Source organism: Scatophagus argus, chromosome 9 (genome assembly GCF_020382885.2).
Source record: "Scatophagus argus isolate fScaArg1 chromosome 9, fScaArg1.pri, whole genome shotgun sequence".
Lineage (NCBI taxonomy): Eukaryota > Metazoa > Chordata > Actinopteri > Scatophagidae > Scatophagus > Scatophagus argus.
Genome location: NC_058501.1, coordinates 19,545,833 through 19,672,454, shown reverse-complemented (window position 1 = coordinate 19,672,454; position 126,622 = coordinate 19,545,833). Strand labels below are relative to the sequence as shown.

The 126,622-nt window shown below is 41.0% G+C and overlaps 5 protein-coding genes across 10 annotated transcripts; 4 read left to right on the top strand and 1 right to left on the bottom strand.

The window, feature by feature from the left end:
• The first annotated feature begins 17,652 nt into the window (after window positions 1-17,652).
• Window positions 17,653-30,179, top strand: gnl2 (guanine nucleotide binding protein-like 2 (nucleolar)). Its single transcript, XM_046398427.1, has 16 exons — window positions 17,653-17,898; window positions 18,306-18,390; window positions 18,517-18,611; window positions 20,655-20,794; window positions 23,822-24,006; window positions 24,127-24,193; window positions 24,300-24,458; window positions 24,551-24,664; window positions 25,295-25,423; window positions 27,146-27,250; window positions 27,672-27,830; window positions 28,188-28,295; window positions 28,384-28,856; window positions 29,245-29,327; window positions 29,430-29,512; window positions 29,712-30,179. Exons 1-16 carry the CDS (start codon window positions 17,835-17,837, stop codon window positions 29,853-29,855), a joined length of 2,193 nt encoding a protein of 730 aa, XP_046254383.1. The 5' UTR covers window positions 17,653-17,834; the 3' UTR covers window positions 29,856-30,179.
• On the bottom strand, window positions 29,878-32,454 carry dnali1 (dynein, axonemal, light intermediate chain 1). The gene is made up of 6 exons (XM_046398430.1): window positions 32,124-32,454; window positions 31,452-31,588; window positions 31,202-31,371; window positions 30,836-31,014; window positions 30,415-30,579; window positions 29,878-30,316 (listed from the first exon to the last, which is right to left on the bottom strand). The coding sequence occupies exons 1-6, from the start codon at window positions 32,202-32,204 to the stop codon at window positions 30,281-30,283; spliced, it is 768 nt and encodes a 255-aa protein (XP_046254386.1). The 5' UTR covers window positions 32,205-32,454; the 3' UTR covers window positions 29,878-30,280.
• Window positions 32,455-32,635: 181 nt separating this feature from the next.
• On the top strand, window positions 32,636-35,051 carry snip1 (Smad nuclear interacting protein). 2 transcript variants are annotated; one of them, XM_046398428.1, is made up of 4 exons: window positions 32,636-32,947; window positions 33,166-33,307; window positions 33,779-34,299; window positions 34,419-35,051. In XM_046398428.1, the coding sequence occupies exons 1-4, from the start codon at window positions 32,790-32,792 to the stop codon at window positions 34,672-34,674; spliced, it is 1,077 nt and encodes a 358-aa protein (XP_046254384.1). In that variant the 5' UTR covers window positions 32,636-32,789; the 3' UTR covers window positions 34,675-35,051. The 2 variants fall into 2 exon arrangements, with proteins under 2 accessions (XP_046254384.1, XP_046254385.1); XM_046398429.1 differs by having other exon boundaries at window positions 32,637-32,947; window positions 33,190-33,307.
• A 380-nt stretch (window positions 35,052-35,431) lies between these two features.
• si:ch211-1i11.3 (mitogen-activated protein kinase kinase kinase 5) lies at window positions 35,432-51,846 on the top strand. Its single transcript, XM_046398426.1, has 28 exons — window positions 35,432-35,916; window positions 36,018-36,157; window positions 37,284-37,471; window positions 37,665-37,833; window positions 37,929-38,035; window positions 38,214-38,384; window positions 38,513-38,625; window positions 39,000-39,159; window positions 39,330-39,480; window positions 39,626-39,730; window positions 40,059-40,108; window positions 40,715-40,810; window positions 42,247-42,331; window positions 42,699-42,832; window positions 43,653-43,780; window positions 44,775-44,911; window positions 45,037-45,142; window positions 45,323-45,480; window positions 46,031-46,232; window positions 46,461-46,626; window positions 46,983-47,148; window positions 48,029-48,214; window positions 48,303-48,408; window positions 48,588-48,828; window positions 49,015-49,124; window positions 50,134-50,231; window positions 50,333-50,409; window positions 50,585-51,846. The coding sequence occupies exons 1-28, from the start codon at window positions 35,577-35,579 to the stop codon at window positions 50,679-50,681; spliced, it is 3,987 nt and encodes a 1,328-aa protein (XP_046254382.1). The 5' UTR covers window positions 35,432-35,576; the 3' UTR covers window positions 50,682-51,846.
• Window positions 51,847-62,035: 10,189 nt separating this feature from the next.
• Window positions 62,036-99,344, top strand: map7d1a (MAP7 domain containing 1a). 5 transcript variants are annotated; one of them, XM_046399477.1, is made up of 19 exons: window positions 62,036-62,484; window positions 76,281-76,487; window positions 79,476-79,544; window positions 80,303-80,323; window positions 83,332-83,495; window positions 83,730-83,841; window positions 86,108-86,212; window positions 87,518-87,640; window positions 87,755-87,900; window positions 88,288-88,418; window positions 89,691-89,929; window positions 90,569-90,851; window positions 91,550-91,730; window positions 92,706-92,810; window positions 94,358-94,408; window positions 94,499-94,559; window positions 95,716-95,797; window positions 96,166-96,401; window positions 98,363-99,344. In XM_046399477.1, exons 1-19 carry the CDS (start codon window positions 62,454-62,456, stop codon window positions 98,371-98,373), a joined length of 2,358 nt encoding a protein of 785 aa, XP_046255433.1. In that variant the 5' UTR covers window positions 62,036-62,453; the 3' UTR covers window positions 98,374-99,344. The 5 variants fall into 5 exon arrangements, with proteins under 5 accessions (XP_046255433.1, XP_046255432.1, XP_046255434.1 ...); XM_046399476.1 differs by having other exon boundaries at window positions 96,163-96,401; XM_046399478.1 differs by lacking the exon at window positions 80,303-80,323 and having other exon boundaries at window positions 96,163-96,401.
• Window positions 99,345-126,622: the final 27,278 nt, after the last annotated feature.

Sequence of the window (126,622 nt, the reverse complement as noted above, 5' to 3'; positions counted from 1 at the left end):
AAATCACTTGTGTCAGTGGCTTTGAGCTCATTTAAACTTTGGCAGGAGGCAATCTTGGTGTTCCCCACTGGAGTGGAAATTATAGCTGTCTTTGACTGAGAACTATTTCATCCTGGGGCACATTTTGAATCCTCTCTTCACTACCAGTGATTGGGATGATCTTGCCAGTTAAGACTTCCACAGTTTAGAACAGGGTTTAGATGTTGATAGGTATTCTTCACAGAACTGTTTTTTTTTCCTTTGGAATCACAGTAGAGGACCTGTAAAAAAGTCAATCTCAAAGGAGACACATTAACAGCAGCACAGTATGACTCACAGAGATAATCATAACATTTGAAAAAAATGGTTAACGTCAACTTTTAAGTTGTTTATTGAAACTGACATGAGATGATTAGTGAGCGAGTAGTTTTTGCCAGAGCACAATATGTTCCATTGTCATCTGGTATTAAATAACTCTCAGGAAGAACACTTTGGTTTCATACATGAACTGTTATCTTCAATTCTAAAAAAAAACTCTAGGAATGACAATGCTAGTCTGGCAGTCTGCTGGTCCACCACTTCATTCCATTGCCATGAAATTTAGTATAGATATTCATGATCCCCAGAAGATAAATACCACTGACTTTGGTAATCCCCACATTTTGTACAGATGTTAATAGTTCTCAGATGATGTAATCTTCTGACTTTGGGGGTCCCCTGACCATGTTCACATTTCTGGTTTTAAGTGAAACCAACATCTCAACAGAAATTTGATGAAATGCAATGTGTTTTGATATAAACATTCATACACCCCCTGTCCCAGCCAATGAATTGTAATACTTTTGGAGATCCTCTGACTTTTCATCTAGCACCATCATTTGACCAAAATTGTATTTTGTCTAATAGTTTTTGTAACAAATAAGCTGCCAAACTACTAACAATCCCAACAGCCTTAGCTATCCTTGGTGCTCACTCACATAAAACTTTATGTGAGTGAGCACCAACTAAACTTTATTTAAACGGTATATATTAAACGTGCTCAACATCTGATGTTTAGACTACGTGCTAAGCATCAGCATGAAATCTTAGAATTTAAAGCACATCTCTGTTTAAGCCTCATAGTTGTTAGTGTGTCAGCAGACACAAAGGCCTTCTAACTAATGATTTAATAATCTTTAGCATGACTGTTTGTATTTTTAAATAAAAAATAGCTCAAAAGAAGCTTTCAAAATTCAACTTTTATTATTTCTGTTCTGTATGTTAAGTCTCTAGATCCTCTGAAACAGTTTTTGGACATTTTCTGGGAAGTAGGAAACAGTAGAGTAATCCTTTATTTCTAAACTCAGCTGTTTATCACAGAAAACACTTCCCATATTTACGCTTTGTTGATAATGTATTAATCCAGGATGAATAATAGTGATGCAGGAAAAGCCTTATTCATGAAGAATTCTGCATTTTGCTGACGGGAGCTGTGATTCACGTTAATTCGCTTCTCAGATATGGGGTTTAAACAGAAATTTGGGTTAAATTGCTCCTCTCCTGTGAGTAATTTTACACTTCCTGTGTATTCCTTTGTTTTCTGAGCCTGCTGATTACTGATAACATGCTGAGTTTTCCATATTCAAACTGTTTCAGATTTTTAAAATGGGTTAAAGACATGATGTTATTTCAGTAGTTCAGCTTTGTTGAACCAAACTTTAAAAAAATCACACAGTTACAATTATTTATACCAAATAGCACAAATACCTGTTAAGCCAGAACAGCACTCTTTAGACACTATGAAATTACATTGTTCTTTTGTCTGTTAACATAAATGCAGTGAATGCCGTGTCACAGTTTCAGGACCTCTAATTTGCAATAAAATGTCTTTTAAAGTACTTTTGACTGAACTTGAAAATCTGATGATGTCTTTGAACGGGTCTGAAAGCAGCACAATGCAATTTACCTGCCTGTTGCATATTTTTGACAACTTGTTGGGACTGGAAAGCCCGTTGAACACAGGTGCCAAAATAAACACATTTTTGTAAGTTAAGTCCTTATTCTTGGTTGAGCCACGAACAGATGTCCAATCTGGCTGATGAATCGGAACCATCTGAAACAACCCTTTCAGTCATGGTTCAATAAATATGCCTTTCAACACATTCACAGGAAAACCTTGTGGAGACACAACACAGGTTTTGCTTTACCTGTAACCTGCAGCAATATTATGGAGTCTATTGCTTGCTTATTCATAAATATTTTCAATCAGTAATAATTATGGAGGTTATTTTTTAAACTTTTGCCTAGCTCTATAGAAACAGTTTTTGTTATGTGTTCATAATAGTGAAAAACAGAAGATCTCCAGTGCTACCATTACAGGAACCATGCTTGTAATAGTCAGTTTACAGGATTTCCTCACCAACAGCTAACCAGGAACAGAACTTTGGGAGTCATGGTGGTGTCCCCTCAGGCAGGGGGGGAGAACAGAGCTCTTGTCTGTCTTTTATTTGACATGGTCTTCGTGGTCTTTAACTCTTCGGAGCTGTTCACTCATGCCTGCTGAACAGGTGTCAGACATGTCAAACAGACATTTATGTTCACATATTGCCAGCAGGCACTTGACATCTACAGCTTTTTGTGCAGTGAGAGAAGAGTTACGTTAAGAGGACAGGCTCAATACATCAGATGGGTTTAGTGCTACGAAACCTGTGTGACACTAAGGGCATCTATGATTTATTTTAGTTGAAAAGCAACTATTACCAGCTGTACATTTGAAGGTGTTAGGGTGTACTTGTGTGTTCTGAGAAAAAAATAAATCACCCCTTTGCTGCAGACTCATTCTTTGAAGACGCATGTGTCTCTCACTCAAAAGACGTTTGGTAGCAGAAGTCAGTAATGGGACTTGTTTCCTGTCTGTACACATACAGCATAAGAGGAGCTGCATGTTGGAAATCTGAATGTGCTAGTGATTTGGTCTGTCACTGTGAAGTAAACACCATGATTCAAAACAATATGACCCCCAAGTGCTCAGAAATCAGAACAGAGATATGCACCCCCAATGGCCCTTTAATAAACATACCACATTCGTCCTAACAACTCCTCATTGACCCTCAAAGAATGACTTTGATTTGATTTATATATGAGTTTGTAAGTACGGGGAAGTAAAAGGAAAGAAAGAAAATCTCTGACAAGATTTGGTTTCTCCCAAAGGGCTAGCTAGTCAGTTAAACTGTCTACAAATTGCTCACAGCCCAATAATTGAGCTCAAATGCTGCAGTAGGAGACAGACCCTATGGAGGATCAAATAACTGATTGCTTAGGGAAAGAAAGTGAGGGTGCCAATGAGGATTTGTTGAGCAACCAAAAGATCAGTTTGTGTATCAAAAGATATGGCACAGACTGGAAATATCTCTAAATCAAATTTTGTGTGTATGAGATGAAAGTTTGGGAGAAATATGCAGGAAGGATGCCATCTCTGTGGTTTAAAATTAGTTGCACAACTTCTGTAGAATGCTTTGGAATACACAACAGTTCTTGCCTCTCTGTACACATACCTCATAGTCATCTCCGATTTTCTGTGTTTTAACTACAGGAATAATGTGAATCGTGGCTGGGACACACAAAGGTAATGAGTTATTTGACAGGTATTTTGACAGGCATTAAGCCCTCAGAGAGATGGTTGTGATTCCATGCAGTCCTGCATGGTGAGTGGTAACATCCGAAAATTGTTCACAGACTGAACCGTGCTATTTGGCGGCTAGAGAATGCAATTATTTTTTATCGAATAAGGGCTAAACGTATTTCTGAAAAAGAGACAAACATATTTATTTTGTTGGGTTAAGAATTCACTTTCTTAGAGCATTTTTTGTTTTGCAGATGTGAATGAACAGATATAATCGATGCAGAATCTGAGTAAAAAGAAACACAAAGAGACTGGGACATCAACAAAACTTTGCACACAAAAGACCACCAAAACATAGGATGCTGATCTGAGTTTCTCCAAATTCATCCCAGCTGCCCCAAATGGAACCACTATTTTGTTGCTAAAGACAACATTTAATATCCTGTAATGTGGGATGAATATACTGCAAAAGCATTCTTACATGTCACATATGCAGACCATTGACCCTGTGCTTCCTTTAGAATACATGTGGACTGATGTTATCTGTCAGTTGGTCAGTGTGGGTCAGTGTTATGAACTCCACTTTTTAGTCTGGTCATTGAAGTCTCCTTTGCTTATGAAGAGGTGGATATGCACACCTTGGGATCATTAAATTAAATCCAATATGAGAAAAGAAAATCTCTGTGTGCTTGGTTGGGGAATTAAGGAATGAGACAGAATGAACTTTTTCTTTTCCTGCTTCTTCATCGCCAGATAGGCACCCTAACATACAGCAGATAATTTTGATGTTGCTCAGCTTGCTATACTCACATTTTCCATCTTATGACTTCAAAATATAATCCAAAATTTAGTATAAAGTTAAAGATTCTCATTCTCAGGTCACATTCACTCTGATATTATTTGAAGTTTTCCTTTTAAAATGGTCAAAAAATCATTATTTTATTATATGTTGCTGCTCTGTGTTGAGCTAAATACATGCAACAATGGTTTGTAGCAGCACCTGTGTATAGTATTTAGACATAAACTTGTCATTTCAAAGGTGAAGGAATTGGTCAGGTTTTTGATATTTGATTTGATGGCACTTTAAGGATTCAAGGATTCAAGGAACCTTATTGTCATTTCACACATGTAGAAACATGAGGTGGAACGAAATTAGTTTCCCCGGTCCGGTATAAGCCAACAAATACCTAATGCTATAAACATAAAACAACACTACATAAAATATAAAATGAAGATGTAACATTGTGACTGTGAATTAGAACAAAACCATAAAGGAGTTCAAGGAATGGAGAGAGAGGAAAAGAGGGATGCATGTTCCACAGATCCTCCAGTTCCACATTCCTGCATTGCAAGGAGGTGTAGTTCACACATCCTATCTGCTCGCTCAATTTAAATATTTTGCTGTGTTTTAAGTGCTTCTTAATTTTTCATGGTCTCCAGCCCTTCCAGCTGATCCCTTCCAGATGTGGTTCAGAAGGGTGGTGAATGAGGAAGCAGGGACAAAGGCTCCGCCCCATACACACATGCACATACATGCACACTCATCGCTTTTCTGTGCTCATGAAAAAACTGCTTCACTGCTTTCTTTATTTCTCTCTGTTTCAGGTCAGAAAAATATACTGAACACACAAAAGTACACACACGCACACACACTCGCACACATACAGGCTTACAAAGGTGATGCCATTGGAGTCATCCAGTTCCCTTCAGTTTTCCCCAAATTCTGTGGGAGTCAAAGATAAGCAGGTTTTAAGAAAAATCCCAAAAAATGATGCTTCACTGACCACAAACTGTGCCGTAGGGCCAATCACTGTCACAATAATTGCAAATGTGCCATATCTTGATCAATCGCAGAAGCAGGGTTTGAAAACATTTTGTTTCATTTTTAAAAGGTCCTGGAACAGACAAACGGTGGGAAGATCAAATCCAAAATGTTGTCAAGGAGCTCTCAGCCACAGAGTCACAAACACAGGGAATTGTCTCCACTCACAGGAAACTATGTCTTTGTTGCCATTTTTGGACTGACAATCACAACCGGCTTCCTTTGATGTTAATTAGGTCAAATATCATGTTATGTGAGTTGAGAGAGATTAACTGTCAGTCACTGATAAATACTTCAAGATACCACAGTTCAAAATGGATCCCAAATATGGAATCAAGTGTAGAGGAGTGTGATTAAGTTTAAACCATATCTATATAAGATCATACTGTTTTTCTTTGGTTTCTTTTGCTCTGTAATTTACCAATTGCACTGGGACCATTTGACTGATTTCCTGTCTTCAAGGAAATTTGACATGAACCCGAACCTGTGAACCTGTGCTGACACAAACTAGTTCATGTACATACAATATGAAAATCAACTGAAATAGGTCATTCATCAAATGAAACTTGAGACATTTCAGTTTATGTCAAATTTATTTTATTCCTGTGTAACACAATATCTGGCCTGCTTTAACATTCCTTTCTCTGTGATTAACAAAGTGTCAAATGGATTAAAGTTTCACCTGCTAAATATTTATACTGCACGGTTTTAGATGGAACTTCACATTATCCTTTTCTTAACTTAAATGTTTGGTTATCCTTAAGTCACCTTGCAGGCTCAGCTGTCATGAACTTGTTGAACTCTCGCTGTAAGAGTCTTTTGAGAGATTTTTTTAAATCACCGTGAAGATTTTCCCCCTCAAAATAAAGAAAAGAAAAGAAAGAAAATGGCAAATGTTCCCTGAGATTTATTAGTCTTTGTAAGTTGATTTTAACATTGCTCTTACTGTACTAAACCAAAACCAGAGCATTCTGGAATATAGGAAATAAATCAAATAATGCAAAAAAATGTGCGCCTTACTATTGTTTAATGTACATTATTTGTATGAATAATCTTAAATGAATCAAAAATACAGTAAAAGCTTTAAGAGGAGAGACAAATACTTGGATTGGAAAGGATGATGTACTATGTTGGGTAGAGCATGGGATACGTATGTGATGACAGGCCTTCCACCCTCCCTCCAGAAAAAGTGATCATCTTTGTCCTTCTTTTCCCCCAACACGTACTGTAAATACAGTCGATGGACAGCTATATCGACCAGTTACAGTCAATAAACATCTTTGCCAAAGTTTTTGTTGACCTTATGTTTGCCTGCTAACACAGTGTATGACCACGAGGAAGAAATGCAGTCACAAATGTGTCAAAATTGCATCCAAGTTTGGGAGACTGGAAAGAATGATCTAAGGAATCTCACATCCATCTACACCAAACTTAATGGTGCACAAATGATGGAATGTTTTTCAAAGTAGGTGAGGCATGAAAGAGCCCATAAATAGGCTACCAGGCCCAGGATTTGGGAGCGGTTCAATGCAACATTACCCCAGTGTAAAACAACACAGGAGCGAGCTGAGTGTCTTCATCTGTCCTCATCCTGCAGACAGACAGAGTGAAGGGAAAGGCAGATCGACCTCAGTAACACCAAAACTCAGCGCAAAATTTATGGGACCCTGCACAGCGAGAAAGTCAGGGTGATGCCAAATCGGCTGTTTTTGCCTGCCCAGTTAGAAAACACCATTAGATTGCTTCAGTCAATTCATCAAAAACTGGGGATTTGGGGGAGCTTGTCTAATTTACAGGTCCTCAGGCCCACCAAGAAGAGAGTGTTGTGGTTGGCTGGGGATGCCTCAGCGCCAAAACTGCAGCCAATGGCAAAATGTTCCCTTCTCTTGAGGTCAGGTCAAACTGAAGCCATTAGAGAGGAAGGGCAAGGTAGTAAAAGAGCTGAGGTGTCAGAAGTGTTCTTGAGAAATATGCTACTAACGAGCATCTGCAGGCCAGCGTCACGGAAACAGACTCTTTTTTTTTTCTTACATCTGATCGACACATCAAACCAACAACTCATTTGCTGAGTAATGCAGTTAATGGACATGAATCCTTAAAGAACAGAACCTAATTTTCGCAGCTCGGTGGACCCAGGGAGTAGAGTCAGGCACAAAGACGAGTGTGGAGAAGGAAAAGGGGAGGGGGTGTTAGAGGCCATAAGGACTACATGGGAACTAATAATCCCTTCACAATAGTCTGCACGTCTGGGTTCTGATCTGCACCACAGAAACTCTCTATGGTCTGGAACATTCTTCAGATTCAGGTTTAGTTCCTCCTGGAGACAGACGCAGGTTGGCTCTTTATCCTAACTCCCCTGTCGAAGCCAATATTTCAGATCTCATATAGCTCATGGCAGGGGGCAGGCAGTCTAACTGCTAATAATTTTCAGAACAATCTTATACCATTAATACAAGAAGTTCAACATGCTTTGGTGACCAAAGCAGGCCATTAAATTTCAAGTGAAGTTTTCTCACCGCAAGTTAGGCAAGAATTAATCTTCCCCTAAGGACCTTCTCTTCAAAGACCGTTTTATTAATCTGTCTGGGTGCCGGAAAGTTCTTTCTGGCCTCAGGTACGGAGACCTTGGCTGTTAAAATCATTGTTTTTGCATATTTGTGGACAATACTCAAAGTTCCAGTCAAGCACGTCAAGAATTTGTTTATGATGTTTTAAATTGCAAGTAATTCCTGACTTATGAAGACTGAAGACCGGACTGAAAAAAAACTCAAGGAAACCCTGCAGCCCCAGTGTCACTCAGCACTATAACATACCAATTGTGTATATTTAATTTACAATTTACAGTTCTTTCGACTGCATGCATTCCTGGTGGATTAAGAAAGCAGTACACTCACTTGTGTGCACTCAGAAAGCTTCATCATTATTTCTTCATATGCAACTGCAATGAATTGTTCATGGAAACGAAAGACAAAGTCATTTGTCTTTTTCACATTGTCTTTTTTATGCACTGAAGACACTGCTTGTAGACAGGCCTCAGTTTTGTATCTTTTAGACTTCAGTCCATATTTGGTCTTCAAGTTGTAATCCAACCTCCCATAAAGTGGTATGTATTCAGCACACATGTAGCGAGGACATGTAAAGAGTACCAAGTACTTTTGGAGGGTGCTAGTGTTGACGTGGTGAGGTGGAAATAAATTCCTTTCCCATGAAACTTCTGATTTGATCAGCTGGAAGAAGAGCCACAAGAGAAATGGTCACTTCAGTGGAATCGCTAAAAAAAAGGAAGCACTTTTCACAAACACGGAGGCTGAGTAGATGATCTTGTTTTTATGATCACCTTTGAAGCCAGAACAACGGCATCATGGTTAGCAGGACCATGACAGCACTTTGGTAAACATGTCTTAGAGTTATGCAAAAGGGGCGCCAATAAAGCCTTGCTACTTTTTCTTGTCTTGTCTCATTCTAAGCTGCTCTCTCCTTAAAAGGTAACATTTGAACCGTAGTGACACTGCATTGTTTGCCAAGGACACATGGTTGGGAAACAATCACATCTAGGAATAATGTGGGACACAGATCATTAAAAACCTGAGCTGGTGGAAACAAACATCCCATGTCTGTTTCCATTGGTGACTCTTGATGATAATAAGCATTTACTGGTGTTCAGTAACTCAAATCTACTTCACTATCTGCCACAATGTCACGGATGAACGCAATGGAAACAGAAACAAACAAAACCATTAGATCTGAGCAATCTCATTTTTATAGAGAGTTCATGTGGACTGACGTTTTCCTGGATTCAAGTGTGCTATATTTATAGATTACTGAAAATGCCACCACTCTTTTATTGATGTTGCTTAGTAAATGCTGAGCCTGGTCGTCCTGCGTGCATAGCACCAGGCCAAGAAAGTGTCAAACCGCAGTGAGATGTGATCAGTATGTTGTTTAATAGTTTAGTGTGGCCTTAATAGAGCACAAAAAATGGATTGTTCATGGTCATGTAAAGACCATGTATATGAGTGCCATATGCACAAAATATTGCCTACATGCATGGAATATCAATTTGGAATATCAAATAGTACCAAATATTTTCAGACCACTAGGAACACTTTTTTGTCCCATTCCTTTCTCTCACTCGTTTTTTTTTTCCCTTTTTTTTTTTTTTTTTGCCAAGGTGCAACTTGTATGTGAAGAACTGAACTCACAGTCGCAGTCCCACCCTGCAATTCAGCACCACATGCATCCTGTCTTTTCTCTCGCACTGAGTACACATTTGGGTGTGTTTGTCATAGGGCAGAAAGAGGGGTAATGTGTCCGCCAAACCACACTACTGGCCCTTAGATGGGAATTTAGGAGCTAAATGGTCCAACATTTTACTTACTCTTATTACATCCCTCTGTGAGTTGCAGTACTTTTCCATATTTCTTTCACAGAATTTGATGTACTTAGGTGAAATTGCTTTCACTGTTGAGTGCAGAAATATTGAAATGCCATCATTCCCTATGAAACATGATTAAAATGTGCATTTTGTTATCTGTGTAATGACTCCATACTATGTTGCAGTTGTTAGCACTGTTGCCCCACAGCAAGGGGGCTCTGGGTTCAAGTCCCAATCTGGGCCTTTCTGTTTGCATGATCTCCCTGTGCCTGCGTGGGTTTTCTCCGGGTACTCCTGCTCCCTCCAACAGTCCCAAAAACATGCACATTAGGTTAATTTGCTACTGTACATTGAGTGTGTTTCTGTGTCAGCCCTTTGATTGAAAAGCGACCAGTCCATGGTGCACTGCACCTCTCACCGGTTGTCAGCTGGGATAGGCTCCAGTGACCCTACAACCCTGCAAGGATAAAGTGGTATGGAAAATGGATGGTTGGATGACTACATACTAAAAGTATTGTTGATGAACATGGAAAATGCAAAAAAAAAAAAGGAAATAATTGTAATTTCCATCCAATCTTAATCTAATTATTAAACTAAACATTTGTGAGCTTTGGGACATTGGTTTGCTATATGGCTGCATTTTTTTCTGGCATTATGATACCCTTTCTGTGCCAGGTCCTAACTAATTAACCAGCTGTCATGGGGGTCCAGGAAGATCTACAAAAAATATTATAGCCAAAGAAACCAATTATATTGTTTTCTTTTTATGAGACCCAATCCATTCATTTTACTTAGTAGATTAAAGTAATAATATTTGAATGTGACAGTGAATGCTCAGAAAAAATCACATTGGATGCAAAGGAGGTTCCTCACTCAAAGAGCCTGTGTTCTCACGAAGATCAGGATGGGAACGAGAGGCACAGCCCTTCTGTGCCTTTTCCCAGAGCCCCTCATCCCTCTACAGGCCAATTCTACTGCCAAGAGAAGTTCCAGGTGGTCTCCAGGCTGCCTTTGATCCCCACCAACCAGGGTTTCTTGGACAGATCAGTCAGTGTAATCACTTGTGTTTCAGAGTGCTCAGAGGAAACAGTAGTGCTCCATTTCCTTTTCATGGCATGACCTCAGCAGTGGCAACCATGGCCATGAGGTGACACAGACCTCTTGTCCAACTAGGCTTCTCTGTTGTCCTTATCTAATTGAAAGGGCAGCAGATAAATGTTAGAGACAAGCTGCCTTGATGAGGCACAGAAAAACAAGCAGAGAGAGGAGAGTGGGGTGTTGGTGCCCACCTCCGGTGAACACTATTTCGATTCAAGTGGAAAAAATAGTTGGCAAGAAGCACTATGGCACACAGCCTCCCTGAAACTTGCCATGCAGCTCTTATTTTTAGCTGACCCTTTAAGTTTATTTCAAGTTTACACAGTTCAGTTACTGACACTCAGAGATGCAGCAGTGGTCCAAACAGTGTTTGCACGAACACCCTGCGTTGGCAAGGTGAAGCTGGTGCTGTGGACCAGATGCACAGACTGCAAAGAGCAGCCTGAACTCCATGGCAGCTCATCTTTGGACTTTGGAGTGAGAGGAGTGTGTTTGTCTTGGATGAACTAGAGAGAGACCTGCTGCCAGCTTCTTTGAGCAAGCACTTGAGCAGCAACGAAACGGGTTTGGTACATCAAGAATGTGGGTGGGGGAGCATTCTTGTGTTTCAGTTAAGATTAGTATTAAGTTAACTTCTGACACACATCATTTTCATATCAGAAGGAAATCATTTTATTGTTCCATGGATACCATGGAGATAAAATGCATCTTTGCCTTTCTTGGTGTGGTTTATTTGCTATTTCAGCCAAACGAAAATCCGGGGTGCAGCTTTTGCCATTTACCCCCCAAAGTTATAGAACACACTACCTATAGATCATAGGGATGCCAGCTCACAAGTATTTTTAAACAAGAGTTACAAACTTCTCCATATTCCCTGATACAGGCCTGAATCATTTGCATGATGCCTTGCATGCACTGCTTTACTTCTTTTAAAATTGTGTATTTTGTTGATTTTTATGTTCTGTGTATGCTAATTAGAGTTCATTTTTATCATCCTATTTCCATCCTTGTTTCTACTATTAGTACATGGCATTCTATCACTGTTTCAATTTATTTTCAGTCTTATTTTTTACGAGAACTCCTCAATGATGTCCTTTTGGCATCAAATCTATAAGAGACAGGCCTGTCTGTCTTAGGCCAGTCATGCGCTATGGTTTACTGTTAAAGAGGCTCTTGAGGTTGTTCCATTAACATCAATTCAAATAGGTCTAGTAGTTATTCAGACCTTTTAGGCCTATTTCCCTGTAATAGTTTACACATGTTTCTTAAGCGATATCCATCTTATCAGGGAAAATACTGACCAAAAGTGAAAAAATTCGTTTCAGGTAACCAAATTAGTTCTTGTAAAACCGCATATTTCCATAAACTGCATTCAGTTATTGCCTTCACCTGGAGGCCTTGCAGCAGGTTTGCCAAGGCAACTTTGTTGCTTGTTACTAACATCAGACATGGCTCAGTCTTTTAATTGTGAATAACGAAGTGATTATGCATGCAAGTTTTATACAGAGAATTATCCAAGTTAAAAATTCCAGCTACATTTTAAATAAGATTTACAATGATGTTAGAAAGTACTAAATATTTTGGGTTCACATTTATTTTACAACTCAAACTGAAGGTTACTAAATACGTGAGTGGAAATTGACCTGTAAGCCAAGAGTAAAGCTCGAACTGAACATACTTAGAAATAAATTTTCACCTTATTGTGGCTTATCTCAACGACAAACGGTGGTTTACATGCCACAGATTAGCACTCATAAACACTATTCATTAAAGGGCCTCCCAAAGGTCCTGGCCAACAGATTATTCTAAGATTTATGTGGTGTTAAGCTTGTGTCCACGACAAGCCGTGAACTACAAAAGTGGAAGATTTAGGTTTGGTGAAAATAAACACAGAAGATATTACGCATTAGTGAAACATATTCTCTTGAAAAACAACATATTCCATCACTTCATCTCCAGCTGGGTTTTTCCATGATTGGTTTTTCATTTGTGTCATGATTCATGCTTCTCTCTTTTCATTATTCCCTCTTTTGCCTCTATGTAATTTTGAATCTGTCTAAATCCCCTCTTGAAACTGGCAACAGTATCTCTATATATAAATGAGGTGTGGGCGCTATCTGAAGACAGGAGCTCCTGGCTGCAGAGCGTTGCTCTCTTCAGTGCTTTGAGATGGGAGAGAGTGGCGTCATTCACACATGAGATTTGTAATCAGGATCTTAATATTTCCGAATGTCCTCAGAACCCTAATTTGTAAGTAAAATAAGAAAATAGGTGAATACAATACATTTAAATGCACCAAACATAATTTAGGGAGTATTTTTAACATACTATTTGGGATGTGACAACTTGAAGTGGTTTTTGTTATGTGGTTTATATAGTATTCAATAGATAATTTTTGCAACAAATTAATCTTTTGTCTCTAATAGTCCTTTATCTCTGGGGAGGCCAGTGTTGGTCCGTCTATCAGTCAGTGCACCAAGTTAGTCCCGACTTGGTTTAACTAACTGTTAGATGAACTGCCTTGTAATGTTGCACTAACTTTCAGGGTCTCCACCTGATGATTCCCCACTTTTTTCACATCAGCCAGTTGAGATGCAGCCTATTGACGACTACTGAGCAGATTTAATTGAAATTTGGTACAGACAGTCATGTCCTTTCATGGGATGAGCTAAACATCTACAGAGCCACCATCAGGTCAAAATTCGAGCTTGCAATTCCCAATACTTTGATCCATGATGCCTAAATACGTGCAAAACTAATGACCTTTCCATCAGCCTCTGCTGTACTTTGTGTTTAGCGTAAATTAGGAAACAGTAACAAGCAAACACAAAAAACAAAACAGCTGTGTGTTAGCACCGTTGTATTGAGCATTCTTAGCTTGCTGACATTAGCATTTAGCTCAAAGCACTGTTGTGCAAAGCACCGTTAGTACAGCCTCACTAACTCGCTATAGTGGCTATGAAGTCTTGTTTCCACCTAAACTGGAACTCTGGATGGTATTCTCTGTTATCACACCATCCCTGTGTTAGAGATTTCCATCTAAATAAAGAAAAACTTAACGAAATGGCTCATGAGACAGCAGTGACCACCAGCCCTCAGCACTTCAGTAGCCCTTCAGATAAGCCATGAAGCACTCTCAGCAGAAATGTTGGTTTTCTATTGCAAACACTCTCAACAGTGAGGCTATAAGGAGGAGCGACCTTCGGGCCTTTGTCAATTTTTCTCTTTTTGTTTAGTCGGGCCGGCTGCAGGGCTGTGCTCCATCATCTAGCCGGTGTTCCAGATTTGACTCAAAGCAGAGACTCTGCAAGGCTGCCAGGCTGAAATATTATCCACAAACGCACACATTCACATGAACACTTATGGGGAGCCACAATGCCCTGCCACTGACTTGGTGAAGCAGCATGTCTCACACCAACCTTATCCCCTTCTCAGTGTCAATTTTAGATTAAAACAAAGAAACAACAAAACTTTCAGTCACTGAAATCCTCTGCATCTGGGATTTCTCACCAAATGAACAGGGGATGACGGGGTGCAAAAAGAAAATGTTTATAATTCCTGCTACAGTGTATCATCTCCTTTCCGAGCAACAGTGAGGAAGTAATAGCTTAATTACGTTGTTTATGATTAAACTGCGTAACCTGCTTTTCAGATTCTGTGGTTTTACAACATGCTGCAAATTTACTACCCTTGTCAGCTTGTTAGATTTTCACTGTTTTCTATTAAAGAAATCCGCTTCAAAAATAGTTTATTGTTTTTTGTATTTGATTTTCTTCTCCTAATTCTTATGGAACTTTTTACAAGAATTGTTTTATTTCAACTCAACGGGATTGGCAACAAACATTTCTAGGAAAAATGTGTGTGTTAGAACAAAAATCATTCAATAAATCTAAAATGTTTTATAATAACACCCTGTTCAAGCAGGTGTTATTGTAAGTCTATTCCCTTTTTAAAGTTAAAACATCTCCTCTCCTTTTTGAAGCTTTTTATACCATTAATCACTTTGAAAGAATGTGCCATTTTTTTTTTCAAACAGCAGACATCTCATCAGTTATTTTGTTTTTGGAATGAACCTCTAGCTACATAAAGTCTGCAAGACACATGCTGGGACTGCAGTATCAATCTGTGCAAGTTTCTGTCATGACCTTATTAAACACAGGTGTTCTAGTGCTAACTGCTGACTCCCCACTTCATACATCTCCTGAGATGTCAGTCACAAACTGTGGAGACCGATTAGCTGAATGAATATCTGCCTGAAAGATGGATGTTGTGACTTCACTGGTTGACACTCCTTATAGTGAGACAGAAACAATCTCTATCCTTCCATGCTCCACAGCTAGAAGACCAAAGAGAGTAGAAGCAATGGGGTAAATTTTCACAGGATCTGTCAAATGTTCTCACTCCAGCACCCTGATGGGAGGCCAAGAGCATGCAGCTCAACAATTTCCCTGTTATATGGGTCTATAAAATCGAGTGTGTAACAAAATTGTGTAGAGTAACACCAAACTGCTCTCTAATTGACACAGCTGTTTAATTTAGAGCTTTTTTAAATGTATTTTTAAGTCTATATGAGGAAAGACAGAGTAGCTGACTACTTGCACGAGTGGTATTAGTAATATTGATCAAGCAAGAGATATAATGTTGCCAAAAGAACTGGATTTTCCACTTGCTCTCAGGCAAATTGGTTGGTTTTTCTTATGTACCGTGTCATTTTATTGGTTTCAAAACTGCTTGTAAGCCTTGCGTAATTCAACTCTCCCACTGCTGAGGGCACTCGTCATAAATTGTGGTCACTCTGTCATCAATGGTAGATTGTCCTGTTGCATTCATACAAATACATACAAATGTTGATTAATGCTTGTCCAATCAATTTGTTTTGTTCTTGTTTTAATGCAAATCAAGGTCACATGAAGTTTAGCCAACCTGTCGGTTCTGCAAAACACACAACCACTGAATGGAGAACAGACAAAGCGTACCCTGCATTCACTCTGATGACAGAATGACTGAAACTATGTGTTAGTGCTGCTTCTAATTGAAGGGGTTAACTGGTGGTGGATTTTATGAAGGGAAACTAACTTTTCTCAGGGCATCAAACAATTCATTTTCATCTCACTCTTTTGCCACAAAGTACCAGTGCTGAGGAAAAGTGTTTCAAACAGGCTCTCAGTGCAGGATATGAAAGCACTAAACACAAGAATGATGATTTATTGAGTGCTAAAAAGGATACACGAAGTGCAGAAAGACACAGAGAGACACCTACTATGCAGAAAAGGCAGCATATTTTAATACAGCACTCTTCAAGGCACAGCAAGTGATCCTAACAGTTATGTGCTGTGACTGGCTTGCCAAACCAGAAGGTTGTATTCAGACATAATGTTGAAAATGGTCACATTTAAATGTAAGGATGGTAAGAATTTGGAAGGAACCACAATCTCTGTCTGTAAATACAAGTGTTTGGGTTAAAATGAAGTTGGCTTGAAATAAAAACCTGACTATTTTGATTTTCTTGCATAAATATATACTATATGACAGACTTATACTGTAAATTTAGATTTTAAAATAAAAGAAATGTTTAGACTGAACCCAAACACCTTCTTTCTGCTTCCTCTGCTTGGATTTTCTTGTGCTTGGACTTCAGTTTAAAGAGGAAAATTTCTACTTTCTGATTTAAAAAATCATTTATTGCTTTGGATTGCTGATGTAGTCAGTTCCAATTTCATCTGTATGAAAATGAACAGAGAACATTCCACGGTCTCCCTGCTGTATAAACGGAATACTTGATGGCGCCTCTCCAAACCGGAGTCTCTACAAACTAGCCTACCTTGGCACTGAGCCCTTGTGTAAAATACCGTAAACACTGTGAAGGCAGCATCATCACAACCAGATAAACTTGGCCTGTCATAGATTTTGTGTCAAATTGGCCTTTTGAAGGCCTGCATTAGTTCTACATTAATGAAAATAATACTGTCCTGAGTGTATTCTTTTTCTTGCAAATCGCCTCGCCGCAAAAAATCCCCTGTACAACTGTATTCCCTGAAGTGCTCACAATGGTTTTAATCAGCATTTACTTTCATGTTGGAAGAAAATACAGAAAACAATAACACCTGACTGAATAAATAAAATAATTCAAAAAAATCTTAACAATTAAAACCATCGTAGAAGCTTTTTTTTTTATAAAATGGAAACTTTGGACTCATGACCTCAGTCCCTGCTGCAGCCCTGAATTGTTTTTGTTGCCTTATTTAAACCTGAATACATTTATTTACCCACCAGCTCGCTTTTATCGTGCAAAACTTATGTTCCTTTCAAGTCGTATGCCTTTTTTGGAACCTTATTACTCGCTTCAAGCAGACAGGAGCCAGTCAGGTAGTGTAAGGCTCTCACAGACTGTGGATATTCAGCAGGATATGTTGGCACACCGCAGTAACCTAATAAAAACTGTGTTGCACCCTCTACTGGGATAAAAGGAGTATAGCAATTTATTGTTTTCATAGAGAATTCTACAGAACTATTGATTTTTCCCTCATTTCTCTGTATTTCAGTGTGACAGCTGCTTGTTGACTTGTTTTTGTTGACTTTTTTTTTTTTAATGGAACTACTTTCACAGAACTATTTGTAATCTATAAATTTACACCGCTGCTGTGGATACTTTCAAAATGTTATAATTTTCTTCCTAAATTTTAAATGCTTTCATTCCACGTGTATTACTGTTAGGATCATGAACAAAATCCCACATAGAGACTATTTACGAGTGCGCCCACAGCAGCTCCCAACTGTCGCTCTTTTGATGACGTTCTTCCTGTTTCACAGTAACGGCACGTGTACTGTCCAGTTCATAGCTGAAGAGGAAAGAAACAGCAAAGAAACTTCAGCTTCCAGAGACGTTTGTGTTGTCTCTGTTGTTTTTTGTTTTGTTTTGTTTTTTGTTCAGGAAAGGCTTTGCCATCTAAGCGATCAAAATGGTGAAGCCTCGGTTCAAGGGGAACAGCTCGATAAACCCCTCGTCGTCCAGCAGCAACCCTGGTAAGCTAACGTTAAAGCCTGTTAGCCTCACCGTTTGTTTACAGATGATGCTAATTGGTGCTAGCCTGGCGATGTTATGCCGTGTTGAAAACATGCGTCATTTTCCTGTGCTATATTAAACTAGTCATTTACATTAGGAATGTATTGTGTGAAAATGAAACGCAAAACTCTGGGTAATTTCATCAAAACTCAACTACAGCCAACCTCTGTAACGCTCAGCAATGGTTAGGCCATTTAAACCTAAACAAGTTTAGGACTTTTCATTAAGGGAAGAAGCGGCTGCTTGTATTAATTGGTCATAAGACGTCTATTGAAGCAGCTCTTGAAAAGCTAATATACACTATTGTGATGACAGGTGTGTGTTGTTAAGCAAATGTGTCGTTTAAGTAACCGTATGCATTTCACAGATCGAGTCAAAGGTGCAGGTGGGAACAACATGAGGGACCGAGCCACTATTAAGCGTCTGAATATGTACAGACAAAAGCAGAGATGGTAAGTGATAATAATATTTGCATTATTGTCGTGAGGCACTAATTGGCTGATATTTTTCATTATTGTTGACTGTGAAATATGACAGGAAGTGCTATGTTCACACTGACACTAATCCTCTGTTTCCAGTAATAACCGTGGAAAAGTCATCAAGCCTTTACAGTACCAGTCCACAGTGGCTCCAGGGACTGTAGCCAGAGTTGAACCAAACATCAAATGGTTTGGTATGTGCACTTCCTCTCGTTGTATGCTATACTATGGTTTTCAGAGTTGGTCCTGGGTATTCCTAGGGGACCTTAAGGGGATTCCAGGAGGTTTTCCAAAATGAAGAATGATTTTTTTTTTTTTTCTGTAATTCTATCCGGTAACAATGTCAGTGACAAAATGCATGATTATTTGGGTCATAGGCTTCACACACACACACACACACACTCTCTGTAATAAAATGTCTAAAGACAAAAATCTTATCAGCCAGGGAACGTAGGGACACTTCAGATCTTGAAAAAGTTTGGAAACCACTGCTGTGTATTATAGCATATCCATGGTTGGTGAAAAGACAGCATTGAACTTTTGGATTTTTCCTTCTTAAAGCACTTAAATGTGTTTGGGTTTTTAACATTCTGTGCCACCTTTAAACCTGACCATGCAATATTAAAAGATGTTTCAATAGCTTGTGTTATATGAATTGCTGCCACTCCTATGTGATTGAAGGAAGATGGTACAGTCCTGATTCCAAAATAGCTGGGACACTTTGTGCAGTACGAATCCTTTTTGACTCAGGCTGATATAGTACGCACACTGAAACTACTACACATGCAGAATGTAGCTTGGTGTTGTATTGCTGAAATAAGGATGTCATGGAAAGAGGCATTCTCTATATGATGTCATGTATTGCTCCACAACTTGTATGTACCAGTCAGCAATAATGGTGCCTTCATAGTTATCACAGACACACTCAGCATCAGTAGCCAGATTTCTCAGTGTTGGGTATACCTACAACCTATTCACCCATCTCTGATGCCAAGCCCTCCTCGAGGTGTTGCTGATCCATGTCCTGACACACCTCAGACACAACATCAATCTAGGCTAGAGAACTCCTGAAATGGAATGTTATACATTGAAATTAACTTCATGATACCTTGAATTCCCCAACTAGCATCTGTTGCTTGTAAGAGGACCATTCTTGTAGCACCTCATTGCTCTGTAAAAATCTGCTGGCCAGGAGCTGCAAATCGGCCACATTAACTGCCTCATCAACAGCAGGCCATCAGTATATGGAAGAGAGATGTCTTGTCTGTGGATGTTCTTATTCATCCAGGTCGTAGTTATCTCAGAGAGATTGAATCGAACGCAACTGGATTTGGTTATGTGTCTTTGATGTTTCGCCTCTCATCCAAGAATTTTCTGGCTGGGGATAATTTTTTTTTCGTTGTTCTTTTTTTATTTGTTTAACGATCGTATCAGCTCTTCCACTGTTGCCATTGCTTTAATCACAGCTGTGTCATTTGACCAAAAAGTAAAACGTCCGTAGTGCGAAATATTACAAGCTACATTCTGCATGTGTAGGAGTTTCAGTGTGCGTACTAGACCAGCCTGAGTCAAAAAGGATTTGGATTGCACAAAGTGTCCCAGCTGTTTTGGAATCAGGACTGTACCATCTTCCTTCAGTCAGTTAAGAATGTTGTAAGATAAAATCCTCTTTGTAAGTACAGTATGCTTTATTCACAATTCTGTGATAGGTCCAAATATTAATAGCCTATCAAGTTTCTGAAGAGATAAGATGGGAACCCCACTCATCTCTTCATTCATATTCTGTGCTCACAGGTGTGTTAATTGACTTTGATATTAATCGTCTGCGCACAAAATTGCAGGTTTCTAAATAGATGTGATGGAGCCTTCTCTTTTGTTCACATAAAAAAAAAAATCATTATCAGTCATATTCCAGCAACAGCTCTTAGATGCGTATAACACCGTCATCACTAACAAGAGTTCTACAGATTTGTCAGGTTTGATAGATGAGAAAATGCAGACCGACTGCAGAAGAGTCTGATGATGATACCCGCCGTAGGAGGCTGTCACTTTTTCAAAAAAAAAAAGTTTAAACAAATGAAAATAATTTGTAATTGGCCGCAATTAATAGAGCTTAATCCTGAGAGAAGAAAAGACCTTGTGACATCATGTAAAATTCATAAGTGGCCTTTCATGTTTGAGTACACCTGACAGATCTAAATGGGCCATACTTAGCATCTACTCATTCTACATTTCAGCAAATACCCGTGTGATCAAGCAGTCGTCCCTCCAGAAGTTCCAAGAAGAGATGGGAGCTGTACAGAAGGATCCATATCGTGTGGTTATGAGACAAAGCAAACTCCCCATGTCCCTCTTGCATGATAGAGTCAAAGCCCATGTGAGTATAAGGAGTATAAACCTATTTTTGCTCAATTATGCAAAAATAATGAGTTCTCTTTTTGCCCTGTGATGTCTGTATGATGGTCCTGGTGTCCTGGGCAAGTTCTCTAGACCGGATGTGCTATGTTTGCATTAATTAACACTTTTCATGAATTTCTGTATGGGTATACTGGGCATGTAAAGCTACTGAAGTTTTTCCCTGTTTGATCATGTAGTACAGATGGATATCTTGCCTTTTGTTTCCCTCACTAGCTTTTCTTTTTGAAATTTTATGAGGTGAGATGAAGCATGAGGCCTCCCATTCAGTTCTCAACCAGCCCCACTGTAACCCTGAGTGTGCTGGCACTGTATGGGAGAGTTGCACACTTTCTGTCTCCATTGTGGGAGTATCAGACAGTGTTGTTCAGCTCTCCTTGGTCCAAGTTGAGAGTGCACTTGCAATCATGTACATGTCAAACACTTGGGTGGTGAATGTGCTTGTGCCAGCATTTTGTGATTAAAGAGAGAGTAAAGTACAGAAAAAATAGTATCATAAGGTAAAGAATTCCAGGTATGGGTATTGGTTCAAAAGTGAACAGTATCCAACACTACGTGGCTGTTTCATTGGCTTAGTTCTTGCATAACACCACCATAAACCTTTCCTTCTGTTACCCCAGTTATCACCTCTGCAATCAGGCTGTCCCCTGTGGCCTCATTTTTTCATTCATTATGTAGATGAAGAGAGGTTGTCCAAACACTCTAATTGCAATAAACCCACACTGACAGTTCTTCCCACAGATATCACACGCCACACCAATGGATAGTATAAGGAAACTTGTATCCTAGGTATTCTTAACCCTTGTATTATGTTGAAAAAAAATGACATTGATTATGTTGCGGGTCATTTTGACCCGTACTGTGTAAATCAACTAAAAACAGTAAAACAAAAACAGGTTAAACCAATAACATCTTTATTTTAGATTATAGGAACATATAGAAAAGAGACATACAATATATTTTTAATCCCAACACTATATTTAAGAACTATTTAATTTTAAAACCAATAACATCTTTATTTTAATTTTCCTCTCTTCACGAACACTTTTGTTTGTCATTTGACTTTCCCCATTTTCAATGTTCAACATTTTCATTGTTCTCCACACGATGGACAGAATGTAATTGTGTGCTTTCTGCAGATGTAATTCTTGCATTTCACACAACAGGTACTTGTTTTACTGTCATCTCGGGGGGGACAGACCTGGCATCTCTTCCGTTTCTTCACACCTGTATCTAATGGATCCATTACAGATTGGTTGGGTGACGTGAGCTTGACCTTTTCAATGACAGCCGCAGCTGCTGGGGTTTTAGGTGGCCTGGCTCGACTCTGCATATTAGGAGTAACAAGTGCTTTGCCGAGTTGTTCCAGGAAAAGCCGACGTCGGAACAATTTTCCGGCATTCCATTGTTGGTTGATTTCAGTCCACAGGACATAGGCATTGTAAGCAGACACATCCACAATGTTATAGAAAATCACCAAGGGCCAACGGGCAGTCTTGCGCTGGCAGCTGTATGTTGCTGTGTTTTGCATCACAAGCTACCCATATTTTGATGCCATACTTGGCGGGCTTGTTGGGCATGTACTGTCGGAAAGGACAGCGCCCCCTGAATGGAACAACAGTAACATGGGGACCAGGATTGTACAACAAAGGCAGAATTTCAACCCATTTATCCCATACATCTCTGATCGCAGCTAACTTGTCTCTTTCACGTCGACCAGCTCTTGTGTCGCAGTTGTCAAATCGGATCACACGAGATATCATGTGAAATGTCTCCAGAGACATTGTTGCTCGAAAGATTGGCCTTCCATTCTCTTCGTTCCACAAACTTGCAGTTGCTTCTCCCCTTGACCTGTACACTCCAGCTAATACCAGAATTCCGATGTAAGCATGCAAGTCAGTCTGATCCAGTGGCTTCCATTTCTCTTGAAATACACGCCTCCCCTCCAAATTGGTCATGTCCAGTATAATCTTCTCTATTGGCGATATGAAGAGCTGAAATGCTGATTGAATATCATCAACTCGTGTGACAGCAAATCGTGTAGGACCGGGAGTCATTTTGATGACATTGGAAGATGACAGTCTACCTCGGCTTTGGTGTGGTGATGTTGACCATTTTATATTACCATCTTTTGATGTCCATGTCCCCTCTGTGGATGATGATTGCTGCATTCCTTGGTTTTCAGCTGATGGAGATCCAACGGCAGACTTGTCCTCTGAATCCTCATCGGAAGAAAATTGACAATCTGGATCATCAATAACATTGTCCTCAGTCTCTGAAAGATCCTCTGTCTCTGAAATCTCTTCCTCTGCATCACTATCCCAGTTCAACATCAGTGCCACAGTTTCTTCAACTGTAAAACTTCTGGAGCTCATTTTGGTGTGTTTGTCAAAGAGATGACATGAGAACAGTGACAAGCACAAGGGTGAGAAAGTTCCTCCTCCATTCACACCTGGGCCTCTGTTTCAAAATACAAATAATTTGGCAATCTAAACAAAGTATATCAAAGAGATCAAAGTGTTTAATTTGGATCTAAACAGCTATTTACCCACATTAAAGTGTCCGGGTCAAAATGACCCGCAACATCATCTTCGTATACAAACTCTGCACAGACATTTTACTACACATCAAAGAGTCCAGATTTTACACACCAGTTCATGACCCAAGATGAGGAAAAGTCACAAAATTGCAGGAAGAAAAAGAAAGGATAACCAGTACTTTGGTCAATATGAAAACTGAAATGGGTCAAATTGACCCGTAACATAATACAAGGGTTAATGGCAGAGATCTAAAGCTGTTCACGCATGTGATATGAAACAATTAATTTGATGTCGACATATTCTAGACCGCATATGCACTGTGCATTTTGTTTCACGCAGGAAAGCAAAAGTTCAATTAAAACTTGGGGAGAAAAAAAGAAACCACTTGTCAGTCAGTCACAGCTGCAAGTCTAATGTTTTTTTTTTCTCTTCTGTTTCTGCACCTGCAGAACTCCAAGGTGCACATTCTGGACACAGAGGGTTTTGAGACCACGTTTGGGCCCAAGGCTCAGAGGAAGAGACCCAGCCTCATGGTGGGTGATGTGAAAGACCTCATAGAACAAGCCGAGGCCTCGGCCCAGAGCTACAATGCAGACAAGGACAAAGACCTGGTAACCGAAGACACGGGTGTCCGGTAAGAGAAGATACTGTAATGATTCCACTCTACTGGCTACTCCACACAGGCAGGAGGTTGCTAAATCTTCACTTTTAAAGGTAGAAGTAAATTGTTTTAATTGTTATAATTCTATAACAGGGAGGAATCCCGTGAGGAAATCTTCAAAAAGGGTCAGTCCAAGAGGATCTGGGGGGAACTTTACAAGGTATTGTTTCTATCCTCTTCTCACTACTGTGCGCTGTGTTAATGTAAAGTTGATACACTATAGTGTCAATGGGTCATTCTGTATTTCTCACTCTTTATTGTGACAGGTGATTGACTCATCTGATGTCATCATCCAAGTGCTGGATGCTCGTGATCCAATGGGAACTCGCTCCAAGAGCATAGAGACATATTTGAAGAAGGAAAAACCCTGGAAACATCTCATCTTTGTTCTTAACAAGTGCGACCTCATCCCCACCTGGGTCACAGTAAGAAATTTACACAATGTTCATCTTTGATTCCCGGTTGTGTATGGCTTCTCAGTGATATTAAACTGTGTGACTGACTCTGTCTCCATTAGAAACGGTGGGTAGCTGTTTTGTCCCAAGAGTATCCCACTTTGGCTTTCCATGCCAGCCTCACCAACTCGTTTGGCAAGGGCTCCCTCATCCAGCTGCTCAGGCAGTTTGGCAAGGTAAGCACATGACTCAAATTCAAAATAAATATGTAAGTAAATAAGGTTAAAGGTTTTGTATCACCCATTCCAACCTAAACATGCAGTGTTACACGGTGGCAGTGCTGTGCAGTGTGTTTGTGAAAGCATGGGACTTAAAGGATCTGGAAAATGAAGAAATTAAAGCATGAGACTTTGAATGTTCTCGTTAGATTTAATAATGCGATACAAAGAGGCTTTTATGGGAAAGACATAGAAAAACCACCATGTTTTTCCTTGTAAATGTTTTTCACTGTTGGACCACTTTCACCCAAATGTCTGGAGATAACAAGGTGAAAAACCTGTTCCAAAACACCCTTCAGAGTTTACCTCTTGGGACAGAAATGGAAGGTAGACATATCCAATTCTTTTTTTTTCAAAAGGTTTTGCATCTTCGTGATTGTCTTGTTTACATAAAAAATCCCTTTAAAATGTCCTCGGGTATGTGTTTTTAACAAACTACATTGTAGTTCTGGAGTGATGACAAGTTCACTTTTTTTTATTGCTAATAGCATCAAAGCCTCATCTAAAATTACCTCCACAAACTGAGGACAGACTGAGGCTGTTTATAGGAAACAAAACACTCTCACTTTATTTTTTTGCCTCCCGCAGCTCCACACAGACAAGAAACAGATAAGTGTGGGTTTCATTGGCTATCCTAATGTGGGAAAAAGCTCAGTCATCAACACGCTGCGGTCTAAGAAGGTCTGCAACGTAGCGCCACTCGCCGGAGAAACAAAGGTGAGGCTCCAGCTGTCATCTTAACCATGCAAGCTAAATTCGAAGTTTAAATGATGAATCTTAATTCTGAGGGTTTACATACATGACCACCCAAGTAGTACATAAACATGACTTAAGTAAAAAAGAAAGGAAAGAAGGAAATTGTATTTTTGACTGTGTAGAATAAAAAAAGGAGAGACGAACTTTGATTAAGTGGTGAAGTGATGTGAATAGAAAACATGCATGTTCCACTTCTTAAGTTGGTAATTGTTGATAGCTGCAACAACAGCAGTAGTCGACTTCGTGTTCTTAACTACATAACTAAAAAAATCTAAGTGGTGACTGGGCCAAGAGAAAAAACAACAACCGTTTTTATCTTTAATTTCCTCTCTCTTGGGCTGTTTATCCTGTTTGGAAACGAACAGTGGTCTGAAAACCCAAATGTCCAAAGAAGGGTCAAGGGGAAAGAAAGAGGAAAATATGTTTCCTTTTTCCTTGTTTGCCCAAGCTTTGAACTTGGAATACAGCAGATTGGAGATTTTTTTTTGTGCACCTATCAAACAATTCAGATGGGCCTGTAGCCAGCACTTCTTTGATTCTCACCTTGTCTTTGATTCTCACACACACTCAACGCTGTTTGACGACTGCCACACAAGCAGTGACCCTCAGTCCTCTTTTTGTTTGAAGGGATGTGTTTTTATGTTTGTGTGAAATGTTAAATTACAATTCCTCTTTCCGATGAGCCAGTCGTTGCAAAGGAGAAGGTGTTTGTGACGTGAGGAGAAAAGAAAGGAAACTGTTATCACACTTGTCGACCAGATTCAAAACAGTCTTTGCGCTGGTCAGCCAAAATATTTTTATATGCCTCCATGCTGGCAATGGCCATGCCTGGAGGCATCAGGTTTTTGGGTTGTCTATCTGTCCCATTCTCTTAGGGATTTTTATTCAGATTTAGCACAAACTTCCACTGGGATTCAAAAATAGACTAATTATGTTTTGGTGGTTAAAGGTGAAGATTATGGTAACCTCACAAATATGTTTTTGCCCAGAACTCAAGAATTCATACACTAATTTTAACAAAATATCCCACAAATGTCTAATAGGATAAAAATGAGGAAGTGATGACATTTTACATCCAAAAGGTCAAAGGTCAACTTTAGTGTGGCCTTATAATTTTCAGCAAACTTTGTCCAGGAACAGAGGAGTGATTGTGACCGTATTTCGCAAGCATGTAAACACATACAAGGGGTTTGATTTGTTTCCTCTCACTGAAGATGCACACTAATACAGCAGTAGGTTCTGCTGATATTGAAGTGATTGTTGTTGCACCGTGTGATGAAGCTTTCTGTCAGTCTTCCGTTGTAAAAATAGTCTCTAAATTGAGACAGCGTGTTTCTCACTGGAAATTTTTCACTGGAGTCATACATGTCAGTGTACCAATAACCTCCTTTTCATCAAAAGTGCCCTTAATACCTTTTTTATTAAATTCCTTCAAAGCCTCAACTGCATGTGAGTCTGGACAGACATGGATGAAAATTGCGACTTGACTGGTTGGTGTAGACATACAAGTGTGAGACAGTAAATGTAGTTTTGCAGTACTTTGTTGCCCCAGCCCTCATAGTTGCTTCATTACTTCATGCCACTGAGTACCACAAAGGTGTATATATCACACATCTTTAACATCCCATATGAAACTGAAAAGATTTGACCATACAGATGACATTTCATCTCTGTACCATTTAGGTGTGGCAGTACATCACTTTAATGAGGCGCATCTTCCTCATTGACTGTCCTGGTGTTGTCTACCCTTCAGAAGACAGCGAAACAGATATTGTCTTGAAAGGAGTGGTAAGTCTCTCTCTCATTTCTTTCTTTCTTTCTTTTTTTTTTATACAAAGATTTTGGTGAATTTGAAGGTGAATTTAATTTGAATTGTGCTCCTTGTAGCACTGAAAAACGGTAGCATGTGAAACAGTAATGTTTCTTTTTAGAAGCAATGTCCTGGTTGCTCGAGATAATCTACCAACCGTTAATGTGGTATTTTTGACAGCTCGAGTGCCCAGAGAATGATGATAAAGGAATTGGAAATGGATTCCTATTGCTAATACTCAGGCATTTACAAATGCTTTGATCAGCTCTGATTGTAATCCTCCAGATCCTTTTTCCAGATCCTGGGTTTAACATGTAAGCCACGCAGTCCCCATAACTGAAAGGTTGCAGGTTCATATCTTTTAAATTGCATGCCTTTATTTCCCCCTCCCTTCCAAAGGTTCAAGTGGAGAAGATCAGAAACCCAGAGGAGCACATTGGGGCAGTACTGGAGCGTGCCAAGCCAGAGTACATTCAGAAGACTTACCGCATCCCTACTTGGAACTCTGCTGATGATTTTCTTGAGAAGCTCGCATTTCGCACTGGGAAACTTCTGAAGGTCTGAATGGTCGTCTTTCATTTTCTTGCTAAACAGGCTATACTTCAAACTTCTTTGCTTTGAGTTTTTATTCTGTTTATTTATTTTTTCATTCATTTCATAACAAGCAGGAAATTAGCTTATTGAATTAGGTTAACAAAACATCATTACCAGTATGAGTAGTAATTTCAGTCACCGCTTTTGTTTAGTATTCAACAAAAGCTCCCTTCCTATGCTACGCAGACCACAGTATATGATCTGTCTGATCACAAACATTGTGTGCAGCATGTTTGATGGCATTCAGCTGGACTGTGATGTGTATGTGGACCACTAGTTTTAAATCTTTAGATTGAGCAACATATGTCTGGTATTGTGCAGGGCGGTGAACCAGATCTCACCACGGTCTCCAAAATGGTGTTGAATGACTGGCAGAGAGGACGTATCCCCTTCTTTGTGAAACCCCCTGGACCTGAGGGGGATCAAGAGGTAAGGGTTTACTTAGTTTTCAACCTCCAGTTTGTCCATAAATGACAAAAAAATGTCAACCTGGGACTTGTTACTGTAATTTTTCTAGGACAAGGAGCCATTGGCAGTTGAAGGACCCTCAAAGGCAGTTGAGGATGGGCAGGAGGAACAGCTGGACAATCCGGATGCCATCTTAGATGAACAGCAGCAGCAGGAGAGACAGAAGGAGCAGGTTCAGAAGATTCTGTCTAATGTGCGACAGAACTTCGGCAAGATCTATGTGGCGCCGGAATTCAGCGAGGAAGACTTGGTTCCTGTGGAGATGCCTGACCTGGCCATGTCTGACTTCTCCGGTTCTGACGGTGAGGACAACAGTGAAGAAGAGGACGGTGGAGAGGAAGACAGGACAAATGATGAACCAGTCGATGGAGAGATGGAGGAATCGGAGCACACGACCGCTCAGACTGGCAAGGCAAGCAGCAACAAGAGTTCACGCGAGGTGATTCGTGAGCTGGATGAGAAGATCTCCAAGTACAAGCAGTTCCTGGAGCGGGCCAAATCCAAACGCTTCTCTGCAATCCGGTCCGTCTTCTCTCACCCAAACCTCACTCACATATTTTCTTTGTTTGTTGTATTGCCCTAATTTCCTTTATCCAGTGAATTCCCTTGAAGTTGTCAGGCAGAGAGATGCCATGCATTTTAGGTGGTCCGTGCTAACCAGCCTTTAAGCCCCTGAAGACTAGCAGTCATCAGTTTGATCTGATCAGTGGCCCGTTTCCACAACTTTTGTATTTCATTATGTTCCTAAATCTGCATCTCCTCTTTTTGAATTACACCCACACACTGAAGAACAAAGTAAAATAGTAGTTGTGTAGCTACTCTCAGCTTAATATAATTACTGTCCGTTTCAGCAGAACAGGAGTGAACTGTTTGCTCTGCTGGATAATGATTTTCTTTCTTCTTTGGACAGGATACCTAAGGCACTTTCTGAAAAAGTGTTCACAGACATCAAGACTAAACAAGCGGCAGCAGCTAAGCAAGCACAGAACAAAGGTAGTCAGTCAACATGTTTGTCATGACTTTGTATGGTGCTGAAAGTAGAATAGGTTTTACGAGAAAAACTTACACGGAGTTGGTATGTTTGTTTGAATTTAGTTGCAAACAAGAGGAGCACTAAGAGGAAAGCTGAGGAGGACGACGAGGAGTCCACACAGACGCGTCGACTGACATCTAAACAGGTATGCAGTGTTTGTTCTTGCTGACGTCAAACAGATCTCTCTGGGTAGATGTGTTACATTAATCTCTGGTCCTCTTACTGATGTAACAGGAATGCAGATTTTTTTTTTTAAAAAAAAACAAAAACTCTGGACCTTTTTAGTAGAAGATTTCACAAGTTTTTTTTTTTCCCCCCCTGTTCCTCTTTATCCATCTCCACAGAGAAGAGCGATGGACCGTGCTCAGAGGGTGAAGAAAGTTGGTGCGCGCTATTACGAAACACACAATGTGAAAAACAAGAACAAGAACAGAAAGGCCCCGTCATCAGCCACAGAAAGCCAAAAGGCCAAACAGTCAAAGCACTAGACTGGAGTTGTAAAACACAATATGTGTAATAAAGTTTTATTTAAATTTGTCAGAGAAGCAGCATTTTTATTGAAAATGTAGAGTTGATAAAAGGTGGAAGCTAAATAAGTGTTAAATAGTCTTTTATCGAGTGGACACTTTATGCCTTAACTTGTTTTCTTCTTGCCTTTTCAACTTTTACCCTTCAACCTTTAACTGTTTTGTGAATGACATTTCATTAATCATTTACACTTGTAGTGTTCTCTTGATGTTCAAGAGGAATTTACAGTAATTGTTGGAACTGTACATGTCATGCCATGAAAACAATAAAATATTTGCTCATCACCCTCTTACAGTTTAGATGAACTGATATAATTGAGAATCAAAAGATCAATTCAGTCGCATTCTGTATTGGGAAAAGGCAACTCAGTTCTTGTTTGTCCAAGTTACTTCTTTGGTGTAATGATCCCTTCCAGCTGGGTCTGAGTTGGAAGAAAAATATGCAAATGACAGGTAACACAGCAATTATTTATGCAAAATCTACAGATATTTTTCTTTGGTATGTAAGTAGAAACATCACCTTGAGCTGCTGGTTTGTTCTCTTCAGGAACTGAATCTCCTCAATGTGCTTCTTCTCCTCCACCTGTTGCTTTTCATGTTCCCTCTTTTCAATTGCATCACATTTAGCTTTCTGTTCATTCAGTTGCTTCTTCAGGTCTTGGTTCTCATTCTCAAGATCAGCAATCTAGGAATGTAATAAAACGCACTTGTGAGTTTGTCTCAGATGCAGAATCAGTTGTGTAAAGAGTGCTACCACCATTACTATTTGTACAATGACTCTCACAGAGAAATGGTGCTCTCTGCTGGATGCCTAACTGAAAAACAGTCAATAGCTGCATGCTGATAGATGAGTAGAAAATTAATTCTCTTCTCATTTTTTGGGTCACTGTGCCCATGTGGGGTATTGGTTGTTACAAAGTCATAATAAGTAACGTCCTTACGTTGTTCTCCATGTCAGCCTTGCCCTGCTCAGCCTGCAGTGCTTTCCTCATACCGAAAGCCACGCTGCTTTCGTACAGTGTCTGGTAGGCAGCAATGGTCATCATAATCTCATCTCTAACCCGCAACAGCAGCAGACCCCTCTCAGCACAGTTGATGGTCACTTGTCTGATCAGCTCATCTTAAAAGAAATAGAAATTATCATCAGAAGAAAAGCCTAATAAATATTTCTAAAAATCCAATCACATCAATGGCAGAACTGGCTGTAATACGTGTCCTTTAATTCTGCATGGTATCTTATGTTAATGTCTGCATTCACCCATCATTGTAACCAGAGTGGCGTCAGTGATGACCAGCCTTCTCCTTACCGAAGCACTGGGAATAGAGCTCTCTGCGAACTGGGCAGATTCCTGTTAATCTGGCCTGCCTTTGCTGTAGCTTTGTGTCCAGCAGTTCTTCCAGGTGAATAACATCTGCTCTTGTGCAAGGTGCACTGGACACTTGCTGCACCCACAGCTGGTTTCCCTCCATCCATTCCCTGCAATTGCAGAAATTGAGGTACACAAGATAGTGGTTTGAATTTCTGGAACAATATCTTGTGGAAAGGAAGAGCTATACCTGGGTGGGAGGATGGTGTTCAGGATCTCCTCATTTTCCTGTTTGCTGGCTTCTGCAGAGGCTGATTTTGGTTTAGGAGGCGGCGGAACAGGACTAGAGGTGGCAGGTTGCTGAGGGCTCACTTTTAAAGGACGTCCCTGTGGTGAAAATGATCTCAGGTTACAAATTGTGTATTGTATTTACTTATTATTACCTATCTTTGTTAACTGCTGTTTATTTGATTTTTTCACCTTATGTGACTGCCTTGTAATTTAATCATATACTGGCGGATCTGTCTCACACCCAATCTGAGACATGAATAAGAAAGGACAGTGATAGCAGCAGTAGTCCATTCTTGGCAGATATCTCATGTAGATGTTGCCCCCCACAAAGTAGCTGCTGCAATGTGGATTTCTTGCACCATCTGCCAGTAATCTGCTTGTGGTCCATCTGTTTTTTTGGCTGCCACGGAATTTTTCAGTTAAATACAATAACGTCACGGAACAATCAATCAATCATATCAATCAATCATGTATCAATCACATAAATGTGATTGATCTTGTTGCCGTAAAACACAGCCACTTTTCCAGAGATAACTAGCAGTTAGGACCATAATGTATGTGCCAAAGGTCTGAAGAACACGCACGTTTTTATGATGTTATACGGAGAGGTAGGGTTATTTAGTAAACTCACCTTTGGTGATTTTCGGTCGGTGCTTTTGGTGATAGAAACTGGATTGTCGTATTTTAGAAGAGATTCGGCTGGTGGAATCATTGTATTTTTTTCCTTTTTTTATTTTACTATGAAAATGGTTGTACACTAAAACAAGAAGCTTCTTGGTTTGGACTCCAGTCACAGAAATATCGGTGCAGTTGCAGCAAAAAGTTAGTGCTCACCGTTTGTGTTGTCATGACAACAGCGTTCTCGCGTTCCATTTTTGTTTACCCGGATGGAAACCTGGGAAAAAGCTGTTCATTATTTCAATCAGCACAGCAAAAAAGGACAGCTGAAGTTCGGCTGGGTTTTCGCTCGTTGTGAATTTTGATATTTCACTGTGTTTTGTGTGTTTTAAGAAAACCATTTGTAACAACAAAAAAAGTATATATATGTAGAGCCCTCCATTTAAAATATCGTAAATGACTATGACGGAACCGGAACCAAAGTAAAAAACAGGGCAGCGAGATGTCGATATAAATTCTCGGCGCACCAAAGGAAACGGAAGTGCGTAATTTGAGCATAACAGTCGAAGTTTGTGGTCGCTACATTTTTTTGAGTTTGTCTTTGTTTTTTATCAGCTTTTGTTTGGGCTGTGATGTATGTTTAGTCAAACAACTGTTGGATTCGTTTATATGTTTTAGAATGTCCAAAGAAAAGCGTCACAGGAGAAGGGAATCTCCGGAGCGGGAGTCCAAAGTTAAGATAAAGCAGGAGAAAGTTAGCCCTGTTAGGCCACACACATCACGCCGCTCGAGGTCGAGATCCAGCGGCAAGTCAAGTCCACACAGAAGAACGAGCAGGTACTCACTTTTTGTTGCCATATCACTTAGTTTTGGTGTGTCTTTAGTGTTTACCTCGAAAAACACAACATAGTTAGCCGTTAGCTAACAATGTTGTCTAGTCTGCTAGCCGTTAACAAACGCAGCGACGAGCCAAGTAATTTCGATTGTTGCGTAAATTAGCAAATCATTTATACGTTTGTGTAAGAGTAGTAGTATGAGATTTTTTGTGTTCTTAGTGTAACCGTTGAGTCTTCCGGCAGGACGAGAGACCACTCACCGGGTAGAAGAGAGACCTCCCCCGCCAGACGTGGCAGCAGATCGCCCAGGAACAGGAGAAGTCGCAGTCCCCATCGTAGTGCTGACACCAGAATAAAGCGGGTGATTAGGTTCTACATTACTGACTAAATGTTTTAACAGTTTCAGAAACGTAATTTATATTGCACTTTTCGTAGCAAAGTTCTAATGTGCTTTAGATGGTTGAACCATGATTAAAACATTTGTATTGCGGTAATGCAAATTAAATCCCTGATATATATGACTTCACACTGATACACACCCATGTGGTGTTACAGTGACTATTGGCTCGCACTTAAGCCCAAGTAAAGGATATGTTGTGCATTAAAAACCGTTCGTACCATAACACTCTAATTAGCAACTTTGTAAAAATAAATACGCGTAAATGTCAGTTTAATGATTTTGCACTCAAACATGAAACTTTTCAATATTGTCAGTCCAGATTAATGTAATTCAATTTAATCTTGGTAATGGTTATCCTGCACAAAACTGTAACTGCAAGCTGGTCCTGGACTAATGTCTTTCTTTACCTGTCGTTTTACCAACAACTCATAGGAGCGAGAGGAGCATCGAGCTAGTGGTGATGAGCGAAGGGGAAGAAATGGCCAGCCGGAGGAAAGGCGGAGCAGGTGGGAATCGGACAGACCACGGGAGAGAGACCGCGGCGCAGACAGACACCGAGAACGGGATGCACTTGCCTCCCAACAAGCTGAGAGACAGCAGCACGATGAGCGCCGCAGGGAAAACCGCGAGAGGCGTGAAGAAAACCAAGAACAGGATTTTGAAGGCACAAACACTCCTCCAGTTGAGAAAGAGAAACCCAACTTTGAACTGTCAGGGGCACTAACAGAAGACACAAACACATTCCGGGGGGTGGTGATTAAGTACAATGAGCCACCTGAGGCTCGCATTCCCAAGCGCAGATGGCGGCTGTACCCTTTCAAGAATGATGAACCCCTTCCAGTCATGTACATTCACAGACAGAGTGCCTATTTGCTGGGGAGACAGAGGAGAATTGCTGATATCCCCATTGATCACCCATCCTGCTCCAAGCAGCATGCAGTTTTCCAGTATAGGTAAGCCTAATAATGATTAGCTAAGGTGTTTTGCTTTGCTATCTTTTTAGAAAACTTCACTTTCATCTATGCATTCCACTTAGGTGATTATTGTTTACCTTTCTGTCTGTACCTCGTAGATTGGTGGAGTATACACGTGTAGACGGCACCACAGGCCGCAGAGTAAGGCCTTACATCATCGACCTGGGTTCCGGCAATGGCACCTACCTGAACAACCAGCGCATAGAAGCCCAGCGCTATTATGAGCTCAAAGAAAAAGACGTTATCAAGTTTGGTTTCAGCAGCCGTGAGTACGTCCTCCTGCACGAGTTCTCGGACACAACGGAGGTGGACGCCAAACGGGAAGAGGAAGAAGACGAGGGCCTTGATGAGTAAATTGTTCATTGTAAATAAACTGGGAAATAAACTGTATTGCCCAAGTTCATTCAGGTTAGATAGCATCATCAGTGTTTATCAAATAGTTGTTTCTGCAGGGAAGGGAACAATTAATTAAACTGGTAAATGTGGGACTTTCTTAGAATAATGAAACGTGGCTTGTTTGTATATTCTGTAACAACTGAACTATTGCTCAAACCTGCCACAACTGTCTCAAAGAAGACTTCCTATTCTCAGGTTGTTTGTGTAATGTCTGTATGGTGCATGACTGATCTCACATCTGACAGTACTCATAATAAGTGCTCGGTGACAGAAAGTTCACCTAAGTGCAGTAGTTCATTATACAGTACGTACTGTAAATAAAAAGTGAAAATTTGGATTGTCTCAAAAGAGTTTTTAATGTAGACGTCTCATGGAAGCCATGTTCATTTGTGTGTGATTGTTTTAGAAATTCTACCACAAATTAAGCAGTGGAAGCAATTATTTACGCTTATTTCTAAATCCTATTTTCTACACACGTTTTTGTGTATTTTTATTCATTATTCATTTCATGCAAGAAATAAAGCGGCTTTACAATGTGAAACAAACAGCAATCACCACATCTGTTCTTGTATGTAATCTAACTAAATAACTTCTTCACAGCAGAGGTCATGCGTGAGTCGAGGCTGTGTGGCATCCAGTTTCAGTCGGAAAATGCCAGTAGGCGGAGCGGGGCAGGACAGGAGTGGAGGGCGGGTCCAATGGAGGGGAGTTCAGGGAATGTTGTTGGATTTGTGGTATGAGCAGAGGCGGGGGCGCACCTGGGGAATTACAAGAGCAAGCAACTGTGCGCCGCTGGTTTTAAAGGAGCTTGTCCCTGCTAATGACATGCATTGACTTTCAGCTGTGGAATCAGGCAGAAAATGTACACGACGGAGCGCAGGCGAATGAGCCTGCGTGAACTGAAGAGGAAAGATCCGGTGTGGGTGTCAGCTGGAAGTTTGTGGCAGGACTCTTTGGCAATAGAGCTGAGCGTCAGCGGCTCGGCCAATAAACAGGTCGTGTCTCCACGGAGTCGGACCAGAGCGGTGTCTGTGGCATACATCGTCAATGAGGACGCGTCGGTTCCGCAGACCGAGGAGAACCTGTCACTGAAATGTCTGAAGGAAGCGTGCGCGGACGCACACGCCGTTTTCACAACTATTTCATTTGAAAGAATATCCCTGGGCACCACAGACATTCTGGATAGTTTCTACAATGCAGGCAAGTGCAAACATGCTGCGTGGAGGGCAGGCGAGTGTTGATGGCACGCGGCATTGCGTTCATTACGCAAACTAACCCGCCCGTTCAAATTTCCTCTACAGATGTGGCGGTGGTTGAGATGAGCGACTCATTCTGCCAGCCTTCCCTTTTCTACCACCTTGGAGTGAGAGAAAGTTTCAGCATGACCAATAACATAATCCTGTATTGTTACAAGCAAGATAGTGATCTACAGGCCGTCAAGGTAATTTATAAGCAACATCCGCTGTTTATTATTAATACATGCGATGAATAAACTTGGGCTGGCTGTGGATTACAAACTGCCCTGGTGCCCCTTGAGTGTGTGAAATATTTTGTGATGAAAATTTGTGTCACGCTATGCACCTGTGAAGTACAATGTGAACTCATGTAAACAGTCCTGCACTAGAGGGGCCATAGTTTACTTTTAAGACATTTTGCAGCAAACCACTGACCAAGTTATAATAGCACAGGGCTTCTACTTGTTCTCTGTGCAGCATAACATTAAGACATACACTAATGTCCCACTGTGGGCCACAACTGTTTGTTTTTCTTAATGTCCCCCAAGCCTGTTTGTCCAACTGCGGCTGCCACCCAATGAATATTTTCATTATTAAATAATCTGTTGATTATTTTCTTGACCAATCAATGGATGGTCAATAAAATAGGAAACAGGGATGGGATGTTGCCCGGACCCATCCCATGTCTTGTTTTGTCTGACCAATGATACAAAATCGAAAGGTAGTCAGTTTATATTTATGTAAGGCATTATGTCTATCAGAAAGATCAAAGCTCATTTGAAATTGAAAGCAAATCAGCCCTATTCATCCAAGATTTTAACTGAGAGGAAACATTAAGTAGGGCGGCATGGTGGTGCAGTGGTTAGCACTGTTGCCTCATAGCAAGAGGGTTCCAGGTTTGAATCCCGGTCTGGGCCCTTCTATGTGGAGTTTGCATGTTCTCCCTGTGCCTGCGTGGGTTTTCTCCAGGTACTCCGGCTTCCTCCCACAATACCAAAAACATGCACATTAGGTTAATTGGCTACTCTACATTGCCCCTAGGTGTGAGTGTGAGAGTGTGTGGCTGTCTGTCTTTGTGTGTTGGCCCTGTGATTGACTGGCGACCAGTCCAGGGTGAACCCTGCCTCTCGTCCATAGTCAGCTGGGATAGGCTCCAGCTCCCCCGCGACCCTGACGGATAAGCGGTATAGAAAATGGATGGATGGATGGAAACATTAAGTATTAAAAAGCAAAAACACTGACACCCGGCAAATGATGACTCAGCTCTATTGAGGCCATGTGAGATCTCTCATGACAATTTTTTTTCCCAATGTTTGCATTTTCCTCCTTCAGGAGCAGTGTGGAAGTTACACATTCATCCCTTACATGGTGTCACCTCAGGGCAAAGTGTTTGCCTGCGATGCTACAATGATGACTGGCATCACAGAGCTGATGCAGCCTAGTTTCCAGCTGGAGCCCCTGCTGACCCCACTGGTGGAGAGGCTGGTGCATTTGCTGAACAATATACACGTTCAATCCAGGTCAGACATAAACTGCAAGGCTGAGAACTTTTGCCAAAGACATCATCATCATCATCATCGTGTCAGATTACCCAGACATTTGTGCTTGTGCTGCAGCTCACAGATTCACACCGTGTTCGACTTCACTCAGCTGACTTACTGTAGATTGCGAAAGTGTGGCCTTTTACAACCTCTCTGTTCTTTGTGCTTACAGCGAGTACTTCAGGGAGTCGATCAGGCATGAGATTCGTACGGCACGGGAGCGGTTCAGCGGCCAAGACCTGAGCGAGGAGTTGAGCCACATTCAGAAACGCCTTGACAGTGTAGAGCTGCTCACTCCTGATATAGTCATGAACCTGTTGTTGTGCTACAGGGACATTCAGGTGTGTGTCTATGTGTGTGCGTCTGAATCTAAGGCAACAACCACAGATTATTTTCTTAATTTATTGGTGAATAATTCTGCACCCTATTTTCTCAGGATTATGATTCCATAATCAAACTGGTGGAGACTCTGAACAACCTGCCCATGTGTGTGGTAGCACGACATCAGAACATCAAGTTTCATTATATATTTGCTCTGAACAGGTACTCAGAAGGCTCTTATTTTTGTTTTCCCAAGTACTTAAACAGTTGTAGTCTCTTCTTTGGCCTCACCGTAGTGATTTTGTGCTGCTCTCAGCCTGAAGCCTTTATTTGTTTTGAATGTATACAAAAGATGAAAAGCTTTTGTTAGAGCTTATCTCTGCTGATTGTATCGTGTCAGGAGGAATTGCCCTGGAGATCGCGCTAAGGCTTTGGAGTTGATTCTGCCCATTGTGGAGTCAGGGGACAAGGTGGCATCAGACATCTACTGCCTGTGTGGACGGATCTACAAAGACATGTTCATGAGCTCTGGGTTCACTGATCAGCGCAGCAGAGACCAGGCCTGCTATTGGTACAAACACTTTGTTAACACGAGAGAAAGGTGGCAGTTGTGCAGTTTGTCACTACAGGTCCTACTTAATGGTCTAGACCTTTTTGATTGCTGTAATCCATCGGCACTGTTCTTCTATTACTTGTCAGGTATGGAAAAGCTTTTGAGACAGAGCCAACTCTTCACTCGGCCATCAACAACGTGGTCCTCCTGATGGCAGCTGGACATGAATTTGAAACTTCCATTGAGCTGCGGAAAATAGGTGCTTCACGTTTTCAGATTCTTTCAGGTTCGGTGTGTCATAAAGTTAAGACTTGTTATGCATTACTCTTGTCGTGTCGTAAAGGTCGAAACCTTTGGCTTTGCCTTCATCGCTAAGACCACGATTCTGGTTATATCTGAAATATTATAAGATAAAATGTAATATCTGGAAAACCAATTGGACTTTTATTCCTGCCATAGTCTTCTTCTTCTTAGATGTCTGAAATAAATTATTTTTACAGCTACTTTTACGTCCCCTGACTTGAAAGGTAAACTTGTGCCAATAAATGATTGCTAGAAGCACATAATATCAGATTTTTTAAAATAAATTTGTTAATGAATTGCCTTGCTTTGTGTCATAATGTTGGTGGTTAGGTGTGACTCTGAGCACCCTGCTGGGTAGAAAGGGCAGTTTAGAGAAGATGAAGGCCTACTGGGACGTCGGCTTCTACCTTGGAGCAAACATCCTCGCGAACGAACACAGGAAAGTCATCGAGGCCTCTGAGAAACTGTACCGACTCAAGGCTCCTGTCTGGTGAGGCTCCACTTCTTCGTTAGTAGAAATTATGCAGATCAGGGTGTCTGATCATCGTCAGGATTTAGTTTTAGTTTCATTTGAATGATTTGATCAAAAAATCAGAAACCCCTGAGGATTAGAATGCATTTCAAGGGATTCTGGTCTGATCTCCATGTCTTCTCTTTCAGGTATGTTGCATCTATTATGGAAACTTTCATCCTGTACCGACAGTTTGCCAAGCTCCCTGAGGTGAGATCTCCTAAACAGGACACTGTGGACTTCTGGATGGAGCTGCTTATGCAGACTTGTAGACCCACTGTCTCCACACACCGCTGCCCAGTAAGACAACATCGATAACCTTTAAATTAACCACACAAATAAATATAAAGTATCAATAACCCACCCCCCACATTTGAAAAAAATAAAAGCCATGTGCCTATTACCAAAATATTGATAATAGAATTTAAAAATTGCTGCTTTTCAGGTGCTTATTCTGGAACCCAGTAAAGTCTTCCAACCAGCTATTGTGTGTGTTAGCGAGGAGGACGAAAGTCGCACTGTCCAGTTGAAACATGTCACACCTTTGAAGGTATGTAGACCTTCTGCCCTTCATTCCCAGAGCCACCTTAATGAGGGCATACATGCTTGTGTTCCTTTAACACACTCAGAAGGCAGAATAAATTGCATAATAACAGGAAGCAAGAACCAGCATTTATTCATGTTGAATTTATGGTCCAGTGAATGTTTAATTTGGTGAGTGTGTATGCGTGTTCTTTGCCTTACTTCACACCTGTTTACTTTCACTTTGCAGGCTTACGCACATGCAAATGAAATCTGCTCTGTGATGTGTAATGCCTTGTGCATCAGCATTCAAACTGTCTTCACCCTGTGTTTTTTCTTCTTGGTTGATTCTGCAGAAAGGTTTACACCAGTGGACTTTCCCGGCCTCTGCAATTCGGGGAGTGAGGTAAAGTGGAGTACAGCGTGTGCTAACATCTCTCAAATATCTGCCCTCGCTTGTTGGGTGTGTTCAAGCCTGAAGCAAAGCCAGAAAACCCAAACTGTACAGGTTGTCTGGGAAACCTTGGCTGTCTGTCAGATTTTTGTTCTGTCAATATGGTTTCAGGTTTGTTCTCTTTGTTGTTTGTTCGGCTTTTTGCCGTTTCCTCTCTGGCTCCTGATCAGGGTTGCTTTGCGTTTTCATCTGACTTTGTCGTTTTGCAATTTTCAGTAAATACCCAAAACAGTCTGCAAGGTCACTTAAAATCAGCTTTATCAGATTTCTTCACGTTTGGGAGCATGTTTTTTTTTTTCTGTTGATGCAGGGCCCTGCTCGTCATCAGCACTTACAATAAACTCGCCTGTTTTCCCTGATACCATTTGTGATACCAACATTTAATGGTGGTTCCCTGGAGCAAAAAGGGAGGGTTGATGGATACAGTCTGTTATAAGCAATGTCAACATTCCCCGTGTTAGCACACTTCCATTTGCATGCCGTTTCGGACGCTGGCACACATTTTCGAAACAAGTAAATGAGGGATTGCTTTTTGTTTTTTTTTTTTAACCTCTGAAGTGCCTCAAAGATTGATGAACGGAGCTGCTTCCTGTATGTCCATTACAACTCAGATGACTTCCAGCTCTGCTTCCCCTCTGAGCTTCACTGTGAAGGGTAAGTGACTAATAAGTTGGCAAAGACCCAGCAGGGCAGAGCGATGTGGATTTCTTTTGTGTGAGGAAGTGAAAATAATTTGCTCACTGGCCACCCGACTGGTTAGATGAAGACGAACTCACTGTCGCTACAGCGTGCAGGAAGATAAATGGAGGTGGACAGACAAATAAGCAGACTGGTTTTAGTCTAGTGGGCGGCCTGGAAAAATGTATGTGATGTAATTACAATGTATGAGTCATATTTTTCTTTTGCTTGCTTTAAGGAAACAGATTTTTTTGACCTAGACTAGATGACCTAGATTGCAGCTTCCGATCATTTCTTCTAACCTTGCTGGGTTACCACTGCTGAAATCATAGCTACAAAACATGTCTGTATCTGTGGCTGAAACATCTGCTACAACCTTAATTTAATGGATGTGAAGGCAGTTTTAGTTATGGTCCTCGGAGCACTCCAAAAAACGTCTGTCACATCTGGTTACTTGGGACTGTAGAGAGTTTTCTTTGGAACTCCCTACCAAGATGCAAGTACAATTGAATCTATCTGCATGGCTACATACTACTTGGAGAAAGGAGGGAAACAATGGAAAGTTTATATACAGCTGTTCAAATTGTGTGTATCCCTAATATGATTAGCAAAACATGGGACTGAAGGTAAAATAAAAGGAACAAGTCAGAAAAGACAAAAGAAAAACATGTTAACGAGAGGGGCGGCACGGTGGTGCAGTGGTTAGCACTGTCGCCTCATAGCAAGAGGGTTCCAGGTTTGAATCCCGGTCTGGGCCCTTCTATGTGGAGTTTGCATGTTCTCCCTGTGCCTGCGTGGGTTTTCTCCGGGTACTCCGGCTTCCTCCCACAATACCAAAAACATGCACATTAGGTTAACTGGCTACTCTAAATTGCCCCTAGGTGTGAGTGTGAGAGTGTGTGGTTGTTTGTCTTTGTGTGTTGGCCCTGCGATTGGCTGGCGACCAGTCCAGGGTGAACCCCGCCTCTCGCCTGTAGTCAGCTGGGATAGGCTCCAGCCCCCCCGCGACCCTGACGGATAAGCGGTATAGAAAATGGATGGATGGATGGATGTTAACGAGAGACAACAGTTAAGTTGTGATGTACAAAGTAAACTGAGGTGTGCGTCTTCATATGTTTCTGTGCACAAAGCATGCTGTGTTAAGCGTGTTGATATGCATGATGTAATGTTTCGACCATGTGCTCACACTCCAATAAAAACGCAGCTCTGTAGCCCTGCAAGTGGTCAAGAGCTCTGCTTTCTATTCGCAAAGGTGCATTTTGCTTTACATATGGGGCATTTGCATTTTCATGGATGAATTCTTTATACTGTGTATGTTGGTATTGCCTTTGACAAATATTTAACAACATGCTCCAAAAGTGGCAGAATCACATCTGCATTCATGTCTTCTCGCACTGTTCTTCTCTCACTAGTTTCTGCGAGCTGGTGAACTCTCTGCTCCAACAGGCTGAGGACTCTGCTCAGGACCTGGCCCATGTAACTGAGGGGATACTGGAGGTCAGGAACAGTTCTGCACTGCTCTGACACACAGTGTGCTCTATTTTAGGTCTCACTTCCCTTAAGGAAAATTTTTTTAAAAAAAAGAGAAAAACTGCAATTGCTGGATGAAAATCAAATTCTCATGAACAGAAACATTTTGTAAACACAGTGTCATCTTTTCCACAGAATACAGCGTCGTACACAGTGTATGTTTGTGTCAGTACATACAAATGTTATTCTCAACATTTTGGATATGTTTTGCTGTCAGAGGTCCCTGAATGAAACGTCCGTTCTCTCACTCTCACCTCATTCCTCATGATTCTGCTGATGCTCTTACTTTCGATAATCGCATTCTCATTCGTGATGTTCTCATTTCTGTCTATAGTTCATCTATGAGACCAATGAAAACGGCGACAAGGTGATTCTGGGTAAAGGGACGTATGGCGTGGTGTACGCCGGGAGGGACCTGAGCAACCAAGTACGCATCGCCATCAAGGAAATCCCCGAGAAGGACAGCACGTATGAGAAAACACACAGATGTTTCTCATTAGAGTGTTATTTTTTTGTTTTTGCTGTAACACTCGCTGAGGCGAAAGGATTTGGCAGAGATGAAAGTCGCCGTCCTGCTCTGCATCCCCAGTTCTCTTTAGGAATCCCGAGGGAGACGAGAGTTTATAGTTTTCATTTTGTTTGTTACTCTACAATCTGCACAAAGGGCTAAGGCTGCAGTTTTATGTGGAAATTAAGGATTCTGTTGAAGGAAACTTTTGAAGCATTTGTCAGACCTCTCTGCTTTACGGTATTGTAACTTGTCTTTATTTTTTCCTATTGGCAGCAAAAAGTACTTACGCTGAGATATAACCTCGAACTGGTTGTTGTTTAGTGATGATCCCGATGTAAAGTGACCTAATAGAAAGGAACCCCTTAGCTGAACAAAAAGAGAGAGGAAAAAAGCTTTATTTGTTTGTTTTTTTTTATTTAAAATGCAAGCCTGATCATTGTTGCCCCCTGCTACGTTCTTTCTGCCTACTACATAATAACATTATTTAACTAACACAATCTCAACCCCATTTGTCACAGAGGAAGTTATTATGCACAGTCAAGAGACGTTGGTTATGCATGTTCCAGACTTTTCCATTTTCTTTCTGGCCAGCAATAAAAGTGGTTTATTTGGAACTTTAAATTTGGAAACACTAGATTTGACGCACACAGTTTTATTGTGCAGATTTTGTTTTGTTTGGATGTGTATGAGTGTGTGTATTTCTGCATTTCTTTCCAAATGGGGTGTATCCTTGACCAAAACCTCATAGTTCTACTTTTATTTGTTTGTCTCTCCCAGGTACTCTCAGCCTCTCCATGAGGAGATAGCTCTGCACAAGAGGCTAAAACACAGAAATATTGTGCAGTACCTGGGCTCTATCAGTGAGGATGGTTTCATCAAGATCTTCATGGAGGAAGTACCTGGAGGTATGATTCCTAAATTTATAAACTTGTAGTACTTTTAGCTTCAAAGAGCAGTGGAGGATAACCGTTCATTACTGGACATCCTTAGCCAAATCTACAAACACATACTGACTATAAAGTTATAAATAAAGACAAAAATGAATCGAAGATCACACACTTGTAGTGTAAAACTTAGAAATGGTATTGAAGTATTGATTTAAGAGTATTTGACATTAGCTGATGACTAACTTTACACAGAGCAACTTTTCCTTCAATTTAGTTTTATTTTTATATCTTCACATCTGTTTATACCATTAGTGAATGCTTTTCGGCTTAATTTTTTCAGAATTAATACATCAGTGTTGCATTCTGTTTTCATGAAATCTACAAACTAGTAATTATGTAATGGTATATTAATACTAGGGCAAACAGATATAGAAATCATTAGAAATAATGTTAGAAATAATGAACATTAGAAACATAAGAACATTAGAAATAATGTTCTTTGAAGCTTTTGCTGACATCAAAACACAAGTGCCAACACAAGGAAGCCCCGCCCATGCTTTAAAGTCTTCTTTTTCCTGGTTACTGTATGACTTATTCACAGGATGATGTCTTTATTAAATATCAAGGAAGTCTGCGTCTCTCATGTGCCTGATTGTGTAAGTGCGATTGCGCAACATCTACTGGAAACCACTTTAATCTGGCGGGTGTTTCCAAAGAGCTTCTGCTCATTGTGGAAAATGTTTTTCAGACGAGAGCGTGATTGTGAGATAAACACTGAAGATATATGAACAATTCCTAACCATAGATTGGCTTGATATTGCTTGATATCGAGAACTGTTGAGAAATAACAATGAAAACAGGAAACTGTTTTTTTCCAGTGTAAGACACGCAAGCAGAAAGGGCTTTTGTTTTCATCTCCGCCTACATGGACATGAGTGTGAGAGGATTTTCACAGCAGGATTTTGTTCTTTGAAAAGAATCAGCTTCTATAGATTTACGTCCTTCCTTGTAGGAAGTTTGTCTTCCCTCCTGCGCTCTAAATGGGGTCCTCTGAAAGACAACGAAGCCACCATCATCTTCTACACCAAACAGATCCTCGAGGGCCTCAAATACCTTCATGACAATCAGATAGTCCACAGGGACATTAAGGTGAGCAGAGGACCCTGGGACTCCGAGGGACAGATTATTTCCCTTTATAACATCATTTCATCAAGACAGTTGTGTTGCTGCAAAAGGTGAAAGCTCTCAGTGTTGATCATTTGTCTGTACTGCAGGGTGACAATGTACTGATCAACACCTACAGCGGAGTCTTGAAGATCTCTGACTTTGGAACATCCAAACGATTGGCAGGGATCAACCCCTGTACCGAGACATTTACTGGTAAGGTTCTGTTTTTGTCAAAACAGTTTTAAATCTGTCTCATCTCACACACTTTAATACAGTGATCCCCATTTCCAGATTTAAGTATGTCATATGGAGAAGCTGCATTTATTAAAATAAGTTTTATTTAATAATTATACTAGTTGCCTTCTAAATATTTTCATGATGATTTTTCAATAGGAACTCTCCAGTACATGGCCCCAGAGATTATAGACCAAGGACCTCGGGGTTATGGGAAGCCAGCTGATATCTGGTCTCTGGGGTGCACTATTATAGAAATGGCAACCGGAAAAACGCCCTTCCATGAGCTGGGAAGTCCTCAGGCAGCTATGTTCAAGGTAAATAAGGGAGCGCTGTATTTTCTGATACATGCATGTGTGAACCTTTTTATGGTATTTTCGTAGAAGTGTAGTTTTAAATTTGGCCGATAACAGAATTAGTGTGATGGTTAGTCAACACTTTGAGCGTCTGTGATCTTTGACTCTGGACTTTTCCTCCTCTTGAGGTTAACATTTATGATTTTGATTGAAAAATCTCAACAAGTGTTGAATGGACTGGCATGAAATTTGGTACAGACGTTGGTGTCTCGCTCAGCATGAACTGTAATGACTCTGGTAACTGCTGTTAGCTTTTAGCTCAGAGGACTAAGGTGGATGAGAGAGAGATGAAAAGGTGTTAATGGTCTGCAGGCATTCGCATCATGAGTTTTCTGTTTAGAAGTTTAGGAAAAGTTGGTTGCATTAGAGTAAAAATGGATTTTGTCACACTGAATGAGTCTTTGGCTAATGAGAAATTTGATACTTGTTAAACATGAACAGTTTCCTTTGAAATATCAGTGATTCGATCTTCTTCGAACTGTGACGGTAACCTTGAAACAATCCCATCAAGGTGGGCATGTTTAAGATCCACCCCAAGGTTCCAGAGTGCATGTCAGACGCAGCAAAGGACTTCATCATGAACTGTTTCACGCCGAACCCAGACAACAGAGCCACAGCTACACAGCTGCTGATGAACACCTTCCTCAGGTCATCCCCCAGGAAGAAGGCCAAGGTTCTGCAGCAACCAGAACCTGAAGACCCCCTTTCTGCTGGTGAAGTTTCACGACACATCAAATTAACATACTGCTCTCCTTTCTCATGTATTAGCAGTTCTCATCAGCCATTTTATCTTAATTGCTTCACATTTCCGTTACATGATATTTTGCTGTTATTGCACTGGTCATGACACGTGTGTGGTAGGTGTTTTTTCTGAAACCTGATCAAATGTCAGAGATTTTGAACACTCACGTATCTAACCACAATCTCTCTGGGTTTCGCAGCTGACTATCAGCGCAGCTTGTCTGTACCCGTCTCCATCCTCGTGGAGGACACTGATTCATACTCGGACTCAATCGACCTGTCCTGCTCACTGGACCTCAGGAGGCAACAGGCCACCTGCAGAGCAAATGAAATCTCAGAGAGCCCACCCAGCACCAGCTTCCTGCCGTAAGTTAGAGCATTCAGCAGAAGATGAAAGTCTTATAATCTGTGCACTGGTTCTGCAGCATCTTATGTGAGTGGCAAACCACACTGAGGTTTCAGTCAAACAGCCTGGTGTAGGTACATCCTGTGTAGGGACAAGAAGGGTGTAATGCCACTGTATCAAATGCCACAGTCTATAGATAACCTGTTTACACTAGAATGAACCAACTTTTAAATCACACATGAAATATTGATACCCACATCTTAAGTTTCTTTGTCTTGGGAGTTTCTTTTCACTGCATACATTACTGATTTGTATTTGTTTATCTTTATCGATTGATGTGTGTGATTGATCTCTTCATTGCCCCCCCACTGTCCAGCATACCAGGGGATTCTCCATCAGACATGGCCAGTCCTGCCTCAACAGAAGAGAGTATTGGTCTTTTTATGCTGAGAAAGGACAGTGAAAGGAGAGCCACACTGCACCGAGTCCTAACTGACTACATCAATCTTGTCGTCTTTAATATTCAGGAATCTGTACCTCAGGTGGGTGAAGAAAAGTCACAATAGTACAGGTCAAAACACTGTGAAAACCTGACAGGGACAGTACTGATTAAACTTGTTACACAGTAAGAAGGAATGTAACAGATTATATAGGACATCTAAGTAAAGCTTTGTTATGGAGAGATAAGTCAGATTATTGATCTCTTCATCAGATTTTATTATACTTCGCTGGTGCTGCTTATCAATATTGGTAAAATCTTTGGTAATAAAGACATCGTAAATGACAATTTCTACACAACACAACCTTGATTAAAAAAGACGAAGAACTTGGATGTGCTGTGTAAAACAGAGAAATGAAAACAGAAGGCAAACATTTGGAAACGAGTTACGTGCTGCTGAGTTCTGATTACACAAATTGTCCATACATGTATTTGGATTGCCAAAAGTATGAACCTCCATGTGCTCCAACAGCCGCCAGGCCTCGCTGTCTGCAGTGATCGAAAGGTTAATCTTAAAATTGCCATTTAAGTTCATAATTCTGAGCCTTAGGGCATTTTTATCAAATTATTTTGAACTTTGTTTGGCATTTGTTTTCCGCTTGAAAACTGTTGTCTCTTTTCCATTAGCATAAAAACAGCCATAGAAGATTTATAGAACCTTTAATGGTTTCTTAAAAATGTCAAAAAATTTAAAGATGGATGGAAGATTTCATACAAAGCGAAGAGATAATTGCTGGGTTTTATTGCATTAATGTAAATTTACTGAATGTTGGAATATGCACAAAATGTTTTAGTGTGCGCTTCAGGTATTTTAAACAAAGAGTAATCTGGAAAAAGCATGAGGTAACATTTTTTTATTAGATTAAAAATTCTACGTAAGAATGACAGAATATTGTATCATTTTTTTATTTTTTTTTTCAAAGCATGGTGAGGAACCAGCGATAACTGCAGACCACATCACTGAGCTTATTGGCTGCTTACGAGACAATATCCGCTCCCCGGACAGGAAGCAGCTGACCAGTAGCCTGCTGGACCTCAGAGCCAAACTGCTTAATGTCGCAATACCACTGAACAGCCTGCAGGTGGTGCTGTTCAGCTTCCAAGATGCAGTAAGTTACTTCAGAGTAGACTGTTGGGATTTTTGGATGAAATGTCTCTCTTCTCACAGTCACATTAACCTATCTGCTCTGTGCTTAGGTGAAGAAGGTTTTGAGGCAACAGCAAGTGAAACCTCACTGGATGTTTGCTCTGGACAATCTGCTAAGGCAGGCAGTACAGGATGCCATCACTGTGCTTCTACCAGGTAGAACTTCATCTTACATGGCATAAGTGGCAAATGTGATTGTGGGAGTAACAATTTAAATCTTATCCTCTTGTGAATTTGGTTTGTATCGTTTTTTTTCAGTATGTTTACTTTTTGGGGATTCCCAGTGTTTGTCGTTTTATTGTCTGTGCTCCCTTCCATCCCACCTCCGCTCTTAGAGCTGAAACTGCAGCTGCAGTCCTCGTTTGAGATTGAGGACAGCATTCCTGAGGAGCAGTGTGCCAGCCCAGACACTCCTGTCGTTCCAGTTCCTGACCAGCGGGTGGCAGACACACAGCAGACATCATTCATGAATGGGATCTTGCCGACTGTCAGCCCCAACTCCCCTACAGACCTCATCCTCAATACCAACTGTCCACTCAGTGAGAAACTGAGAGACCTACGACTAGAGACCAGAGGGTAGCATTTAGGGTTTTTTTTATTTTTGATGGTATTTGAGATTTTGAGATGAACAACATTTGGAGACAGCAGTGTTACTGTGGGAAAAACATAAATATCTCTAACATTAGACAGTCTAACATAGTGATTTATACAAATCTTGAGGTGCACTGCTTTCTGCTGAGTGATGAAGTCTGTTTGTTGTAGACTGCTGAATGAGCTGAGTGAGAAGGAGAGAGAGTACCAGGAGCTACTGAGGAACTCTGTCCACAGGAAACAAGAACAGATAAATGCATTGAGGAAAGCAGCGGATGAGGGTAATGTTCTTTAAACCAACACTTCTTACATTCGCGTATTTAACACATGAACTTTACGTAATGATGTGTGTGTGTGTGTGTGTCTGGGGGGGGGAATAGGTAACCAAAACTAATTTGAGGCTCAATCAGTCAGAATGAGTCACGTCAAGTTGACATCTATTGCTAGTCTGGCTATATAACTTAATAGAATGTAGCTGTGTGGTGAATGTGGTTCGGCAAGAAAACGAAGCTCAAGACAACACAAATTATACATTTTGTACAAAAAAAAACGCCTGGATTTTGCAATCCGTCCACTCAGTATCTCAGATCTGTCTCAGATCTCGTATCGCAACAGGCATCTTCCAGTAGCTTTGGCATCAGTCTGTCGAAACCTTCCCTTCCACTATGCCAAGCAGGTTAAAACAAACACTGAGGAATATTTGCACATTCTATTTGATCTGAATCAGGCTGCATTTTCAAACCTCTACATTCAGCTAAAGTGAAACTGTTTGTTATGATTGCTTGTAATATTATAAAGTAAATATACCAAATAAACATAGAGGTGAGTATTTTGTGCAAGTTGATAAAAAATAATTTAATGTATCTGAAGCTGTTTGCCAGTAATGTGAGTATCTTAAAGAGTTGGTAATAGTTCAGGTTATGGCCTCATGATTAACTGCACAAGCTGCAGCAAGACCAGTATTGCATCAATGGAACAAACCCTCTTTGGATTATCAATATAGTGAGTGATTCCCATTACTGTTTCTGAACACTTGTACCAGTCAATTCCCACCACACCTCAGCTTCAGGCTCTGGATTTCTGCCTGACTGGTTTTGTGTCAGAGGCGTAGACACTGGGATCATCGACTAATGTGCTCAAACTTGACTTATTTGTTTGGATAATGACTAGAGGCTGCCTGCGGAGACACGATAAGAGTTTTTCTTATGTGTAATATCAACACCACGAGTTGCAGTAGGTCTGTAATTTGCACCAGGCCGCCTGAATGCTTTTCATCTCTGTATGTTGTAGATGGTGGATTAGCTTCACAGAACAGCTCTAATCCAGAAGTGAAGGCTTTGGTGCACTGGCTCAAGTCCGTCCCTGTAGATCAAGATACTATTAATAAGGTAAACTTAAATAAAGTGCAGTTTTTTTGTTACTTCTGAGGCTGGCTGGTATTACTCATGTATCCACTGTTAAGCCACACCTGCGTGATCCTGTTTTCTAGTTACTCTCTCATGAGTTCACCTTGGACTGTCTCCTCCACATGGCCTCCAGGGATGACCTGATGTACTGTGGAATAAGGTGAGCTGTCTCCCCACATCGCGCTCACACCATCTGTCCATACACAAATGTCAGAAAATGTGCAGAAAAGATCGAGTCTAGCTCGTTAGTTTGAGTTTCATCAAAAATCCCCAGTGGTGTTTGAGGTATAGCTCGTTTGCGACCTTGTTAAATCTGTCCAATCATGCTGTTTCAGAGGTGGCATGCTGTGTCGAATCTGGGCGGCCATCACAGCTCGCAGGAAAACCCAGCTCAGCACGCACAACGAGGACAGCGAGGACACTCTTCTTTAATGGCTGCTGATGTTGTACATCAAAGGACAGATTTATCAACAGGCTGGTCCTGTGTCGTCTAGATGGCGTGAGGCAGCGGCGAACATAACTGACTGTGCACGGAACTGATATATAACTCCATTTTCAAAAGAGTCGAGACGCTGTATAAAACTAAGAAGGAATGTGTTAATTAATTAATGTTAATTAATCCTTTCAAACAGAGGCAACAAGACTGGGAAAGCTGTGGAATGCTCGAAAAGGGATACAGGTTAATTGTTAACAAGTGATAGTATCTTGCTCGGGTATGAAAGGCTCAGTTGTTCACAAGCACGGATGGGACGACACTTTGTGAAACATGACATGGAGGACTTTACTACATCAAAAACGTTTCGTAAAACTGTCAAGAAGTTTGTTTCAAATGATTGCACTTTGTTCTTATTTACATTTTACACAGTGAACCAACTTTTTTGCGTTTGGAGTTTTAAAGCGGGATAAATTTTGGTTACGTTGGCTGTGAATGTACTGTTTTAAAATATTTTAACAGCTTTTTCCAGTTTTTTGTGCATGTAAGTTAGAATGTAAAAGTCATTTTACATTTGCTCAGGGCTTTGGCAAATGGGATTGTTATGCCTTTGTAAAAACTGCCTAGCGGGGTAGTGATTTGTCTGGAAGCAAACATATTTAATGCTGTTTTACTGGTGCCTTCTGATGACGCTGTTTTACTGTGTCTTACAGAAAACTTAGCAGGACCTAAGTTATTAAGTAACAATATGTAAGAATCTGCACCTACATTTTCAAAGTGCAATTCCTTCTCTCGCCAATGACTAAAACCAGTCAGATTTACTCTTGTCTTGCCTCTTGCTTTGTCACTCTGTACTTCACTGAGAATCCCAGAACAGCCAGCTTCTTCTCACTTCAAGACCCATAGCTGGTGGTGTCGGACTTCCAATTCAAATGCAGATGTTTAGGGTGCAGACTGGGAATGAAAGAGCCACTATTTTCCCCATTAAAAATCAGTACTATCACAATGATTTTATGATAACGATAATGTTGCTTCAAGGGCATATTTTATTTAAGACTGTATTGAAGATGAATGTCTTGACATTCAACATTGAGTTTCTTTTGTATTGAATAGCCTATTTTGTTGAAATTCTCTTAGATAATAAACAAGAACCTTAAACTGTCAGACTGGCTTGTTATCTGCATGCAGCCATTTGTAACAGAGAGGAACTTTTCTCCTTAGTGAGTGACGTAGGCTGGAGGAAGTGATGAAGTGATAAACAATTCCACACATCTCAAGGAAATTCAATCGAATGCAACTGGACTTAGTTATTTGTCTTTGAAGACGTTTCACCTCTCAGGTTGTCCACCCACCACCCAGGTATTTAACCTCTGTGGAGGTTAAATACCTGGGTCTCCACACCAGCTAGTTGGACTAGTCCCAGCCTAGTCAAGCGAGCATGAACTGATGAAGCCTCTTGGATGAGAGGTGAAACGTCTTCAAAGACAAATAACTAAGTCCAGTTGCATTCGATTGAATTTCCTTGAGATAACCATGACCTGGATGAATGAGAATATTCACAGGCTTAATTCCACACATGTTCCCTCATCTGTTTTCACAATGTTGACATCTCCTTTGAAACACCGACTTTGTGAGTGTGTGTGCTTGTGTGAAGGTCTTGGTATACTGTGTGAGTTTAGACTGTAGGTGAGGACTTTTTTTCTGAAAAATCATTTTATCTTGTCCTCTTTTCTTCAAGGTTTGAGTTTAGTGTTAAAACCTGGGTTTGGAGTTTACACTTTAGAAGGTTGGCTCGAGTAATATTAGAAATGGAATGAAATGAAAAGGGGTGGAAGCACCAGGAACACATTCCACGTGTCTAAAAAAATATTTGTGCACACCTTCCTGATTTGTTCTTTTTTCCCAGTGTGTCATTATTGCCTGTCTCAGTAGGTCTGTGTGAGATCAGTTTTAATAAGCTCAACAGTGCAGTCCTTGTTAATTGGCAGATACATGTCAGCTCCTGTGCTCTGACAGTCGGGGTAAGGCTCAGAGACTGGGCTTGGCTCCTAATAATCATGGAATTCACTAAATATATTAGTAATGTCTTATTCATAGTTTGTTCTGAACAACTTGCTGTAACGCTAATTTTAAAAGATGTATTTATATGCACATGGCCTTGTGTGACAAGATGTGTGCCTATTTGGGTGCAGTCTTTTACTAATCAAAGGAGACAAAACAAGCGCTCAAGATCTTGCAAAACCCAATCATAACTGAAAATATTTTAATGTATGTTCTCCATCCTGCACCTAAGATGCTGTCAAGCACATAATTTAGGATTGGTTGGAGCTGCAGCCACTGTAATTCAAAATTGGCATTTCTCTTTCCTGTGTTCATAGACTTGTGATATGATATATTTATTAGTCTCCTTTGGCCAAAACAGTGATTGGGCCTCTCACAGCACATATCAAAACTTTTGATTTACCTCTTGTAGAAGGACAGTAAATAAACTCAGGCATCTTTCTCCATTGGCCTTGGATGGTGTCAGAAAGGGAAATGAATGCTTAGGGTGATGCCAAATCCACTCCCCTCCTCCTCTGTTGTTTCTATAATTAAATTATTATGTGAAAGATACAAAATAATATTCCCTTGATATGATATTACACATATTATTCCACTGTTGGATTTCTGTGTTGATGATTAGCATGTTAGCGGGTAGCTAGGTTGTTAAGTCGGGTTCGCTTGCATGTTTTCTGTCAAACTTCCAGCAGATAATGTTACTGATTACGTCCTCTGCCCTGACTAAAGCTGCTAATAAGCGACATTAGCATTGCTGTGTCAAACATGACAACAGCCACTTTATGCCAATTTGCATTGAGTGAGCTCTGAGCGTGCAATTGAGACACGTGAATACTGACAGCTACAGTGTTGGCAGCAGCTTTCACCCCAAACTCATTTCCTATTGCAGCCAATTGAATGTAATGTGAGTGCAACCCCCTCAGTCTTTCTTATTCCAATAAGCTTCATTACACAGTAGCATTAGGGTTGTTCAGCTAATAGGATGCAAACTGCTAGCTTTGATCAGACATATTAGTGCAACGAGTCAGTGTCAACTGGTTCTTGAGGAAAAATAGATCCATTTGCAGTGGAGAGAGTACACAGTCAAGGTTACAGTTTGTCATTGTTCACACTGACTCACATTCTCTAGTTTCCCACATGTGTCTGAAGAACCGGAGGGAATATATTAGGAAATAATGTTGGTATTGTCTCGTGTTGTCTAGTGTTCCTCTCTTTTTTCTTCTCTAGTCCACATTAAATCCCTCCATCTCGGTTCTGTCCAGGGGGTGGAGCTAAGCCACTGATAGGCAAATAATGCAGACTGCTGTCAGAGGGATTTCGACAGGGTCTTGGGGGAGATTGAGGACGTCACACTGGGAGGCCCACAACCCTGGGGATTATTGAGCTCAGCCCTCTTTCTTGCCAGCTTCCATAGGACAGGTCGCCCCACTCCCCACTGTCCTAGACTCAACTTGGCACGTGGAAATCTAAATTTGACCATTTCTTGCAGGATTTGATTAAAAATACAACAATGCGGTTGCAGCAAGAATCAAAGTTGTTTTGCTTCTGCTCTGAAAAGTAAATCATGTCTCTAGTCCTGAGCGCACCACCACTTCAAAAGCCTGTTAATTAACAATTCATTATCCATTTTATAATGTGCCATTAACAACAGAGCTCGCAAACAAGCTGGCTGTTGGGCTTCTATTACTGAAGTCTGTATAAAGTGTACGGGCACATACTACATGCCTGCAGGTGCTCACGTACATTTACCACATGCATGCACAGGATACAGAAATCTTACATGGTACAGAAATAATGAGGAGAATGGTCAGGGCTGTTCTCCTCATTATTTGCTTTCTAAACGCCATACAGTTTTTTTGTTGTTTTGTTTTGTTTGTTTTTACCATGCAGTAGAAGTGTGCAACACGATCATGATTGCAGATTATGAGCACATTCTTTGCATTGTTGTCACTCCCCTGAGTGTTGATGACACTTTACTGTATTGGAATTTTGACTTGTGTATAAACAGTATCATTTGGTCTGTCGTTTTTTGCCGCAGTCATTGCATGCGTCTGTTAATTGCTGATGCAGTATTTGTCTCCCTCAGGAACACTTGATAGGAATATATCTTGTTATCTTCATGACCCTCGGGGGGAGGAAGGAATAATCTCACAAACAATTGACTGGAAGCCAATAGTCTCATGTTATCTCCTCTTTTCCACTTTGGCTCAGTTTGGAAAAGAGTAGCCAAGTATTCAAACAGGCTAGACACAACACAAGTAATGGACAGCTGCTGTACTCACAGCTGGACAGAAATATTCTCTCACCAGTTCTGAGACATATAGAATTAATCCTGACTGTAATCCTGGGAGTTGAATTAAAGCAACTAATCTTATGTGTATGTGTGTGAGTGACAAAGCTTCGCTGGGGTTTGACCTCAAGACCTTTCATCCTTTGTTTATCTCTGTTTGTGTCACTCTGAAGGCCATCCATCCATATGACACTGAATCAATGAATTCTATCACAGAGAAGTGACCCCATGACCTTTTAGTTTCATTAATGAGACCTTTCCAAAGGTAACAAAAATGTAAAAAAATGTAAAAGTAGTGTGCATTCTTGCATCTATATGAAGTAAAAGCATGCAATTTGAAATCCTTTGGAAGATGAAACTTTCTCTGTTCTAAGCCAAATCGATGCATGTGCGATGCACAAAACACATTTTCCTTTTATTTGGATTTTATATCTTTACATTCTGTGATTTGTCTTCATCTCCATGTCTGTAGCCACACTAGTCGCTAGAAGTGGAGCAGAGCACATCAGCTGGTGGGGTATTTGGTCTAGATGGAAATATCTCAGCAGACATTCATATTCCCCAGAGGATGAATCCTACTGACTTTGGTGTTCACCTGGATTTTCATATAGCAACAACAGCAGGTCAAATTTCACACTTATCCAGAAAAGAATCTTTTCATCTTCTTAATTGGCACAAAATTTGACACAGACAGGCATCATCTTCAGATGATGTGCTGATGTACCGTAATTACTTTGTAGTCTCAAAAAATACTGTGGTTGGTGGTTTTGTACAGGTATTTATGTCCCCCTCAGGTGTACTGTAATGACACTGTTAATCTCTTTAGTTTCCATCTAGCTCCATCATCAAGTCAACTCTTTAATTTGTTCAATACTTGAAAATACTTGCAAAACCAACAACCTTCACCAGCAGCTTCAGCTGTATTTTGTTAGCACGTTAGTGTGCTGCACCGTGATGGTGAACACTGTAAACGGCATCTAGCTGCTGTAGTACTTGTAGTGTGAACAAAGACTTGTTTTTCTTGTTTTGTTTTCTTTCTCTTTGGTCCCCTCTTTTTCCTAGCACACTGTGTAAATTCTTTTTTGAAAAGCCCTACACAAAACTGAAGCACCTCGCATGATGACTGAGCAGTGCTCCCACTGGAGCTCTCTTGACTGGCCAGTTTAACCTTACTGAAACTCAGGCTCTTGTAGTGGAGTTTTCCTTCATTACAAATAGAACCAGAGGTCAAGGGACGGCACTCCCACCCTCTCATTCACATTTTTTCCTGCCTTTGCTATTTTCCTCTCCCTCTCTCTCTCTTTCTCTCTCTCTCTCTCTCTCTCTCTCTCTCTCTCCTCATTGTGGGTTGTCATGGAAATGAAAGCAGAGGGAGGGGGGGACTTCTATTATTGAAGCAGTTGTGGGATTGGTAGTGGGCTGGGAGTTGGGTATGGTGAAATGGAGCGATTCATGCACTCACAAACAGAGTGCGGTGGAGCAGAAGGGAGGTGGTGGGGCTGAGGGTGAGGGTGAGGGTGACGAGGAAAAGGAGAATAGAGAGGGGCCCCTGGGGGGGTGAGTGGAGAGAGGAGCCAACTCCACGTGTTTTGGCCCCGCTTCTAACTGATAGCACGTTTTCGGCCATTACGTCATGGTCTGCCAGGCTCTCTGCTGTTTGAGACATACTGCTGTGGAATCACATGAGCCTCTGGTGATACCACCTGTTGTTGGAGAGGACGAGAAGAAACTGTTCAAGGAAGATCAGTGCAGCGGTGCTAATGAGCAGTGGTGATCTGTCTGTACTAATGAGCAGTGGTGGTCTACTGTCTGTACTGATGAGCAGTGGTGGTCTACTGTCTGTACTGTATGCCATATGGTGTTAGTGTAATGTTTCTGGTGTTAGCTCTTAAAACTTTGAAAAGTTACCCTGAGGATGTCATCACGGTTATCATGGCTCAATCCTGTCGCCTTGAAATTATGTTTACATAGAACTAATTTGCAGCAGCAAATATGTAAATCAGGGAAACGTAAATCTTGGAATATTTTCAGAGATAATGTTTGTTTCGCTGAATCAAACATTACATTTATACGCCTCACCAGATTTGCATTGGAGGTGGTTGAGGTGGGTATCCGGCTTGTACAGTACAGGACTCCAACACCACAAACCACCGTCTGACAACGTCACACTCTGAGTCTGTTTTGCAACTTGCCATCTACACTGATTTAACAACATTTACTCATCATGTTAGGAGAAAACATAATTGGTTCCTATTATGGGTCCCTTATAAATACATTTGCTGCTGCAAGCTAGTTCATATAACATCATTTCTTGGAGACATGGCTACATGGTAGCCATTAAAAAACGAAAGATCCGGTGTTGATGGAGCTTGAGCTATACAAATGATGGGTCAAGTACATCAAGTAGGTTGGATGTTAAACTTACAATAGTTCAAGACCTCCTGATGCGAGTCAAACTTCCAGCTCACAAAGACTCGCAGACTAAACTCAGATGATTCAGACTAAACAGCACTCTTTTCCCAGCACCCTAGAGAGAAACACAAAGAAACAGGGAATTCTCCCACACTCTATCTCTCTCTACCTCTCTGTCTATGCATACACACACATTTTTGCAGTGTTAAGTATTAAATCACACTAAGGGAAATAAAAGACAACATGGTCGTAAATTATTTAAATTTACAGCCCCCCCCACCCCCTTACAGGTGCAGGTGACCTTTGACTGTGCTGACTTTGAGAAGTGATGCAGTGAAACCTGTCAGCAAACTGAACCAGCAAGTATGCCAGTGGCCAGACCCTAGTGACATCCTGTGAATGTCATGTGCAAAACTGTCTTTGCTAGAATAGATTACAAAGGTGCAAACAAACATATTTTACCACTAAATACATCATAGTGAATTAGCCTCATACCCGCCCTTCCCTTATGCTACCCCACCCCTCCTGCTTCCATGCGACCTACCATTTGCTAAAGGCACAGATAGTGTATTCAGTAGTCTATAACATAGACTGGGTCTATGTTCTCTGGGGACATTCTGAACATTCCTGCTATTGTTGTTTTATTACCAGGCTGAGGGTTACCCTTGCCATTCACGGTGGCTGACCTCCAGACTGACTGGCGGTGCTGGTGGTGACCATCTTCCTCTTTCTCCTGATGGTGTGCAAATACTGCAAGAAAACTCGTCATTCCAATTTTTGTGCATTCTACGAGGAAGAATTCACAGTAGGAATTTTCTTCTGAGCTAACCTTTTGCTTTCTCACGTGGTGTGTTGGTCCGGTCGAGTTATGGCTGCAGTTATAGCTACAGTCTGCCTCGGTTAGCCTCAGTTGGTGTTTGTTAGATCAGTTAGCTCAGGTAGTTCTGCAGTCGCAGTGGCATAGACTTGTGCCCGACAACTTCCTTCAGGTCATTATAACTGGTCCAGTACTCTGATTCAAACTAATGCTATTCCCATCAGTCGCAATGATCATTTTTATTGTGAAAAGAAGCTCTGACTTTGCACTATTTCAGAAGCAATACACTTCTGTAATATTTAGAGGAAGCAGGACGTTACTAGTTAGTTAACATTATCTTCACACAGATAAATCCTTATCAGCAGCTCTCTTTTCTTCTGTGGTATCAGTTTCCTTATTGTCTGCAACTCCCTGTTCCTTTTCTTTTGAGCTTTTTTTCCCAATCTGCGTTTTTTTTTATCTCCTCCCTTGGTTCCCCTCGTTTTTCAGGGTGTGTATTTACTGATGCAATCACACCCTCTCAGTAGTGTTTACTCCCTTATTCCCAATGTTCTCTGTTAACTGTCTGTTGTTTTTTTTGCAAGGCATGAACTGCTCACGGTAATCAGTGGCAGTTTAATGAGATGTGTGTGTTAGGGGGTCTCTGTGTGTTATGTGAAGAGTGCAGCTGCAGCTCCAAAATCAATTCCTTTTTTCAGCCCTGTCATGGATTTTAAGGGAAGAGGGGGGGGGGCTCTTCACTTCCTGTGTTTGCAGTGAGGTCACACAAGTGGTACACAAATGGAGACGACACAGGTTCACAGGTTGCTTGCAGAACTTGGCATGAATTCAAAACAATAAACCAAGAGAGGGTTGTGAAAGCAGAAAGACAGCTAAAAGCACTGGAACGTATTTACGTGTACCTTCATTTATCACTTTTTCGGTCTGCAGAACTTTGAAAAGACACGCAACATTTGAGCACATCTAAAATGCAGCTAATGGAGACCAACTGAGCTATTTTCTCTTATCTGCATCCACCTTACTCTGAATGGCTCATTAGCGCAGCACGGTACAGTGATGTGTGATAAATGGACACGCCTCCGCCTCCTCCTGACTCTGAGGTATGCTTTTATCTTGAGCTCTTTAATTTTCCTATCAGACTGCTGGCTGAAGCACCTCTGTCTTGTGTTCAAGGTTTTATAGCGATGGTTTATTTGTAATAAGGTTCCTTTGTTGTTGGCATGATAGTATATTATTATTTGTCAGATCCACTTTCAGTATTGTTAAAGTCATTCCTTTTCCACATTACAGTTTAGAAGTCAAACTGTGACAAGTGCTCAGAAGTAAAATAAATCAACCAGTTTGCCATTTTTTAAAAAAAAATTAATGTTGATTTTAATCTAAGTCTACAAATGTGTGTCCTTTTATACAGGTCGGTGTATATTTTCCAACAAAAATCAACAAATAACGCCATTCCCAGTGTGTCCTGTTTCTGTAAAAATATATATCCCCAATATCAAAAGCTCACAAATATCAATATGATGACTGCTGTTGATACTTTTTTTCAGAAAACAGTTTTTTTGTGTGTGTGTGCGCACAGGTGTTTGTGTGCAAGTGTGTGCACGTGTTGGCTCAAGAGCTTGGTATAGAGATGAGAATGAAAGGATGAAAGGTCTGGAAGGTTTCAGTACGATGGCTAAAGAAGCAGCACAAAAGATCTAAAAACGTGCATCTGCAGGGCACTTGAAAAGCAGAGTTAATGTTTGTGACATCTGTGTTTTGGTCACTTTACTATGATGTATGGTAAATGCAAAATCTGTAACAGGAAGGAATAAAAAACTGTTTTTAAACTAAAAATAATAAACCATTTGAACATTTGTTTTATGTTTACATAATGTACCAGAACAACATGTACAAAAAAGATAATGAAGTTCAACAGAGCTTTATTGCAGTTTCCTCTCCTACAGGTTTTGGTGTGCTGTAGCCTAATCAATACTTATCTGACTCAAATAATAGAAATACATCTCTGCTTTCCACATTTTAACTCTCTCATCTTCAGCTTCATTATAGATAGATACTTTATTGATCCTTTTATGACAGTGACTGTTGAATTAACTGAGTTTGGTTTCTGTTTCCTGTAAAGCCTGAGTTTTGGCTGATATATGAAGCTGTTGATCTTTCATTAGCACTCAAAGATGTTTCCTGCTCTCCTTCAATCTTTCCTTGACTTGAAAGGAGTGGAAACTTAACTCTTAATTGCTCCTTTTCTCGGTAAATGAAATACCTTACTTATCTGTGATTCAATTACTGATAGTACTTGAATCAAGAGACTTCAAGGGGAGTGTGGTCTTTGATTAAACCATGTTTTGAGGATGGCGTAAAGTCATCAAGGACAGTTAAGAAGAATGACATAATTGTCAATAGACTTTGAGACATGCAGACATTTAGCAGTCACTCTTTCAGCTTTAATTCTGTAAAACCTATCAACGACACACTCTCCAGCCCACCCAACCCCCATCTCCTTGAAAAACCCCCCACTTTCCAGTTGCAGTGACAGGTGGCTCTTGGGGGTTTGGGTGAACACGACTCAACAGCTGCACAAAAGAGCCCCACTGGGGTCCTTTTGACAGGGTGTCCCCTCTCAAGCGTGCCGATCAGCCCCTGGCCCAGCCCCCACCTTGGCAGATGCTCTAAGAGATCCACAGGTGGTAGATGGGAAGACACTCTGCAGAGCTTAAAATTGTTATGTGACAACCATACTTTTTAAGTTGAATGTTCTGAACTGGGTTGTGTTGTCTCTAAATATATGACAGCAGTTCTGTCTTAGGTGGAGTAACTTGTTTAACACATCAAACATCCATCATCCAAAACAAAAACCAGGCTGACAAGAAAATCTAGTGTTCTCCTTTCACTGAAATTTCATGCATGTACCATCTATTAACTCCAACAAACTATTAACAATGCATATGGCTGAATGTCATTTGGAGACACTGAGAAAGACTTCCTGTCTTAATATGAATGCATGTTGACATACACCTTTAAAATGCAAGCGTGTATGTAGTAGATCACTCTTGCAGGAGGAAAATATTGTGTTTTATTGGAAGGAAAATCATCATTAAAGTGCCTCCATATATTTCATGGTAATGTTTACTGGTTTCTATGTTTATGTGAAGGGATAGGAAGATGTAGTCCACCCACTGAATATAACAAGCTCACCAGGGTTTTTGACCATCGATTTTTGAAAAGACATTCCAGCCAAGTACAGTTCAAGTTTTTCATCTTTTATAGTTTCCTTATAATCTCCTTGCTACGTTTGAGTATTTTGTTGACTGCAGTGTGCGGTTAGGGCAATCCCATTGAGTGATATTGATAAACTTAATCTTTATTTATGCCGCATTTTAATCAGATGTCTGAGAGGACTTCAAGCAACTAGCCAAAACCAAAAACATGGCAGAAATTATAGCAAACATGCTGGTCAAAGGGAGAAGGTTTATATTGAATGTGAACTGTGACCTGGCAGTGTGAGCATTGTAGTTTCGAAGGTGGAAGAACCAATAAGAACGAAGGGGGGACAGTCATTTTCTTCAAATAAAGAAATATGCTTTTAACAGGAAAGTTTGCTTCAAGATTATAACATAAGTATATCACCACCTGGCGCTCACTGTATTTGTTTTCCATAACGTTAAATCTAGCTAGTATTTCACAAACAATACTATAGGTAGCAACCGTAGTCCACCCCCTTCTCTCCTCTCGCTGATGGTACAGTCCGAGCCGGAGGCCAGTGAGGGACCATCGGCACTAGCACAGCATCAGCTGTAGTGTGTCGGAGAGTCAGAAACTTCCCTCACTCCGACTCGCCCGCTTCCTCTCTCCCAAATTCCCTCAGACACGGTTTTACTTATCTTCCCCCAGGAGCAGCTATACTCACCGGCGCCCCTTTCAACAGGCTGGTACGGCGTGGGTTTTTTTTGTCCTTATTTATTTTTTAAGCCCTGTCTCTGGTCTATCTGGAGGCTCTCAGGAGGGGTTCCTTGCCCGGTTCGTTCAGGACATCGGACGCAACAACTTCAGTGACGCGACCAAGCCCCCCCACCCCATCCCCCACCACCTCCTCCTCCTCCTCCGATTCTGCCTGAGGAATGAGAGGACTGCCGGAAAGGAAGAGCCAAAACTCGCATGTTTGAATGAACAAAAGAACAGAAAGCGGGGACTGAAATGGAGGAAAATACTCTGCTAGGAGCAACATGTAAGTCCTTACTGACGGTACTTCGGTCTACCTCGGCGCTGAATCTCTCGTTTAGAAAAAAGCCTGCACGAGTGCTTTGTCATTCATGTGCTTTGTCACGTTGTAAAAATGAGTTGAAACATTCTCTCGCTGGAGTTAACTTTTTGTATGCCTGGTTTACGCAGGGGGTTGTGAGACGGTGTTGCAGTTAAGCAATAGAAAGCGTGATTTCGGGAATACCTTTGTCTGTTGAGTTATGAATAATCCACCAGGAGCTGCGGACACAGAGGAGTCCACAGATCATAAAGCCGACGCCACCGTGTTGTTGTCCACACGCTTAACACCTAAACCTCAAGACAGATTTTAATCCGAGTGACAATAAAAGATTATGTGCCAGTTTGCAGATCTTTTGATACTGAAAACAAAACGCCGGTGTGATCTTCAGCTGACAGTTGGATCTTGGTTGGATCCCAATTCACTGTATGTTGCAGTTTCTTTCGCCAACAGCTCAGCCCACGGGGTTATAATAACACAATTTGCGCTAGATGAGGTAATCTGACTTGTACCACCCCATCCCCCTCCGTATGTTATGTTTAGCTCACTACTAACATGATGCAGTCAGAGGCGGTCTGGCATCCTTTCCCATCTCCTCTTTGCTGCTGCTCTGCCAGAGGATGTTTTTCCACACATACTGGATAGTTGTTGTGTGCACAGGTGCAGTCTTTTTCTGCTGGTGCAGAGATGCACCAACAAACTGAAATCAAGAAAATATTGATGGGGACAAAGTGCAGGTGAAGAACCCAGATCGCTTACTGCGTTATATGTGCAATTACAAAATATGTGATCTGTGGTCATGCAGTTCAAGGCCAGTGTCACGTCTGCTCGGTCAGTTGTGAGACATGTTTCAGTGTTTCTTGTGTTGGAATCCTGCCAGTGTGAAGTTGGTCTTGCAAGACACGCAGTCTAACGTTTGAATCTCCGTGTCAAACTGTTGTGCACTGATGTGTTTTATATCTATATTTCTGGAGACAGAAACACAATGTGACCTTGTCCTTTTGACAACAGAAAACTTCCTTCCTGCTCACGGGGGGGGGGGGGGGCTTCACGAAGGGAGGTCAGGCCACTTGTTTTGGCCCTGCATCAAGCAGGAGGAGAGACTGCTGAAATCTGCTCCACCCTGATCGTGGGAATCTTGACCAGTGGACTGTAAAGTGTTTAAATTGCCAGACATGTCCTCAGTAACTTGTATGACCATTAAAATTAGAAGGGGCTGTGAGCATATGTGTTGTGACTCAAAGCAGAAGCACTGACATCAGCCAGACTTCCTGCGCTCACTGAGAGTGATATCAGTTGTTTTTCCAGCTGTCTCTAGTATGTGATCAGTGGTCAAAAGGTCCTCAGATCCCCGGAACTCTCTTTGTAACAAGTGTATCTAGCTTGACTTTTCTCTGTGATCATATGGTTTTAACATCTGATGAAGGATGAAGTTCTGGACATCACTTAATGTCATAATGTTCTAATGTTCAGGACCTTACCTTTATAATTCTGGGACACGACCCTCTCTTGTGATGGAGGAGGGAGAGTACACCCGTCACTACAAATCTCACATTAAAGAGATTGGATTTCCCATATTAGAATGTTTAAGAATGTGTGTCGTCCACATAAAAAAAATCCTTGGGCGAGATGCAAGATATTTAAACAACATATGGGAACAGTAGGACAATTGGAAAAGTCTCCTTCTTTTGCTGAAATGCAGCCAGTAAAGCAAACGTGCTTGATCTGTCCCACTTGAAAACTGGCACCAGAGCCGTTGAAAGCCTGGCCCAGCATTGTGAAAATCTGCTGTCAGGACTTTTGGTGAATTTCTTCTAATCCCCCTTTTTCTTTATGCAGGCTTTCTTCTCCCCCCCAGCACACACACGCACACACACACACACACACACTCTGCCACTCTTTGACAGTCAGCTACGTTTGGTCATCCTCTTCAGTCTCCATACCTGAACAGCTAAGCTGTGGCCAGCTAAGATGGATGGAAACTTTTATTTTCCTGTTCAAGATTTGCCTTTTATGGCATATTCACAGGCATTTCATATGAATGTGACGGCTCATATCTCTAAAATTATCAGCTAGGTTACGCGGTGCATGAGATAATAAGGCAATGCTTTAAATTGTTAATGACCCATTATGCAAACTTTGTTTCACGCCAAAAAAAGGAAAAGCTGCTGCAGCACAGCTGTATCGAGGATAATGAGCCTCAGCAGACTTGACAAAGAGACAGGTCACAGTGATGTCCTTGTCTGTCGTGTAATGTGGAAGAATCCACCAGCTTTGGCTGTCAAGCCTGTACTGTAGTGAACAGGATCAGCCAGCTACACATCTTCAGCTGCAGGAGTTGTTATGTAATCAGGGGAATACGTGTGATCGAATCCCATTTTTGGTGCGACTGCTGCTCTCGTGTCTCTTTGCAAATTAGCGCTGGGCGGGATCCCGTGGGCCCTCCTAGATTCACTGCCTAATAATAGAGCCAGATAACAACAGGAGCCCACTTTTTTTTTTGTGCAGGATTACTATTCGTGCGATCAATGCAACAGTGAAGTTTTGCATCGTAATGAAATGCTCTCACATTCTCAGCAGAAGACATGCTTGACTCTGACAGGTTAGCTACATGTAACACCACTGTTGTGTAGAAGTTTCTAAATTTGTGACCATGAGCACGGTCACTTAATTCCATGTATTTTTGGGAGCGCAATAGATGTTGCATGCGGTTGTGACGCTGCATTGTAGTGAATCTTACTCTAGCAGTCTTGGTTATTTCAGTAGTCTTTTGAAATGTGTTGTCCTGTGGGCTGGAAAAGCTTCGAGCAGTTCATGTGGGGAAATAAATATTCAGAACATTTAGCCACAGAGTGAGAAAGTAATTTCACATTACATTTATTTCAGTGTTCCAGCTGTTTTTTTTTCTCATTCATATCACTGGGTGGTATACACAAAGACCTGTGTCAGCGCCATCCTGCATAATCCATGTAATTTGGTATATGTGGCTGCAATCACAGAATACTTTCTCAATCAAATGGCAAGTATGGCTAAAGGATTAAAGTGCAAACTGTACTGTACTGTGTAAAGTATTTTTTCTTTTGGTGTGTAGATTAATTGATTATTCCTCTAAAGCTACTCCAGGCATTGTTGTGGCTGTAAGACAATGGGAGCTTCCCAGTACTCACTTGTTCCCATATGTTCAAAGCCCACATTTAGCACTTTTCCAGTCGGGCCTCAGCCCTTTGTCCCTGTGAAGTTTAGAGAGAGAGAAGAAGAGAAACATCTGAGTCCCAAATAAACGACTGATGCCATGCCAGCGCTGTGGCGTGGAGGTCTGCTTTAGTGCAGTGCAATTTTTAGACAGTGACATATTTTCAGTCATTCTGGCTCCTCCGTACTGTGGCACGTTGGATTTAAAATGGAACGCTGACTGGGTTCAGAGCTGAGTTTAAGGGTGTTTGAGGGTGTTCACACCATATTGGGGTCAGTACTGGAATCATATTCCTTTTTTTAGACATTCAGCTAGGGATGTAAACACCTTCATTTTCAAGCTGAAATTGAAAAAGTTGAGTAAAGCACTTAACAGGTGTGTATCCTCAAATCTCCTGCTAATGCCAGATAGTCCACTAAAGATTTGAAAACTGTGGGGACTAAAGCTGTGAGGTGAAGACAGACAGAGACCAGAGGAAGGTGAGACTCTCTCTCCCACACAGAGGAAGCATCACTTCAGTGCTGGCCCACTCTGTGGCACCCATATGGTGTAAATCACACACTGCCCAGATACCTCTCATGAGGGAATACTGGTAGATCTCTAACCCAGCACTCTACCAGGAAAATAATGTAGAAAGCCTTCTCATTAACCAGCACTCAGAGTGTTTCAACTGTCAGCCCCTGCAGGGTTCGACCAGGAAATGTCTGCTGAAAGCGTTCAATGTGTGCATGCAGGCAGTTTGTCAAAATGAATGACTTGTGTGCGTGGACCTCACTTAAAAATTTATCAGGAGACAACTGAGTTTTTATTCTGAAAACAGAAAATAATGTCTCATTAGAGTTGAACATCAACAACTTATAACCAGTTTAAAACTACAAGGAAGCTTATAAATAACCAATTATGGTCTGACACTCAAATGCTGATATGACAGTTGATCCGAGCTCATGTTTTATGACTTGTGCATAATGCATTGTGATGATGACAAAAGTAATTCACCCACTTTCTTTAACCCTTTAACGTGTTGTTAGTCACACTTAAAATGGCTGGGATTAGAGGATTAGCCTCTAAGATGGGCCAGAGATACTTCTAACTCTAACGCATTTTGCCCCAAGAACACACATCTGGCTTTTAGAGAATGTGTTTGAAGAAAGGCTTTACAATGTGTAACCTGTCCTCACCTCTTCAGCTCCTTTGGTGTTTTCCTTATAACAAGACCCTTTGATATAGAATACAGTTGATCTTGCAAAGTTGTGACTTGTCCAGGACCACCTGAGATCGCTTTGAGCTGAAGAGATGGTCCGAGTGCTCAGACTCACTTGGTGAGCAGCTGTCTTTTGTGGTATACAGGAAGAATTATTTGGTGCAAAACAACTTAGTGAATCAAACTGCATGATGATGATTCTTTGTTTTTTTTGTGCAGAATTAAGGTGAGCTTTGGAGGTGCTGGTTGATGGATTTGACCTAATTCCAGTCTTAATGCCATGCTAAACAAACTAGCTTTTCATCTAATTCTCAGCAAGTAAGCAAATAAGCATTTCTCAAAATGACAGACTGTTTCTGTAATAATGAAAACAAATGGGTAAATTGCTTCTGTCAGGCTCAGACAGTTTATAATCAATAAATCGACTGCCCTCGAGCAGTAGTAGATAGATAGATTCTTTATTGATTCCCGGTTTGTTCAAATTACTGCACCGAGGAAAGAAAGATCATGTTTATTTAACACACTTGATGCACCAAAGCAATTGTATGTGCTCTACAGAATCTAGGCTTAAGTTTGCTCCTGCACAGCTGCAGCAGCTGGGTCATAAGAAAGTGACTGAGTGCCAAAGAAACATGCCGATCTCAGTGCTAACCCCTTCAGTTTAAAAGCAAGAGAAGCTCATGAAACATACGCGTGCTGTTTGGCAGGTTTCTGCTTTGCCTTAATTCCTTTCTGTTTTTTCGTCTTGATTGTGGCATACAGCAAGAGGGCTGATGCTGCAGTGTTGTTACCTACATTTATTATCACTCAGCTGTACTGCTCTTCTCCCTGGAGCAGTAGAGGAAGGACAAGCAGAGGGAAGTCTTGATTTGGACTGTGTTGCTTGTTCCTTCCAACTCCACCAAGTCTGAAAATATCCCAGACGAGCTGTTCTGTGCTGTCTGGTCATCTGAAAGGCCCAGTCACCAGACGCATCTGCTAATATTAGACCTGTCCATGTTCAGCTAAAGGGCATGGCTCTCATGCTTTTAACGCATTTTGCTCTCCTTGCAATTCCTAGGCAGGTGTACCATATGTCATCTGGTGCTTTTGTTTGAGTCATTTCCCCCATTATTTTAGCTCTTGTGCTTGCTTTTCAGATAAGATCGATAATATCACTGCAGTTTCATGCTTTTGTTGATGGATTTTAACCTCATCAATGAGGGGAGTGGGAGTGAACTTTTGGTCTCGCTGTAGTTACCTGTGATTATGAAACCCATGATTGGACCCTGTTGCCAGCAGAAAAGTTTTGTGTTTTTGAGTGGGGAGACAAAAATCCAGCTAATGATAACTCTTGGGTGTAATTGTATGTTGAACAGGCACAAAATTACTGCTCGGGAATAATTTTTGCTTTAGGTAATGCTTATGAAAATAACCATATTGAGGAAAAAAAAAAAGACAAACAACATCTCTGTGAGCTACCTCAGCCCAGGACACACACAGTCGCTGCTCTTTCAAAATGTCAAGAAGGCCGATGTAAAATGTCACTGGTTCGATCCCAATGATACTTAAAGAGCAGAGAGGGGCCTCTTCAAAATCTCCACTCCATTTGGGCTGTGTCATTGTACATGAAGTTTAATAATGTGTAAAAAGAGAAATTAGACCGACACACAGATGGAAAATTCATTGAGGAGAGAAATCACCACTGAGTTTGCAGTGGCATTAATGCAGACATGCAGAGAAAGATTTAACAAAGATTTAAGATTAATGTCATTGTAAGTGCCCCATGGACAAGTAGTGGCCCAAGTGAGCACCTTTAATAGACCTCCCCTCCAACAAGTGTCAGGTTGGAAATGACAACTTGCAGAAAACTGCTGGTTGCATGGAAAACGGTGGCACATTGTGAGTGAGAATTAGATTCTGTCATCACTGTCAGAGCTGTTTGCTAAAGCTAGTGATTCTGGTGGACAACTCTTTAATGTAGAAGTGAGATGGAAAAACTGCGGCAGAGAAAAATGGCGTATGGTTGAGAAGAAAAGGAGGATGAATGGACTGACTCTTATTTCATTGGCAGATAAAATGATCCAAACCGATGATTGCAAACCGATGAATTTAGGACTCAAAGTTCATGGGTTTTCCTGTGCTGCCCTCAGTCATATGCTGTTCCCTGAATTGTCACTCAGTCATCAACGCATTGAGAACCCTTTGTTTTAGTCAACTGGATTTTGGCATATTTTGAGAGTCAACTAAATTGCGAAGGATTAAACTCAAAATGAGTTGAGTACAAATGGTTTAAATCCTGTTCCTACTACAGATGGTCCTCAAATGTGACAGGGGACCAGAAAACCCTGTCATTGTGACCATTGAAAATTATATCACACTGTCACTTCTCAACCACCACCTCCCCCCACCCCCAAGAAGTGATGTGGAGCAGGTTGCCAGGAGCAACTGGCTGGCATGCCGATATACTGCTTTCAGTTATAAATGGCAGCTTGTGCAGCCCAGAAATCCCTCGTCGCTGTCTGATGTTATTGAAAAAGGCTCAGGTTTTGGCGGTTGTTGACACTCTCTCCCATCACTGGTGAGACTGTCTGGGTTACTTATCCATTTACGTTGTGGCATGTTGGTGGTAGCAGCAGATGCAGGGTCCCCAGGGAGCTGCCGCTGGTTCAGATAAGCGGGGCCTTTCATCAGCTTGGCTTTGGCACATACGCCAGTGCAGGAGAGAGCAGGAGTTGCAGCTAAATACCAGGCATTGTCCTCAGCCTGGGCCAGGTGATGCTGCTGCAGTCACTGACAGAGGCATCAGTATTCACGGATCCATTGACATGCCATGAGGGAATGCTGTTTTGTCTTCAACCCTCTTGATTGGTATGCGGAGCAACTTTTGTCTTTATTAGGCAGACATCAGCTGTAGTCTGATGAGTTGACTCATCTGTCTGCATTAGAAATGTTTGACCTCTTTTCTCTCTTCTGTGTCAGTTTAGCACTGAAACGACTGGTTTATTAATCAGGCAGTCATAAAGAAGGTCATGAGAGGTAGAAGTCAGAAAGAAAAATGAATCGGAAACTGTTTCGATTTCCAAGCAAAAATGCCAAACTCTCAGCACATTTCAGTATTTTCTGTCATTTTATGTACTAAATAATTTGTGATGAACCAAGTAAATAAGTTGGATAGTTAGTTGTTTTTTCGTGATTGTAATTGACTGAAAATCAATCAAGAATTTAAAGGCAAAAATAACACTAAATTCTTTGGCTCTTTATTTATTTATTTATTTATGCAATTTTGTTAAAATAATTTTAAATATAATTAATAGAACAACCAATAACCATAAATGTCATGAGTCGCAGCCCTAGTTAAAAATAACCAAGTAATCCTGGTGGTATTCAGGTGCAGTTTGTGTGCAGAATTTAATGACGTTTGCCTCAGTTCCCATTTAAAATTGTATTCCTCTGTTGTAAGCACATCTAATGAAAACTTTGGTCTGTAAGCACACACTCACAGGGCCTGGTTTGGCATGGAGTCAGTGCTTGTTGTTTACACTGCGCTTCCTGTGTGTCTGGGCCCCCTTGCCCCCTTACATCACCCTATTCGGTGCAGGAGGGACAAAACAGGGTGAAGGGGCGACGGGTTAGCGGGGTAAGCGATGAGGTAGTTCATTAGTCCACATGCCCATCCCAAATGAGATGCAGATCCATTCTCTGTGTGTTTCCCCAGTTCCTCTTTTCTTTTCTTTTCTTTTTTTTGAGTTGCCGCCCTTTTCCCTTTCCAGTCTTTTGATTTCGCACTCTGGGACTCAGTACTATTTCCTTGTCTCTTGTTTGCCTCGTTTCCATTTTTCAATAGAATTTGCTGCATTTGCACACTATTCACCAGGTATTTTGTGTAAATTCAGACATATTTAGATTTTGCAGCTAATCTGTGTCATTGTATTTTCAACATTCAGTTATTCCTGTTGGTGGTCTGACAGTGAGGCTACCCTTTTTCATCTGTTTGGCTGTGAGAGAGTAGGTGGCTTCATAAATATTCCATGTCTTGCCCTATATTTTTACTCAGTATCTCACCGAGTCATTGACATTGCTCTGGATGTTGCAGTAGTTGCAAGTTGTATTGATTATGACTTCTTTGTATTTGTTCCACACTGGGAATGCCTGCTTGTTTTTGTGTCTGGCAGTTTCACGTTGACATTGCTTTTTACAGCTCCTCTCCACCGAAAGTATCCCTCCCTGATTTGTTAATGAGCAAACACTGTCATGAGAATGTGCTGTCATAGTTTGCTGATTCTGTCATACAGTGAGTCATGTGTTTTGGCGTGATGTTGGCGACACAGGCTTTTCTTACCCTGATCCGTGGGTCCCCTGTGAGGTTATGAACAAGTAGAAAAATAGCTGAACCCTGTGCTTAGTGCAGTTGCATGTCAGGTTCTGTAGCCTGTAGGCCTGTAGCTGTGTGGTGATAACAGAGCTTCCTTGAATTTCAAGGGTGGAAGGATCTGTCCTTTCTTGCCTTGTGTGTGTGTTTTTTTATTATTATGACATTGTTATTGCTTCTACATAAATATTCATATTCTGTTGTTATTAAAATAATTAAACTGAAAGGGCTCTTGTGCCCTGCAGATTTGGAAGTGACTATCAGACTCTTAAGCAGCACTGGGGCAACACCATATGTAGAAACAGGCTTTACAGTGTGCATATTTATTACCTGCTCTCAGACAATAATATGCTGCAGAATTGGATTTCTGCTAAATCATATTTTGTGTGGTAGAGTTACCATTTGTCCCAGTTTTAACCTGGATCTTTATTCACAATGTCATCAGGCAAACTATAAAGTGCCGAATTCCTTTGTCATTGCGCTCTGGGAGTGAATGTACAATGAGCTTTGCACACATTGTGCTACATTTCTCCAAACCAGGATCTGAAGCACATATTCTGTCCAACCTAGCATGCTTCTTACTGGGAAAAGGCACTGAGTCTATGCTAATTACCTGCTGATTCCCAACCTGCCTTTCTGCTCCCACACTGGGCTTGTGTATGCATGCATCCTCCCACTTCTGCAGGGGTTCCTTTACTATTTTTGATGACTTTTACAGATATCTTATTCCTTTGTATCACTTTTGCATATAAATGGCTTCAGTGCCTCAGGCTTTGCTTGACATCCACAGCTTGGGAGGCCCCATAGGTAGACATGATTGGGCTAACTGAGTTGAGGTGCGAGGTGACGGTGTGATGTTCAATGAGTGATCACGCACAGCATGCCACAAATTCTCTGACCCACTCTGCAGGACCCCATTGCTGTTGAATACCTGTTTAATACTCAGTAGGAGGGTAAAATAAAGCAACTGTGTCGTGCTTTTAGATAGCAACATTGTGCAAGAACTAGACGCCCTTACATTTAATCTGCTCACCCAAATTGCATACTACAAGAGCAGAGTGATGTAACAATAATAACACAAATAGTATGCTAATTATAGGCGCAGGAATACTTGAAAAGATGTTGTCTATCATGTCTTCTGTTGAGCATCTGAATTTTAAGTATTTCTGTAGAAATACTGTAGAATATTTTATATTTTGACTCAATGAGTTGTAGCTAAAGCAAATAGTTTAATACTCAATAATTTGTTTTAATATGGCTGTGTAGCTATGTTTTTTGTTTAATTTGACGGTATTTCGTTGGGATTGTAAACATAGAACCCCACAACTATCATCAGAATCTGATTTACACACAAATAAAATCCAAACACAAATAAAAAACACTGCATTTTTGATAGTAAGATTCTTATTAAAACCGAGCTTTTCAGAACTGTTGATGCACACCAAAGCTTTCAACATGATATTGTCAAGCTTGTGAAAGCTGGCCAAATGTTTGTCGTGCATATTTTTCTACCTTGCTATCCAGTCATAGGCGCCACTTAAGTGTATTTCCGTGTTCGATTTTGATGGAGACTTGAGCATCGCGGAGCAAGTTGCTGTCCATTGATTCATGAATATAAATAATGTAAATGATGTCACAAAAAGGTGGTCTAATGGCTTTTGCTTTGAGTCATCCCACGGGGTGCAGTGCCTCTGGGAAGAAGCTAGAATGTAAATATCGGAAGGAGGCAGTTACTTATGTGAAAGTAGAAAGATCCCCTCTGCTCTATGTGTTGTGTAAAGACAAAGATAGAATTAGGCTCGCATTCTTATTTATGCAATGATTTAAAAAAAAAATACACCCCATTAGAACACATTAAAAACTGCATAATTTGATTAGCTTGGTTCAAGTAATACATTTTGTCTGTGACAACAGTCAGAACACAGTGTTCATGGATTGTTGAACATATTATGTCATTGCATCCAGTACATCTGTTCAAATATTACTTAAGCATTCTCCTCAAAGTCCCGCATGAGTATGTCCCAATCTTGTTTGCTGTAAAGGGTCAGTTTTGCAAATACATTTGTACACATCGCACAGCCTACACAGCCTAGGAGTAAGCCTAGGACTGGCAAAAGTCTCTGAATCACTGTCATTAAACTTAGCAGATTCATTCATTATGTGTATCTTTGATGCCTGACAGATATGTTAAACACACTCGTAAATACCACAGATTTATTTAGGTGTTGATCTGTGGGTTTGAAAGCACTTGGAAGAAATCACTTTCGGTATCTTATGATGGCACTTTATCAAGTATTACAGTTAATAGAGTAAACAGTTAACCAACTAATTAAAAAAGAATCGTACATTCTGTTCTCTCAGTCAGAGTGCTGCTTCAATCAGGCCTTGTTTCAGCCTCTTGCTACACAGCCGAAATCCTCTCCCTCAGCTCCCATCCCATTTTCCTCCAGAGAGCTTCAGGTTTCATTGGTATTCATTGTCAGTGCCACCAACATAGCAGAGTGCATTACATTTTCCTACTCTTCATCACTGACAGTATAGATTCCAGTGATTGTCTGACCAGTCGCCCACAGCCCTGTCAGTCAGCCACTTCTTTGTGGCTCCAGTTTTCAGGTGTATGGAGAAGTTTCACTGGATTTGAGGCAATCAAATATTGCTGTATATATACTGTCAGATTTATGCTTGCTCCTATCGCCTTTGGTAGCCTAGTTGGCTAGTAGGCTACAGAATCAGAATCAGAATCAGAATTAATAAAGGAATTCTGATTCTGATTCTGATTCTGTAGCCTAGTTGTCATATTTCCCCTTAGGGACATGTTAGAAAATGATGTAAGATGTAAATTTAGAGCGATGCTACCACCTGGCTTAAAGATTTTTTCTCAGTACAGTCACGTAGATGAATGCAGGAGGAGGAAATAACTAGAGCTAGCAGTTGTACTGACTTTTATTCAGGCTAAAATGAAATTGGTGGCAAGCCACAGATGCTGTGTCATTATATAGCACTGCATGTTTTTCAGCTGTAAACAGCCGTGGCCTAGAGGTTGAAGAAGCAGCTTGTGATTGGACGGTCACCGGTTCGATTCCCCCACTGGACGGGCAGTGCCCTTGAGCAAGGCACTTAACCCCCCAGTATGCTCCCTGGGCGCTTGATGCTGCCCACTGCTCCTGTGTGTGTTTCACTGCATGTAATTTGCCGGGTGTTGCATGTGTGTGTTCAACTAAGGATGGGTCAAATGCAGAAGACAAATTCAGTGTGTGCATGTAAAAAAAAAAATATATATATATATACTATATAAAAAAGCTGATATTCATCGCTGAATGCATCACTGGCTTCGGCTCTTTATTTTTCTCCTACAAAGTTCAAGTTCAAGTCTTCATCTTCTACTTTAAGTTGACTGCCCCCCACCCCCCAAATCCTTCTTTTTTCCTCACACTGTCATCGCAGTGTTTTGGCTGCTGTCCCCGTTGCCATGAAGAGACCACAACAATGGCCCCTCTCTGTCAGAGCACATCGCTGCCCGAGGAATGCTTATTTAATAGTGGCATGCTTCAACAGGGGAAGCACAATGTCTTGTCTCCCAGCTGGATTCTTTCATAGACCGCTGTTCTCTCAGGCTATCAGGCTTCGTCCAACTCTGTGTCATCAGTAACCTCCGTTTCCCAGACTGATGACATAGCCTTTCCATGAGCCTGGCTGAGCTTGGGCAATCTTTGCCATGAGGCCTGATATCTGATTGAATGCTACTAAGCAGATGTCGCACTGAGAAGTCGACCTGTTTATTTGGCCGAAAGCTGTTCATGCAGACCTTTCTCCAACTTTGTGCCTCCTAGGTTTAGTAATAATAAGAGTTTTCCTCACAAGGGAGCATTGTGTTTGGAAGAGCAGTTTTTGAAGAGATTTTATGGCTCTAGATGCACTCTGTGTGCCCCTGCTTACTCTCTAGCTGTAATCAATTCTCTTTCAATTCTCTCAGCATTGCATTGGTCTCTGTGCTTATTGGTGCTTCTCTATGAAAACTGTTGACTAGGACAGCATTTGTAGAGTAAATCTCCAGTGCATTCACTGTCTCAGTGTGACAACCCCCTACTGTCTGTGTTGTTTTTAGCCAAAGTCTGAATAATTTACAACATGTTGCCCCAGTGTTTACCTTCAGAGACTATGCAGAAGAAACTGTGCTCAACACGGCTCCACAGGGAGCTCACGGGTACAGTGCTGAGTGGACAAAGCCAAGAGTCCCTCCCATGAGGGTCTTTGTTCGGCCGTCAAAGCCGCAGCAAACTTATGTTTGACTAGGAGATTCAAGCAGGAGCCTGCCAAATGTGAGTCATGGTGCTGTGAGTGAAACTGTTATTCAAGCTGAGCTCCTTTTTTTTGTTTTTTTATTTTTTAAATCAAAAAAACTTCTTAAATCTAAGAGTAGCCTAAACAGGCTCATATTGAATTGTTTTCACCAAAACGTTTGGCCATTTTTGGGTAGAAAGATGTCCTTCTTTTTCAAAGCTGTTCATTTCACCTCCAATGGAATCATCAGGATGCCAAAAAGTAATTGTGTTTTGTTCTGCCAGGGAGTCCGGCTGTCGATAAAGTGGTGTGGAGGAGAAATGGTATTAGGTAGATTCAGAAGGGACAAGCTTAAGGCATATTATCTTGTGCTACTGAGCAAATGGTGTAATCTCTGAAGCAGATAATGTTGCTCAACAACTGAAAGAAATTGTATGGAAGCAGATGAGCTTTGATTGTTTCTTTATAGGTGTTCTATTACAGTGCTTATGTTTGAATTAGCAAAATGAACAGTTTCTCAAAGAACATAGCCTTCTCTTTATAGTCATGGACTCCACCCCTCACTTGTGATGCACGCAGCTCTTGAGGAACTTGACGTCATCCAACATAGTCTACTTCATAGGCTCAGAAGTGTGAGGAATGAGGACCAACTGGTTGAGTTCCATCTCTGTGCTTGTCTTACCTTTTACCTTGTCATTACTTACTTGTTTTTATTCTGCGTCTTTCTCTTCGACCAGCTCCCCAGTCAGATCTGAGTACAAACCCTACGAGACCGGATCCAGAGGGGGAGAGCAGCCCCTCGAAGATGGACAAAACCCCCAGAATGGAGTCTCCAGCTAAGAAAGATACAGACCGGAGATTGACTACCCCCACAAAATCTGACGCCCTTACGCGATCACCTGGGTCTCCTGCATCACCTGTCCCAAGGTCGAAAAGGAAGGAAGGTAAAGGAAAATACACATTTCTTTTGTTAGGGTACTCATGTTACATGTGCGGAGTTCACTTGCTTAGGGGTTAAACTTATAATGGAAGCTAAATTTGTCTGCCACAGAGCAGCTCTTAAAGTGGTGCAATTACATCTACAATGTGCTCCAGTTGGGTCATCTCACTTGAAGCAAGGGCAATGCTTGAGTATCTGAGTAATAGTGACCACATGCTTTCAGACATGAAGCTAAATCCAGTAGATCCTCTGTAGTTTATCCTTAAGTGTTGGAACAGTCAAGGAACAGAATCTACTATGTGAGAACATCTCAGCTTTGGGCTCAAAGGCTTTTAGGCAGAATTGAATTAATAAAGAAAATATCCCTGTAAAATGGACAAATGAGCTTTCTTGGTAAGAGGATAGCTATGCTGATCGCTGTAATGCACTGGTCCCTAATGAAAGGTGGGTAAAAGGAATGTGAATGGGAATCCCATTGCAGTGGGCGATGGCAAGAAGGCATTTAGTTTGACCCCCTGGCATCATTTCCACAATGGCACCACTTGAACTCCTTGCAGACACTGCAACAGCACATGCAGACTCTAAGGAACATGTTTGAGGGTTTTGAGAGTGTAAGCCTCTTTCCTCTCTCCCCTTTATTCTTTATCCATTAATCCATTCACTGTGGTCATGGTCTTTATTCCCTTAGCGTGAGGTGACGCAGACAACCCCCCTCAAAAGCCCCAAACCTCCCTCAACTGTAACAATTCTTCCAGTTTCAGTACTTTGTTATGACCTCAGCCATGCCAGCTGTGTCAAGACTTGCCATGGCTTTTTATGTTTATTTGCCAAAGTTTGGTCTATTTGACAGAAATATGTAGAGATGTCCTTAGATTTCAAAAATCAGCCACACTTCCCTTTTGTCCTTTAAGTTCCTTTTCTGATGGTTTTGTGAAGCTTATTACTTGTGAGCTTTTGCACCACCCAGAAGGGTATAATGAAGATGAAAAGAACTCCTTAATTAGTAAAATGAAATGGTTAGGCCTGTAGTACAGTTGGGAGCTATAGCCTCTGGTTACAGTCTGCTGAGTTGTATTTTATCACATCTCAAACAAAAGCAATGAACCTCTTCATGTACACTGGTATTGAATTTGCACAATGAGCATTGAACTTTACCCTATACAGTCTATCCCGCACTGCTCCTGTTGTACCCCCAGTTTAGAGCTGACATTTCAAGATGGCGTTGGAGTGCGTGTGTGTACAGCCTGGGATCCAAACACTGCACCTAGCAGCGTTTTCAAGGCCTGTCTGTTTTTGTTTCGGAAGCTTTGTGCATGTGATGTTATGATTAACGCGGTGGTGAGCTGCAAGCAGCAGCACAACGCAATGACCAAGTCCATGCACGTGAACTTTCCGTAGTCCTATAAATATCAAAATGGGTCAAGGGTTGTTCTTAGGGGAGGCTGCATGGCAGATTGTTTTCGTGTATATGATTCACACCTCCCCCTATTAGACGTTACTGAGGGATGAGTTCCTTTGTGTTTGATGCTGAACATCTGGTCTGTGAAGGCTGAGGGGGATGATGTGCTGTGAAGACTCACGAAAGGTCAAGCCTGTGTGCAGTGTTTCCCTGCCGTGGACAAGTTAATTGTGGCAGTACAAATTACAGATGTATACATGATTTCACGTGGTAGCTGTTTTGATTAATATACATCCCAAGCTACACGAAGATATTCATTTTTCAACAAATATTCACTTTTTGAAAAATGACTTCAGCAATAAGGAGCATAAAAAAATTTTCACCAATCAGTTAATCAATGAATTGCGTCATTGTTTCTTCTCTATTTGCAATGTATTTTCATTGGGATATTCTTTGAAGGACATTCAAAGACCAACGGTGCCTTTGACAAGTCAGAATGACTGTATTTACATTTTACTTATTTTTCCTGGTAAGTAGAACCAGCTATCATGAAAGGATGTAGCTTGAATTCTTGAAACATTTCAGTTCAGTGCATTGCGTTGCTGCTTCCCTCGACTTTTCTTTCTACTGAGTGGTTCCTCTGAGGTATTTCAAAATTAATGTTACGTGTGTTAGGAACATCAGAGATCTCACAGAGAGAAGACATATTTGCAAAGTGCTCCCGCATCGCAGTCAAACATGCACTCACATCCAGATGGCATAGGTGCTGCTACTTTTATGTGGAGATGATTCGCTTCCACAGGTATTTTTTTCTTCAAGCATTTGTTCTTTGTGTTTTCTCTTAGTTCAGAAAATAGCAACACACATATTCTACAGAGACAGATATAGCGTCTCTGTAGAAATGTTGAGGCTGCTAGTTTCCTGTCATTGTCTTGTGGCACGCATTTCCTTGTGGTGACATTTTACAGTTAAAGGCCTCTGCTGTGCTGACTTTGCAGAAGGGAAGAACGTTTTTGACTTACAAATTTATGTTTGTCAGAAGGCAGGTGCGTTATTGTTGCGTCAGATCAGTTTAGGGCTGAGCGAGGTTGGACAAGCAACTGTTCTGTGCAAGTAAACTATTAATTAAAAATTTATAGTGTTTTTGAAAATCAATACAGCATCACAAAACATAATACTCAAGTGTATCGATATTTTCTTCAAGATGGTACAAAACACATTTTTTGTACAAATAATACCACAGGAATTATCAGGAATTGGAACTTAAAGTGGTCAGCATGACAAACCGGTTTTAATGAAGCCTGTAGTACGAGCTCTTTAAATTTAATTGCACACTTGTATGGAAATATATCATGAATCTCACTTGGTGATACACAGCAGATAATGAATTTCTCTCAGGCTTTGTTGGTATTGCGGATCAAATAATATTGTGTTTGTTCTGAGTTGCAAACACTTTGTGAACTTCTTCAAATAAATTCTGCACGACTGAGGTCTGATTGGACTGAATGGGTTGGACTTGATGTGAGTTTATAATAGGACACCTCTCACTTACATTTCTTTTTCTTCTTTCTTTCCACTCCATTCCCATCCCAGACATCATGAAGTCAGAGGAGAGGCAGAAGCTTGCCAAGGAGCGCAGAGAGGAGAAGGCCAAATATCTTGGTAAGTGGAAATAAGGGCTGAGAGGATAAAGCCCCATTACACAGGAAGAGAGCTCCCTCTGGTGTTGGGGTGAAAGAGGTTGTTGTTTTACATTGTGTCAGTTGTTTCACTACTGGGTGGCTCCAGACTGCAGATGGCATGCACATGTAGCACAGGAAGGATAAAAGGGTTAGTTTGGGGTTCTGCACAAAAGTGTCTATGATCTGCAAAAGCTGAGCCTCAGTCTTACCAGAGATGAAGTGAGAATTCATTTTCTACATGCATGCTGAAATGAGCTGCGTCAGAACATCCGCTTGTTGTGTTTATCTTACTCGTAAAGTTTTAGTTTGTTCGACTTATTAATGCTTTGGCTCGATAATCATAGTAAGAGTTAAATTGAGATATTCCTCACAGTGACAATGTAGATTTTTGTTTTTATCCATATGTGTTAATGAAGTTAACTGCTTTAGCTTCGTGTCGACTATCTCTTTTCACTTGACGTTATGTGAAATTTGTTCCATCACGGCATCCAAACCCTCTACTATGTTTTATCCAAACTCGGACCGATGTAGTTTGATAAACTGGTGCAAAATTTCCTCTGTGCCTTTAACTTAACAGCTAATGGCTCGACTTTTTGTGTCAGTTGACGTCGTCCAGGGTCTTGAATTTTTCTTTAATGCATGGCTGTTGCATTGTCACGTGGCTACACGCTGGTCATTACACTGCTTTGCATGATTGACAGTTGCTTCTGTCTTCTCTCTCACACCTTCCCCCTGCAGAAGAGCTCAGCATGTTACAAGGTAAGCCACTCACCGATGTGTATGTGGTGGTGGTGGTGGTGGTGTTCCTTTTTGATCATTAAGTATCAGTAGTTTTACCTAGAGTTGGGCAATAAACCAAAAATGTATCAATATACAAACATTAGAGTGAATAACCAAGGTCATGTTGATATGTTTATTAAAGGCTCCTTCCAAATTGCTTCCAGAAACATCCCCGATTGAGCCACATACCTCAGCTCCATCTCTCATTCATTCCACTTAGATCTTTATAACAAAGAAAAATGTAAAATAATAAACAGCACTGCTTTTGTTTAAGTAGTTGAGCCTATTTAAAATATGAGCTTTAGAAGATACAATGCAGAACTGTTATCATGAGGGAGCCCTGATGGAAGCTGAGTTCTTGTGGTCATATTGCCCAGCACTAGAGCTGTTTCATCCACTTAATCCCCATGGTGTTCCCTGTTTTAAAATCATGGTTGTTTTATTTATTTGTTTTTTGCCATTATTGAAATTTCAGCCAATTTTAACCTTTTCTCTCTCTGAACTTCATCACTGTGTCTTCTTGCAAAAATCACTTAGGCATAGATTGATCATTTAACCATTCATTTAGGTTGTAAGTGAAGTATTATTGGCTGTTAAACGATGGGGCTCAGTTGCTGAATCTCACGTCACATAAAAGAGTTTGAACTTTCTCCACCCACATGTTTCAGCTCCAGACATCACAGAGCTCCTTGGATTTTGTATTTAAAGACAACGTGATTGAACCACATGCCGTAAAACTACTATGATTACCATCTTACTGGAGAAATTGGAGGTCTTAGAGACACTTGTAGCCAGATTTATCCTGGCTGCAAATTTACATCTAAACAACCTTGTGTTGCCAAACACAAAATTGCACAGTTTAACGTTCGCTGAAACAGAAACATATGCAAAATAGTGTTCACTTGTTTACAGAACTGAGTAGTAATGTATTGTCACACCTTTTGCAGGTTTTATTCTTCTTTTCAGATATGTTAATATCACAGGACACTGTCACCATGATGCTTGGTGCTTCACAGAAATACTCTTTCAGAACTTAGAGGAGAATCATCCAGTCTGTGTTCTCCATGGAGTCAAAATGTTACCTTACCTCCCAGTTTAATTAGGTTTTCCCAAAATTATTATTAACACTTGAGGCTACACTATGTTTATCACATTTGGACATTTGTGCATAGCATATAGACTTAATTCATAATCTTGATGGATATCCTCCTTTGACACTGTTTACTCAAAGCTATCATGCTTGTTCTTTCAGTAATGCCATGTTGTTTAATCCAGCTGTGTATTCGACAGCCGTAGGGTGACTTTGACACACTTCATAGGGTGGATCAGTCTAATTGGGCGATCACGGGGGCATGCCAGCTGGTACGGGTCTGATCTAATGCTCTCAGTCAGATCTGGATAAAGGACTGCTTATGTTTACTATACCAGCTTGAAAGAGCTCTTATCAACCATCACCACTAGTATTAGTAGTAGTTAGTAGTAAAAGGGACACAATTAGAAAATCCCTCCAAATCCTAGCTTGTATCTAATTTGTTCCTTTGTATGAAAAAGACTTGGATCTTAGGGAATTGGCTGCAACTGCACAGAAGTCACTCTCTGGGCATGTCTGCCTTTGGTAGGATTGCATGAATACTTCATGTACTATGGTTAGAGCAGTGCTCTGTTGATGATTAATTAATGATCTTACTAGAGTAGGTCCCAATGCTACTTGTCAGCACTGAACACTGTCAGCAGAGAGTTGAAGAATGGATTTTAAAGCAGTGTTGGCTTAAGATATTCAGAATTAGTGATCTATTTAGCACTTTTAAAGCCCTGGTACGCATGCATAAATGACTGATCATGAATGGCACTTTGAGAATTATGTACATCGAGAGCTGAAATCATTCACTAACTCTCGAATGTCACACAGAGTCACAGAGTGGGTGCAGTCTTCTCACATTAACAATGTGACCTGAGGAAGGACTAAATGTTATGGATGTGAAAAACTGTAATCTACTGCAGTAAGGCTTCAACGGTGCACTTGCAGGGGTTGAAGCAGTTTCCTCCCCCCTCTGTTCTCATCACAGCATAACTAGTGAATTATGAAGCAGTTTCCACTGTAGCACAGATTTGTATCGCTGGAAGGTGAAGATGGGGCTTCTCTCAAATCGGGGTCATCGAGCTGCTGTGAGCTGAGATACGCACTGCAGCAGATACTTCCTTAGCTGCAAGGTGCTGGCAAGCAGTGCCTCAGTGCAACTCTTGCTTTTTGTTCCTTTCTCAGATAAAAGCCTCTCTGTGCGCCTCCCACTAAAATTTACCCCCTCTAGCCTCCAGCATCTCTGAAATGATCTGTCAGAATAATCTGAAATCCACAACCAGTTGCTTTTGTTGCATCAAGTGCTTCAGAGAACTAAGCCTCGCCTCCTTACAGAGGCTGATTCTTCATGGAGGTTTTCCTTTTTAGTTTAAAGAAAAAATGGCGAGTTGTGTACACAGTTGCAGCTGCAAAAGACTTCTTTAAGCTCTCTTTGGATGGCCAAGGGAAAGAAGACGATTTCCATATCAAAGTCTGTGGTTTATTGAAGCTGACGTGGAGGCTTGATGCGATTAGCGCGTTATAAAAGTGTCACTTCAGAAGTACTGTATCTAACTCGGCATTATACAGTTTTCTGTGGAAAAGTCAAGTAATTGAATTTATTTTTCACACAAAGCACGACTGAGGTGAAGGGCGACACATTTTTTTTTTTGTCAAAGACAGCTTTGGATGTGAAGCAGTGGGTAAACAACAGCTTCAAGCTTCAAACAGGATTTTTTCTTTTTCTTGAAACAGCCAACCAATGGCTCACATTCCCCTTTCAAGTCAAAACTGATACAAACCATTCAAAGAGAATGCATGTTATACCTACAGTATTCTGAAAGGAGAGAGAACAGAGAAGGACCTCCTTTGTCCCGTGTGCTTTCGGTAAAATCTTACACTCTTGACCATGTTTTCTGTCCCATCTTAGCTGCTAAAAAGACCCAGTGGCTGGAGAAGGAGGAGAAGGCCCGGCGGCTGAGGGACCAGCAGCTGGAGGAGCGCCGCAGAAAGCTTGAGGAACAGCGGCTCAAGGCAGAAAAGCGAAGGGCTGCCCTGGAGGAGAGGCAGAAACAGAAACTGGAGAAAAATAAAGTACGTTCGGATGTGAAGTGTTTAAAAAACAATCCATTCAATACGTGATGGGGTACTTTTGCGTTGATACTCAGCAGCAGAAAGCCAGTGCCCTTGTCCTGGTCAGTTCCAGGTCAGTGGATTTAGGATTTTGCTCAAGGACACCTAAACCAGGATGGGTGTTCGAATCCACACTACGCCACTCGCTTCCGCATATCGATAACTGATATCTGTCCTATCCTGCATCCTTTCTAGGAACGCTACGAGGCAGCCATCCACAGGTCAACCAAGAAGACGTGGGCAGAAATCCGTCAGCAGAGATGGTCCTTGGCCGGCGCGCTAAGCCACAACTCCAGCCAGAAAGAGAGTGAGTACACTGATCCGATCTGGATACGCGTCCTTCAAAAACCCAAAGAACTTGGTTATAATCACTAAAGAATCAAATGGCTATTATGAGATAGATGATCCTGCTCATGTGTGGTATCGGTTAAATGTGTGACCACGTTTGGTGGCTGTAAACTCATTATTGGCATCTGGGTTTATTCCATTTACTTGTCATGTCCATTACAGGAAAATTATTTTAGCCTCGGTCTGCTGTCATGCAGGTCAATGTTTTTCTTTTTTTCTTTGTCTTTTTTTTCAAGTTTCCCTTTTTGTTTTTTTTGTCCATCAACTGTGTGATTACAGATTTCATAACTGACTTTTTTTTACTATTTGCAGTAAAATGATTCTTTTTTTTCAACTGATCAGTTAATAATTTGAATGTAAAATGATGATTCATGCAACTAATCAGTTGCAAAATTGTTGCTGAGCCAAACTGAACAGAGCTGAGGCTTTGCAGTAGTCAGGTGTGTTTTGTGCTCAGTGCTGAGATGTTCGCAGGTGCACAGACAGGAATGCTGCCAAACAGACTTGGACAGCACTGGAGGTTTTGTCTTGTCATATTTCAGTCTGATGTCCCTTTGCTGCATCAGTCACACTCCTCCACCTCAACACACCATTTCACCTGATGTCTCCGCTACTGCAGCTCTGTCCTATCAGGCTGTTTGCCTTAGCCTCTGATCATGACCAGACTGTTGATCGCACAAAGTGAAAATGTATTCAGCTGCTTTATTTGAACAGTTGCAGTAAGCAGGATTCTATTGACTAGCACCAACCTTAAGAATGCTTCTCTTTAAATAATAAATGTCCTGACAGTCCAGCAGCCAAGGAGATCAGACTGCAGCTACTGCAGAGGCTGAGTTATACTGCTGAAAGGATGTTTTAACAATGCAGCTTCAGTCCCTTTGTGCCATCCTCCTGCCTTGAAGCTCTAAATTGAAAAAGTCCTGAGCTCTGTCTCATGTCGTGTAATCGCCTCTGCCATATGCCGTGGGAATTATTGACCCTCTAATCAATCTCTCCCTTCCTTCCTCCCTCACCAGCCTGCTGTCCGTCAGATGAGGGAATTAAACAAGCGTAAACAAGCTACAGTGGAATGGCTCAGAGTTAGGGACGTTATTTAGGAACTGCTCCAGTGTGTCCATCTTGGGCCTCTGTCAAAAGAGCATACTGCCTCAGCAACTGTTTAAATAGACAAGGCCTGCTTTAATACTGTACCTCCATTACCCTAATGTTCTCTGAATCATGCCAGGTTCCTTTGATTGCCGTGTGTTAAAGGGATATTAGTCTTGGAATAGATGAATTGAATTCCTTTCTTGTCACTGGTCTTCAGGATTCAGAGTTTTGCCCGTTTGTGAAGAGCCAGTTTGCATCATCAGCCTCAAGATGTGATTATTTTGAGGTGTCTTTTGTTTTTCATTGCCTGTGTTGGTAGCTTTGAAACGTGGTCTTTGAAGGTTCTTCCTGAGGGTAGGCGACATCCTTTTTGGAATCGGTATGGTTGTGAAGTAGCTTACCTTTGTTCATCTTTCGCGTGGAACTTTGAGAAGAGTCTCAGATGGTCATTTCACCCAAATTCGCCCCAAAGAAGCACACTTGTTTTCTCACTTACCTCAGTGGAGTTGAACCGACGTTAGTTTGGTGTTCTCATAGCATTAAAAATGACAATAAGACAGTAGAGTGTGTGGATTGAGACAGTCCACTCACTCCACTGTCTGTAGTTTTTACAGGATCTACTTCTCTAGCAAAGAAATAGTGCAAGTGGAAATTGTCCGTAGTGGTTTGTGTGAATTATCTGGAGTAATTGCAACACTATGTAAAGCCATGTTGCTGGTGAACGTTTTAAAGGTAATCTTCAATGTTGTAAGAACCAAAACTAAATTCTATTCAAGACAATCATATTAAGGCTGTGACAGACCCCTTTGAGGCATTCAGAAATCCCAAATATCATTTTTGACATGTTTTGTGCCATAGTTGGACGCCAGCACACCTAAAGGCTAGCTGAACTAAACATATGATGTACTGTGTGCATGCACGCACCATAAAGCAGCGGATGTTACTATATACACGGTCAGCACACCAGAATTTGCTTCAATGGGGGTAGCTCACGTTAACGGTCTGTTACTTTACAGTGTGTGGGTGTATATGTATAGTCATTCGGGCGTAATGCGTGACGCCACAGAAGTTCCCGTTCTTCCTCTCAACCATGTGACCTGTGTGAACATCTGTGTGGCGCTCTCTTGGCTTCTTAGGCAGATGCTCTGTGTCAACGGTCAACCTGCCCAAACATGTGGATTCTGTTATAAACAAGCGACTGTCCAAGTCCTCCGCCACGCTCTGGAACTCCCCCAGCAGAAGTAAGGCAACATCTGGAATGCCCTCCCCACCTCCCGTTTAAGTGTGTCCATCACTGCCACCACCAGCACGTTCGAACCCGCCTACCATTGTCCTCTTTTCTTCAGTTCTTCCCCTTTCTGATTTCAGTCCCTCTCGTGCTCGATGGCTGACAACAGCTGACCCATTTCCATCTTCCCCAGCTGCTATCAGTTCTCTTTTTTTTTGTTTCCAGAATTTGGGTCTGGGGTTTTGTTTGACATGCTCTCTATGCTTGTATTTTAATGTGGCTACATACACACATATTTTGTTGTGTTTGTTTTGTTTGTTACTATCCTTTGGTAGATTCGCTGTGTGGTGGCCATTGTATGTGTTTGCACGGTCAGCTGGATCATTTTGTGTTCATTTTCATCATAACATACTGGAGAAGGGATGTCTTTCTGATTGATGTATGAAAGTGGGTGTGGTTTATAAATGACAACTTTTTCTTCAGATCAACTTTTCCCTGTGCTTCAAATGAGTGCAGTTAGAAAGTTAACCAGGTCATGGTGTACTCCTGTAGAGAAGGAGAAGCTTGAAATAAATAAAAAGTTAGTGAGTGAGTCAGCATTTTTCAGGAGATAATGTATTCCGAAAAGTCCCCCGGAGCAGGTACTGCTCCTCCGTGCTGCTGGAAAAAACAGACAGGCAACTACTCTAACCCTCTTGTTGTTCTCCTTTCTCTCCCCCAACATAATTATCCATTTGGTCTGTGCGCATTCACTGTGTCTTCTCATCCTTAAAGCCAAAGAGCAAGATGTCTCCCCCAAAATAAATAGTGATGACTCTCCAGTCGTCTTCTCTGCTTGTATGCTCAAGGCTGTGGTTATAAATAACTGACTCACTGTCTAGACAAGCATTTCAAATAACTTTCACTCTCTCTTGGGTGGAACCACTACAGCCCATCATACTTCACACTCGCTGCATCATATGTGTCATAATGGACACATTTACTGAGCTCAGTTTGTGTCTCTTATAATCTCTTTGGGTGGCGCTGATGTGTGTTATTGGGGTTTTCTGTAATTGATCAGGTCTTTGTGGGTTGTGGCACCTTACTACATGCAAACAATAACAATATTTTACTTTATTTTAGTATGGCATCTGGGTAATGAAGGAAAAAACTCTGTAAAGTTTGATTTTAATAATACTAATACTTCAGGTTTGATCATGGTTTGGGGGTGATATACTTACAGCCAATTTCCAGTTCAATTGAGGACATCCACTCAAGAAGATATCTTTGAAACAAGCAGAAGAACATATAATTATCGACCTTTTTGTCCTACCTGCAGCCCGTAACCTTGCACTGAGTCCATGGGAGAGCAGCATCGTCGACCGGCTGATGACGCCAACGCTGTCTTTCCTCGCTAGAAGCCGCAGCGCTGCTAGTGTCCTCCACAGTGGCAGAGACGGTCGTAAGTTTGAAGAAAAATGGATTAATATTAGCCTCTGTGTCGCAGTTTATCCATGAAATTACATTGCTGTGTGAGTGTTGGCGAGCTTTAATTGTACATCTCCTTTGTCTACAGACTCTCCTCTGTGCCCCCGTTCAGCCTCAGCCAGCCCCCTCACCTTGTGTGCCCACCAGCCCCATCACCGCTGCTCAGACCGCTGGAGAGTGACATCCAGCACACCAGACATCACCCAGCGCCAACACAGACGGAGCTCCACACCCGTAAGTCTGCCTAATTACCTTCAGCCCTGTGGATGTCTTCTGTGGCAGCCATTTGTAGTCTTCAGGCAGTTACAACAGGGATAGACTCTAGCATGACTAAGCTGTTTTCCAGAATAGGACCAACAGCTTAAACAGCCATTAAAATTATAACAGCTGATTCTGTTTCTGTGATAGGGTTCACAATTCAGAGATTGTTGGATTGAACTGTTGCCAAGAGAGCAAAATGTGGTCTGTTTTTTTAACCAGACTTCTGATTTTGCCTGTTCTATGTGTATTGTGAGTACAACCGAGGACAACCTATCTTGTCTTACTGTGTTTTTATCAAAGTTTGAAAATGTGCATAAAAAGACAGAAAATTCACCTTGTTTTCATCTTTCGGTGGTACAGATGGATAAAAACAAGAAAGAAAAGAGAGACAAGGAACGGGAGAATGAGAAGGAGAAAAGTGCCATCACTAAAGAGAAGGTGCTTAAGAAGAGACAGTCGCTACCCAGCATGAGACACAGACCTGATCCAAGGTAAAGCATGCTTTATTTCTACTTCTATTTATGTATTCATAAATCATGCTACTAATTAGCTTTAACTTAAAATCTGTACGTTATTTTTTTTATAATTGAAAGACTGGAAAAGGTTAGGATTACTTTTTTCTTTTTTTACCACCATTACTGATTTCATCATGATAATAAATTGTGTGTTTACACACTAAACAAGGGATTTACAAGGAAAGCTTTCAACTGCTGACGTGAGGAAATCAGCCTTTCCTCTAACTGGATTAGCGTAGACCTCGGATTTGCTGCTGCTCTCCTCTCTTTTTTTAAATTTAATATTTTTGAATTTTGGACTGTTGGTCACATAAAACTAGACATTTCAAGATGCCATTTTGGATTCTGGAAGATATATTTTCTGACACATTATATACAGTACATAATTATCAATTCTAAAACAAATGAGCACAATAATCAATCAAAAGAATTATCATTAGTTGCAGGCTTAAGTCATGGAGGCCTGGGCTGAACATAGCAAATATATAAATATATATATATACACACATATGTGTGCAACCTTCTCCAGTTCCAACTGAAAAGCTCACCATAAGCACCATATAAGGTATATAATTTAAAGCTACTGTCCCCAGTTAAAATATTTCTCTATATGCCCTCAGAACCATTAGAATAATTGGACAGATGGTAATCTACCGAGACATGATCACTGAAACCATATCGTAAACATGTTTGACCTTACATCCCCCGTGACCCACAGCTTGTTTCTGGTCAATGGCTGGGTTAGCCAGAGCGACCGTGTTTACATCAGCATGATAATAACTGCATATTTCATGCTCTGTTTGAGCCTAGGCACTGAGTGAAAGGCGACAGGATGAGTGGTCACTTCCTCTCTTATCCCCAGGCCACTGAAATAAGTGACATCCAGGACAGCAAGGGCAGAAAAGGATGGAAAAACACGTTCTTTAGACTGAACAAAAAGGCAACAAAGAGCTTGGCTGTCAGTGCCGTCAGGGCCAGAGGATGAGGGAAAAAACTTCTTCTTTAGCATAATGGATGTTTCTCCTTCCAGTGTTGTGTAGCTGGAATGCTGACTAATAGTGCACTTTAATGGTGATGCAATGTTTGAGTGCTTTGACTGTTGTGAACTGGTCTAAGTCGGGTTTCTTCAGGACATGCGTCACCTCAAGCAAACATTTCAGCCCTTAAAGATTTTGGTGAAATTGCAACAGAAAATCATTGCTGACATAGCTTTTTCACCAGTTTTATCCATATTTTCCTTTCTTCCAGTCCCAGCCCTCTATCAAGACAACGGCCATCATCCCCAGCCACCCCTAAGGGCAGAACCGCCTCCCCCAGCCCCGCTGCGTCCCCCAAGCCTCCATCAACTCGTGGAAGCCCGTCGACTCCTAAAGGTCGGCCAAAACGAGCCAGGACCCCTGCCAGGATAGACCACCGCACCTCCTCCCCTGCCCCTCTCGAAAGAGTGAAGGAGCCTCGCAGGCCCGCCACACCTGAGGAGAGAAAGGGTGAGTGCTGGATTGAAGCAATGGCAATCATGATGTTCCCATTGCAGCTCCTGTACGATTCAATTTGTCTGTGTCATAAGTGGTCCTTCTCCCCTAACAAGACAAATTTGAAACGTGATCATTTAGATTTTTTTTGCAGCACACACGTGTGACTGTTCTTGCTTGACCTTGATAGTAGTGAAAAAATTTAAATTGTTTTTTTGCTCTCTTCCTCGCCAGAGGATCTAATGGAAAAAAGCGAACAAGCCCCTGGAAAGTCTGTAAGAAGCAATAGACAAAGATTAGCATCAGGCTTAATTAGCCATGAAAACAAGGGAATGTATTTAGTGAGCCTCACACAGCTCCATGGTCTGTCTGAGCTCACACAGCACAAAGAGGCTGCACTAATCAGCCTTAATTATGTAATTACCAACTTCTTAGGCTGAAGCTACAGCTGTTTACGGTCTCCAGTTGCTATGGACAGAATGACGGAGAGAAAAGGCTGCAGCTAAAAATGTGTCCTTAAAAATAACTGATTGGCACCACTTGAAGACTCATTACTTCCACACGAATAATTGCGTTAAATGTTTTCGTTAAGTTGCACAGTGTAAGATCTGTGTGTCACTGTCTCTTCTGTAACACTTGTTTTCCCTGTTTTAGGTTCCCCTGTGGTTCCCGCCATCGTAGTATCCTCAGCCGCTGCCTCACCGCCTGCATTGAGCACACCCGCTAGAACCACGGCAGCCTCCCCCTCACCTGAGCCGGTCCACTCAGCTCCGTCTGTCCCTGCGGCATCACCTGCACCCTCACCATCAGCCAAGCCCATGGCCGGCACAAACGACCCTGAGGAGGCGGCTCGCATCCTGACAGAGAAGCGCAGACAAGCCCGAGAGCAGAGGGAGAGGGACGAGCAGGAGCGCCGCGAACAGGAGGAGAAGGAGAGGTCAGAGGGTATTTAATATGCGATATCGACACACAGCCAGGGAGGGTCAGAACAGTGTTGACATCTGTCAGGTTCTTTACTGAGCAAGAGAAAAGGGGACTTTTAAACACCTGTGTCCATGCTGTATAGTTCCTATGCTTCCCTTTTTGAGGTTTGGTCCAAACTACCAGATACTTTCTTTTTCCTGGTCAGCTATCTCAGGAACTGTACAGAAGGTCATATGACTATAGTATTGTATGGTTAGTGTAGCTGAAAAACATTGAAGGTGTTCAGCTATTCCTTATGTCATGCATGAAAAGGTAATAATAAAGTAAATTGTAAAGGAAGGCTTTATCTGTTATCAGCACATGTCCATTTGAATGAGAGCTCACTCAACACTGGCCATTGTGTTTAAACATGACGAATTTATTAGTCTGTTGGCTAATTCTAACCTCAGCAAGTTGCTTGAAATCTTGTGTTGGAACTCAGAAGTCGAACTGCTTCTGTTTCCTTAAATATTTTGGTTTCTTGTTGTTTGTGTGTCAGTTGCCAAGTCAACAGAGATAGATTGAAGAGGAAAATGTAAAAGTAATGTAGAGATGTCCTGTCAATAGAATCACCGAGATCTTAAAATATTTCAAGTTTTCATTTTGTGGAAAATACTGAAACAGGATATTATGGAAAGGATTTATCCTCAGCCTTATGCCCACATTTTTCAGGATTCTCAGAGAGGAGAGAATAGCGAGGGAGGCGGAGGAGAGGCAGCGCAGGGAGGAGGAGGCCCGCGCCATGGCCGAGGAGCAGCGGAGGAGGGACGAAGCTCAGCGCCTGCAGGAGGAGAAGGAGGCTCAGGAGAGAGCCAAAGCCGAGCAGGAGGAGAACCTACGCCTGCAAAAACAGGTATGCTCCCTGTCCACTTGCAGCCCACACAGAAAACAACCAAAATGGAAGTGGTTGGCGAGGTTGGGTGTGGATGCAGAGCAGTGGACAGGTCTGGTTAGTCAGACAAGGTTGAAAGGAACTTGTCATCAAGCACAACTGTGGCTATTATTACTGCTTTTCCAGTGAAGCTCACTTCACACTCGCTGCATCCTTGCATCATTCTAGGCCCTCTCCTGTCTTCTGCAAATAATTCACCGCGGCATGATTCAGTGTCGCTTGTTTACTGTTCAAGCTCAGGCGCTCACCTCACAGTGATCCAAAATGTATTTCTATATCTGTGTGACGTTTTTGTCCTTAAAGGCAAATATTGATCCATACTGCAGAGGGTTAGCTGCAATGAATGCGCCCCTTTTACCTGTCAGTTTTTCAATTAATCCTTATGAGCAATATTGACCCTTCCTGTATGTATAAGTGGATGTTGCCTGGGAGAAACAGTGGACAATAATCCTTGAATAGTAGAAACCGATTACCAGTGAAACAGGACATATGGCTTTTCATCATACTGGATTTGTTCAACCTGTAGACCTTTCAAGAATTTCCCTCCAGGGATTAATAAAGGAATTCTGATTCTGATTCTGATTGTAGCATGATCTTATCTGTGTGACTGCTCTTATCCAGTGCTTATGCTTTGCCACCCCCTTGTGGTCTTTCACAGAAGTGTCACTTGAGGTTCAACATGGTCCAATATAATCATGCAAAGGTTTAAGTATTGTATTTTGCTTTGAATGGTCCTTACGAGGTCGTAAATGTTGAAAATAGATCTTTCTGGCTCAAAGGTGCAGGAAAATATCCCTTTTGTGACTGTAAACAATAATTGCAGCGAGCAACCACACCCTTGTTACGTAAAAGACGTGTTATTTTGACTGAGTTTGTTTTCTCCCTTCTGCCGGCATTAAAGTTGTGGTTGAATTCTCGCCTGTGTGTGTGTTTCAGAAAGAAGAGGCTGAGGCTAAAGCCCGGGAGGAGGCGGAGAAGCAGCGTCTGGAGAGGGAGAAACACTTCCAGAAGGAGGAGCAGGAGAGGCTGGAGAGGAAAAGGGTAGGGCAATACATCCTCTTCTTGCATCATTGTTCTTTCAGTTGCTTTAAATAATAAGCAGAAATTTAATTCTCAGTCCTTTCTTTACAGACTAGGTGTAAAATTCTTAAAGATTTTTGCTGTAGAAACCTCTGATTCTGTAGTCAATTTACAATCAGCTCTGCTCCCCTTCTGGAGGCATTATGTTGTGGGACCTACATTCTGTGGTTTTCCTTTTGACGTGACAAACGCAGGCTTGAAAGTTGAGTCCCTGAAACAAAGATGAATGATGTTTTTGGCTTATCCTAGATTGGCTGTCTGCATGCCATGATTTAATAGGGCTTTGACTGTGTGTGAGCATGAAGCTATATATAAACACCAATAATGGAGAGCTTGCGGTGCCGTCATCTGTGTGTGTGGATTTGTGCAGATCTATGTGTGCGTGTGTGTGCACTGTGACCATGGGCATCCACTCAAATATACCACCCACATCTACAGTAAGCTCACGCCTCTGTATGCTAGCTAAGCCTTTCTTTCCTTCACCTCATCTTCTCTCCATGTGTGAAGGGCTCTTATCTAGGCGTGCCAGGATCGGCTTGTAGCTGAAATTAGCCTCCAATAACAGCATGTTCCCTGCCCCAAAGACTCTTCTCGTAGTCATACTGTACAGCATATTGTTAACTGACTGATTCCTACCAAAACTGACTGATCCACCTTTGTTATGTCCTCAACAAAGAGGAGGATGTGGCCAGTAAGAGGTCACAGGTGGTTTAAAGTATCCTGAGGAGCGACACAGAAACTTGGTGGGTTTTTATGAGCTTCTTTGTATGGAAAGCACTTTGTAATGTTGGTTTTAAAAAGTCCTGTATAAATTAAGGTTATTATAATTAGACAAGCGACTTAAGTCTGGAGGCGGAAGATTTGCAGCCGAACTTGATGACTAGGACATGAGTGTGTGAGCTGCCCCTGAATAATCTTGGATCTCCTCGTGGCAGCTGTGGTTATGGTCCGACTGTCTCAGGCTCACGGTGTCTTCAGATGAAGGTTGAATCTAACATCTAAGCTCTGCCTGCTGAGTGTACAAAATAGCCACATAGAACGGTTTGCATTTTAGTACCGTACAGGCTTGTTGTCTTTCCTCTATCTTACTGTTCATTGTCCCACCATCCTACGCTCTTGTTCCAGCTGAATACACATGTGCTGCTTCACCATTATTGACACAGCCCTCCACCTGGAGACATGAAGGCCCCAGTGTGACTTGGTGCATACACATTAAGCTTAAGATCCCTTTTTACTGATGCATAGAAGCAATGGACAGCAAAATATGGAACACCAGTTCAGTCTGAAAAGGTGGGAGGGTTCAGTCTAACCCACAAATTCAAATGCAAAGAAAAAAGCCTGCTGTTTCCCTGTGGATGCTATATTCATAACTTCCTTTTGGTATGAAAACCGCAGCCTTTAAATATTAACTTTATAAGCACATCTGGCCCGATCCCACTGTGTTGGCATACAAGCTCTACAAACATGAAGCATTTTCCTTCCTCTTATTCTTTTCTTTCTTTTTTCAGCGTCTGGAGGAGATCATGAAGAGGACACGCAAGACAGATGGAGGTGACAAGGTACATTTGGTGTTCAGTTTTTGACCATAACAGCAAGCCAAACCTTAGCATTTCAGTCAAAATGACTGAAAACATCTTCCATCTCCACAGAAAGAGACAAAGCCCACCCCGCTTGCACATGCCAACGACAAAGAGGCAGACGGCAGCAAAGGTAAGCAGAACATCAGTCTGAGCTAGTCTCTCACAAGACACCATCAATTGTTGGAGGAAAATCATTACCAGCTACAAGCCTTTGATCTGCAGGAATCGCTTAGGGTAATTGTCTTAATTGACATGCCATCAATGTGTTATCTGTGCAGGGATTCAAAGCAAAGTGGAGACTTTGTGACCAGCTGCTTTCAGGAATCCACTTACAAATGCATTTCTAATTCGTACTGCTTTAATTAGCAAATCCACATGTACATTTTAGAGCTGACTCATATTATTGTCGATGAACTAATTTTATGTATCCCAGCTTTAGTCTGGTATATAATTACACACTGCTTCTCTCCTTTGATTCTTTCACCTCTTCCATATCTTAGAATGAACAAAAGCACAGGTATTGTTCTACTTTTGTTCTCATGTGAGTCAGATTCACATCAGAGCATGTTGTATAAAAGGGCCGTTGGATTATGTCTCTGCCTCATATCCTGTACAGCTGCAGTTTGAGCTCTTCTTCTCTGTACAACAGGACCCATATGTGCTCGCTTGTTGTCCAGGCTGTGGGACTGTGGGAGCAGGGAGGAAGAGTGGGCTCATGGCAACAGCCTCCAGCATTAACACACATTTACTTTTAACACAAGTAGTAATAAGTGGTGCTGCAATTCCCATACACATGTCCACATATTTCTACAACTTTTAATTGTAGAAAAATGTTATATTAATGCTATATTAAGAAAAATATACATTGCACACCCTCCTTGTCTAAACTTCCACGTCAGTACCATAGATGAGTCAGATGAAGGGGATCAGTGTGGTCTGGGATATATGCTGCTCATGGCAAAGTTGCAGGAAGACATTAGCCAGCCACTGATGTGGTCGGAGGCCTGGCAGGGTTCCCTCCATTCTAGTCAGGGGAGTGGAGATCTGAATCAACCACAGCCATGTCGGCAACAGAGCTGAGTATCCTGACTAGGAAAGATGTCCCAGGACCTTTTGGTATTCCTGCCTGTTAGCTTTAACCTGACACGCTTTATAAAGATTACTATTGGTGGCGTTTGCCACCTTCTGATTGATCATGTCAGGTAGGGCCGGATGTTGAATATGTGTGAGTGTGATTTGATGTGCATGTACACCAGCTAAATGACTGCTTTACTGTCTTTCCATAGCATCTGCTGAGTATGAGCCAAAGCCAGAGGTCAACCTCTCCAATAACATGACAGAAAATGGACAGACCAATATCAAAGAAAGGTAAAACTATTGCTCCCCCTTTTTTAACCAATTTTGAAAGTTTTGAAAGTTTGATGCAAGACCACCATGAACAGTGTAAAACCTGAGTGCCAGAGAAATAAGCCGGCAGTTGTGTGTTGTTGCTGTAAACCTCAATGGAAATCATGAGGAGCCACAAGATTAAGGCCCACAGTAAACAGCTTCTCTATTGGAAGAATGATTTGGCTCCTTGAAATGTTTACTCTTTGTATTTGAGCACATTTCTTGGGGTAGAGTTTAAAAGACTTCTGTTGTTGGACGGCTGTGGAATGACTCATTTTTTTGTATGAGTCACTCTTATCCATCTTAACTATAACCATATTCTCCTTTGTGTCTTCCTTTTCCAGTAGCCCCTCAGTCCAAGTAGTTAATGGAGTCCAGCCTGCAAGGCATGAAAATGGTCTGTCCACCAAAGGAGACACTGCCCACTATGGAGATATCATCCATCTCGCAAATCACGGCAACACCACTAACGGAGCACGGGATAAGTCTGAGACCACTGTGGCCAGTGAGCCGATCCTCGCGTTTGAAAGTGAGGATTCATTCATGAAAAAGGCGGGGCCCATGAAGCCTCAGCATGTTGCAGGTAGGTACTGACTGACACGCTGCTTTACAACACACAAGAGAGGCCACAAGACCAAAAAAGATGTGAATGAAAATCTCAAGAGAGTAGAGGCAGGAAGGAACTGGTGAGCCTGTGGGACTTCATTTATAAAAACTGACTCACAGTCAGTTTCGATCTGAAGTATTGCTAAAGCAGCAGTAGTAAGAAGTAGTTATTGATTGCCAGCAGGACATTAACAAAGCAGAAAAAACCGTAAGCAGTGGGAAACAGCGAGACTACCAGCACTTTTAAATTCAGTAATTAATACATTATATCTTGTTTGTTCAATTCATACATTAAGTGTACAACAACAAGTGTAAAAAAAAAACCACAAGTGGTGAGTTTGCAGGGGAGTTAATGTGCTCAAACTCTGACTCCTGATTTCAGGAAGTCATGCCTGCTGCACCCTAAGAGGGTTAGTTCCATCACATAACTGCCTGTAAAACCACAGCGTTTTGCTTTTTACTGAGCTGTGAATAAAGTGCTCTAAGCGGTCGGAAAGGAAGTAAAACCATGGCTTTTTGATGAGTCTAAGGGTTGAGATAATACACAATTGATTCCCAAAGAAGGAAATTTACAAGAACATGTCACCCAATTATAGTCGGTAACCTAAATATCAGTATCCAAACAGCCACATTTTGATTTTTAAAGGATTTTGGACCACCAATCCTGCAATTCAGTTTGTTTTCTGTTCCTTGTAAAAAGTAGCAGCAGACAGAGCCGAAGTTCAATTGTAACAAACTCATGTGCACTCAGCTAATTTTCCACATGACCAAGTTTACTTTAACCAATTAAGACTGCAGTACAAAGTATCATAGATAGTACTGTTGTCCTTGGCCCGAAGCGACCACGAAGCTGAACTTCATAGAACGTGCAGGTCATCACCTCGGTGAGAGTGAGTACCCCCTGAGGGAGAGGATGGTGTGGCAGGGAGACTCCATTTACACTCACAAAAGGGTGGAGATGGGACATGGAAGAAATAGCGTAGGGACGAGAGAAGAGAAGCAGGGTATCTTTATACTGATGACAGCTTTTATTCAGCAGCCCCATGGACTTGGGCCTGCACCCAGTGAGGAATTCCTAGAATGGCTGAGGCGATGAGGAGAACCTATCCACAAGTGCTTCACTGCCAGGGGTTAGAAACTGGACGCCGAAAGCATTAAAGCACCGTATCACCCCTCACTCAACCCCCTCCCAACAGCAACGTCAGCAGCACCGTACTCTCCCCTTCCTGCTAGATTTTAACCTTCACCTGATAGCACGAAGACGAGCCAGCAAGCACAAAGACTGCGTAAATCAAACAGAGGACAATTCCTTCTGATCTCTGAAGTATTTCCTGAAATCACATCTTGGTGAACACACCTCTCGCCTTTAACTCAGTCACGTAAAAAGCAAACATTCTCTCGCCTCATTTTCACGCTTGTCAATATGGGACACTTGAGATGCCTCTGAATTGGCAAGACATTTATGATGAGGTCTGCAATTGGGAATATTGATATGCGTGAATGTTTGAATGTTACAATGTAATATCACAGGAGGTCAGTTTATTTTGAGGCATGCTTAAAGGATTTATTTGAATGTGCCTGCTTGTTGAGAGCACGGCCCCTCCTCTTCTCACACCTGGCGTTATTACATCAATTACCAACTTGTTTCACATGCCGGCTGCATTTGACTATAAAATGTCTCGCTACAGTCAGGGCCTTTCCGTTACCACCGTGTGCACAAGACAGTAAAGGTTTACGGGTTCATGCCTTCCGCGACATGTTCAACATCTTTAGCATTTTGTATTGTCACCAGGTCAGAGGTTTACAGACCGTGTCATTACTCAGAATAAAGAGGGTCACCCTGTTGTGGCTACAAACCAGACTCTGTTTTGCCTGTTAGCACGTCTTGATTAATCCCCAGTGGCTGCTGACCCTTAACCCCTTTGCTCTCCCTCACAGAGGTCCTGTGACGTGTTTAAGTGCTCGTCGCCTTAGGCCACTGACCTTTCTCAGCCCTGCCAACGCTCGCATGGGGAGCTCTGTGACCTGTGCCAATGAACGACCTTTTCTGAGCCCCTATTAGCAACCATGCATCTCTCTGAAGATGAAGTGGGCCTCAGGAGATGATGACCAAGCACCAGGACACGAGCAACAAAACAAAACAGGATGAAAGGTGTTTCCGCAAGCAGCACAGGTGCATCAGTGTTAAACATTTGTAGAGATCTTTGTGGGACAGTTTCCATGCACCTTAATACTTGACCGTATCATCCTTTTTACAGTACAGCTGAGTAATTATTACAATAAGCTGTGGTGGTTGTTGTCTTTGTTCTTTAGTTATTTAACTGAAAGAGAAATATAAAAGACTGGGTACATTTTTGTGAATAATGTAAATTAACTTCGTGGGACGGACAAAGGAGGGACGGGGGTCTGTGGATTGAAGCTGTAAGAAAGGGAGTCATTTTATGCCACTTTTCTCTGAGTAGACCTTCTATGTGAAACCCAGGTATTATACATCCTGGTCTGTATAAAGATACCTGTAACAGTTTTTTGTAAAGTTGAACTGAGAAATCTGGAAAAAAAAAATTGAAATGTAAGTTCAAATGCAACGGCTTCTTAATGTGTGTAAACATAACGTCTGTCTCAGCTATGACTGATTGTATGCAGAACTGGATGTAATGATGAGTCTCCAACCTTCACGCTTAAGAAACTTCAAGTTATCAAAGTTCACATCCCGATAAACAGGAATTTATGCCACTATTTAATAGTTAAAGCTGTGTCTATGTCAGATGTGCAAGCATGACTATTCTCTCATTTGCAGTAAGGTTTCATGGACTCATCTGTATTTGAAATGCTGGTGCGTGTACATGCTATAATTACTTTGATGTGCATTACAAGGTCAATGAGAGTATCTCAAGTCTTATTAAAGACAAGCTGTCCAGTCTTTGGTCTCTTCCTCGATTTGTCATGAATTGCAGTTGACTTGAGGAATCCAGGGACTATGTGTGGGAACAAAGAAAATGATACAGATGTTCTGAATTCAGTGTTAAAGATTCTCTGGTTCATTGATCTATAACAGGCTTTGAAATTGCTTATCATTTGTTATTAATTTGACGGTTTGTGAATGTGTTTTCCTTAACATGTTTAATCCTGAGGTTCAATAATATTTTGATTTTCAGTGGAAATTTGCATTTCCTCTCAAAAGTCACAGAAGAGTGCACGCTAACCACAGGAAAACAGATTTAGAGGTGGTACCAGATGGCCTTACAGTTGGTGTACAAGGCATGCGAGTTGGCTCAGCTGTCCATTTCAGTTTGGGTCTCCTTTTACAAAATCCCTACAGGGGGTACATGCCACTCTATCTGCTGCCCCCTTTCACTATATTCAGGTAGCCAGAGGGAGGCCTGGCACACTGTTTCCACCCTTCTAGGCAGCCAAAGTGCATTACAAAAGACAATTTATGCCACACAGACATGCCACACAGATCATCATGTAGGCCTTGTGTGATTTAAAGGACTTGAGCCATTTGTGAAACGCAACTGTACTGAAGACTATTTGAACGAGGGACTACGGTTTGTTAACCGGAACCTGTGATGAACAGATGGCCTTCTTTCTTCCCAGTGGGCTGAGATGTGCATCCAAACTCTATTTTGACTGTCTTTTCGAGGTATGCATTCACCAAAATGAAAGAAAAGGCAAAGATTTATCATAAAGAAGACCCAACATAAATGTGATCAAGACTTTCAAGTAAACGAGAACTGTATTTTTTAAAGCTACTAACATGGTAAAACATGGGAGTTTTCATTCTAAACAGTGTTAATCTTACAATGCTATTATTACTACTACCGGTAATTCTCCCTCAGCCAGGCAAATGCTAGTAAATTTAAGCTCACAACTTCATCGCTGCTTTTGCAGAACATTTATCAAGACATCAATTCATATATCTCAGAGTTGGACTCTGCAACAGCCAGTTGGTTTCCTGAGCTTCCTTGAGAAAGATGTTAACTCCTGCCAACAGCTAAGTGTAAGTTTCGACAACATGACCTCATTAGTTTAACATGTTTCCTGCGACAGTTGTCCTCGAGTCTGCCGTTAAAAGCTGTATTCAACAACCCCACCAGAGGGTGCAGCACTGCAGCATGGAGGTAACAGGCAACATATTTCATTTCTCAGGATTCATGCCTACTGTTAAGTTTGGTACAACAGTGTGTGAATGGGGGAATTAATTGCAGGCAAATCCCAATGTCTACATAATAAAACTGAAGAGGTTTATTTAAAATTCAAAATCTGTATGGAGCTTTGGACACAGCTGATCTGCTAGTCAATCCCTGGTAATGTGTAGTACTTCTCATAGGGGACTTGAGGATTAGTGGGCACTATTTTTAGGGAGGTGTCAGCAAGGCAGTGCACAGTTACAGGCAGGGTAGTGCCAAGTCTCTGAATAAATTCACACAGATTGAGGATGGAAAAAGTAGAAGGAAAAGGTAAAAATTTGTGGATATGTGGGGTGATCCAAGGCCAGTAATGGACTTTGAATTTAAGTGTTTTTCCTGGATTCCTGGATCATCCTGCTGTAGCCTGTAAACAGGCTTGACTGTGCCACTTTGATTGACGGGTACATTATTTCCTGAGTCCTCAAGTGTGCTCTGGAGGTGTCATGATCCATACTATATTTTCTCCTCCTCACTCATATTTCAAACAAAACGAGCTAACCACATCCTGTTGTGTGTGTGGACTTTACAGGCATGTTGCCAAACCTTTGTGTTAAAGCTGCTCTGCGTGGAGTATGCAGCCACTCTACTTTTGGACAGGACCTTACTGTTGTTTCAGATGTAACTCACTGCACTTGAGGACTGTGAAGAATCTTGTAAATGTTTCAGAATGCCAAGTGTGCCCGCTCAGCCACCATTTTAAACAAGACAGGAGGTTCACCACTGGGTCACGCCACAGAATTCCACTCCAGATAAGACCCACCACTGCCACAGTTACTCATACATCACAGCCATCAAAGCCTACAGCCTTGCTCAGTGTTTATGCTCACGCCCCATCCCCCTCTCACGTTGAGCTGTCTTTATCTGCTCAGCAACAGGCCCCCTTCACACAGCTGCTCTCAGATGGCAGTACATTAATGAAAGGCCACAGAATGGCCGGCACTCACGGCAAGCCTGTTTCTTGATCCCCCTCAGACCTGTCAGAGCAGGACAACCTCTCAGCTATTCTGACGGGAGATGGCAAGATTTAAGAGCGAACCCCATCAGACCCCTACAGGGCCTTGATGCAACAGAGTTGCCCTCAGAGTTTGCATAGAGAAGGCAAGACCTCACATCAGGGGTGGTCGCTGGAGACAAGCAACAGCTGAGTCTAAATAGACAGCTGCTGGGTCATTGTCACAACCCGTCGGATATAGGCACTCTTTGATGAGGTCGCTCCTCTGTGTATGATGTTTCACCAAGCCTCAAGTATTTAAGGATGTTGCTGCATTCACATTATTGTGAGCTCAGGGCCTGCAATGTTTAACCTGGGTACATGTGAATAAAAGCATGCTCAGTTAAAGTGGGAACAGATTTATTGGACAACTAGGCATTTGCTTTATGGGGTGCATCTGCTTGGCAGTTGATTGGTATTGAAATTCCTTTGTTAACAGGGATGGCAACATGTTAGCCTGAATTACTGTGTTGCTAATAAACATTGGATCTGCTCCAGAACAAAAACTTTATGATCACATAAAATAAATTTTAAAAAGCCTGATGTACTGCTCTCTGCTAACTGCCTACCACCTGTTAAAACAATGAAAACGAAAGCAAGGACATACTCTTAAAACTCTAGGATTATAACAAAGATGAGAATACCCAGAGGTCTACCGGAAGAACAAGTGCCAAAACCTGTGATACAGTCTACAGCGATGCTAACAGTTCTGTGAGGCTGAACAATGATGCTTTGAGCAAAATGCTAATGTCAGTATGCCAACAAGCTCACAATGATAATGCTACCATGCTATAGTGTGTCAGTTTACCATATTCGCAATCTTAGTTTGGTGTGCTAGAATGCAAATGTTTGGTAATCATGACATGATGATGATACTAGAACACATTTGTTAAGAGCTCATCAAAGTTATTCCTCTTGGCAGGAACATGAATATCTGCACCACATTTCACAGTAACAGATGCTGAGACATTTCACTTGAAAGCACAACATCACAGGGATCCTAGGAACCAGAATTGTTTTTGTACAAAATTTTCTGCCAAAACCTGGATCTAAAATTCACCTTCTGCATACAAATTTATGCAATAGTCACAGAATATTTCACTAAAAACCAAAGGTGTCAACCTCATGGTGAAGCTCGAACACCAATGTCAGAAGTTCCATCCTCTGGGGACCATAAATGTCTGTACAAAATCTCAAGGGCTCAAAGGAAACCATGCGTTATTCATGCAGATATTGCAGTATGGACCAAAATGTTGGACATTGTCCCTGCAGCTATGCCACTACTGTGGTTAGTGGCCAAAAAGTGGTATAATGAACTACACCCCAGGGGGTTCACATTTAGACAGCCACACAGATTTACAGCAACACCACCAATAAGCACACCGAGGACAAGCGGCTTCAATTTTGCCAGCTTGCAAGCTTGGTTATTTTCAGTTCATGGGATAACTGAGAATTAATCCCTGTTGTGCGCTCGCTGCCAACTTCTGCAAGGGACTTTGGATCGCTCAGTTTTCTTTTTGCTCCATTTGGAAGGAAAACTGAGGAGTAAAAGAAACCAAAGCTGTGTAAAGTAGACAGGAGATCCTCCCTGGTGCTGATCTGTGTTACTTTTGGCTCAGTAAAGTAGAACCCCTATAGGTAATTTCTCTCTCTGTTGGACTGGCACCACCTGTCATGTCTAGTATCTCTATGTAGTACATCTTCACTCCTCTAATATACTGAGTTTGATTGCTGTGACACTGTGGATATTTTCTCACATTTACAGCTCCACAAAAATTATAACCCTCATAACTAGGACATAAAATATTGCTCGAAAATCATGACTGAAGCCTTTGCAAGTTTCAGTCAATTTAATTACTGTAGCTAAAGCACTAAATCTTGTTGTTCTTTATCTTTTTTTTTTCCATGTAGGAAAAAACTGCAAGTAGGGCTTGCCATGTTAAGCTTGCATTAGCTTCCTATCAAGGGGTGATGTGTTGTAGGCAGAAGTCTGTGTGTGAGAGCGAAACACAAAAACAGAGAGAGAATGTGTGTGTGATTCTGTGTTTGCATTCCCACAATTCTGCGTGTATGTGGATTTATGCGTACGTGCAGCAGATACTGAAAGTGTGTGTGCATGTGTGTGTGTTTGGATGACACATGAGAGCAGCCGTCAGGGACGCTCGAGAGCGGTGAGGAGAAAGAAAGGCTGGGTGGGGGCTGAAACTACCATCCGCCCAGAGACAGTGGCCCTGAGTTGTCAACGCTGTCAGAGTGAAAGCATTTGGGTAGTGGAAGGAAAGTTTAAAAAAAAAACAGTGACACATTTCTGTTTCACACCACACTGGGACAAAGATCAGCCTGGCTTAGATAGAGTGATGGGGGAGTGAGAAAGAGACTGAAAATTCAAAGAAATTTACGTAAACTGCCATGAAACACCAGGTGAGCAGTCACTGATGTTGGTGAAAAAACAAAGAAACAACAAACACCTGCATCTGACTTCTGCATGTTTTATGCAATGAAGAAAACATTATTTAATGAGCCAATATAACCAAATTCTTTCCGCTCATTTATCACTCTCTGTGATCGCCAACTTACATGGTGAGTGTTGGCTTTTGATCAGTTTGTTTTTGTAGTCTGTTCTCACAGAGATACAAAAATAGTAACGGCCATCTGTAGAAGGATGCGATTAAACATGGGAGTGTTGTTATCCTATATATGGGTACTACTACTTTATCAAAAAAGTATTCTTGTAAGGGAAAAAAAACCAGCTTTTTTCAGAAGTACAAACATGCTCTTTTCATATTGTTTCATATTATCAGGTTTTAAATGTTTCTCTCCAAAACTGAGTAAGGAATGTTTTTCTTTTGCTCAGTCATTATTAGTCTGTGAAGTAAAAATAGTTGTATTTTTACTTTTGTCCACCTCAGGGGCAGGTAATAGAGGAAAAATCAGTTTATACAGAACAGCAGTAAAATAACAACACTTGTAAGTTTAATTGCAAGTCCTTTCAATTGTTATTTGTCTCTTAAGGGTCATTTCTGAGATTAACATTATGAACTCTACTGGAGGAGAAGATTAGGACGACCTCAGGGTTAAGAAGGAGGTTACTGATATTTTCTTTAATTCTTCAAACTGAACTCTATGCAAAACACAGGAAACGGTCACCAGCTGTGTTGCTGTAAGCCTAACATAAAATGAGCAGGTGTACCTGTGTACTTAATTTAACTGCAGTCACTGAATAGTAACGTGACAAGATTGATCGAGTTAATATGCACACATTTCTAACAAAGACTAAATTATCTTCTATACTCCTAGCAAGATACTGAGACTAACTGGTTAGCACCACTAACCAGTGTTTTTAGTTCATTTATCTGTGATGAAATCAATCATTGTCCTAATTTACTGGACATTTTCTCTCCATTTTCCCAATGGGGATGTCAGCCACAGCTGGTTCTCACTCAGAGAAGTGGAAAGTCCCCTTTTGTGCATCACTGTGCACATCCCTTTTTTCAGTTTCTTTGTTCTTTTCCTTTTCACATGTCAGAGGATGCCAGCAGTGTCAGCTGTCTGGGTCTTTGGTTTGGTGCTGTTTGGTGTGACGTGGCTGGGCCTTTGTGTGCAAATTTGTCTCCGTGGAGATAGCTGGAGATGACTGAGAGTATCTGGAGGTGCCTGCCATCGAATCGCACTGTCTTTTAAAAGTCCAAGGCCTCTCAAGGGAAAGAACATTGGGGAATGCTGTGTTGAATAGCATCATGTTTATGTATCTCAGATGTCGCTCTGTAATGATTTCAAGTAGGACTGCAGTTGAAACTCAATTAAAAAGAGATACAAAATGCAATCCCCATAAACTTGTGTATCACGTTACAACAGTGTTAGCATGTGATATCGTAACGCCACCAGGGCAGAGACGAATAGCGAGCTCATCACAAAAATGGTGACTGGTGAAATGCTCTCTTTAAACTTTGAGGAAGGCCGTTTCTGTAAGCTTGTGGTGAGCTGGAGTACAATCACAGCAAATGCCAACGACAAAAGTGGAGAAAATGTGCGATGAAAGTGGTATGCAGACAAGGTAGCTATCACCACTAATGTTTAAGACAAGTTGTTAACTCTAATACCTACCTGACTTTTTTTCTTGTGTGTTCATTTCAAACTATTTTTTTTTCCTTTTTTTCTTTTTAATACTTGACTACACTATAATAATTTGATAATATTGAGAAAATGCTAATTTTCCATCACCAGAGCAAAGTTGGCCTTTGGTTGACAAACAGCAGTAACAAACCTTATCAAATGTACACGCTCACCATGCAAAGTGTCTGCCTTTGCATTGAAAAAGTTCCGCAATGTTTAAAGACAAAAAGAATGCTTGTGGAACTAAATTTTTGAGGTTTTGTTCAGATTAGATTACGTGGTTTATCTAATTGATGGATTACATTACTAATTCCAGTGACTGACTTGTTGCTGAGCAGAGTGACTTGCCTGAAACATATAGGTTGCCTCCCATATACTTCTATCTTAGCTGCATATATTCTTCAGGTTGACCACTGGATGTTAACATCAGTATTCTAACATGGTGATGTTAACATTTAGCTAAGGTTGGTTAGCAGGTATAATGTTTACCATGTATGTTTATCATGTCAGAATGGAAACAGTTGCTATTTAGTGATGAAACACAAAGTTGTGGGATATGTGATATTATTTCATTCAGAAAGGTGTACTTGGAGACAGGGTTTGGTTTTGTAACTGTAGTTTCGTCAACTCTTGCATTGAAATTTGTTTCTGTAAGCTTAGTTTTGGAGACTCACACATTTTGTTTTCTGTCTGCAAACTCCATTTTACAAGTCTGTCTCACTTACACGATCCGTGTTGCAAAAAACACGCACATGTGCGTGCAAACTCAAAGGCCTTTGACAGGTTTACTATGTGTTTATGTTTTATACGCAGGGTGTCAGGGAAGAGAGGGTACAATTTCCATCTTCTGACCAATCAGTATCTTTGGAATAGCTACGGACATTTCAGTTTGCAGGCCAGTGCCATCAGTCACCTCTGATCACGCTCAGTCCTTAAACATCCATGAAATATGGACTATGTCAGTAAGTAAACAAAACAGGTGGACTTGTGTCTAATGCATAAGTCAAACTAACCAGTCCCTTTCACGTAAAGATTCCTTCAACCACATTCAAACAAAATAAATTCCTAACATCAGTATCTTATAGTTATTACAGGAGGACATGAAGGTTTGCAACATAACTGTAACAACTGTGGGTTAATCAACTTGACTATAATACTGCAAATGTAAAACACATGGTGGTATGAGAGAAAACGTCAGGGTATCCCCAAGGTCTTCATCATCAAGGATTCATTTACTGAAAACACTGAATGTCTGCAGAAACAGTCATGGCAAATAATCAGATAGTTGCTGATTTATTTCAGTCTGGACTAAATAGATGAACTCGTCATCCGGCCATCCAGAGAAGTCTACCATTAGCACGACTGACTCATGCCTCAGAGAACCATCTTGAAGAACTGGGGCTCTTCAGTTCAGACAAAGCTCTTTTCTCTGTGAAACCTGAGGTGTCTTCTCTCCTGCATCCTCTCAGGCCAGCTTTATTAAAAATAAACAATCCTGCTATCTACAGGACACCCACCGGGTTCACGGCTACAGGATCAGTTTCTATACTATCCTGAAGGAAACAAAATGCCTGCACCTTAATTATGTATTTCAAAGTAAGCTAGTTGAGGCCTCTGTTAAACATCACAAGGAACCTCACAGCAGGAATCTGACCTGGAGTCATATATTTGCTTCGTGCCTCTGTCAGCCCCCCTGCCACTCAGTCCTGAGTTCTCAAATTCTCATTTTGGGTGTGTTTGTTCATCAGTGTGGCAGCTGACCTAAAGTCTGTGGTATAGACTTCTGTAGACTTATGTGTACTTTTACATATAATCCATCAGGGTCCATTTCACGTACTAGAGTAGTGTCAGGTTGCATGATGCCTAATCACTTAAAGGCACCAGACTGCTTGGGTTTAAAGAGTCCTGCAGACGTTTTTCTCCTCCCAGTGATATTACCAAACAAGGAAATCATTGCCGATGGTTGGCATCAATAAAGCCGTTGGGTTGGCATGGAGGAGAGTAAGCTGGTCCTGGTTACTTTAAAAGTGCCCTGGACCTGATTTAATTCATGAACTTGCATAACTCAGATTCAAAAGCACTAAAGCAGCCAAGAAAGGCTGCAGGGAGCCAGAAAACTGGTGCATGCAGAGACTGGCACACACATTTACACACTACATACACACACGCATATGTTTTGTTTTACTAAGCCAAACTGAAGGGAGCTATGCAGTGAAGCTACATAAAATTTCATGAGTTTTTTTTTGTCATCAGAGTCATCAGTTTTTGTGTTGATGATGCACACTGCAGTGGATTGGGAGCGAGACTCTTACAGTGCAAGAAGCAGCTGATTATAGGTTATGCGAGCTTGTAGAATTTTCTTGGCTGGGGTTCAGAGAAGGCATAAAAATGTGCAGATATGAAGAATATAATTTATTTTTAGCTAAGTCAACCATCACTGACACACATGCCTGCAGTATACATCAAAGTCAGAGGGTCCCACCCAGTCACATTTCTTACAGAATAGTCCAAATAACTTTATTGGTGTTTGTCCCCATTTCAAAATGAATGGTAAAATTATTGCATTGCTTTTGTGCAGAAGAGAATTTATTTTTTTTATTTATTTATTTAATTTTCCGTTTCCATTTAAAAGCTGTGGAAAAGAGAAACACAGGAACTTAAAGCTGTCTACATGTGTTCTTCATCTGGTGTAAAAAAGCATTAAATCAACGTTCTGTACAAAAAGACACTCTCAGCAGGCTGTGGGAGCGGTTGGAGGATGAAAAAAACTGGATGAGAACAGTTTGATGGGAATTGAAATCTGGAGGTCCGGTGCCAGGGTACTTCTTTATTATATTGTAGCAATTTCCCTGCAAAGCCAAACATCGTAAAAAGACATTTCCCAAAGACTGGTCGGGCATAAGGCTTGTATGGATACAGAAGATGTCCAACTTGTGCAACATCTTGGGTTTCATTGGGACCAAGGGACATCCAGATTTCAGAACTGGATGAACAAGAGAATCGTGTTGATGTGTATCTTTCACTGATAGATTAATAGCATGGTCAAGTTGCATGGGGCGGACGATCAGTGCATGTTTGGCAGCTCTTGGCCAAATGTGATTTCACACACACTGTTACATAATGTAATAAGAACCAAAGATTTCATGACTTTTTGCTATAGAACTGCATGACTGCTTAACTTCTGGTGCCTGTAAGAGTTGAGCAACAGTTGACAAAGAAAGAAAAAGTATTAAAAAGGTGCAAGAGTGAGACAGTTTCAGAGGAGGTAAAGTTCTTGGCCCTTTCAGTGAACCTGATACAGTATGATTTCATGATTTCAATGCTGAGATTGTGCCTCACAAGTTTACAAAGGTACAGTATGTCGCTATGGCTGTTCCTGAAAGGCAAAAGCTTTCTGAGCCCTACAGCTTTGAATGTAATGCTGACATTACAGCATTACATCCACACACACACACATACATCTCAAGAATCACTCGTCTCAGCTGAAACAGAGAGGAAACTGTGACGGCCCCTGTTGTATAAAAAAAGAAAAAAGTATTTGTGGACTTGAAGACTTGAAGATGTATCTGTGTCAGCGCGTGAAATTGATGGAACACGTGCGACAGCGTAGCTGCTCTTTGCATTATGTGTCAAGGCGAGTGTACATGCAGGCTGTGCATGTGTCTGCAGCACAGATCAGACAGGGAAGGGGAAAAGGGGGAAATACCGCTTAACTGAAACTTGGAACAAAACCAAAAGCCACAAAAGTAGCTCTGGATCCAGCATCCCTGAGCCCTGCGGAGACGTCTAGCAGGACAGAACAGAGCAGAACAGTGGTTCTATTCAAACCAAACCATTTTTCCCTGGCACCAGTTCGAATGGGTATAAAGTGAGATCACTCTTTTTTTGCCATCAGAGAAATGTCAGAAAAAAGGAAAACAGAAAAGAAAGCATTTTTTCCACTTTCCAAAACAGCAGCTGAGCATTATGTGCCTTGTATGCAATCAAGTTTCACCGTATGGCTGAGGGTGAAGGGCAAGAAACAAAAATATGTTTTGGACGAAGCTGATGGGGCCTCATTTTTTCCTTGTAGAGTTGTTTCTTTTCGGAAGTGGAGTGGACTGGAAATGTTTCCCTCACCAGAGAAACAGCGGAAGAATAAATTCACAGTATGATTCTCCTCTGACCCTCTTCACTTTGCCTTTATTCTGTCACTCCCATTTTTTAAATTTCTTTCCAACTACAGAACTGTTAGTTCCAGTTTCTGGCTCTTTGAGAAAACTAGCATGAACTCATATATACAGTTAAGAGACAAAAAACTACTGTGGAAGCCTAAGAAACACCTTTTCCCCAATTAAACTGATCCCATGAGAGAAAACAGCTGGCACATCACAATCCTCACATACTTAGTGATGTTAGTCACAATCTGCATCGCCTTCCAGGTGTTCAAGCTAAGTAAGGCCTATTTGAAAATCCAGAATGACATCTAAATTATTTTAATTTCTTCATGCTGAAAACAAATATTGCCCACAAATGCATGCAATAAATAGCAAACATAAATAAGCGGGTGGATAGACAAACCACATACAACAAATACAACGTGTAATTGCACTTATAAACACGTGCATACTGCACATGCAGTCCCACTGTAAGTACACGAAATAGTTGAGAAGGCACATCATGACTTACTATGTAAACTACAACCTCCTAGATAAAGTCCTTGACAAAGTCCATGGCAGGGGGCCAAGAATTCTAGTTTAGTTCCTTTTCAACAGTTTCTTTTTTTCACTTAGGTGACCTAAAAGTATCACTTATACTTTTAATGCTGGTGCTGATGTCATACTGTCCTTTAAGAATGTGACTTAGGGCTGCTACAGTGCAATTCTTTTGTCACACAATTATTATGCAGAAGCTTTTGGGTAACTTTGAAATCAAGTAAGGTAAGGCCCCAAAAAGTCTGAAAAGGTCAGTGATCAAATATGAACTTAGCAAAGCTAAATAACTAACAAAATGTCATCAGCATAGCAAGTAATGTGTTGCATAGCTCCCTTTGTATAAAGTTCATAATTCAACAAGACAAAAGCTGCATTCAGCAACGACCACACAGAGCTGCAAATGGGAAGGAGAGTTTGTCACGAAAACACACAAAACACCACTTAATTAAAACGGCATGATTAGCCAAACCTGACTTAAACAGTTCACGTAGTAGCAGTGAAAGCTGAGTGAACTGTTGCATTTTTAAAAACACTGAAAGGCTGTGGGAAACCCCGGATCTTCATAATCACAACAATATGGAACAATTGCTCCAAAAACCTGTGTAATATCGAAACTCAGAGTGCCGTCAGCAGCAACGTAAATCAAATGCTCAAACAGACAGGCTAAATGAAGAACATCTGAATGCACAAAAAAAAAAGAGAGAAAACTTCTCTGCTTGTCACCTTCTAAATTATAAAACTTCAAAAAATGTACAGGGAGTATATGAGGAACAAAATTAGCTTTAATTGTAATGTTTAATTCAGTTCAATTTAATTCTATATCACCAAATCACAACAAAAGTTATGTCATGACAAAAGAGAGCAGGTGTAGACCATAATGTTTAATTTAGTCTCTGATACAGAGAGACCCGACATTCCCCATGAGAAGACTCTTGGCGACACTGGCGAGGAAAAACTGCCTTTATCTGAGCGCTGGTTACTAAGAGAGTGTTGGAAAATGTGAGCACTTGGGAATTCCTGTGAAAGTTGGTAGACAGATGTCTGCTGCTGTGAACTGACTCCATCAGGTCACGTTCATGACCTGCTCATATACTGCTCGCCACAAGCTCCATAAAAAAAAATGGCTAGTCGGATTTAAATTTATGATGGCATTGATGGTAAAGGCACTAAATAAAGATAGACTCGGTTGGAATTTCTTCTTGGAATTACCTTCAGATGGCCTGACAATCTCTTTCATTAATTACACTTTAGTATTTGTCGATGTTTTACGACTCAGTACCAAGACAAACTGTGCGTGTGATCTTTTTGTGATAACTTTGAACTTAAATTTGATGAATAATGTATGCAGTGTATTTATTTGCAGTGGCATGCTGTTCTTTTTTTTTTCATTTTAGCAGTGTGTGTCTCTCTTCTTTCTCCTCCTCCCTTGTTCAACATAATGGTTTGATGAAGTCTGTTTGACTGCTTCAGAAAATCAGGAAAGATGTGAGATTAGCTTTATTCCAGTTAGCAAGACTTGCGTGGAACAAGCTGACCTTTCGTGTCTACACAAATATATTCAGGTCACTTTTCCGTATGGACTAAATCTGAAATGTGAAAACAATCAGAAAACAGCCACATCTTCTTCCTGCTCCTCTTTGCAAACCACAAACAACTGTGAAATACAGCCACAAGAGACCTTTTTATCTGAATTTCTAATTGATGGGGTTTTTTTCCCAGGCCCTAGAAGTTGGAATTCAAGCAAGCCATAAAAGAAGTTTTAAACGACCAAATTTGTCTAAAGTTAGTCTGTGAATCAGAATTAGAAACATACTAAACAAGCTGACTGGACAATGACCAGCTAGTGTTCCATCATTAGCTACCAAATTAGGTGTTCATTCATCTCAGAATTTATTACAGCCCAGGAATAGGTTTTGTTTTGCAATTAAACTGCATCTGATGCAAATTAACACCTTTCTGTGCAATATGTATGCACTTTAAGTGAAGGCTGTATGTCTCTGGGAAACAATTATTTCGAGTTATATAACACAGTGCGAGAATGAAGCCCAGATGGAATTCTGGCACATGGCAGCGAATGGGAGCTACTCCAGGAAAAGAACTGATCACCAAACTGAATATTCAGTTTCTTCTGCACATCTCTCTGACGCCCTGCTTACTCACAATGAAAAAGAGCTTCCACCACTGCTGCTTATTAGGTTAAAGGACCTATTTGATTGTCTCGGCCATTCTGTAACAAACTGAGCTCCTGTTACTCCTGCTACTATTAAATTAACAGGAGCTCAGTTTATTTTCTCTGCTTTTTCCTATGAATTTCAAGAAGTCTTTGTGGTCATGAAGAACGGTTTTTGACAGTTTGGATCTTTCTATTTTATAGTGCCAAGAGAATTTTGGCAAAGAAGAACTTCAAAGCAGACTGTCATCTTTAAAAAATACACTAAAAATATCTTTTGACCCACTGGGCTCCGTTAATATACTGTTATGTCTGGATATTCAATTATTTCAGGAGCTCCAATGGTGAACGATACAGCTGATTTGATTTAAAGTGTTTTGTCAAGAAAAATAAGCCAACACAAAATATTGAGGGATGACTGAGACCAGCCTAACAAAAGCATGGATCAGTTTCTTTCTCACATATTTACTAGAACCAAAAACAGCTTTGATGTACTTAAATGTCTGTCCATGACTATGATGGAGGTCATATAAGGACTGAAAGCGTAATGATGGCAATGACAAGAAGACTGGCCGTAAGACACCATCCAAAATATGTTTACCCTTAAATAACTTCATGTCAAAATACCGATCAAAATACATTATACAGACAAAAGTATCCAGACACATCTCTTTATGATGCTGTTTCTCAGACTTTGGGCTCGGCCCCTTATTTCCAGTGAAAGGAAATCTTAATGAGTCAGCATACCAAGACATTTTGGACAATGCTATGCTTCCAAATTTGTGGCAACAGTTTGGGGAAGGCTCTTTTCTATTCCAGCATGACTGTGCCCCAGTGCACAAAGCAAAGCTCCATAAAGACATGATTGCATGAGTTTGGTGTGGAAGAACTTGACTGGCTCCACACAGAGCCCTGACCTCAACTCCATCCAACACCTTTTGGATGAACTGGAACGGAGACTGTGGGCCAGCCCTGTTCGTCCAACATCAGTGCCTGACGTCACAAACGCTCTTCTGTGTGAACAGGCAAAAATTCCCACAGAAACACTCCAAGATATTGTGGAAAGCTTTCCCAGAAGAGTGGAAGCTGTTATAGCTGCAAAACTGTCTGTGTATTTAGAATGCAATATCATTAAAGTACCTGCTGGGTGCAATAGTAATAGGTGTCCCAGTACTTTTGTCTATATAGTGAATGTTCCCCCAATAATAAGTGAGGATTAAAGAGCCATGAATGACTTAAAACAATCAAATAACGTTTCCTTGATCATTTTGGGAAATAATAAACAGTTACATCACTAAGATTCAAAAGGACATTTCAGTCTTGCTGCATTTGACTGTAGTTGGTGTTGGTGTGTTTTGTTTGTGCAGTTATGATATGATTTCCCCACGGACTTTACTCATTAACTTTTGAGTTCTCCTCTGGGTTTAAACACACTGAAAAACAATTACAAGTCTGATCATCTTATTTTGGAAGCGCATCTAACACTTAGAAACTCCCCTCAGCTGATAATTAGGAACAGATGATGTCAGCATCGCATTTAAAGAAAAAAAGTTTCATCTCGGTCTTTTCACTATCACCGCAATCGTTATTTTTTGTTTTCACTTCAAAATCCTTGTTAGTTGATGAATGATGTACAACATAACCACAGTTACCATAGTATTCAGCTATCGATACACAGTGCAAGATCTCTGACCATAACACTCGGCCATGTGGCATTAATTAAAGTTGCTGCTTTCCTTCTGTCCTAACAAACCGCAGCCAGCAAAAGGTCATACGAGACAGAGAGAAGTTGAGGAGGAGGAGAAGTACATCAGTTACTCCGGGAAACAAATAAATCCTAGCACTATATAGCCATATATCATCAACACATTTAAGTCATCATCAACTCAGGAGTTTTCACTTTCACTTATTCAGCCATTTTGAAAAGCCACTCTTCACAAAATAGAAGCAGTCCTGGAGTATCTCTTCCAAGCAGATTATTCATACCAGATTTTGTTTGCCTTGCTGACTAAAGGGATTCTTAACAGATCGTTAGTTTTTGTTTATTTGTGTCATTTTCCATCTACAGTTGTTATGCTGCCAGTCACAGATGCGCTGGCCTTGTCTTTAACAGACACTTTTGTTCTACAATACACAATATTAGTATTACTATTCACTCAATTTCTTTCTGTGACGCAGAAGAATCCCGAACAAATCACTCAGGACCATTTGTGCAGCTTTATGTGGCTTTATCGGGACAGGGAGGGGGCACCGTCACTTCAAACCTGGTGCTTCCATGTAGCCTGAGGTTAACGCAGTCAAAAAGAATTCGGTAAGCTGAATCTAACGTTTCTGTGGTTTGCAGTTGCAAGTTGTGTCCTGGCACATTCTTGCACATCAGTCAGCATCCCATTACGACATCAGAGTTTGAGAAGTGGGCTTATGACCAGCTGGTCACTGGTTTTAAGATTTAAACTGGCTGCAAATGTCTGAACATAAATGTGAATAAGTAAAAGTTTCCACATCATGCCATCATGACAGGAGCTTTTTCTGCATTGGTAGAGCTGCTCAGTAGGAAACAGTTAAAAGGTTGGGTTTGTTAGTCAATCCCTGAATATGACACAGTGTTGTTGTACATTTAAAGGACATGACTTGAAAGTAGATGTATGCAACAGCTGCATGCAAAATCTGTGAAGCTCATCTCTTCCAAAGGGGTAAAGGGAACCAAACAAAAGTTGACTTTGTGGCTTCATCCCTTAATTTGTAACTCACACATTTTAGCTTGGCACACAACTCCCCGTTCACTTCCCTTTATTTTTGTTATGAAAAGGCTGCTGAGGTCAGCACTTCTGAAACAGACCTCGGCTTTATCTTCAGGTCACGGTCTGTCCTTAAGGAGCAGCCACATGCAACATTCACGTGGCCAAGGTAAATGAGACAGCAACACCAAGGACTGGTAATGACAGCGGAAAAATTCTGAATGAGTGTGAAAGCTGAAAAGCATGGAGACACTGCAGAAAGAGCAAGTTTCTAAAGAGCCTTTGATTTCAGATTTTCTGAAAGTGTAACGTTAAAGTTAAATGTCTTTAAGAAAACCAGATTGATGAAAAGGTGGGCAATAGTTTCTTCTAAGCTGATAGCAGATATTTCAGAATCTGGCTTATAAATATGAGCTGTTCGGTCTCGTTTCTGCCTTCTTACAGGGTTAGGACTTCTCGAGGCGACACAGTCACAAATGACCTTTTTCATTCATCTATTTTATGTTGAGAGGGAAAATTTTGTCCTTGTAAGCAGGCTGTGAAGGCCCTCAATTCACCACTCCTACAGCTGTGGGGCAGATATAGTGTCTTCTGTCCAGACAGTGGAGGAGAAACACAGTGCGCCTTGTCAGGCAGAGCTTTCAAAAAGTAAAAGTCATCGGGTTCTGGCCACAAGTATTATGACCATTTCTGCCACAAGCTAAATGGATCCATACGCTTCAGCAGTAGCAGCTCAGGACAACAGCCAGTGTGTGAGCCTCTCTGCTATTGGCAGGCTAAATATCCAGTATCTTCAGGTGCACATTAAAACATGTATAAAAAGGTGCAGCAGAAGAAAAAATGTGCCTGACTGGCCTTTTTTTCTGCCTCTACAGAAGTGCTGTTTTTCTTTTTACCCAAAGTGACTCACTGTGGTCTTCCAAAAGCATTCCTCTGTTGCCCTTCGTTTCCTGCATGCATTTTTAGAGACATTTAAAAGCATGAGAATTTTTTCTGTATTTATTCACTTCTGTACAATTTATCATTTTTTGTTTGCAAGGGTTTTTACTTTCATTGCTCTGTTTGTTCCTGTTTAATGATATGAGTTGATATGAAACCCTGCAGTAGGCATCTGCCTCCAATCAATGAACAAACGATTCAGTTTAATACCCTCCAAGAGGGCTGTTATTTTCAAACAGCGTATTGTGTAATTTTCAAAACACAGGGGGTACTGGACTTCAGCTTTGAATTATACGATCAGCTACGGTCTTTCCAAGTACAGAACAACTGAAGTACTAACAAGCATAGCAGATGTATGAAGAAGAACTCTGGAGATTTTACCAATAAATGTCATTAATGATCCAATCAAATGAAATAACCATTAATAATGTAACAGTTTTCATTCCCATCCTCTTTTTCTATGTTTTTATCTCTTCAACTGAAAATATATTTTCCGTATAAGTTAGCCCATGGAGGCTATTTGGTGCGTGGTGGCCATGCAGAAAGAGCAAAAGTCTAGAAAGCTGTGATTCAGCTCCATGAATGTGAACTGTGGTGTCCTGACTCACTATGTTACTTAGCTGGCAAAAGTGACCATAAGAGTTTGGCGATACGCCCCGAGCCTCTACCTCTAGGACATAAAATATGCCACTCATTTATTGCCATGATTAAATTACAGCCAAGGGGATGACCTTTGAAAAAATGTGGCCTCATAAATGCCAGCAGGAAAAGATCAACAAATAAATATAATTTATATAATGTCAACTACCCCATGTATATATATATATATACAGTTCATTTCTAGCCAGAAATATTGTTTCTCAAATGTTGTTTGTTTGAAAATAAATCTTCAACCTTGGAATATGATTATTATTTATTATTATTATTATTATTATTATTATTTACACTATGATTGCATCAGTCTCTGCTGAAGCTTTTGTTGCTACCAATGTTTTTATTATGTACATGTATTTTTGGAGAAGTTCATTAAATGCGGTACAATTCCCTGGCCACCGCAGGGTGAAAACAAGGTAAAAGGAAAAAACTGAGCAGCCTCTCAGGTGTCAGCTGCCATATGCACGTTTTATGACGGAATCTGCAGCCTCTTTGTACGCTGCCTGACTTCTGATTATGTACTCAGGTTACCAGTGATCCATTGGAACGCTAACTGTAAGTGAAACCGATGACAGGCTGTAATACTGACTGACAGCTCAGGAAGAGAGGGCACCAAAGGTTGGGTGGATTTTCACAGGCACTAATTTTATCCATGGAAGACTACAGATATAAGGTAGGCAGCACGAGAGTTTACATGCATTAGCATTGTTGTAATGTGAGAACAGGTCGGTTTTTCCGCCTCTCACTTTGCACACAAACAGCCCTGTTGACTGCAATAGGGGACAAAGGTGAGCTTGTAAATATTTTTTTTTTTTTCATTCATGTAGCAGATCACAAACTGCCCTCACCGGGACTGAGCTAAGCCCTGGATGGCTTGGCAGTGGCAGCCTCAGCTGCTCTCTATCATAAAGACCATCCTCTGGGTATCTAGATGTCCCTGGGGTTGCCTGGTTTAGATTTGAGAAACTGCAGCTGTAATGGAAGCTGAACTGTTTTCCTTGTGCACAATGGACTCCCTTGTGCATTTCACATGCACAAACAAAATGCGTGTAGTTGCAGAGGGCTGCATGTGGATACACTTAAACATGAACTGTTATTTTGCCCGCTGAAGAACTCTTATGTTATACAAGTTGTTTAAATTCACAGATCTGTGTCTTGTATCTTGCCAGTGGAAAAAGGAAGTAACTGAATGATAAGGATCATGCACAAACTGTTTACCACTTTTTGGTGAACTCTTCCTCTTTGTAAAGGATCCTGCAGCAACTGTTTATCACATATTAGGGGATGCTTCCTCTTTTAATCTGATTATTTGTATCTGTGTTTAATTAAGGTGATCCAGACAGTATATCAAGTATGATGCACTGCTGAATGTCTTTTCTCAGCAAAAGTGTGGATAACAATTTCAAGTGTCAGCTGCTACAAGAGCTGAATCACACCACAACATCTGCTTTATTATACCTCTGTGGCAAAATGTTCTCAGACTTGCCAACATGTTGCCATAGTCACCTTCTCCTGGAGCATAATAAGCACCTCAACCCCAGACAGCCAGGCTCTCTGTGCTATCCCTCAGTAGGCTTATAGAATATCAAACCTGAGAAGCTGTAAAGCATCAGAGGGCAATCGACAAACAGGATTCAGTTTCTTAGTTTGCAAAGTATTTGGGGAGATGCCACAAGAGGTGTCATATGGCCTTAGACCCCAACTTAGTTCACTTTCTGGTCATTTATTAGCCATCATTAGCTGCTCATACGGCCTTCTCACCTGCTGTTCCCTCCTGCTGAGTTGAATTACCAACGAAGCCATCGTAAATCTAGTCAATTGCGGCACCATGCTCCCTCCACTTGCTCTAACGCTGGTCGGCAGTTCATACTGGTCATGTATTTGGCCAACACTTTAAGCACAACATTTTCCACGTCCCCCAGGTACTGATTCATCAAAATCTCATACATGGAAACCCTGAGCTCCCCACCAATAATCCCCCCACTTGACGCAGACTGCTCTTAGGTGTAACTCCAACTGACCCAGCTGCTAGGTTGTGTGTGTGTGTGTGTGTGTGCAACATGGACAGGGAGAGTTCCTCTTTTATGAGACTGCTGTGCTGCATCATATGGGTAGTCTATTTAGGTCCAGGCTGCTGGCATGGACTCTAAGTAGGGGCTTAAGAACCAAACTTAGTTGAAAGAATATGCCCTGCCGGGGAAACTGGTCAGAGAACTGGCTAGAGAAAGGAGTGTGCTCTAGTGACCCAAACATCAAAAGGAAAATAATCTTTTTTTATTTTTTTATTTAATTTTGTGCTAAAACAGTGGGAATCTAGAGAGGAGACAATGAAGACACAAGAGAAAATATTCTGGTATATCTGTACAAACAAAGAGAAATTATTCAGTGTTATGATATATTTGTATGCATGCACAACATGTGGTTTTCAATATTCTGTGGTGGGTAGCAGGGAAAAATAAAAATGATTTAGAAAAGCTTTGAGAGAGTCACAATGGGAAAGTTGAACAAATCCCAATATTTTTTTCCCCAGTTCATCTCTGCTTGATTTGGTAATTGCAAAAGTCTAATAATTCATATTCAATTCATTTGCCAGTCATGATGCTTAAGTTACATAAAGTCTTAACTTTAGTTTGGAAAAGAAGATGAAATGTGTAAAATAAACTCCAGGCAGAGATGCTGGACTTTCAAAAAGCTATTATCGACAGCCAACATGTGCTTTCAGTTCAAACGGTGTCTTTGAAATACACTGGCCTCTTTGTTGCAAAACATATTTTTTTCATGTTCTTGTGTTTATATTCGGTCTATTAACTTGATCTCGGCCTCTATAAGACGGAAGCCTAACTGGGAACTTGATGTTTTCCATTTAGGTTAATAACATCTGATGTTACTGTATTTCAGAAGTATCAAGGTCCAACCACCAAGTACCATCTCGTGACATAATTTCATGTTGTGGTGACTCATTCTCAGTGAGTGATGACATGGATAAGACCTACATTACATTACAGGATATTAAATAAGGAGTGTCTAATACATATCCTGTTCAGGAAGTACCATTTCATGTCTAAAAAAAATTAAAAACACTTCCCCAAGGAGAAATAATTAGCCATTAGTTTCACAGTCGACATTGTTCTGTGGCTAGATGACGTGCTATTTAAATAGAGTACATACAATAAAAACAACATGTGCATAATGTAAAACATCCAAGGCAACAGTCCTGGAATAAACAAAACCTTTGTGATCATATTTTTGTAAGGGGTGATTTTCCATGCTAATTCTTGCAGCCTACGTGTGCCTAAAATGTTTCCCTTCAGCTACAGTGGGAGATTAAAAGAATATATTTTTTATTTACTTTATGTCCAGACTTTTTTTACAAAAGTGTTGTTAAATGTTAAGAGGTTCATCAGATTAGTCCTACTCTTGGTAGCATGAACGAGTGCATAAGCACAGTAAATTTTAGGTCAAAATATCTGTCCATTTTTTAAAATTTATTTTGGTCCCAGTCAAAGATGCGTCTTCTTCTCGGGGAATGAAGGAAAAACTACCACATTATGCTATCTTGACATGATAGGCATAAGGGCACAGACTGTTATTGCTATATGGTGTCAAACAACCGCACACTGGCATCATTTTGATGATTTCTTGGCTCCCTCTGCATCTATTAATCAGGCTCATAATCAGAGCTTCTCAACCCCCTGAGCAAGCACGTCCATTTTGGGTTCCCCACCTTTCTCTCCTATCACTGACATGCTGTGAGATGGGCAAGAGTGGGATCCAAGCCACGCAGAAACATCTAGAAGGTGATAATAGGCTCTGGACAGGGGTCATGGAACCCTCTGGAGGCACGAGCAGCTGTCTTGCTTACGTGTGAATCTTCTTAGACTCAGTTGGCCCGGTTGGGCTGACAACAAAGAGGACAAGAGAGACCCATCTTATGTTGGAGAGGTGTCAGATAACCTGACGTGAATGGTGACGGTAAAGGACAGTGCGGATGGTGGCGGCATAGCGAGTGTCTTTTCACTTTCTGGCCAAATATGATCATTTATAGGGTGGGAAAGCTGGAAGTGAATGGATGTACCAAAATGAACTGGACATTAGACCCCAAAATATAATACTCATAAACACTAGTTGTATTCAACAGCCACACAAGCACTGAAGGATTTAGATGTCATATTAAAAAACAAGTGTATCACATCATTATTCAACAGTTTGCAATGGAAGATAACTACGTAACAGTAAGTATACATGATACCTTCAAACTGACTGTCTATGTATGGACCAAAAGTAACAATATAATGACAATATGTCATTCATAATTTAATCGAAGTGCTGATAATTTTTTTGCTGATAATATTTTAGTACTTTTACTTGAACACACAGTGTGTAAGTTCTTCTGCTAGGGTGTCACTCAATCAAAACAATGAAAACAAAAGACGCATTTGATGATGATGAAGTGGTGTGGGAGGTGATGCCTTCACTGTTAAACAACCACCTTTGCGGATGAAAATCTATCAGATGTGACTCAGGCAGAAATCATGCTCATGACTGAGGTAATGCTGTAAAGTTTTATTAATGCCATGTATACTGATGTTTGCTGACCTCCTTCCTCGCTCTTTGGCTCTCCAGGAATTTACAGTGACAGGAAACAAAAGGAAGTGTGCCATTAACCTGGAAACATTTGCACTTTTAGGGACATTTAAAGGCTGAAATGTTACATATTATATCTTCAAGTCAGATTTTGAAGGGTGTTTTTTTTTTTGGGGGGGGGGGGGGGGGGGGGTATTGGTATTTTTACTAAAGCATTTGACTTTGACTTCTTTCACCAGTATTTAAAAACGGAAACCCCACTTCTTGAATCATGTTTGACTGCCAGGAGCTCTGCTAAGCACTATTTCCTCAAATCATCAAATTCGAAGCAGCCAGTTCTGTTCAAGCTGATCTTTGGATCCCAGTGAACTGCAGGGAAGAGGTTAAAAGAGGGTTGGAGATCATACAAAGTGAGTTGACACTGAATTGGTAACCAGAGTGGGGATTTGACTCAGACTCACTCTGTTGAGTCATACTCAATCTGTGCTCTCATAGGCCGCGATGTTTTCTTGGCATGAATTGGAAAGGACTTGGATAACTGAAAATGGCTATTGTGAAAGACAAGTTTTTTGGGGGGAGGTTTTGTCTTTTGAACAATCAAAGCTTTATCCTGACATAATTAATTCCTGAAATCGCTACCACAGTGCCACTAACACTAAATTATACCATGATTCAGCCAGCAACAGCATTATTAAGAAGAGCTTAGCTCTTTACAAGAGGTAACCACAACCATATGGACAATATCAAAGTGATGTTATGTAAAAGGACTGGCAAGGAATGGCCTAACAACCTTTTTTTCTGGCAATATGTGTTCGGTCACCTGAAACTAATTCTGAGATTGAAAAGAAAATAATACATTTCTATACAATAGAGAATAAATATTTGAAAAAAATGGCAAAATATCCTATGAAATAAAATGATTTATGTCCAAAATAATTGTGTTCTGTTATGATTATTATAAGATATGATATGAATATTGGAAGGGCTATTTCAGTAAATGTATATATAAAAAAAAAAACAAAAAACAATAACTTCATCCTAAGAAAGCAAGTCATTTCTTATAAGTCTCTGTAAAGGCAGAAGTAACACATCGCTCAACATCTTCACCCCAGGGTGATCACACCCCAGCTCTGTGAGTTCAGGCATGTCAGCAAGGAGATGGACAGCTCCAACAGGTGTGTGTGTGTGTGTGTGTGTGTGTGTGGGGTGGGGGGGTATGAACTCTTTTATCCCGGCACAGAGGGAGAAAGTGGTGTCAGAGGGATTGCCCAAAATAACCTGCTTGGTGTCTGGACAGTGGCGATATGATGCAGAGCTAACAGGCAAGAGAGATGGATGGGAAGGGGCCACAGGGCAAACTGCAAAGCGAGGCCATCAGAGGATCGACTTTCAGCAAAGACAGTGTCAAGGTTATAAAGTGGCAGTCAATACTTTAAGAAAATGTTTATTATAAATCACTAAAACTTGGCTAATGTAGCACACTATGAATTATTTCCCGAAGTCAGTTTGGGATGCAACTGTCTTATCAGAAGATGAGCAACTATTACCTTGAAATTCTGAAAGGCTGCCTCACCACAAAACTGGCAAAAAAAAAAGTATATATAATTTGAGCATTACATTGTCAAAAGCAAAGTGATAAAATCAGCAGTCTGGCAAACATACTGTAAAAACAAATCATATATAATAAAAGTTTATAGCCATGCTAGTAGGTCTATGAGGCTGTACTTGAGCTAAATGCTAACATGCTCACAATAACAATTCTAAGATGCTGTTGTTTATCAGGTATAATCTTTACCATGTTCACCATTTGAGTTTAGTGGGTTAGCTTGCTAATAATTGCCACAGCTCAGTTATTTGTTTTTGTCTCTGATTAGATAATGGTGCTAGATGGAGATCACAAATGTTATTTCAATTCATCCTGAGGAGTACCTGATTCATGAAAATCCTTTCAGTAGCTGTAAACATTTCACAACAAATCCCTGATGTCAACCTTGTAAAAACTGAGCCAGGAAAAAGTCAGGATATCACCAAAGTCATTAGGATTCAGTTCCATGTCAATTCACACAATATAGACTAGGCAATAGCAAGCTAACATTTCACAAATCCCTATTATGACTTTTACTAAAAAAAAAATCTTGGACTATTGGATTTCAAATCCCGTAGGTTGATATTTAACCATAAATGCATTTCCATTGTTTTGTACAGCTGCAGAAATATATAAACCACACTGCTGGGAAACTAACCAATAACAAAACACTTTAATTAGATGTCAGAAAAGGGGGAATTGTTCATATTTTTAGGAATGCTCTATTGGACCCATAAAGTATTGGCCAGGTTGTGGGAAATTTATATTATTGGCTATTTATGGGCTTTAACAGCCAATAACTTTAATAGCTAATAAATGGAGCCGATAGTACAAAGCCAAATTACTTTTACTGACCTAAAACAACCTGAAAAAACAAAACAAAACAAAAGATGTTGTATCTATCTATCTATCTCTGTGCTGTAATAATATGAAAAATGTGTTCTTTCTCCTGGAGACTCGAATAAGAAAAGACATAAAGGCTGTCACTCACAAGTTTAGGTCTAAAGAAGGAGACATTATGAAATTTGCATCAGTCTCTTTATGGATATGATTCCTGAGGGATCACTTGATCAATATGAGCCTTGTTCTGAATAAATAAGCCCTGATAAATGCTGATATGCTGCTTTATCTCAATTTCTGCCACCCGTTGCTTTGTTATTGGCTTTTAAATTTATGGTATTTTCAAACTAAGCATTCAAACTAAGGATCAGTCAAACCTTTGGTGGCACTTAAAGTAAAGTACTTAGCTCTGTGAGACTGACATTGTGAACTTTTAAAAAATACAAACACGCCACTTCCTGATTAATCTGCCTTGCATCTTCTCACCACACTCCACTTTGGCTACATTAGCTGATTCTGTGGAGTCATTTTCCTGGTAGTCAAACTTTGAATTAAACAAATGAGCACTTCAGAGGCATTTCTAGGATGTGCCAGGGACATGTGCACAACATGCTGTAGCCGTTTATGGGTGAATGTATTTCCAATGCAAATAAACACTGCTGTGCGCTTGGACAGACAGGGAGCTCTGCAACAAAGCAAAATCTTTCCTCAACATCTACATGCAGATAAAATTTCAGGATGTGAATAGAAAGTTTGCGTGTCTGGATCAGTCGGCCAATTTACAGGAGTTGATATATATTCTATTTGACAAATAGAAAAATAACATATAAAAGATATATTTAGAAAGGAGAAGCAGTGCACTTTATGCCTCTGACCACAATATCTGTGAAAAGCGGTAGCTGAATGGACTAAAGAGGATCATATTAAGTTGCTGAGCGTAGCTTCGTAGAGCCAAAAAGAAAACTTTGATACAATCATAAGATTGAAGCAGAGACGCAAAGATTTTATTTCTTACTTGACAGATAGGACATATGCACCCATCCTCATAAAGACTGGCAAAGGTACAGATCACTGAAATGCCACATAAATCTCAAACTAAGTTCCTGTAAATCCAGCACAGAAGTCTCTTTGACTGCAGCTTTTAAGAATATTATCACCCTGTAAATGTTGTCTGGTCTACATTAAAATTTGTGGCCATTATCAAAAGATCAAGGTACAGGGTACAAATCCAAGAAGATGTCATCATTTTAGTCCAGAAATCCCAAAGTATGTTGTTTTTTGTAGAAAGTGAGCAGGTTATGTCTATGTAAACATGATAGATGACAGAAATATTTTTAAAATTATATTATCCATGTTAGTTTTGATCTATGCATATAAACATGTCATGATATTTTGTGTTCCCAACAGGACTGTGAAAGATAAGCGTCTCTGCTCTTTTGTTGGCTACTGTGTTGCAGACATAACAGATCTTTTATGTAGCACATTCCAGGGAATAGAAAAATAAAGTGTACACTGCAGCCACATGAACTCTAGACTGTTTTGAATGCAGAACATATTGATATTGAAAACAGTCCAGGAAAAACAAAAAGATAAGAGATCCCCAGAATCATCCCCTGTGTGACTGACTCCACTGTCAGTGACTCCTCCTGACTTTTACAAAAACAGTCTCATTAAAATTCTCCAGACAGCCCTGGTGACAAAGGCCACGAAGGCAAATATTGTTAAGTGCAGGCCATCTTGTAGCAGCGAGTTTTTAGGAGACACTTTAAAGCTGCAGTGGAGTCTGCTGATCTCACACTGACAGGAAGATGCACTGTTACCTTTGGTGGAACAGCTAAAAGGTTTTGATCAGCTGATCTAATGGCTCTGGCTCGGCTATAATGGGGTTAAAAGTTCTTCAATAAGAGGAGGAGCCAAACTGTGGATGGCCTTGAGGGTAATTAATTTTTTTTTTTTTTTTAATATGTTCTAAATTTAATGGGCACACAGAGCAGTGATGCTAAAATCGGATTGATGTGGCAGGACGTTTTAGTCAATAATCAGGTTAATCTGGAGTTCTGCCATAAACAGGAATGTAGTATGATTAGGTTGCTGGGTTCATGTGAGTAAATTACAATAAATAAAAATAGTGGATCATTATTGAAGAGACATACAGAATTTCAGATGATTTGTCATGAGTAAATCAAAGAGAGGCAGATTATCACCTGGAAGTTTGAAATATTTCATGCCAAACTTGCCAAATTTTTTCCCCAAATTTATTCTTGGCAGGATGGAAAGGCCACAGATACAGACCACGAGGCAAAGAAACCATCCTCTGAAACTCATACCAGTGAAATTAAGTTTGTGGGACACGCTGTTTGAAAAACACTGTGGCTTTTGGGAGAGCCCTGGTTTTCAGAAGCAGGGGGTGCGAGGCACGAGCATAAATAAATTTACCAACCTCGGCGCATAAATACAATATTAATCCATTTCAATTTATGCAAAAAATCTTTAGGCTGAGAGGACAAAGAAACCGTAAAATATTTTTGTTTCTGCCAAGATGGACGCACCCCCACACGTGGACGGCAACAGCAGGAATGTGCATCGCTGTGTTTGTTAGTTACGAAAATTAAAGCACGTTTTAGGGAGCACGTAAATCATGAGGATTTGAGAAATCACAACAAATAGTAATAACAAAGATATTATGTTACAGATGGTCTA

What these genes read in the sequence shown, in the direction of transcription:
- gnl2 (XM_046398427.1), top strand. Translation starts at nt 17,835, where the DNA reads ATGGTGAAGCCTCGGTTCAAGGGGAACAGCTCGATAAACCCCTCGTCG. An exon ending in TACAGACAAAAGCAGAGATG is followed by an intron (nt 18,391 to 18,516) that starts GTAAGTGATAAT and finishes CTCTGTTTCCAG; the next exon opens with TAATAACCGTGGAAAAGTCA. An exon ending in CACTCGCCGGAGAAACAAAG is followed by an intron (nt 25,424 to 27,145) that starts GTGAGGCTCCAG and finishes TGTACCATTTAG; the next exon opens with GTGTGGCAGTACATCACTTT.
- dnali1 (XM_046398430.1), bottom strand. Translation starts at nt 32,204, where the DNA reads ATGATTCCACCAGCCGAATCTCTTCTAAAATACGACAATCCAGTTTCT. An exon ending in GCTCTATTCCCAGTGCTTCG is followed by an intron (nt 31,015 to 31,201) that starts GTAAGGAGAAGG and finishes ATTTCTTTTAAG; the next exon opens with ATGAGCTGATCAGACAAGTG. An exon ending in GAACAAACCAGCAGCTCAAG is followed by an intron (nt 30,317 to 30,414) that starts GTGATGTTTCTA and finishes CTTCCAACTCAG; the next exon opens with ACCCAGCTGGAAGGGATCAT.
- snip1 (XM_046398428.1), top strand. Translation starts at nt 32,790, where the DNA reads ATGTCCAAAGAAAAGCGTCACAGGAGAAGGGAATCTCCGGAGCGGGAG. An exon ending in CTGACACCAGAATAAAGCGG is followed by an intron (nt 33,308 to 33,778) that starts GTGATTAGGTTC and finishes AACAACTCATAG; the next exon opens with GAGCGAGAGGAGCATCGAGC. An exon ending in CATGCAGTTTTCCAGTATAG is followed by an intron (nt 34,300 to 34,418) that starts GTAAGCCTAATA and finishes TGTACCTCGTAG; the next exon opens with ATTGGTGGAGTATACACGTG.
- si:ch211-1i11.3 (XM_046398426.1), top strand. Translation starts at nt 35,577, where the DNA reads ATGTACACGACGGAGCGCAGGCGAATGAGCCTGCGTGAACTGAAGAGG. An exon ending in CTGTACCGAGACATTTACTG is followed by an intron (nt 45,143 to 45,322) that starts GTAAGGTTCTGT and finishes ATTTTTCAATAG; the next exon opens with GAACTCTCCAGTACATGGCC. An exon ending in GAGGAAAGCAGCGGATGAGG is followed by an intron (nt 49,125 to 50,133) that starts GTAATGTTCTTT and finishes TGTATGTTGTAG; the next exon opens with ATGGTGGATTAGCTTCACAG.
- map7d1a (XM_046399476.1), top strand. Translation starts at nt 62,454, where the DNA reads ATGGAGGAAAATACTCTGCTAGGAGCAACAT. An exon ending in ACAGACGGAGCTCCACACCC is followed by an intron (nt 87,901 to 88,287) that starts GTAAGTCTGCCT and finishes TCGGTGGTACAG; the next exon opens with ATGGATAAAAACAAGAAAGA. An exon ending in ACCTACGCCTGCAAAAACAG is followed by an intron (nt 91,731 to 92,705) that starts GTATGCTCCCTG and finishes TGTGTGTTTCAG; the next exon opens with AAAGAAGAGGCTGAGGCTAA.